At 43.8% G+C, this 144179-nt stretch overlaps 5 protein-coding genes, 1 long non-coding RNA gene and 1 pseudogene across 12 annotated transcripts; 4 read left to right on the plus strand and 3 right to left on the minus strand.

Annotated features, from left to right (window-relative positions):
• The first annotated feature begins 34772 nt into the window (after window positions 1-34772).
• LOC115524642 (olfactory receptor 52W1) lies at window positions 34773-35750 on the plus strand. The gene has a single exon (XM_030331098.1). It carries the CDS (start codon window positions 34788-34790, stop codon window positions 35748-35750), a length of 963 nt encoding a protein of 320 aa, XP_030186958.1. The 5' UTR covers window positions 34773-34787.
• Window positions 35751-39407: 3657 nt separating this feature from the next.
• Window positions 39408-70091, minus strand: FAM160A2 (family with sequence similarity 160 member A2). 7 transcript variants are annotated; one of them, XM_030331077.1, is made up of 13 exons: window positions 69987-70070; window positions 59493-59821; window positions 58727-59365; window positions 57937-58095; window positions 57661-57747; window positions 57303-57470; window positions 53689-53768; window positions 53219-53424; window positions 52057-52836; window positions 49414-49592; window positions 49094-49256; window positions 46541-46663; window positions 39408-40084 (listed from the first exon to the last, which is right to left on the minus strand). In XM_030331077.1, the coding sequence occupies exons 2-13, from the start codon at window positions 59628-59630 to the stop codon at window positions 40008-40010; spliced, it is 2799 nt and encodes a 932-aa protein (XP_030186937.1). In that variant the 5' UTR covers window positions 59631-59821; window positions 69987-70070; the 3' UTR covers window positions 39408-40007. The 7 variants fall into 7 exon arrangements, with proteins under 7 accessions (XP_030186937.1, XP_030186935.1, XP_030186934.1 ...); XM_030331075.1 differs by having other exon boundaries at window positions 46475-46663; XM_030331074.2 differs by lacking the exon at window positions 39408-40084 and having other exon boundaries at window positions 45582-46663; window positions 53261-53424; window positions 69987-70091.
• CD1H11orf42 (chromosome D1 C11orf42 homolog) lies at window positions 40981-45820 on the plus strand. Its single transcript, XM_030331100.1, has 3 exons — window positions 40981-41079; window positions 44621-45419; window positions 45690-45820. The coding sequence occupies exons 1-3, from the start codon at window positions 41008-41010 to the stop codon at window positions 45818-45820; spliced, it is 1002 nt and encodes a 333-aa protein (XP_030186960.1). The 5' UTR covers window positions 40981-41007.
• Window positions 70092-74672: 4581 nt separating the features above from the next.
• Window positions 74673-79644, plus strand: CNGA4 (cyclic nucleotide gated channel subunit alpha 4). The gene is made up of 6 exons (XM_030331080.1): window positions 74673-74734; window positions 74869-74970; window positions 75173-75279; window positions 75601-76246; window positions 77022-77371; window positions 79082-79644. The coding sequence occupies exons 1-6, from the start codon at window positions 74673-74675 to the stop codon at window positions 79540-79542; spliced, it is 1728 nt and encodes a 575-aa protein (XP_030186940.1). The 3' UTR covers window positions 79543-79644.
• Window positions 79645-93929: 14285 nt separating this feature from the next.
• On the plus strand, window positions 93930-104246 carry CCKBR (cholecystokinin B receptor). Its single transcript, XM_030333367.2, has 5 exons — window positions 93930-94080; window positions 101794-102045; window positions 102189-102438; window positions 102732-102904; window positions 103095-104246. The coding sequence occupies exons 1-5, from the start codon at window positions 93930-93932 to the stop codon at window positions 103631-103633; spliced, it is 1365 nt and encodes a 454-aa protein (XP_030189227.1). The 3' UTR covers window positions 103634-104246.
• LOC115525940 lies at window positions 95012-106455 on the minus strand. The gene is made up of 3 exons (XR_003972496.1): window positions 106313-106455; window positions 105575-105794; window positions 95012-98131 (listed from the first exon to the last, which is right to left on the minus strand). It is a non-coding gene; the product is annotated as an uncharacterized LOC115525940 (long non-coding RNA).
• Window positions 106456-133980: 27525 nt separating this feature from the next.
• LOC115526313 lies at window positions 133981-135534 on the minus strand (annotated as a pseudogene).
• Between the last annotated feature and the right edge of the window lie 8645 nt (window positions 135535-144179).

Here is a 144179-nt window from a genome sequence, read left to right on the forward strand (position 1 = left end):
TCATCCAAATATGACCAAAGGAAATTCCTTTCCCAAGATAAAGAAGAGTACAAAGGGATGAGAAAAGTGCCCAAAGAGAGAAAAACAGCCTGAGAATAGATCTCTCAGATGGACCTGGTGTCTCAGAACCAAGACCAGGCTGGGTGATGCACCAGGCAGGTCCACCACTGATGAACTTAGCTTGGGTCACAACTAACTACCTGGCAGGCTTCTCTGGCAAGCTTTGAAAAACACCCATCTGTCAGCAGAAACAGAGACTGTCTCCATCATTTATAGAATCCCAGGATGGAATGATGGGCATCAGAGCTTCAGCTCTAGAATCAAGGAGAGCCAGAAGAAAGCATCAGGGGAAAGACTTAGTCCAGACTAAGGAGAAATGGAGCCACTTCTTTCCACAGCCCCCTGAGCAGACTTTACTGTCTCTTTTTCCTCCTAGTGTCTTCTTTTCTTCCTGCAAGTACGAACCAACTTTATTTTTTGGTTATTCCCATTTTCTCTTTAGGGAGTTATGTAAAAGCTTTTTATGTCTTCATGCAGTTTTAACATTGGAAGACTCTCCTAACATCAGAACAACATATTAAAATGCACTCACAAACCACATCCAGTATAACTGTTAGATAACCATATAGGAGTGAGTCAGTTACTTTTTGGCCTAGTTGTATTATGTAGATATTTATTTAATGAGTAGTAATTTTATTTTGCCATTTTCTTTGTGCTTCAGATCTCAAGTGGTTTTCACCACTCTTGGGTTATTTTCTTATTCTTTTTAAGTTTATTTATTTTGGGAGGTGGGGCGGAGAGAGAGAGAGAACAAGCGGGAGAGGAGCAGAGAGGGGGGGGAGAGAGAGAGAATCCCAACAGGCTCAACACTATCAAAGCAGAGTCCAATGCAGGGCTCCAACTCACAAACCGTGAGGTCGTGACCTGAGCCAAAATCAAGAGTCAGATGCTTAACCGACTGAGCCACCCAGGCACCCCATACCACTCTTAGGTTCTTCAAAAAGTACAGGCTCTACACCCTGAAGCATGTCCCAAACGGATAAAACAGCCTGCCCCTAAACCCAGGTTAAAAGGGTGGCCTCTGCAGCAAAATGTATAGGAAAGATTAGTTATAAGATGTGTCACAAGAGATTCCTTTTGTACATAAGGTACAAAAATTTGTGAATGGTTTATTCTTTTAATAAATTGGAGAAAATGCAGATTTGTCTCTAATAACTTCACTCTTACATGCACTTAAAGCCAGCATGTAAAATGTTTTCATAATCTTAAGTCATTGTTATCTATACTGTAGAGGTGCTGATATACCCTTAATTCACTGACATAGTGACTCATATTTTTTAATAAATAAATATCTCAAGAAAAATTTCCACCTACCCGTTTGTTTCACTCCCTGTATTTTGAAGATTTTGTAAAAATCTGAGTAAGCATATGGTGGTGTATCATGTGTAAATATCATCCACCATATTTTTATGTTGTCATGGCAAAAACATGGAGAACCCAGCTCCAAGGCACACTCTCTTGTCCCAGTCTCTATACTTGTTCTGCAAAGTACAGGATGGAAGACAGAAAGGGAAGAACTTTTCTGGCTTAGACACACCTGCTAACCAGATTACCAAGAAAAGTTTCCTCAAGAGTCCTCCTCACTCTGGAACCGGGAGTTCACAGCATTAAGCACAGAGTGTGGCATATCATAGGTACTTAGGAAATAATTTGAACAAATGACCATGGAAGTAGTAAGTTAATCTTTCACCAGTAGTTTTACCTGTTTCACCAAGGTGGTGATCAAAATCTGAGCCATTTTCATGAATAGCCCCCACTGATAAACCCTGCCTTGGTACAGCCTGATTCTGACTATTCTATAAATTGCCCTCAAACATTTATCAGGCGTGCCTGACTGGCTCTGTCAGTAGAGCATGTGACTCTTGATCTCAAGCGTCACAATGGGTACGAAGGCTACTTAAAAAAATTTTTTTTAAATCAAGAAGAGTCTTTTCCCCCACATTCTCCTGGCATTCTTCCCCATTCTGCATTCTCATGCCACCTCCTAGTCCCAATGACATTTCCCCCAGTGTCCATCCTTCCCACCCTGTGCTCTGCCATACTGCAATCTGTCATCCTTTGTCTCATTCTCACACCTCTACTTCCTCTCTCCCAGTTCTAGTCTCTGTTCTTCACAGATACTCCTAAACACACACACTCACACTCCTGCCAATCCCTCCTCCTGCCACCCTCGATGCTCTTAAACTCACCTACTATATCATAGTATCAGTTGAAGCACTGACAAAGTGATAGAACAGAGCTCAAAACGTTGCTTGTTCTGAGAGAAGAGGAATGAGAAGGAAAGGGAAAGCTGGAGCTTGATCATCTTGACATGAGGGGGTATCACTATTCCTGCTTGGTTCAGGGTGCTTATATTTAGACTGAGACACATGCTTCCTTCTTCTGGAGGCAGGTGTCAAGAGTCACCCCTGGGATTATTAAGCATGGGGTCAATGAACCAAAGGAGAAAAGAAAACTCTTCCCCTAATGCCAACAGGGAACACTAACTCTAGGGATAATTAGTAACTCCAGAAGAAAAAGTGCACAGAAAGTACTTGAAGACAGCATAAGAACAGACAGAAATACCAGCAATAAAATAGTAACACAATTAACAGCTAACATTTGATGTGCCCTCATTACATCCCTGTCACTGTGTTAGGGTTTGACATAAAGTATCTCATTTAATTCTTAGACCAACCCAATGAGATAAGGGCTATTATTATAACCATTTGGCAGATAAAAGGATAGAGGTTTACAGACACCAAGCAGCTGATAAGAAGAGAAGACAAAGTCCCCAAGTGAACTTGTCAAAGTGTTCAGATTCAGTCCAGAAACACTGATTAAGGGAGCTAAGAGGACTAATTCTGAAGAAACCAGCCCTACAGGATCAATCACTCAAGAAAAAAGAACAGAATAAATTAAATATTGATTAAAATGTTTACATCATTGGGGCACCTGGGTGTCTCAGTCAGTTAAGCCTCTGACTCTTGATATAAGGTCAGGTTGTGATTTCCAGGTCATGAGATCGAGCCTCACATTGGGTTACATGCTGAGCATGGAGCCTGCTTGGGATTCTCCCTCTCCCTCCCTCTCTCTCTGCCCCTCCCCCACTCATTCTCTTTCTCTCTCTCTCTCTCCCAATAAGTAAAAAAAACTTTAAAACAATGTTTGCTCCATTAAAACCAAAATTTACTTTGGTCACTTGATTAGAGTATTAAAGTACTCTAATATTACTGAGAGGAAAGTAATTCTTCCCAACTTATCTTGCAACTTTCAGGGCAAAAAGTTGCTAGGAGCCCCATAAGGAAAAAAGGAAATAACAACCCAATCAACAACCCAACTTTGAGGGATTTACCTAGGAGAAATAAATCTTAAATCCACAAAATCCTTGTACAGAAATGTTCATAGCAGTTTTAATCATAGTAGCCAAAAACTAGGAACAACCCAAATGCCCATCAATAGAAGAATGGAATAAACAAATTGTGATATATTTATACAATGGAATCCTATTCAGCAATTAAAATGAACTACTAAAACATGCATTAATACGAATCAAACTCAAGATCATTATGTTGAGTGAGAGAAGCCAGATACAAAGGCTACACACTATATGCTTCCATTTATAAGAGGTTCTACAGCAGACAACAACTAGTCTGTGGTAATATAAATCAGAAAGATTGCCTCTGGAGTGGGATGAAGAAGAGGGAGTTTCTTTGATGAAAATATTCTACATATGGAGAAGTGTGAGTTTCATGTGTATCTGTATTTGTCAAAAGAAGGATTTGGGGGGGGGGGAGCATCAGGAACAAAGAGCAATGATAGGAGCAGAAATATGCATAAATTCTTCTTTTCATAGTTTTTTATTTCACATTCAATGGTTAAAATAAAAATTATAATATTATCTGATACTTAAGATAATGATATTTAAAAGTAGAAAGAGCAAAGAGACATCTAAGTGGAACTGTGGTTTTCAAACTTTACTAAAAGTGGTAAAAAGTTGATACCAGTGGACTATGAGTCACATGTATACATGTGAATGGAACAACCGCAAAGAAAACCAGGCAAAACCATACAATCAAAAACCCACAAATATATCAAGAAGGAATCCTAAAAATGTTCAAATAACCCACAGAAAGGAAAGAAAACAGAAATAGAGAAATGAGACACAGAAGAAACAAAGAGAAAACAAATAATAAGATGGTAGGCTTAAGCTCTAACAAATGAACAATTACCTTAACTGTAAATGGTCTAAATATATCAATTAAAATACAGAGACTAGATTTAAAAAAAAAAAAAAAGAACTCAACTACATGCTGTTTACAAAAATTTCACTTCAAATTCAATGACGTAGGTAGGTTGAAAATAAAAGGATGGATAAATATATATCATGCAAGCATTCATCAGAAAAAAAAAATCAGGAGTGGCTATATTAACATCAGATAAAGTAGACTTCAAAGCAAAGAAAATTACTGGTAACAAAGAGATACATTACATAATGATAAAAGGATCAATTTACCAGGAAGATACAATGATCCTAAGTATATACGCACCAAACAACAGAGCCTCAAAAGACATGAAGCAAAAACAGAAAGAACTGAAAGGAGAAACAGAAAACACTCAATTACAATTTGCAACTTCAATAGCCTCCCCAGTGTTGAAGTTCTATCTGGGCAACTATTAGAACTACTAGGCAGAATGTCAACAAGGATATAGGAAACTGACCAACACAATCAGTCAACATGATCTGGTCGAAGTATATAGAACATCCACCCAACAACAATAGAACACATTTTTTTTTTCAAGTACCCTTCGACATTTACCAAGATAGACCTTATCCTCAGCCATAAAACAAACCTCAGGAAAATTTTTCATGTCAGATGTCTAATATATATCATTTCCAATATGTACATAATTGTACATATAGAGTTAGGACAAATGCTTGAAAAAAAACAAAATGTATAGTTCAGTCTTTTTTTAATATAGCTGGCATATATTAGAAACATGGGAACATGTACACGAAAATATTAACAATGAGTAAGTTCCTTAAAAGGTGATATTAGGAGTGTTGTTTATTTATTTTTTGCTTATTCCTACATTCTAATTTTTCTATAAGAGTACAAGAGTTGTATTATAAAAATTTTGAAGTTTATGTTTTGGAAACATATGTATATTCAACTGAACTTTATTGTTAATCCACGCTATTCTTCTTAAAGTTCTCTTTAATGTGTGTGGTGAGGCATTTAAGTCAAGGGATGTGTGATATCATAGTAATATTGACTACTGACTTGTTCTCATTATTTGAGTTGCTTCCATTTATAAAACAATGCTATTGAAATGGGTGATTTTCCTACTTAATATTGTTATTTATTGTAAAAACTAGAAAATGTTCCCTGGGTCGCAAACATGAAAAATATTAAGGATAATAGTTTAAAAATATACTAAATTTTGGAGGACTTGATTTTATTTTTTAAGGAAAATGGAATTTGCAGGGCCATTAATATTTTCTTTTAATTAAACACCACATAACAGCAACATTATCATTTATTTAAATGCCAAAAGGAAGCATTCTTACATCATTGGAATTTATTGGTTTACATAAGAAAATTGGTGGAGATAAAACACTATAAATTAGTAATGATGGTGTTTTCTTTTGTTACAATTAGAGTGGCTCTATTTTCACCTTATTAAATTTTTCTATATTTCTAAGCATTCCCTGAAAACTTAAAATACACAGCTCTAAAATAATGTGTAAAAATTATTTTAAAAGTGTGCTATTAAATTTTATATGTCAATGTGACTTGCCTAAGGGATACCCAGATAGCTGGTAAAACATTACTTCTGGTATGTCTGTGAGGGCAAACCTGGAAGACATTAAAATTTAAATTAATAGGCCAAATAAAAGAGCCTGCCCCCAGCAATGCATGTGGGTATTATCCAATCCAGATAAAGGCTCGAGTAGAACAAAAAGGCACAGGAAGGGTGAATTCACTCTCCCCACTTGAGCTGAGACATCAATCTTCTCCTGCCCTCAGACATCAGTGCTCTAGGTTCATAGGCTTCTGGGCTCAGATCAGGACTTACACCATCAGCCACCCAATTCTCAAGCTTTTGGACTCAGACTAAATTATACCACTGGCTTTCCTGATTCTTCAGCTTGAAGATGGCAGATCATAGAACTTCTCAGCATCTATTGCCATGTGAGTCTATTCCAATAATAAATCTTCTCTTATAGACAGATGATGATGATGATAGATGATGAAAGAAAGAAAGAAAGAAAGAAAGAAAGAAAGAAAGAAAGAAAGAAAAAAAGAAAAAAAGAAACAAAGAAAAATAGGTGATGGATGGATGGATGGATAGATAGGTAGGTATATAACAGATAGGAAGAGAGACAGAGAAAGAGATATATCCTATTGTTTCCTTTTCTCTGGAGAACCCTGATTAATATATGATTCATTTTTTTCACTCGTTCAATCAAATAATTAAAACACACACATACACACTTGAACTGCTAGCATGGATTGAGTATGGGTGTTGGTTACAGAATTTAGATAATATGTAGTCCTTGCTCTGGAATATCTTACAATATTGGAAGACTATAATTTACAAGCAAAAATTATAACAATCTGGTAAATCTTTAATGAAGATGTACACAAAACTCTGTGGTAAAACAGGGCAGGAAACACCCACTACTTCCCATGGAGTTAGAGAACAACATATCACAAGAAGAGATATTTGAACTGAGTAGCCAAGTGTTTGAAAGGAAAATAGGAGTTCAAGATAAATGTAAGACAAAGGAAGAAAAATATGTAAAAGAGTCATTAAAGAATATGACATACTCCCTGAATAAGTAGTTATTCTTCGTGACCAGGGAATATTGTAAGCTTGAGTAGAGGTAGAAAAAACAAAGCCAAATTAAATTGGACAAATTGGGGCTAAATATCAGTCAAATTAAAAGAACTGAAATCACATATATTATGTTCTCTGACCATAATGGGATCAAACTGAAAGGCAGTAACAGAACAGAAACATCTCTAATTACCTGAAATTAAACAACGCACTTCTAAGTAAACTATGGGTCGAACAGGAAGTCATCAAAGTAATTCTTTAAAAACACAGAACTGAATGGAAATGAAAATATAAAATATCAAAATGTGTGGGATATTACTAAATCAGTGCTGAGAGGGATTTTTTTTGCATTTTTATTTGGATACAATTGACATATGTCCAATCTCTTAGCAATGCTCAAATGTATAATACAGTAGTGTAAACTATAATCACTATACTGTACATTATACCCCCAAGACATTTATTTTAGAACTGGAAGTTTGTACATTTTAACCACCTTCACCCATTTCACCCTGCCTCTATTCTCCACCTCTGGCAACTACCAATCTGTTCTCTGTATCTATGAGCTCAGTTTTGTTGTTTTGTTTTGTTTTTTTAGATTCCACATACCAGTGAGATCATAAGGTATTTGTCTTTCTCTGACTTATTTCACTTAGTATAATGCGCTCAAGGTCCATCCATGTTGTCACAAATGGCAAGATTTCCTTCTTTCTTACACTGAATATTATTCCATTGTATGTATTTATATCACATTTTTAATCCATGCATCCATCAATGGATGAGAGGGACTTCTATAGCATCAAATGCCTACATTAAAAAAAAAAAAAAAAAGGAAGGATCTCAAATCAAGAATCTAGTTTCTATCTCAAGAAACTAGAAGAAGAAAAGGAAAATAAACCCAAAGCAAACAGAATGAAGTAAATAACAAAGTTTAGAGCATAAATTAATTAATTGGAAAATGAGAAAAATAATTGAAATAAAAAGCTGGTTCCTTAAAAACAACAGAATTAATGAACCTCTAGCAAAACTGGCAAAGATAAAAACTGAAGATAAAATCACCAGTATCAGGAATGAAATGAATATATCACTATAAATTCTGTTATTACTTACAAATAATAAGGAAATATTCTGAACAAATGTACACAAATTTGACTATTTAGGAGAAACTAACCAATGCCTCTCTCTTTTCAATATTGAATTTTTAATTAAAAATCTTCTGAAAAAATTTCCAGGCCCAGATGGTTGCACTGCAAAATTCTACCAACTTTAAAGAAGAATTAACACCAAACTTAACACAATCTTTTCCAGAAAATAAAGGAGAAGATACTTCCCAACTCATTTCATAAAGCAAGCTTTACCCTGAATCAAAAACAAATGAAGACAGTAGAAAAAAAAAAAACTACAGATCAGTATCTCTTAAAATTCCCCAACAAAATATTAGCAAATCAAATCCAGCAATATATTTTAAAAATTACATATACCACAATCAAGTGATGTTTTTTCCCCCCAGGATACAAGGCTGGTTCAACATTCAACAATTATGCAGTGTAATTCAGCAAGTTAACAGACTAAAGAAGAAAAATCAAATAATCATATCAAGTGAAATAGGAAAAAGCATTTTATAAAACTCAATACTTATTCATAATAAAAGCTCTTAGCAACTCAGGAATAGAGGAGAACATCCTCAACATGATGAAGAATATGTACAAAAAATTGACAACTAACATCTTATCAATGGTAAAAGACTGAATATTTTCCCTGTAGGTCAGGAATGTGGCAAAGATATCCACTCTCACCAATTTTATTCACGTGATACTCGAAATAAGACCAAAATAATAATAACAACAACAACAACAACAACAACAACAGCAACAACACAACTGTCCCTGTTTGCAGATAGCATTATTATATACATATAAAATACTAAAGAATCTACAAAAAAATATATATTCCTAGAATGAGTAAGTGAATTCAACAAATTTTTAAAACACAAAATCAACACACAAAAATCAATCACATTTCTACATGCTAACAAAAAAACATGTGAAAACCAAAAAGCAAAGATACAATACCATTATTGGGACCTATTCAAGATAAAAAACTTCTGCACAACTAAGGAAACAATCAGCAAAACTAAAAGGCAACCAACAGAATGGGAGAAGATATATGCAAATGACATGTCAGATAAAGGGTTGGTATCCAAAATCTATAAAGAACTTATCAAACCAGCACCCAAAAAACAATCCGGTGAAGAAACGGGCAAAAGACATGAATGGACACTTTTCCAAAGAAGACATCCAGATGGCTAATAGATACATGAAAAAATGCTCAACATCACTCATCATCAAGGAAATACAAATCAAAACCACAATGAGATACCACCTCACATCTGTCAGAATGGCTAATATTAACAACTCAGGGAATGACAGATGTTGGCGAGGATGCAGAGAAAGAGGAACCCTTTTGCACTGCTGGGAATGCTAGCTGGTGCAGCCACTCTGGAAAACAGTATGGAGGTTCCTCAAAAAATTAAAAATAGAACTACCCTACGACCCACAAATGCACTAGTAGGTATTTATCCAAAGGATACAAGTGTGCTGCCTTGAAGGGGCACATGCACCCCAATGTTTATAGCAGTGCTATCAACAACAACCAAAGTATGGAAAGAGCCCAAATGTCCATCGATGGATGAATGGATAAAGAAGATGTGCCATACATATATATATATATATATATATATATATATATACACATATATATGTATATATGTGTATATATATGTATGTATATATATATATACATATACACACACAAACACACACAAACATTGGAGTATTACTCAGCAATCAAAAAGAATAGAATCTTGCCATTTGCAACTATGTAGATGGAACTAGAGAATATTATGCTAAGCAAAATTAAAGAAAGACAAATATCATATGACTTCACTCAAATGAGGACTTTACAATACAAAACAGATTAACATAAGGGAAGGGAAGCAAAAATAATATAAACACAGGGAGGGGGACAAAACATAAGACACTGTTAAATATAGAGAACAAACTGAGGGTCGCTGGAGGGAGTGTGGGTGGGGGGATGGGCTAAATGGGTGAGTGACATTAAGGAGGACACTTGTTGGGATGAGCACTGGGTGTTATATGTAGGGGATAAATCACTGGATTCTACTCCTGAAATCATTATTGCACTATATGCTAACTAACTTGGATGTAAATTTTAAAAAATAATAATTTTTTTAAAAAGATACAATACCATTTAGTGATGACAGCAAGATGGTGGAATAATAGATTTAAACCCTCAAACCCCCACAGAAACACCAATTTTAACAGTCACCCATAGACAAAAATACCTTTGTGGAAGCCCAGGAATCCAACCGAAAGTTTCCAGCACTCTGTTTGAGGGGAAAAAAGAAAAAGAAAAGAATTAGAATAAAGACATTATATAGGATAAGAAGAATGGTTTCACTTTGATTACATCACTCCTTCCCCAAAACAGTACAACTCAGTGCCAAGAGAGACCCCCCTCAGTTCGCAATCTCTCCCACAAAAACAGAAAAGAGTGAAGTCAGCACACAGTTTCCCCAGCCTTGTAGGACACTACGCAAGAGGAACACTTCTGTCTTACCCCCCTTCCAGAACACTAAGGGGACCAGCCTGGATGAATAGTCTGGAGATAGGTACAAGCAGGGAAAAGGGAGAAGGGCTCTTGACCACCAACACAAGGATCTCAACCAAAATTCCTCCTAACTGGCTTGCAGTCTCCACCAAGAGCCCATCCACAAACCCTGAAGGACACTTCACCTATGGACACCCCCAAGTAGCCAGTGTGTGCCCCAGCATTTCATGAGTCCTCCCCATAGCCAGCACACTGCACTCTTCTGCAGATGGTGTGTGTGTGTCCACACACAGCACACAGATATCAGCAGTCAACTAGACTCTCCCGGTATGGAGAAGGTGCACAAACACTTCAGGGTACCACCCTGATGAAAATAGTGCAAGGCTCTCAGCACCTGCCTGGCTTGGTGGGATCAAGAGAAGACACACAATCCTAAGAATTTCTCCTCAAGAGGGAACAAGAAAAATGGAGCAGCCTTATTAGAAAAGGTGTTAGAGACCTTTAGAATCTCTGCACCAGGATGACTGGTGAAGATCTTTCTCTCCTGAAGCCAGTCAGCAAAGACTGGAGGAGATGATTCCTTCAAATGTTAACATAGCAACTCAAGGCTTAGGACAAATTGAATGAAAACACAACGTAGCAAAACTTATAGGATGCAGCAAAAAAAAAAAAAAAAAAATCTCAACCTGAATTTATACCTCAAAGAACTAGAAAAACAACTAAGGCCAAAGTTACCAGAAATAATAAAGACTAGAGCAAAAATTATGAAATAAAGACCAGAAAAACTACAGAAAAGATCAACAAAACTAAGAGTTTATTTTGTGTAAAGATAAACAAAACTGACAAACCCTTAGGTACATTCAGAAAAAAAGAGAAGAGACTCAACAATAAAATCAGAAATGAAAGAGGAGCCTACAAAATAAGAAAGAAAAAAAACCCCACAGAATCTATTACCACTGATACCACAGAAATACAAAGGATGATTAATAATTACATGCCAACAAGTTGGATAACCTACAAAAAATGGATAGATTCCTAGAAACATGCAACCTACCAAGACTGAATCATGAAGAAATAGAAAATTTGAACAGACCAATAATGAGTAAGGAGGTTGAATCAGTAACCAAAACTCCCAACAAAGAAAAGACCAGGATCAGATAACTTCACTGGTGAATTCTACCAAACATTTATAGAAGAATTAATTCCAATCCTTCTAAAACTCTTCCAAAAAAACTGAAGAGAAGGGAACACTTCCAAACTCATTTACAAGCTCAACATTACCCTGATAGCAAAATCACACAAGGACATTACAAGAAAAAAAGAAGTATAGGCCAATATCCCTGATATAGATACCAAAACTGCTCAACAAAATACTAGCAAACCAAATACAACAGCACATTAAAAAATCATACAACATGATGAAGTGGCATCAATCCCTAGGATGCAAGGATGCTTCAACATATCAAGTCAATAAATATGAGACACCACATGAACAGAATGAAAGATAAAAATCATGATCATCTCAATAGATGTGGAAAAGCGTTTGACAAAACTCAACATCCATTTATGGTTAAAAAAAACCTCTCAATAAACTATACGCAGAAGGAATGTATCTCAGGGCACCTAGGTGACTCAGTTGGTTAAACATCCAACTTCAGCTCAGGTCATGATCTCATGGTTCATGAGTTCGAGCCCCATGTCAGGCTCTGTGATGATAGCTCAGAGCCTGGAGCCTGCTTCAGATTCTGTGTCTTCCTTTCTCTCTCTACCACTTGCTGCTCACACTCTGTCTCTCTCTCTCAAAAACAAATAAACATTAAAAAAATTTTTAAAGAAGGAATGTATCTCAACATAATAAAGGCCATATATGTTAGGCACAGCTAACATCATACTCAGGAGTGAAAAGCTGAAAGCTTTTCCTTTAAGATCAGAAGAAAGACAAGGTGCCTCCTCTGACCACTTCTGATCAACATAGTACTGGAAATCCTTGCTAGAACAATCAGGCAAGAAAAAGAAATAAACATCATCTGAATCTGAATCAGAAAGGAAGAAGTAAAATGGTCTCTGTTGGCAGATAGCATGATATTATAGATAGAAAATTCTAAAAACTCCACCAAAAAAAACAATAAAAATAATAGATGGATTCAGTAAAGTTTCATGATACAGAATCAACTCACAAAACTCAGTTGCATTTCTATATGCTAACAGTGAACTATCCAGAAAAGAAATCAAGAATAAAATCCCATTTGCAGTTACATCAAAAAGAATTAACTACTTAGTAATAAATTTAAATAAGGAGGTAAAAAATCTATACACTAAATACCATTAAACCTTGGTAAAAAATTGAAGAGAACACAAAGAAATGGAAAGATATCCCATTCATTGATTGGAAGAATTAATATTTTAAAATATCCATACTGCCCAAAGCAATCTACAGAGTCAATTCCATCCCAATCAAAATTCCTATGGCATTTTTTCACAGAAATAGAAAAAACAATTCTAAGTTCATATGAAACCATACACAACTATAAATAGCCAAAGCAATCTTGAAAAAGAACAATGCTACAGCTATAGTAATCAAACAGTAGGGTACTGACATAAAAACAGATACACATACCAATGGGACAGAATAGAGACCCTAGAAAAAAACCCATACATATCAGTCAACTAATCTTCAAGATGCCAAGAAGCCAAACTGAGAAAAGAACTTCAATAATTGGTATTGAGAAAACTGGATATCCAGATGCAAAAGAATAAACTTGGACTCTTATCTTAAATAATACACAAAATCAACTCAGTGTGGATTAAAGATTTAAATGTAAGACTTAAAACCACAGGCTGGGAGCCAAGATGGTGGAATAGCATGGAAGTTTTTTGTGTGTCTTGCGTCCATGAAACACAGCCAGACCGACACTAAACCATCCTACACACCTAGAAAACTGACTGGAGGATTCACACAACAATCTGCACAACCTGAACCACAGAATTCAGCAGGTATGCGGTGCAGAGAGGTGACTTTGGGAGCAAGAAGCCGTGGAGAGTAGGGAGCTGCTTTTGCGGGCAGAGAGAGGATGGAGACAGGGGAGGGGAGGAGAATATGGGAAAGGAACCCCCACCCCAAAAGCAGCTGGAGAGAAAGTGGAACATTGGAAACAGCTACAGGGACTAAACTAAAAAGGGAAAAAGGAGAAAGGAGAGGGTTTAAATTCCATTAAGACTGTAAACAAGGGGAGAGCAAAGGCTGCAACTCCACAGCTTGATACCTGGTGGTGCTCTGGTGGGAAGGGCAAATCCCCAGGAACAGAGTGGGGGCTGGGAGGTTCTCAGACCACACAGGGAAAAGTGGTTCCACTGCTGGAAGGACTTTGGTGGACACTGTTGAAACCACCTGGTCCCAGCAGACCTCAGAAAATGGCCACATTCGCTGGTGCTGGCACAAGGTCGTTAAGGGTGAATCCTAGTGCCAGATATGTGTTCTGATTATCCATAATCCCTGAAACACTGCTGCTACACTATCTCACGAACTTTTTCTGGGGCAGGCTGGCACCTGGTCACAGCCTTGGGGCACCTGCAGCAGCAGGGTCCAGCAAGCATTCCTGGGTGCTGCCGACATTCGGCCATTGCTCAGTGAGACCCTCCTGCAGAGGGGCAGAGCGGGTCAAATCTGCAGTCCTTCAGAAGTAACGGGCCAAGGAAAACAGCTGCATCTGAGACAAAACTTGGGAGAGAGGTACTGCCTAGGACCTGGTCACAGAGAGTGAAAAAGCAGGGAGTGGATGAAAGCTGAAGACAGAGGACAGGTGCACAATAGCTGATCCGGGAAAACAGACTGGGTAGCTGGGTGGTGCCATTTTCACCTCTCCCCGGCATGCACATACGCACCTACCAGCACTGCAAAAATCCACCCGACTAGACTAGCAGCGCCATCTAGTGGAGAGCAAAGCTGTTATACTGAGCCCTGCCCAACTGGGCCAACTTCAGTCTTCAAGAAACAAGTTTCGTAGCCGGCTTAGTTTATGGACTACAAAGCACTACACAGACTGACTTCTACGGGAAAACGAAGTAATTACAGTCCTACTTCAATATGTTAGCACGTTCATCTATTCAATTTCTTTCTATCCTTTTTTGTTTTTTCTCTTTTACACTTCTTTTTCTTGAATACAGAAAGAGGAAAAAATTCATTTTTACTTTCAATTTTTATTAAAAATATTTTTCTTTAATTTTTATTACTTATTTTTTACCTTTATGTACATTTTTTCAAATTCTATTTTACTTCCATAATTTTATTTTAGTCTACTTCAGTGTATTCACCTTTTCAATTTCCTTTTTTTCTTTTCTTTCTTTTTCTTTTTTTTCTCTTTCTCATTTTTCTTTATCTTGAATGCAGAAACAGAAAAACTTCATTTTTATTCTCAATTTCTATTAAAAATAATTTTATTTAATTTTCATTAGTATATTTTTTGCTTTTATGTAAATTTTTCAAATACTATTTTATTTCCATAATTTTATTTTAGTCTACTACAGTGTACTTATTTGTTCAAATTCTCAAACGATTTCTTTTTTTTCTCCCCCCCCCTTTTTTTTCTCTAATCTGTCAAACCACTTTCAACACCCAGACCAAAACACACCTAGGAACTAGCATAATTTATTCAATTTGTGTGTGTGTGTGTTTAATTTTAATTTTAATATTTTTTTAATTTTAATTTTTTTTCAGTTTTTCTACCTTATTAATCCTCTCCTCCCTTCAAAATGACAAAATGAAGGAATTCACCCCAAAAGAAAGAGCACGAAGAAACGACAGCCAGGGATTTAACCAACACAGACACAAGCAAGATGTCTGAACCAGAATTTAGAATCACGATAATAAGAATACTAGCTGGAGTCGAAAACAGGTTAGACTCCCTTTCTGCAGAGATAAAAGACGTAAAAAATAGCCAGAAAAATGCTATAACTGAGCTGCAATCACGGATGGATACAGATGAGGCAGAACAGAGAATCAGCGATATAGAGGACAAACTTTAGAGAATAATGAAGCAGAAAAAAAGAGGGAGATTAAGGCAAAAGAGCAAAATTTAAAAATTAGAGAAATAAGTGACACATTAAAAAGGAACAACATCAGAATCATAGGGGTCCCAGAAGAGGAAGAGAGAGAAATAGGGGTAGAAGGGTTATGTGAGCAAGTTATAGCAGAAAACTTTCTTAACCTGGGGAAAGACACAAAATATGTGTCAGAAAAATATGCAGCCAAGAATTCTTTATCCAGCAAGGCTGTCATTCAAAATAGAAGGAGAGATAAAAAGTTTCCCAGACAAACAAAAAGTAAGTGAGTTTGTGACCAGTAAACCAGCCCTACAAGAAATTTTAAGAGGGACTCTCCGAGGGGACAAAAGATGAATATATATATATATATATATATATATATATATATATATATACCAAAAGCAACAAATATTAGAAAGGACCAGAAACACCACCAGAAATTCCAATTCTACAAGCATCATAATGGCAATAAATTCATATCTTACAGTACTCACTCTAAATGTCAATGGACTCAATGCTCCAATCAAAAGACATAGGGTAACAGAATGGATAAGAAAACAAGATCCATCTATATGCTGTTTACAAGAGACCCACTTTAGACCTAAAGACACCTTCAGATTTAAAATAAGGGGATGGAGAACCATCTATCATGCTAATGGTGAACAAAAGAAAGCCAGAGTGGCCATACTTATATCAGACGATCTAGGCTTTAAAATAAAGACTGTATCAAGAGATGCAGAAGGGCATTATATCATAATCAAGGGGTCTATCCACCAAGAAGACCTAACACTTGTAAACATTTATGCACCAAAGGTGGCAGCACCCAAATATATTAATCAATTAATCACAAACATAAAGAAACTAATTGATAGTAATACCATAAAAGTAGGAGACTTCAACACCCCACTCACAGCAATGGACACATCATCTAATCAATAAATCAACAAAGAAACAATGGCTTTGAATGACACGCTGGACCAGATGGACTTAACAGATATATTCAGAACATTTCATCCTAAAGCACCAGAATACGCATTCTTCTCCAGTGCACCTGTAACGTTCTCCAGAATAGACCATACAATGGGACACAAATCATCCCTAAGTAAGTACAAAAAGATTGAGATCATAGTGTGCATATTTTCAGAACACAGCGCTATGAAACTCAAAATCAACCACAAGAAAAAATTTGGAAAGGTAACAAATACTTAGGAGACTGAAGAACATCCTACTAAAGAACAAATGGGCTTACCAAGAAGTTAAAGAGGAAATTAAAAAGTATATGGTAGCCAATGAAAATGATGACACCACAACCCAAAACCTCTGGGACACAGCAAAGGCGGTCATAAGAGGAAAGTATATAGCAATCCAGGCCTTCCTAAAGAAGGAAGAAAGATCTCAGATACACAACCTAACTTTACACCTTAAGGAGCTGGAAAAAGAACAGCAAATAAAACCCAAAACCAGCAGAAGACAGGAAATAATATAGATTAGAGCAGAAATTAATGCTATCAAAACCAAAAAAAAAAAAAAAACAGTAGAACACATCAATGAAACCATTGATGAATGCTGGTTCTTTAAAAGAATTAACAAAATTGATAAAACCACTAGCTGCTTTGATCAAAAAGAAAAAAGGAAAGGACCCAAATGAATAAAATCAAGAATGAAAGAGGAGAGATCACAACCTACACAACAGAAATAAAAACAATAATAAGAGAATATTATGACAACTATATGCCAACAAAATGGGCAATCTGGAAGAAATGGACAAATTCCTAGAAACATATACACTACGAAAACTGAAACAGGAAGAAATAGAAATTTTGAACAGACCCATAATCAGTAAGGAAATAAAAAATAGGTCAAAACACAGGAGTCCAGGGCTAGATGGCTTTCCAGGGGAATTCTACCAAACATTTAAGGAAGAGTTAACACCTATTCTCTTGACACTGTTCCAAAAAATAGAAATGGAAGGAAAACTTCCAAACTCTTTCTAGGAAGCCAGCATTACCTTGATTCCAAAACCAGAGACCCCACTAAAAAGAACTATAGACCAATTTCCCCGATGACCAGGGATGCAAAAATCCTCAACAAGATATTAGCCAACCAGATCCAATAATACATAAAAAAAATTATTCACTACGACCAAGTGGGATTTATACCTGGGATGCAGGGCTGGTTCAATATCCACAAAACAATTAACATGACTCATCATATCAATAAAAGAAAGGACAAGAACCATATGATCCTCTCAATAGATGCAGAGAAAGCATTTGACAAAATACAGCATCCTTTCTTGATAAAACCCTCAAGAAAGTTGGGATAGAAGCAGCATACCTCGAGATCATAAAAGCCATATATGAACGACCCAACGCTAATATCATCCTCAATGGGGAAAAACTGACAGCTTTACCCCTAAGGTCAGGAACAACACAGGGATGTCCACTCTCGCCACTGTTATTCAACATAGCATTGGAAGTCTTAGCCTCTGCAATCAGACAACACAAAGAAATAAAAGGCATCCAAATTGGCCACAAGGAGGTCAAACTTTCACTCTTCACAGATGACATGGTACTCTGTATGGAAAACCCAAAAGATTCCACCAAAAAACTGCTAGAATTGATTCATGAATTCAGCAAAGTTGCAGGATATAAAATCAATGCACAGAAATTGGTTGTGTTCCTATACACCAACAATGAAGTGACAGAAAGAGAAATCAAGGAATCGATCCCATTTACAGTTGCACCAAAAACCATAAAATACCTAGGAATAAATCTAACCAAAGAGGTGAAAAATCTATACACGGAAAACTATAGAAAGCTTATAACAGACACTGAAGAAGACACAAAGAAATGGAAAAAGATTCCATGCTCCTGGATAGGAAGAACAAATACTGTGAAAATGTCAATACTACCCAAAGCAATCTACATATTCAATGCAATCCCTATCAAAATAACACCAGCGTTCCTCACAAAGCTAGAACAAATAATCCTAAAATTTGTATGGAACCAGAAAAGACCCTGAATAGCCCAAGCAATCTTGAAAAAGAAAACCAAAGCAGGAGGCATCACAATCCCAGACTTCAAGCTATACTACCAAGCTGTAATCATCAAGACGGTATGGTACTGGCACAAGAACAGACTCTCAGATCAATGGAACAGAATAGAGAACCCAGAAATGGACCCACAAACGTATGGCCAACTAATCTTTGACAAAGCAGGAAAGAATATCCAATGGAATAAAGACAGTGTCTTCAGCAAGTGGTGCTGGGAAAACTGGACAGCAACATGCAGAATGAACCTGGACCACTTTCTTACATCATACACAAAAATGAACTCAAAATGGATGAAAGACCTCAATGTAAGACAGGAAGCCATCAAAATCCTTGAGGAGAAAGCAGGCAAAAACCTCTTTGACCTTGGCCACAGCAACTTCTTACTCAATACGTCTCTGGAGGCAAGGGAAACAAAAGAAAAATGAACTATTGGGACCTCATCAAAATAAAAAGCTTCTGCACAGCGAAGGAAACAATCTGCAAAACTAAAAGGCAACCGACAGAATAGGAGAAGATATTTGCAAATGACATATCAGATAAAGGGTTAGTATCCAAAATCTATAAAGAACTTATCAAACTCAACACCCAAAAAACAAATCATCCAGTGAAGTAATGGGTAAAAGACATGAATAGACACTTCTCCAAGGAAGACATCCAGATGGCCAATCGACACATGAAAAAATGCTCCACCTCATTCATCATCAGGGAAATACAAATCAAAACCACAATGAGATACCACCTTACACCTGTCAGAATGGCTAACACTAACAACTCAGGCAACAGATGTTGGCGAGGATGCAGAGAAAGAGGATCCCTTTTGCACTGTTGGTGGGAATGCAAGCTGGTGCGACCACTCTGGAAAACAGTATGGAGGTTCCTCAAAAACTAAAAATAGAACTACCCTATCACCCAGAAATTGCACTACTAGGCATTTTTCCATGGGGTACAGGTGTTCTGTTTTGAAGGGACACATGCACCCCCATGTTTATAGCAGCACTATCAACAATAGCCAAAGTATGGAAAGGGCCCAAATGTCCATCGATGGATGAATTGATAAAGAAGATGTGGTATATATATATACAATGGAGTATTACTTGGCAATAAAAAAGAATGAAATCTTGCCTTTGGCAACTACATGGATGGAACTGGAGGGTATTATGCTTAGTGAAATTAATCAGAGAAAGACGAAAATCATGACTTCTCTCATATGAGGACTTTAAGAGACAAAACAGATGAACATAAGGGAATGGAAACAAAAATAATATAAAAACAGGGAGGGGGACAAAACAGGAGAGACTCATAAATATGGAGAACAAACTGAGGGTTACTGGAGGGGTTGTGGTAGGGGGATGGGTAAATGGGTAAGGGGCACTAAGGAAGCTACTCCTGAAAATCATTGTTGCACTATATACTAACTAATTTGGATGCAAATTTTAAAAATTAAAAAATTAAAAAAAAAAGACTTGAAACCACAAACTCCTAGAAGAAAACATAGGGACAAATCTCCTTTTTATTGGTCCTAGCAATGATTCTTTGGATGACACCAAAAACACAGTGAACATATGCAAAAATTAGCAAAGTGGATTACATCAAACTAAACAGCTTCTGTACAGCAAAGGAAACAACATCGTGAAAAAACAACCTATGGAATGGGAGAAAATGTTTGCAAACAATACATCTGATGAAAGCTCAGTATTCAAAATATATAAAGAACTTGTTCTGTTTACTAGCAAGAAAAGAATCAATTTAAGTAAAAAATGGCAAAGGACTTGAATAGGCATGTGTCTAAAGAAGACACATACACACAAAATAAGACACATAAATAGCCAACAGGTATGTGAAAAGGTGTTCAACATCACTAGTCATGAGAGAAATGTAAATAAATGAATGGTGCCTGTGTGGTTCAGCCGGTTAAGCATCCAATTCTTGATTTCGGCTTAGGTCATGATCTCATGAGATTGAGCTCCACATGGGGCTCTACACTGTTAGCTGTTAGCTGTTAGTGCAGAGCCTGCTTGGGATTCTCTCTCTCCTCTCTCTCTGCCCTTTCCCTGCTCGCTCGCTCTCTCTCCCTCTCTCAAAATAAATAAACTTAAAAAAAAAAAAGACAAAACCACAATGAGATATCACTTTACACCTGTTAAGATGGATAGTATTTTAAAAACTATAACAAGTGTTGGCAATGAGTGAAGAGAACCATGGTACACTGTTGGTAAGAAAATAAATTGGTATAGCCATTATGAAAACTGTATAGAGGGTCCTCATAAAGTAAAAAATAGAACTACCATTTGATCCAGCAATCCCGCCTCTGGATACTTATCCAAAGAAATTAAAACCAGGATCTTGATGCGGTCCCAATAGTTCACTTTTGCTTTTAATTCCCTTAAAAGACAGATACATATGTTTTCACTCATATGTGGATCTTGAGAAGCTTAACAGAAGACCGAGGGGAAGGGGAAAAAAAAGTTACAGAGAGGGAGGGGGACAAACCATAAGAAACTCTTGGATACTGAGAACAAACTGAAGGTTGATGCGGGGCGGGGGAGAGGAGAAAGTGGGTGATGGACACTGAGGAGGGCGCTTGTTGGGATGAGCACTGTGTGATGTATGGAAACCAATTTGACAATAAATTATATTTAAAAATAAAATAAAATAAAACCAGGATCCTGAAGACAGCTATACTCCCATACTTGTTGCAACATTATTCACAATAGCCAAGAGTGGAAATAACCTAAATGTTCATCAATGGAGATATAGACAAAGAAAATATGGTATAACCTACAATGGAATATTATTGAACCTTAAGAAAGGAAGCCTTGCCATTTGCAACAACATAACATGAATAAACATTATGCTATGTTTAATAAGACAGATACTGAAAGACACACAAGATATGATCTCACTTATATGTAGAATCTAAAAGAGTGAAACGCATAGATTTTTTTAAATCATTTTAATGTTTGTTTATTTTTGAGAGAGACATAGAGCGTGATTGAGGGAGGGGCAGAGAGAGTGAAGGAGACACAGAATCTGAAACAGGCTCCAGGCTCTGAGCTGTCAGCATAGCCAAAGATGCTTAACTGACAAGCCATCCAGGTGCCCAAAACTCATAGAATCAGGGTATGGAATGGTGGTTGCCAATGGCTGAGGTAAGGGGAAACGAGGAGGTGATAGTCAAAGGATGAAAACTTTCAGTCATGCAGATAAATAATTTCTATATATTTATCATTCAGCATAGTGCCTAGAGCTAACAATCCTGTCTTACGTACTTAAAATTTGCTAAAAGTGTAGATCTCATGTTAAGTGTTCTTACTATACACACACACACACACACACACACACACAAATAATAATAATAATAATAATAATAATAATAATAAAGGGTACAAGAGAAAACTACGGGAGGAGATTGATATGTCTATGGCCTTGATCGTGGTGATGGTTTCATGGGTGTGTATTTATACCTAAAATCATCAAATTGCATACATTAAATATGTACCACTTTTTATATGTCCACAATACCTAAAAAAAAAAAAAACTGGTTTAAAAAACTACAATAAAATTTACAATCACTCCACACTCTGGGAAACAGTATGGATGTTCCACAAAAAACTAAAAATAGAACTACCCTACGACCCAGCAATTGCACTGCTAGCTTTTATCCAAGGGTTATAGGTGTGCTGTTTCGAAGGGGCACATGCACCCCAATGTTTATAGCAGCACTATCAACAATAGCCAAAGTGTGGAAAGAGCCCAAATGTCCATCAATCGATGAATGAAGAAGATGTATACACAAACACACACACACACACACACACACACACACACACACAATGGAGTATTACTCAGCAATCAAAAAAATGAAATCTTGCCACTTGCAACTACGTAGATGGAACTAGAGGGTATTAGGCTAAGCGAAATCAGTCAGTCAAAGAAAGACAAATATATGACTTCACTCATATGAGGACTTTAAGACACAGAACATATGAACATAAGGGAAGGGAAGCAAAAATAATATAAAAACAGGGAGGGGGACAAAACATAAGAGACTCTTAAATATGGAGAACAAACAAAGGGTTATGGGAGAGGTTGCGGGAGGGGGATGGGCTAAATGGGTAAGGGGCATTAAGGAATCTACTCCTGAAATCATTGTTGCACTATATGCTAACTAATTTGGATGTAAATTAAAATAATAAAATTTAAATTTAAAAAAGAATATCTGATGGGAATGACAATAAAAAGATAAACTAATAAATTTGATATTGACAAAAAAAATTTTACAATCACCCCAAAGAAAATGAAATACTTACGTAAATTTATATCATGAATAAGATCGTTATGCAGAATATTACAAATGCTTGTTAAAAGAAAGAAGATCTAAATAAATGGAGAGACATGCCATGTTCCTGGATTGGAAGACAGGACACACTAAAAATAGCAATTCTCCCCAAATTGGTCTATAAATTTAATGACATTCCTATCAAAATCTCATCCAGGATTTCTTTGTAGACATAGACAAATTATTCTAAAATTTACATGGAAAGATATAGAATCTAGAATAGCTAAAACAGTCTCGACAAAAAGGAGAAATAAAATAGGAAGAATTACTCTAGCTGTTATTAAGACTTACTGTACAGCTACAGTAATCAAACAGGGTGATATTGACAGAGGACAAGATCAAAAGACCAGAATAGTGAATCCAGAAACAGGCCCGCACAAATATGCTCAACTGAGTTTTCACAAAGGTGTAAAAGCAATTCAGTGGAACTGCCATTTCAACAAATGATGCTGGAGCAACTGGACATCCATACACACACACACACACACACACACACACACACACACACACAGTGTAACTCGACCTAAATTTCACCCCATACAAAATTTAACTCGTAATGGATCACAGGCCAGTAAAAAACATTAAAACTATAAGAACTGTAAGGAAAAAACATGGGAGAAAGTATTAGGGATCTAGGTCTAGGCAAAGAGTTTTTAGAGTTGAGATAAAGTTCTTAGAGTTCTTAGAGTTGAGTTCAGTCCATAAAAGGGGAAAAGTAAGTTAGACTAAGTCAAGAGTTTAAAATTTGCTCTGCAAAAGACCCTGAGAAAAAAGGTGAAAAGAGAAGCTACAGACTGAGCGAAAAATATTTGCAACCACATGTTTAACAAAAGACTGCTATCTAGAATATATGAAGAATTCTCAAAACTCAACAGCAAAAATAACAACCCAATTCAAAATTATCAAAAGACAGGAAGAGATATTTCAATGAAAAGGATATACAGATGGCACATAAGCACAAAAAAGATGTGTAACATCAGTAGCCATGAAGGAAATACAAATTAAGATCATGATAAGATATTCAATACCCACCTCTTACAACAGCTAAAAATACAAAATAGTGACAACACCAAATGCTGACAAAAATGAGAGAAACTGAATCACTTATATACTGTTGGTAGGAATACAAATGGCACATTCTCTCTGTAAAACAGTTTGGCAGTTTCTTATAGAACTAGACACGCAACTACCATATGATCCAGCAATTGAACACTTGGGCATTTATCCCAGAGAAATGAAAACTTATGCTCCTACAAAAACTCATACATGATTGTTTGTAGAAATTTATCAGGAACAGCCAAACACTGGAAACATCCCAGATGTCCTTCAACAATGAATGGTTCAACAAACTGTGGTATATCCATACCATAAAATATCGCTCAGCAATAAACAGGAATGAACTACCTGATTCATACAACAATCTCAAGTGAATTATGCTGTCAAAAAAACAATCCCAAATATAATTCTATTTATATAACATTGTACAGATGACAAAGCATAAAAATGGAGAAGAGGTAATCAGTTGCTAGAAGTTATGGAAAGGGGTGTAGAAGGGAGGCAAGGAAGTGGTGTGCCCATAAAAGGGCAAGAAAAGGGATCTTAGTGGTAATGAAATTGTTATGTATCTTGACAGTATTAATGTCAACTTCCTTTTTGTGGTATTGCACTATAGTTTTGCAATTTGTTACTACCAAGAGAAACTGAATAAATATTACACAGAATTTCTCAGCATTGTTTCTTATACCTGCATATGAACCCATAACTACCTCAAAATCAAAAATGTGTGTTGTGTGTGTTTCTGTATGTGCATATACAACTATTTAAAAAGAACACACTGACCTGAAAAATATACAATATATTACTGTTAAGCACCTAAGTGTAGTACTTGATAAAAGTAAATGCTGCAATAAATATTTGTCAAATGAACAAAAGAAAATTATGTAAAATATACTATTTGCTCCCAAAATTATAAAAATTAAAAACTAAACTCTAAGTGTTTATATAACTACATATGAGCATGGATAAAAGTGTAAAACAATGCAGGATGTTAAGAAAAATTACTTCATAGTAGAGCAAGGGTTGGAAAGAGGACAAGATGAAGAGAGATTATTAAATTTTTTCTTGGTAATCTTTAGAATTCTGCTTACAGTAAACACCCATGAAATTTGAGGATTTAGGGAAGAGACAATTAAGAAAAGATGTTTTTTTTAAATATTTTCAGATTTTTTGGAAAAAGGCAAACAATCCAAAACAATGAAAGCCAAAGAATATGAATGTATGAATATGACTGTTGGATGCTATTAGCACACTGATATTCAAATAATACAAAGTTTGCAAAATGAGGGAAATGCAGCTCTTACCTTCAGGGAAGTGGTGGTGAGACCCCAAAGTGAGAAGAAAGCTGAGACTAAGTGATTACAGACTAAGCAGAAGAAGCAATCAGAACAAGGAAGATGACTGTGTGACAATAAATTCACCAGACTCAAGAGATAGTACATACTCAGTCTCCCTAGACTATCAGACAACTCTATGGTATTGCTCCCTCCACACAAAAAGGGAGAAAGATGGATTGGGAACACATACACAAAAGTGACTATCAAAATACAGAAAGTGGCACAGGCACTGTTCACGTTGCTGAGAAGACAGATTTGAGTGACATGAAAACTGAGACAAAACTGACATTTGCAATGAATCCTCAGCCCAGGTCAGTGACACACTTACAGTGTAGCAACTTCTACAGGGTGTTTTACATTGCTTTCAGTGCACAAGGGAAGGAAGAGAAGAAGGGATGCTGGCCAGGGAATTATGAAACATTGAGCGTGTCTTTAGAGAAGCTAAAGGGCACAGCTGCAGGCTTTTGGAGAAGGAGTTGTGTGACATAAAATTCACAATGCAACCACAGAGGAGGGGCAGATAAGTCCTAAATGTATTATGTACAGAAGCTATAATGAAGAGAAAGAAGGCATTGGTTTGAGTGGATGCAAGAATATTCAAGAAAATTTAGAGGTTAGGAGAAAAGCTATCTTATTCACCTACAGATTTTAGACAAAGCAAGTTTGGTGGTCCTTCATCCTGAATTGGTACATTGGTCTAGGGAAGGAAGGCGAAAGGCAGGCTAAGCATAAATTAAATTACCCATGATAAAAAGATGGAAGCCAACCTGATTTAGTTTTATGAAGCCAATGTAACTCTGATACTATATAGTCATGAAAAGGATCCATTTGGGACTCACACTGACCTGGATTCAAATCCAGATTCATTCAAAGTTTTTTTTTTTATTTTTTTTTCAACTTTTTATTTATTTTTGGGACAGAGAGAGACAGAGCATGAACGGGGGAGGGGCAGAGAGAGAGGGAGACACAGAATCGGAAACAAGCTCCAGGCTCCGAGCCATCAGCCCAGAGCCCGACGCGGGGCTCGAACTCGCGGACCGCGAGATCGTGACCTGGCTGAAGTCGGACGCTTAACCGACTGCGCCACCCAGGCGCCCCTCATTCAAAGTTTTGTGATCAGAAGTCAGCTATCCACATGTCAGTTATTTTATTTGTAAAATGGAAATAATGGTTGCACTTACCTCACAGGGACATTATATTGAATGAGGTGATACATGTAAGCACTTAGTCCAGTGCCTGATCACAGTAAGTGCCGGCAAGGCTGTAAAATAACTCTAAATGTCATACAGTATTGTTGGGAATGAAAAATGGTATGACTACTTTGGAAAAGCATTTCTTAGCTTCTTATAAAGTTAAATATACACTTACCACATGATACACTGATACGATTCCTAGGTATTTACCCAAGAGAAACAAAAATATTTCTACACAAATATTTGTATGCCACTACTCACTATAGCTTTATTAATAATAGTTAAAAAATGAAGACAACCCAAATGTCAATCAAAAGAATAATGGATAAATAATTGTGGAATACTTGTGCAATGGAATTCTATTCACCTATAAAAAGGAATGAACTAATGATACCTTCAAGAAAATGGATGACTCTCAAAAACATGTTGAGTGAAAGAAGTCATATACAAAATAGTACATGATCTCATTTATATAAAATTCTAGAAAAAGTAAAAGTAAATTTAAAAAACAGAAAGTATACTATTAGCTGCCTGAGGCTGGGGCTGGGGCCAGGGTTACAGGGAATTAACCGCAAAGAATAACAAGGGAACATTTGGGGATGATAAAAATGTTTTATTTCTTGTTTGGGATGGTGCTTATATGAGTATATACATTTGTGTCTAAAATCAAATTATATACTTAATATGGGCGCATTTACCCCAATAAATTTATTTTTAAAACTGTTAGCGACCTAGAATAAGTTTTCCAAAGAAGTACATTGTCATCACGGAGAAATCATTAAATTTTATTGAATAAAATAAAAGGGGACTTGAATAAACAGTAAGATATAACAGGTTATGAATGGAAAGATTCCATATTCAGGCGATAGCAATGCTCCTCAATTAATCTATAAGCTAGATTTACTCCCAACTAAGATCCCACAAGGTTTTTCATGGAAGTTAACAAAGTGATTCTAATAATCATGTAAGAGAATAAAGGCACAAATAAAGCCAAGATGTTTCTGGATACACACACACACAGAGAAGAATAAGAAAGTGATTTGCCTGACATATATAAAGATAATTACAGTAATATTGGTGAGGAATTAGCATATAACATTAATGTAATAGAGAACACAGCCTAGATCAAATCTATTATATATAAGAACTTAGTGTGTAATAATTGTATATTATTGTAGAAAAATACTAGAACAACCAAGTTTCCTTTTAAGAAAAATAAAGAAATAAAACTAGACCCTGGTCTCATATCATACACACAAAAATAAATTTCAGATGGATTAAAAGAATTAAATGTAAAAAAAATGTCTAAACACACCATAAAATGTATAACCTTTACAATCTCAGGGTAGGAAAGGAACTATTCAATAATACACAAAAGTACATGGCCTAGAGGTGCTTTTTATTAAAATTCAAATTTTCTGTAAGGCAAGTGACACCATAAACAAAATTAAAAGATCATTAACAGACTGGAAGATTGTATTTCCAACATAAACAAAGGATTAGTATCTAGAATATACAAAAAAGGTGTACAAAAAATATAGAGGGAAGGGTAAGGCAACTGAACAGAAAAATGGGCAAAAGAAATGATCATACAATTAACAGAAGAGGAAATATAAATGACCAATAAATATATTTAAAATATAAACTAAAATAATGAGCTCATGTTTCTACTTAATCAGATTGACGAAAACGTAAGAGTCTGATAATATAAAGTGCTGTCAAGGATGCTGAAACACAGGATCTCTCATAAACTGCTACTGGGAATACAAATTGGAACAACTATTTTGAAGAACAATTTAACAATATCTGCTAAAAATATAAATGTGCATATCTGATAACCCAGAAATTCCACTTCTAGATGTTTGTTTAAGAGAAACTATTATCCATGTGGAAAAAAAGGCATGTACAAAAATATTAAACAGCAGTATACACAGCAAAATCTCCAGAAACAGTAAGTCTACCAGTAAAGAAATAAATAAATTTTAGCATAATCATATGCTATAAAACCATGTAGACATGTAAAGGGATGATAAAGCTCTGTAAACCTGCATAAACAGAACTCAAAACATAATTTCCTGTATACAGTAGGAAATAATTTATGTAAATATCTAAAAGCACCAACTAGCAAAAGCATTATAAAAACTGAATTCGAAAGATACACAAAATTCATGATAATTGTCTCTAAGGTGAGAATGAAACACTATAGGAGATAAAAGAGGCTTTATATGTAAATTTTATTACCTTTATTAAAAAGGAACTGAAAACAGGGGGGACAAAATGGTAGTCAATTATCAATTTTGAACGTCTTGATAATGTGTGCATTGGTTATTCTTTGTACTTTTATATATATTAGCCACTTCTCAAGTAAAAGCATGACAAAAAAAACAATGAAGAATATTAAAAACAAGTTATGAGGCTGCTGCAATATTCTAAGGTTGTGGGGTGTACAATGGGACATACTCCAGTGGGGATGAAAGGAGGCAGATACACAAGCTCTTTAAGGAAGCGGGCCTCAGTGGCTGTGTGAATGTTATGATAAGAGAGGCTGTTTCCCCATTCATAATACTACGTTTGACACGTAATGAGTTCGTAAAATGTTTGCTGGATTCTGTGAATGACATTAGTACTTTCCTGGTTGTAAGAGTTTCAGCCATGCAATGTGAGCTTACAGGAAGGGAGGTAATGGTGGAAAAGATGAAGGTGCTATCTATTACCTCAGAAAAGAACTTCAGGGAATTAATTTCTCAAAAGGTGGGCCCGGTAAACATAGTTCAGAAATCCCCTTCTAAATGCTAGAGAGCCTTTAGAGAGAACTACTCGTCTTCTGTAAGAAAAGTCTTTGGAAGACCAACACAGCACTGGTCTCCTTAGCCAATTATTGATCAGAGAGACTTAGAAAATGCCTCTTCCATGCCTCACATTGAAGGGAAAGAATGATTGGACAAGTTAAGAGGGAGGTTTCAACACCACAACCCAATTTTTCTGTCTTACAGTGTTGTCTGGGAGACAAAGACAGGAACTGTGACCTCAGTATGCAAGAGAATACTAGAGTCAGTACTATCTATAGTCAAAGACAGAGTCAATCCAAAGGACTGACCCCACTGCAGAGGAAGGGAAAATGGATAAGGACAGCAGACAATACTATAGGAGAATTGATAAAAATTAGATCTGACCTATTCCATACCCCTACCAGAAACTGACTTCTACTAGATCCTATTATGATAGGGAGAATAATTCCTCTCACAAATTTGTAACATTGGCACCAGAATATCCACTGTCCTTGGTATTGGGGACTCCCAGTACCCCCAGAGCTTTATGGAATACTAAAGATGTTCTCATGGAAGGACTGGGGAGCCTCAGATGGGGGAGGGAAGTGAAGCTAGAAGACCCAGAAAACTGAGTGGTATGGTGATTCCATGTCATCCACATCTCCATAGGATATGGAGTGCCACCTGATCTTACCTGGGGCTTATAGAGTCTCTCTACCCCAACAGAAACTGAGGGGAAGTGAAACGCCTGGGCTATTGGGGGCGCTACTGGTCACAGAAGGCTCTCACTCGCCTGGGAATTGAGACTTGACCAATTAAGAGTTTGTCTTAATAGGTTTCTAGAAGAGGATTCAGTGTTGAGTGGCACCACTAGGACCCAAGATTTTCTGATCTGTAATCTACGTACAAATGGATAATCTACTGTTATATGTTGTTGTTCACTGGTCACTGTAAGCAGAAAATTGGAGCAGACTCATACGACACAAGCTGATCTCTGGAAACACTATTCTACAGCAGATGGTGGTAGTAGCTGCATTTGTCAAAGAAGTGAGAAATTCAGGGTCAATTCCCAGAGCCCTCTGATTCCTAGCCAATGAGCCCTCCTCCTCCTCCTCTCTACCTTCACCCCCTCTACAGGGCTGGCATCCACCCCTGGGGAGCAGGCTCTGACATATAGCCCCACAAGGTCACAGGTGTACTGTCAGATACCCTCCTCCAATGGCCAATGTCAGAGGGAAAGACCAGCTAGGTGATCCCCCAATCTGTTCAGAGAGCTTCTGTAATGTTGGACTGGGGCCTGGGAAACCAAAAAAGGAACTTTTCCACAGATAAAGTCAATGATATCCCCCAATACAGCCTGGATTAATAGACAGTGGGCAACACAGAATATAGCAGATTTGCAGGAACTTAATGATTTCAATTTTGTTGGGTTTAAAGAATCTGTGATTTATCTTATGAACAATCTTTCGTACAGTTATGTCCAGGACAAGAATATGTCAGCCAAAAGTCCCATTAGTCTCTTGAGGCCATTGGATATAATGGCATTCAAGGGCTTTTTTTCTCCCAGTTGTCTCCTTCTCGGCTCTCCACCCACTGTCCCTACCTTCCAAGTGCTCCTCTCCTCCCTCAGAAATCCTAGGACAACCTGAACTTCCCCTCCCAGGAACAGATCTTTTTGCCCCAAATATCCTAGAAAATTCTTATTCATGTGCTAAATCTCAGCAGAAATGTTTAAAGCAGTGGCTAAGAGCAAGAATGCTAGGGTCAGACCCAGTTGGTATCTAACTGCTATTTACTAACTGTGCGCCCTTGGGTAAGTTACTTATCTTTGTGCCTTAGTTCTTTGTCGGTAAAATGGAGGAATCTTTGTACCCCATTGCAAATACATGTTGTAGGAATAGGACTTAGAGCAGTGCCTGCACATAGGAAACTGCAGCCATTACTATAATTCAGAGAAGAGGGAAAGGCTCCTTTCCCTGTGCTCCCACCATATCTGATACTAACCTCAATGAATGCAATTACTAAAGTAGCCCTCCAACAACAGTTTGCGTCACTGAGTCCACTAGACAGTGAGCTCCTTGAGGGCAGCAGTGCCTTGTTATTGCCATCGTAGCCTCACCATATGGTACAGGGCCAGGCACAAAAGAGATTCAATCAGATCTGCTATGAAGCTGGTTTTGAAGAGCAAATTTGTTCCAACCAATTGCTACATTAGGCAACTAAGTTGGAACTGAGTGAATTTCATATTTGTTTACTGTATGATTCCCTCTGCCAGGAACTAGGTGAATGCACAAAACTGCATTCAAAACTGCTGAACATAGCAGCAAAGGAAAATCCAACATCCACACACCTAAAACACCTATCACGGCTCAGGTTATGAACCACACTCATCCACATCTGGTGTTAGAACATTCCACCCAATTTCGGATTCAGTAGTCCCCTGCTATGTGCAAGTTATACGTTCCAACATCCCCAGTGGATGTCTGAAAATATGGATAGTACCAAACTATATACACAGGCATACCTCAGAGATACTGCCGATTCAGTTCCAGACCACCACAGTTAATGCAAATATAGCAATAGAGTCAAACGAATTTTTGTTTCCCAGTGCATATAAAAGTTATGTTTACACAGTATTGTAGCCTAGTAAGTGTACAATAGCATTAGGTCTAAAAAAAAAAAAAATGCAGAGTACGTTAATTTAAAAACTTTATTGCTAAAAAGTGCTAACCATTATCCGAGCTTTCAGTGAGTTGTAATCACTGACCACAGATCAACATAACAAATATAATAATAATGAAAAGGTTTGCAGGGTGCCCGGGGTGGCTCAGTCAGTTAAGTGTCTGACTTCAGTTCAGGTCATGATCTTGCAGTTCATGGGCTCGAGCCCCGCCTTGGGCTCTGTGCTAACAGCGAAGGAGCCTGGAGCCTGCTTTGGATTCTCTCTCTCTCTCTCTCTCTCTCTCTCTCTCTCTCTCTGCCCCTCCCCCCCTTTCAAAAATAAAAAATAAACATTAAAAAAAATTTTTTTAAATAATGAAAAAGTTTGAAATGCTGCAAAATTTACCAAAACGTGACAAGGACACAAAGTGAACAAGTGCTGTTGGAAAAATGGCGATAGACTTCCTAGAAGCAGGGTTGCCACAGACCTTCAATTTGTAAAAACCATGCTCTGTGAAGCGCAATCAAGCGGAGGACAATAAAACAAGGTATGCCTTGTACCGTGTTTTCCTATACATGCATTACCTATGCCAAAGTGTAATTTATAAATTAGGCATAGCAAGAGACTAGCCAAAATAACTAATAGTTATAACAATATACTGTAATAAAAGTTATGTGAATGTGGTCTCTCTCAAAATATCTTACTGTGTTGTACTCACCCTTCTTCCTGTGATGATGCGTGAGAGGATAAAATGCGTGAGGACAAAGTGAGGGGAATGACGCAGCATTGTGACGTGGCGTTAGGTTACAGATGACCTTCTGACGATTCGTCAGAAAGAGAATCATCTGCTTCCAGACCGCAGTTGATGGCAGCGGGCAATCAATTGAAACTGCAGCAGCGAAACCACAGATAAGGGGGACTCCCGTAGTCTCCCCTTCTACCGTTTCTCAGTTATTCGCAAGCTGCTTCTAATGTTTCCACAAGGAAAACTCCTTGTCTTTTTCAAGGTAATGTGTCATAGTTACTGGTGTGTTTATGTGCTTTCTAACCAGCTAACATATGTAGAACGGTGCCACCATTTTGATTAGGGTCCTATCCTTTTTTTAAATATGTCACTGGCGATGTTTTGGAATGTTGTGCCCTACTGCCACCTTTCCCGCAAGTCCTGTTTTTTCCTGCATTATTTTGTATAGCGTGGTGATTTTTAGGCTCTGCCTCGTTAGAGCAGAATCATACCCAGTGGACTCGGGGTTGATGGTATGTCTTTCTTTCTCATCTCCATAGATACCTAAGGCTCCTGAAACTGTAGGAGTCCATGTTGGTCAGCAAACAAATGCTGTTTGGGCCAGCAGTACTGTCACACAAATAAAAGCAATAAATATATATACATGGACAACGACATGCCAGGTACTGTGATGAGCAGTGGAGATACTGGCTAATAAGAAGCATTGCCTGTAACTCAGCCTAGTGGGAGAGAGAGAGAAGTAATTACAACAGAGGGGGACGCATGCTATTCAAGAATATAGCAAGGTCTTCTCTCCAGACTTCAGGGAGTCTGTTTCTTTCCTTACTGCCCCCATCTCTGCCTCCTTGCTCTACTTCCTGAAGTTACCTGTCAGCACAGAGCAAGGAGGCAGCACAGGGAAGAGTTAATGTGGCACAGGTGGGAGGGGTAAGGGCCCTGAGGGAAGCCAGTGGAACAGCTTCATAAAGGGCCCCAAAGGCACTGGTCAAGGTGAAGAGAAGCTGCCAACACCCAGTGCACAGGATCTTTCTCCAGTCAAGTCTTCTGCTGGTGTTTTCCTCTTCATTCATTTATCCATTCCATGTTTATTAATCTTCAGTAAGCTAGAGTCTGCGTGGAATCAGTTCTACTCACCCTGCCTCCTCCAACGTCAGAGATGCTTCTTCCACGTATGGCTGCTACTCTGGGTTGAGTGCCATTTCCTCCCCTTCTGTCACCTCCACTCCCTCTGGCACCCCAGAAATAAGACTTTAGCGGGACCCCCTTCTGGATCATGAGAAAGGTAGGGAGTCAGAGAAGTTCCTTTTTTTTTGCTGCCATTTCTCTCTCTGTTCCTTCCTAGGCCCAACTTCAAACCTCCAGCTGGTGTTCAAGTTTACTACTTAAGTATCAAGTTAAAAATAATGTAAGCACCCCCAAAACCCACCAGATTTTCTCTGGTCACATCAGGCTTCCATTTCCACTCAGTCCCATCTTCCTCACCCTCCTATTTCTCCTTTTCTCTTTACTTTATTCTCCAGGGCTGATGCCCAGAATGTTAAAGATGGAAAACACTGCAACTACTGTGCCCACCCCCTTGTAGAGCTGAGGAAACTGAGGCCCAGAAACTCTGCCTAAGCATATACAGTCAAGGACAGTGCAGCCTGGGGCCTGATACCCAACCAGCTCTGGCTTTCTCCCCATCATACAGAGACTGAGATGGACTCTACTTTGGATCCTAAGGAAGAAAATATTTCATGTCAGCCACAGCTCTCAGCTGACCTCCAACTGTACCAGCCACTGCAGCAGTGAGGCCCTCCTTCCTCATGACCAGTGTCTCCCCTGGTCTCCCCCTATGACACTCATGGGCTTTCAGGCACAAAGGATTCTCCCATCCAAGCTAGTGTAGTGACCTTGATTATCTGTCAAAACCCCCAACCAAAGGTATAACCCTGTGGTCCCCCAACCCTGCACTACCCCTACACATACTCCATGGATGGGTCTCTGCCACTGTGATACCCCCCCCAAAATCTCTCCCTTTATCCTTCCCCTTTCAGGAGTCATGCCCCCATGAACCCTAAAGCTTTGCCCCCTCCACAGGATGGCAGAAGGTCCACATTCCAACTCCACCTTCCCACGCCCAACCTTCTTCATACTGACTGGCATTCCAGGGCTAGGGCCTGCCCAGGCTTGGCTGACACTGGTCTTCGGGCCCATGTATCTGTTGGCCCTGCTGGGCAATGGAGCACTGCTGACATTGGTGCAGATAGATTCCACACTGCAACAGCCCGTGTTTCTACTCCTGGCCGCACTGGCAGCCACAGACCTGGGCTTAGCTACATCTATAGCCCCAGGGTTGCTTGCTGTGCTGTGGCTTGGGCCCCGGCCTGTGCCATACAGTGCCTGCCTGGTCCAGATGTTCTTTGTTCATGCACTGACTGCTGTAGAATCTGGTGTACTGCTGGCCATGGCCTGTGATCGTGCCGTGGCAGTAGGGCGTCCACTGCACTACCCTCTCCTAGTCACCAAAGCCCGTGTAGGCTATGCAGTCCTGGCACTGGCACTGAAAGCTGTGGCTATTGTTGTGCCTTTCCCTCTGCTGGTGGCGCGATTTGAGCACTTCCAAGCCAAGACCATAGACCATGCCTACTGTGCACACATGGCGGTGGTAGAACTGGTGGTGGGCAACACACAGGCCAACAATTTGTATGGGCTGGCGCTTTCACTGGCTGTGTCTGGTATAGATATCCTGGGCATCACTGGCTCTTATGGGCTCATTGCTCATGCTGTGCTGCGGCTGCCTACCCAGGAGGCCCGTGCTAAGGCCTTTGGCACATGTAGTTCCCACATATGTGTCATTCTGGCCTTCTATGTACCTGGTCTCTTCTCCTACCTCACACATCGCTTTGGTCGTCACACTGTCCCAAAGCCCGTACACATCCTTCTCTCTAATATCTATTTGCTGCTGCCACCTGCCCTCAACCCACTCATCTATGGGGTCCGCACCAAGCAAATCAGGGACCGACTCCTGGAAATCTTCACATTCAGAAAAAGCCAGTTCTAATGGGCAAAAAAAAAAAAAAAAACAATGGAGCCTGGTGGTGGAGGTGAAGGAATATTCAGAAGAGTCCAGGGCCTGGAGGTGTGGATTATGTCTTCTTTGTCCCACTGTCTACATATGACTGTGATAATCACTCAATAAATTATTTGCTGTGAAGCCTCTACAACACATATCACTAGCATCTGCAGACTTTGGTCTATCCACATATCCTGCTTGGGAGGCAGGAGGCAGGGGGCTACATGTTACCATGCAGGAAAATAAAATCAGGAATTACCATGGCTTATAGTACACAAGATTTAACTTAAAGAAAACTTCCTTTCCCACCCCTTCCATTATTTTAACCTAAGTCTGCCCATGTCTCCACATAAAAGCTCCTCTATTGATTCTAGACCTGGGGACCTGGGAAGAGTGAAGCTGCCTCTGGAGGAAAGTGCTTGGGTAGTTTTCTGGGTTCAAAGCCCTCTTCATTCCTGGAACCAGATTCTGTCCTTAGGGAAGAAGTTACAGGCTTATTCCCCACATTCTGAGAATCTGGATAATGTGTCCAGATAGGGGTCCCAAAATTGGCCATTCCTAGTTCAGAGAATCCCCTTGGTTTCATGGGTTAGGGTCTATTTCCCCTACCTCCACTCTCCTGTCAATATCTCAAGAATTAATGGCTAGAACTCTCCCTTAGGAGTCAGAGGTCTAACTTAAAGATTTTGAGGGGCACCTGGGTAGCTCAGTTGGTTAAGCATCAGACTTCAGCTCAGGTCTTGATCCTACAGTTTGTGGGTTTGAGGCCCACATCAGGTTCTGTGCCTCCGTCTCTCTCTCTGTACCCCACCCCCCACTCATGCTCTCTCAAAAATAAACACTTAAAAAAATTTTTTTTAAAGAAATTCTGATATCCCAGGAAATCATTGTAGCCACTTTACCTGCTTGCCTGAGGTCTAGTCACTATGGTCTCTTACCAATTTGCTCTTCTCTGCATCCTCAGCCAAGAATGTTGAATTCCCAAATAAAATCTACATCAGCACCCCCATTTGGACTGGCCAACATCACTAGAAGCACAGGATGTTGGTATAGGAATATTTCACACTGCTGTGGCTACCAGAGAATAGAGATATTACACATGGTGTAACAGGGGATTGACCTTCAGCTAAGATTACAATGGAAGGGACATTGTGCAAAAGATCTTTCACACCAGCATGGAGCCCAGAATGAATATAATTTCAGACAAAAAGCAGGAATTCACTTTTAGAAGGTCATGGAAAGCTGCAGGCTGCACAGGCAGACCCAAGCTCTTTGGGAAAACTATCATAACTGCAGGTATTGGAGTCAGCCATGAGGACCTGAAGCCAAGTGCAATGCTAACCACTCAGCACAAACAGCTGGACCAAGTACCACGGGAAAGCACACAGAACAGGCGGCTGCAAATCTGAAAAGGCAGGTGACATCTTCTCAGGGCCACATGGGGTCTCACCAGGTCCTCACTAACAAGGAGCTAAAGAGAAAGCCCAGAAGCTCTGCGTGATTTTCAGAGGTGTTGTCACATTGAGAAGATTGACAGTTTTCCTTTGTGGCCTCAGTCATTCCCAAGACTAATCTTTTTCATGAAGTTCTGAGTTAAAAAAATTCCTCAGGCAGATTTTGTGGATAATTATGACAAAATTCTAATCCTAATTGGAACTGAGTCATTAAGATGTCCATATCCTTCTCTTAGGGATTCCTCTTTGATAAATCTATCCTGACAAAATAATTAGAGATGTGAACAAAGATGTATGCAGTAAGATATTTATTACAACATTATTATAAAGAAATGTACGTGTGACAGTCTTGTGTCACACATACACACGCACACATTTTTTGCCTCTCCCCTCTGGTACACGAAAAAGGGAAATCCTATGCAGCCAATGTTCACAAGCAATGAATTCTGTCACCTTCCCACCACAGGAAACCTCTTGTCTAAGGCACCTTCATTCCCTGGTTGTGCACAGCTTCCCAGCGCAGCTGAGTCCAAGGTTGTGCATTGTTCATTGCAAGAACTTTCTTCAAGCCAAAAATCCACACCCTTGGACATTAGTATTTTGTCTGGATGGAGAGCACACACATACCTACCATGTGATGTGTTCAGAAGACTACCAGCAATCCCCTACTCCTCACAAAACCTGAGAGTAATTCTAAACGCATAATCCCTTATCCACAATTCCAAAATAAAAAAATCTTTGAAGAAACAATGTTTTTTTCATAACTTTGGCCAAAAACCTGACCTGAAACATCACGATGGTATTTATAGTATTTATGTATTTCACTTGGTGTGAATATTCATACATTTAGCTGCAGAAATATTGATGTGTTTGATTATAGGGCACTGTCCTAAACCTCAGTGGAGTACTCCTTTATATACAATAAAGGCACTATATCCCTTTCTAAAATCTCAAAAATTCTGAAGTCCAAAACACATCTGTCCCTGGAGGTTTCAAATAAGGGATTTGGGACTTGTACACTTATCCCTATAGCCTGAAGAAGTTAGGGCTCTTTATCCCTTGGAAGTCTTCGCTATCAACACGATTCTATACTGCCCTGAAGCCTCTTGCAGAGAACCTCATGTTCCCTAAATAACCAGCTCCTCTCTTCTCATGCTGTCCGGTCCAGTCGCCGCTCAGATACGTTGCAGATGATCTGTGTCCAGGGAAACCCCCGAATGTGCCACACTGGAGGCAACCCCATGAGCAGGCTATGGCCCGAACAGCCCAGTCCTGAGGCTCATCAACTCCATCCAGCACTCAGTTGTCATCTATTTTCCTTCAGTAACTTTCAGTCTCAGACTCTGAGCCAAAGGGAAATACAGTCTCACTTAATGTCAGGGTAGGAAAGTGTGGAATGCAGGGAGCCTAAAGAATCATGATCATCAGCAAAACAGAAGATATGGGCTTCTGGCTGAGAGTTCATCTGTACCCAATTTCCCCTCTGAGCCCCCCTGATGAGAATCTGAGATTCTCATCACATTTCACCAACAGCCCATCATCCCTATCCCTACCCTCCACCCCCTTCTCATTCTGGAACCCCATCAGGATCTGGATACCCGTGTTTATCAGTAACTCCTGTCTCTGGACCTCTGCATCTCTGCCTCCCTGCACTGTCTGTATTGCCCCACATCTGTGTGCCTTGTCCTAGTGTATGTCTCTCTCCCCACTGCTGTCTACCTCACTCAGGATTCCCTTCTGGAGGGAACAGAGGTGCCAACTATGCTATACCAGATAATCCCTCCTGGCATAGGGCTAAGAGGGCACTAGAGGAAGAGATCTGGTTGTGCTTGTCCTGACAAGGAGCCTGGGGTTTCTGGTTTGGTCTCTGAAGCATTTCTCTCACCTTGCCCACTTCCTTTTCACTACACCACTTTGAACATCCACTGAGCAGGCGCCCTCCCACCACACACTCGAGAGCAGAAGGAACACAGCAGTTTCTCCCTTCACCAAAAAGGGACTACCATTTAAATTTTAACTTAAAAGCTGGAATCAGGGGCGCCTGGGTGGCTCTGTCGGTTGAGTGTCCGACTTCAGCTCAGGTCATGATCTCACGGTCCGTGAGTTCGAGCCCCGCGTCAGGCTCTGTGCTGATGGCTCAGAGCCTGGAGCCTGTTTCAGATTCTGTGTCTCCCTCTCTCTGACCCTCCCCCGTTCATGCTCTGTCTCTCTCTGTCTCAAAAATAAATAAACATAAAAAAAAAAATTTAAAAAAAAAAAAAAAAAAGCTGGAATCAGGCTGACTTAGGCTTGAATCCCAGATCCTCCATTAACTCAGTGTATCCCTTGCGCTAATTTACTTAACCTCTCTGAGCCTTTTAATTCACTTGTAAAATGAGGAAATAATAGTACCTACTTCAAGACGTTACTAAAAGGATTAAGCAACATAACAGATTCAGAGTGTTTGGCATAGCTTCTAACATGGGATATTTGATATTAATTCCTCTCCTGGAGCGCAGTCCCATGCCCAGAGCCAAACCTTTGTTTAAAGACCGAGCACCCATATATACCCTTAGCTCTAACCTACCCTGAGGCCAGTAACATCATGTAGGACCATTCCCTGTGCCTCATATTCATACCTCAGCCAGCTCAGACGATGACCGACTTTATGGGACAGCTCTACATGCTGGGCAGGCATAGGAAAGGATGCTCCCCATACAGAAGTGGTCTTCCTAGGCATGCAGGAGACTCTCAAAAGGGACTCAAGAGAAGACTCTTTAGACAGATAAGAGGCAGAGTCAGAGAGTAGCTACTAGAAAGGCTCTCCAGAGTGGTTCTTCTCTGAGGAAAAAACACTCTTCTTCTCCAGCAAACACCAGGTTGAGATCTCTGGACAGAGACACAAGGGGAAATCACACATAGATTAGGGCTGCAGTAGGTAAGTGCCAAACAGACACAGATCTCCCTAGGACATGGAGTGGTGCATGAAGAAAAATTTCCTCAAATTTACCTGGGTAATTCTGGCTTCCTGAAAGTCCTCTCCAGTTACTAAGGCAACATTGTCCCAATTAGATTCTTATCCTCCACATTGTCACCACTCAGCATGACACCCTCCTACACATACACCTGGTATTCATTGCAATTGTAACCCACTCATTAATAATGGGTTTCAACCTAGGCTGTACATCAGAATTGCCTGAGGAGCTTTTAGAAATCCTGATGCCCAGGCACACTCCAGACCAATTAAATTAGAATCTCAGGGGGTAGGATCCAGGCATCTATAGTTTTTAAAGCTCCTAGGTAATTCCAAAGTATGACCAAGGTTAAGAACTACTGCTTGGTTCTCAGTCTAAGTCCTGATCTATACTTCCAGTGTGTCCTTCAGGACCCCTATCCAACCTCATGAAGAAGTCACCTGCAGCTAATAAGGCAGCACAGCAAATTGATTCAATAAGGCTGCTGAAGGGGGAAGCCTGATTCTGCTTCCTTTAAGAACTCAGACCAAGAACTACACACACACACACACACACACACACACACACACACACACAAATGCACTCAAGCACCCCTGCATTTTCCTCCCCTAAGGAGGAGAATGGCTAAGTGACTCAAGGGTATGGACTCATGCTGTGCATATAGTGAGGCTAGGAAAGTGATTGCCCTCCCCTCACCCAAAGCCCCATTATCTAGTAGGACCTCTATGACCTCATGCTATAGTAGGTCAAAGCCTAAGGCCTGGGGCCTCACCTCTCTGGGCAGCTTGGGGTTCCTGCAGCAGCCACTGCCCTGCCTAACCTCTCCCATACCCCACCATGTTGGTTGGTACCCCCCACCTGCTGACACTGGATGAAGCTGATGCCACCTGGACCCTCATCAAGGATAAAGTAAGAGAGCTAAAGAGAAAGGAACAAAGTGTGACCTAGATGGGTCTGAGCAACTTATGAGTAGGAAGTGGTGGGTAGCTTGAAGATAATAATATTTACTTAGTGCTTACTTACACGCTGGACACTGTACTAAGTGCTTTGTACACACTGTCCAATTTAATCACAATTGCAAAAAACAGCAAGAAGTTCCTTCAAAGGCACTAAGAATTTCTGAGAACAGAGACAAGTGCTAAGTCAGGGTAGGACTTATGAGGTCAGGAAGGCTTCCTGGAGAGAGTGACGTTCTAGCTAGGCAAGTGGGAATTATTCTCACATAGAGGAAAGAGGAATGTTTAATAAACACCTAAATGAGTTAGTGAGCAGGTGGGTGGGTGGGTGAGCGAGTGAACAGTGTATAATTAAAAGTACAGCATATGCAAAAGCCAGGAGAGGATTTAAAAAAATTGCATATTTGTGAACTCAAATAGTCTGTAGAGCAGAGTTCACATGAGTAGTGGTGAAAATGAGGTCAAAGAGGTACAGAGGCTGATCATGAAGGGCCTTGTAAGCTTTCTAAAAAAGCTTGGACTTCTTCACAGATACCCCCTCCACCTTAACATCCACAAAATGAGAAATTTGGGTTTTGAGCCAAATATGGAGATTTTCAGGAGCAGGCAGATGTCAGCTCTGAGTTGCAAGTACCCCTGCCAAATCTAGATGGCCACAATTTCTGAATTTGGAGAATTTAGGGATCAGGTTCTGGTTACATAATCTGAAGGACAGTGAATTTAAAGCACTCATAGAAGGCAGCCCTTCTATCAAGTTTAAAACAACCATCTTAAAGTAGTGCCTACTAGACTCAAACAGCCTTAATAGATATAGCTCCCATTAGAAATGGAGCCCACCACAAAGGTCAGCTTCCCAGGGAAGCAGAAACAGGAGAGCCAAGGCCCTCACAAATATCAGAGTACCTAGCTTCAGCAGGTTGGTCCTGGACAAGATCAAGCATTTCATTACGATGAAAGTAAATGCGGTCATCAACCAGCAGACAGCTACATCTCTGAGCATCAGAAAAATTCCCTATTTAAATGGAAAATTGTCAGGAAAGGCAAAGTAGATACACAATAAATCACTGGTGGTATGTGGCAAATTCAAGGAGCAGGACACCTCTAAGTAACCTGGTTTCCTCTCTCCAGAACTGATAGTTTATTGGGCACTTTGTAGAACATACAGTTAACCAAAATATGGCTTGAAGTCTCCTCATTCAGAATTCATACCAGCCGAGGTATATCCAGGAAGAAAGTTTTCCAACCTCACTTTCCCAGGCTGCCCCTGGGAAATCTAAATTTGCAGGCTTCTATGTTCCACAGAACTTTTACCCAGAAGTAAAGGTGCAGTAGGAACAGGTAGTGGTCTCACATGGTGACTCTACAAAGAACAGTCCCCCTGGCATAGAACTGAGTGCCCTATTTTCCCTATTTTAGGATAACCACTGGGGGCCTCAAGGGTAAGAAAAAGAGCCTATAAACCTCCCCACCATGGCAAATTCATGTCTATTCTGGGAAAAACCCTCCAGCTAAATCAGGGATTCACCTGATCAGAAACTTGGACCATAAGAACAGGTATTTTAAATGTCAAAATCCCACTAAAGAGGTACCTCCTGGAGACACTCCTATTTGTCTTATTTGTATAGGATCCTAGGGACCAAAGGAGCAGCTAGGGTAGGATTCTGAAGTTATATTTGGTCACTATGCTTTCTTTGTCATGGGGAAGAATATTCTAAACAAAAATGCCAACCCACCAATGCTCTGCTCTCACCCCTGGTAACCCAACTGGCCCTTCTCAGAGCTTCTCAGAGAACTGTTCTTCAGCCTGATGCCCCCACCAAAAATAAAGTATTTCATGTCCCAATGAAGCAAAGAAGAGGAATTATGGGAAATTCTTCCATGCAGATTAAGAAAAAGCACCATGATAAACACTAGTATTTCAAATGGAAAAAAAAGAAAAAAAAGAAAAAGCACCATGTATTTCCCTGGCCAGGCGACAAAAGACAGTACTCTTCAAGCTACTTCAGCTTGTCCATACTGCAGACACAACTTGATCAGTTAGCGACCCTCCCTCCTCTTATGCTATGGGGCAGCACTTCCAAAAACAGTTCTATGTAGCAAAAAGCAGATTGACCATAAGGGATCATTGATGAACTCTACCAGAAGGCTGGCAAACTGGGCAAGGCCAGGGGACAGGCATGTAGGAATTGGGAGCTGAGGAAGGGCAGTAAAACATAGCAAAAATGCTATTCTGAAAACAGAACGGGTCTCAAACAGGAAAGGAATCCAAACAAGGAATTTTATGTACTGGCTAGCAGACCACAGAGCCAGAAGTCTGAGCTAGCAGTATCTTTGATGAGTTGAGATCATATCTAAGTACAAATACTAGAAAGGATCGTACAAGATTTCCCAGTCGGTCATGAAGTTAAACTTTCCAGAACTGGGTTAACCAAACCAAAAAAGGCCAAGACAAGAAGGACAAAACCTAGAGGAACTAGAATCCCTGAAAGCGTACTAGAAGAACCAGCATTTCAAAGATGAGGCCTCAAATCCCTAAAGGAACTCTCTCCTGCAGTTAGGACAGAAAATGTTTAAGAACGGTCATTCCAACCTATTTCTGTGTACCCATTTGTGGTGAATGACATCACCCACCCAATCAATCATCTAATACTTATCCTTCAGGATTCCTTTCTCACATTCCTTAAAGTGATCAAGTTCTACTAATTCCATAACCTAAATATCTTCCCCCATTATTTTAGTTGAGGCCTCACCATGTTTTGCTTGCAGTATTACAATACTCTTAACTGATCTTTCTCTCCCCTTATTTTGTCTTCCTACTCAAAATTAACTTTCTAAAGAGCCTTTCTGATCTTGCCCCTCTTGCCCAGAGCCCTTCAAGTGGTTTTCCATTGCCCTCAGGACCAAATTCCTGTCACATTGCATACAAACAAGATCTTTCAGTCTAGTTGCTGTGTGCTTGTCCCTCTTCATACCCTATGTTTAAGTGCAAGGAAATTACGTGTTCCTGAATGTGCCCCACCTAGTTTATAAATTCTGGTTTTTAAACTGGTTGTATCCTCTCCCTGGATTGACCATCCTCCTACCTAGCTGATTCCTTCAAAGCTCATGTATTACCACCTAGAAACTTTCTCTGATCCTCTTCTATCAAAGAAAAAAGCTGTTAAATCACTACCCGTCTCCTCCACACCCGTGTTCTCTATTATCTTACTTAGCTGACTACTGTGTACATATTTGTCTCCTCCATCAGACCGGGCTATAATAGGATAAGGTCAAAATCTCATGCTTTTATGTATTCCCAATATCCAGCAGGGTCTGGCACATAGTATATTCAAGGTTTTGCTACAGGAGAGAACTAGGAAATAAGCAGGAAGCCGTCTGAGCACATTGCAGAGATGTAATTGCACAGGGAACAGCAGGAGGGTCAATCTAGAGTAGGCTACCAGGTAACTCCTGACCCTAACTCAGTCCCTGACCTATAAACTGGCCATCTGCAGGTTATCGAGGAGCGCTTTGGGCCCAATGTAGTGGCAGTACCTTTCCTGTCGGATGCAGCCTGCTATGACCTACTGGGTGTGCTAGTGAAGCAGTCCCGACCAGCCCACACACGCCTGGCTTTACCAAGTCGGCAGGGTCGGCGGGCACTACAACCAGTAGGGCCACTACCAAATCTCCTGGAGCAGGTAGGATCTAAGGGTGCCTTTGCCCACTGCACTCGGGAATACTCACCAAACGGCCGGGAAGAGATAGCCTATGAAGAAATGCGACTATTGGATGGGCAGCCCTGCAGGATCCGCCTGCACATGGGTGGTCTGCGCAAGAAGGTGGCCTTCCTGCTGCTGCCACCAGCTCAGGTGAGCCTACAGCAAAATCTTCCCTGGCTCCGAAGCACCCACAGCATCTATGTCATCTACCAGGTCTTCTCCTGTTCCTGGCTGCAGCTGGGGCTGTTGCCTACAGCCCAAGAGCCCCAGCTGCTCCGGTTACAACGGTCCCTGCCTGTTGCCTTCTCCTGCCTCAAGTTTTCACTGCAGCCCAAAGGAGTGCTGGGACCACAGAAGCCTCTGACCAAAGATCCACTGCCCCATGGGGCCAACTGGGTCAGACCCAACCTTGGGATCATGCCACCTCTGGCCCCCATGTCAACCCCTACCGACACCCCTGAAGCTACTGATGTGCCCCCACCTGCCCCAGCCCCACCTACACCACCTCCTCAGGAAAGGCCAGAAGGCAGACCCACCAGATTCTCCTACAAGGGCCGAAACCCCTTCCGCAGGGGGCCCCAGATGCTGTCAGGTACTGCTAGGGGATATGAAGTTGAGACGGATGGGATCTGGTGGAGGGAGAGGGCATGGGGAATATAGGAATGTGTGCCCCAGGAATGTGTGGGGCACCCCTAACACCACACCAGATCCTGGTGAAGGGGATGGAGGGAGCCAGGGGTGGTGAGATGGAAGCATGGTCCTGGTGAGGGGGTGGGCACAGCACAGAGGGCAAGAGGGAGGGACCAGGAAGGCAGAAAGACCAGGGCATGAGTCAAGCTGTGACTATCCCCAACCCTGGCAGAGAACTGGCTCTTCAGCCCCCGCAGCCCCGCACCAGGAGTCCAGGGTGGGGGCCCCGGGGACCCCGACCGGCACTCCATGTCCCTGCCCCTGCTGCAGGGTCTGTCCTCAGAGTTCGACAGCGACGAATGAAGCTGAGGCGAGAGATTCAGGGGGCAAGGCCCCCAAGATCTGGCATAGGGATACTGGTCCCCAATAAACATCAGCTGCTGCTCCCCCAAACCATCCTGGGCCCATGATGCTTCTTCCGTCTTGGGGCTGGAGAAGAGTCCCTACTTTTTTCCCCTAGGCTCCATGACCCCCTCACCCTTTAACGGTGTAAGAAGCACCTTAAAACCTTAAAACCAATGTCCTCATGAGAGAGAAAATACCCCTGACCTCCTATTTATGTACAACCTTCCTGGGGCCCCAGCCCCAGAGAAAAAGGGTAGGAAAGAAGAATGAGCAGAGAATAGAGATTTCCCTTTTATACATATTGCAACAAGTTCTCCATAAAACATTCATCAGAAATAAATTAAAAAGTCCTCTTACCACTGCCTCCAAACATAAAAAGGAGCCTATACCCCGGCCCCGGCCCAGGCCACTGGAGGCCCTGATTGTCCATGGAAGAAAGTTAAGGATTGAGGGGCCCGAAGCCTGAGACAGGAGGACCAGATCCCTCCTCTGAAGTATCCAACAAGAAAGGCGAGGTGACAGCATGGGCCTGGGAAATGGCAGCCAACTCCTTGAGAAATTCAGGGAAAATGACTGCACAGTAGACAGCATTCTTGACTCGCAGAGCCTCACCTTGGCGCTCAGGGGCCCCACCCCGAGGGGGTAGAACCGGAGTTGAAGCCCCAGGGGAGCCCCCACCTAGGCCAAGTCCTGCGCCGTCTCTCCCAGGCTGAAGAACCAACTGTGCCGCCTGCCGGGCCCTGGTTGGACTGTGTGCATGCCGCAGGAGCAACTCCCCCAAGGATGGCCTCCGGCTCTTCACTGGGAATAAATGGGTATCAGGGATCGTGAAGGTGCTGGGGTAAGGCATGCTCTCTCGGTCTGAGAGATGCCCCCCTCCCTGGGTTCACAGTAATCTGGACTAGGACTCTAAAACCAAAATGCTGCCTGCCCAGCATTTTTCCCTCCATCCAGCCTCCCCACCAAGCCAACCATCACCCTTAGTCTTCTCGGTCAGTCAACAACAACTGCTTCATTCCCAACCAAGACCCCTTCTCCATGCCCTCTCACCCTGAAGGACTCTCTAACTGCTCCTCCCTTTCCAATCGCTATTCTACCATCACTAAGCTATTTCTCCTCAGTCCATAACACAGGCTTACCTTATGCTCCCGAACTATCTATAACACAGGACCCACAGCCTCTACTCCTTCAACACCTACAGAGCGTATATCCAATCACAGTCCAGGGGCTTTACTACTTCCATCATACTCCACTATCCCTCCAGAATCTGATCTCCTGTGCCATCACTTCGCCAACCACCAGTCTCTCTCCTAGATCCACCAAAGCCTACTCCCACCTCATGTCAATTTAGGCAACTTCACATGGCCAGACAAACTTCACCTCACTTTAGACTCAAAGGAACCATTTAAAACACTGCTGTCTCTCCTAATTTTCTTCCTAGATTCCTGTCTCTGGATCTTTGTCCCATCTCTAGGGCCTAGACTCTAGGGATCTAGTCTCTAGATCATGTTACAGTTCCCACTCTCTATCTCTAATACTGGCTACAGAGGTACGCTGTACAGGCCAACTAAATACGGCATTCAGAACCCTTCACAACCAGGCTCACATGCCCCCTCTAACCCCTTCTCCAAACTCTTTACACCCACTCCTGCTTTTGTGCCCACACAGATCTGCTCTTCCTGGAACCCTCCAGGCTTCTTTCTTGCTTTTGTAGCCTTCTAGGTCTTAATTTTGCTCTCCCCACTGTTTTCATCATCCTTGGCCTAATCTTATTATCCCCACCCCTCTGAAAAACCTCTGATTTGCCCTCCACTGACTTCCCATTTCACTGCCTTTATCATACTGTACTGTAATAACTTGTTTCTAGTTTATATATAGGTCTTCTATCTCATACAGTAATCTGTGAGCTCAAAGGCTTAGACTCTTATTTATTCTACAGTGAACACAATACTAGCACTATGGAAATAAGACATCTTCACATGAGGAAATCATGCTAAGGAACTATAATAACCGTTCTGGTACTGTCTTCCCAACCCACATCTCTCATACCTCCATCTCACCCCTGCTCTCTTGCTCTTAGCATATTATTTTCCTTCCTACTTTGATTAGCAAATAAAGGACTTCAATTTCCTGACTTTTCCCTCCACACCTCACAACTCCATGGGTACATATCACTTCCTCCTTTGATCTATCCTCATTTGCCTCAAAAGGAGGAAAAAAAATCTTTTCCTGCCCAAAGTTAATCCTTTCCTGGTGCAATGGATCCCACTATTCCACCACCTTTGGGACCTTGCTTTCCCAGTTATGACATTTCTCTAGTCACTCTCCAGACTGACTGTCAGCTCTTTAAAAGCAGAGGTCTCATCTTATACCTCCCTGAGTAGCCTGTACCAAAGACAATGGCTAGTACATACAGCAAATGCTCAGACACTTGCAGATGGAAGATCTAGATTTAAAACTGCATGGTCACATTTAACTCTTCCTTCCTCCTTGTGCCTCACAACCATTCACCAAACTCTGCCAAGACTTCCTTTTCATTTCCACATTATCAAATTCTTCCTTCCTGTTCCCACTATTCTAATTCAAGCCTTGCAGGTCACAGATGCATTTCAGCAGAAGCCTCCTGACTCTATTTTCTCCTGGCTCCAATTCACTTAGCACATGAACTAATAAGCTTATCTCTCCACTCTCATATCTAAGAACCTCCAGTGGGTTCTCACTGCCCAAAAGACCACAACTTCTACCCAGTCCAACTCCTAATCTGAGAACCTAATCTGAACTCTGGCCACATCTTTCCAGCCTTATTGCCAACTGTTTCACCACCTTCCAAATCCCCTGTTCCAACAAAATAGTTCGTGCTGTTGCCTGGACAAAAGAAAAAAGCCATCCCACTCCTTTGGCTACCCAAGTCTTATCTATCTCAAGAACCATGTCAAATGCCATTCCTGTTCCCAAGCTGTAACAATACCTCAACCTAGAGACTACTCTGAACCCTTGCCTGTCTTACTACTTCAGCAGTTTTTGCTAGTGCTGCTGATTTGGCTCTTAGAGGACACAACTGTATTTTATCCTGTGACCAGAAGCCACAGGACAAACATCAAGACTCAATTTTCTACAACTCCTCAGTTCATGGCACAAGGTTTCACCCTTAATAAGAGTTCAATTAACCTTGGGCTAATTAGCTATCTAGGGAAGGTAGGAAGAGGACTGGAGTGGTGGGGTAGGCCTCACCTAGGGGATCGGAGCGGCGGGGGGTAGGTCCTGCTGCAGGGCCCTCGGCCCAGTCCAACTTGCCACGGGCAATGAGGTACTTCTTGGCTTTGGATAGCAGTGCTGGGAAGTCCTCCTGGGAGGCCGCAAAGCTCTCAATTTTATTCTTCACAGAACCCAGCACCTATGAAGCACAACTTCATGACATTTCTGTGTGGCTCTACACTGACGGTCCTTTCTAATCCCACTGGGCCTGTTCCCAGCCCCCCCAGGGTCACTCCAGCTGCGGGCCTGGCCCACCATGGAGCCTGGACGCACCCATGCATGCATGCATCGCACACCTGCAGCAGGGACTTGACACTGGGCTGGAAGACCATGTTGGTGTTGAGCAGGAAAGAGCGGAGCAGGGGCTGGGGGTGACAGGCCAGCTGGGCCACCAGCCCCGTCAGCAGGAAGTTGACATAGACGGAGTTCTGCAGCATGTTCTCGAGTTTGGCAAAGAGCACAGCCATGAAGGGGCCTGGGGAGGTTGGGCACAAGGATACAAGGCCTGAACACAATGCACATCACACGCATTCCTCCCAAAACCGAGAGACCCCCCGCCACTAGATGAAAATCATTTGTATGTCAGTGTCTGGGTTATATTTAAGTATCCTGTGATCACCTACTCTGGAAGAGATGAAATGGTAGATACCATGTGGACCCAAAAGTCCACATGCCAGCTTTACACTCAGGATGAAGAGCCAGATCATAGGCTCTGGAGTCAGACAGACCTGGTTTCAAATTCCAGCTTTATCCTCTACTAGTTAAGCTGCTGGATGAATCAAAATTCTCTAAGCATAGTGTCCTACTTAACAAAATAAAATATACCCACCTCACAGGGTTATTAAAAAGATCAAAGAAATATTCCTATAAAGCAGTTAGCCCAAGATGTAGCAAATTATAAGTTTTCAGTAATAACTATACACTACATAATGTCTCTCAGTATTTCAAAAAGTTTCACCCAAGAGACATAACAGAAGAAAGAACAAGCAAGAAAGTGATTAGGACCAAAAGAAGAATCAGGTTACACATAAGACAGAGGATAACACTACACCTGGATCAGAAAGAAAGCAAGAATGAACTGTAACAAAGACAAAGGTAACTACGAAGGCCAACTTAAAAGATAGGGGAGAAATCTCTGGGAGCCCCAAAGAAGAAATCAGCTCTGTTCAGGAACTGGGAACCAAGAAGGTAGAAGAGAATTTATAGAAAAAAGTTTAGTTCAGAGCCAGAGAAAACTGACTCAGAACAGACTCTTTGCTGGGTGAGAGGATAACAGAAGGGATTAGAATGATCTACGGGGAGAAGTGGCCTCAACTGAGCCAGATCACCAGCAGGAGGACTCTAGAGCCATCAGTCTGTCTGACCAGTGATCTGTAAGGGAAAGGGATTAAACCTAAGAACTGCACCATGAACTGAGACAGGAGAGCAACAAAGGGAAAGAGGCAATGAATTCCAAAAAAGATCCTAGAACATTCTCCACTCCAAATGCACGTGACTGGCCTTAGCTCCATACAACTCTAGCTTAACAGGGTCCTAAGACACCCCATAACTCTGTCCTTCTGTTTCTCTCATTTCCTGGGACTTTCTTACATGAGAAAATTCAAAAAGCTCAGAAGAGTTTACAAAGAAGAAAAGGGACACAGCTTCAATTAATGTTTCAAGAATGTGGTAAAACCTGCATACCACCTTCTAATGGTACTGAGCAGGAAGAAGCAAAGCTTAAATAAATGGAAACACATTTTCTGTAGTCTGCAAGACGGAGTTGTCGTGACTCTAGAGCAGAAGCCTTGATGCTATGCAAGCAGGATGGCAGCATATCCCAGGCCCAGTTAGGACATGTACTGCTCAAGGCACAATAACTTGACTACAAACAACCAGAAGATGGGCGTATACCTTGGTCAACTTATATCTGCCTTGCAGCCAAAAGATGACAATCCTAGTAAAAAGCTACCACGTGCTGAGTTCTCCCAAGGTACCAGCATCACAGTAAGTAGTTTACACGCGTCAATGATATGAAGGGACACTAACTCAAGGTGTGTCTAGACACTGCTTCTCAGAGGTGGTGTATTTTGTTTGTTTGTTTTCCCCCTAGAGTGAGGTGGGGAGTAAGGATAAGAACCAGATAAGAGCTGGGATGGTAAAGCTGGATCTCAAATAAAAACAAAGAGGAGTTAGCCCAGTCACTCAGGTCAGGTCTAACTCCAGGGTCTTTAGAAAGACCAAAAGAGCTCAGTTGGGGAGATCAGAGCTACACTTTTCTCATTTGCCCTCAAAGAGGCATTTCACTCTATCTGCTTCAGTCCTTACTACTAATGATGAGTCTGTAAGAAAGTCTTACTGGGTAATTATAGCAACCAACAAGGTACAAGGACAGAAAACAGCAAAAACCTGAAATTGAGTCCTTCTCTAAAGAGACTAGGAGAAGAAAGGAGGCCAGGGCAGAGTAGGGGGAAGAACGCCAGAAGAGATGATCCTAGGTCACAGAAAAGTTGATAGGAGACCCAACACCCAGACAAATATACGGGTGGGAACAGCATGGAACAGCATGGCTTACAGATAGATGCCTCACATACAGAACACCACATATGTCCTCCATATGTATTGTTCAGATATATTGCTGTGATTTACCAGGAAACACCAAACACATCCTGATCACAATCTCAGGAAATGGCCAGACTAGGGAAGAGGAGGAACATGCACATAGAACATACAAGGCTCAGACATAAATTAATACTCAAACCAGCACAAGCATGGAAGACATATAGACAGACACAGAGACCCAAGTATGACATGTATCTGGAAGGGATCCAAGCAAAATGGATGAGGAGCTAGGCAAGTACATGGAAACGACATGGAAAAGAAGTCTCAGAAATCAGCACAAACATGTTGAATACATGCAAAGAGTACGCAAAGGGGAAGGCCTAGGCTAAGTAGCTTACCAGTGAAGGGCTGGCTTGGCAGCTGGTTGAGCGTCCGCAATGGGCTGCTGAGGAAGGGGCCGGGGGGCTCAGGGGGACAGGTGAAGCTCTCATAGGCCTCCTCCTCCTCAAGAGGTAGTGGAGGCTCTAGCGGGGGTTCTGAGCCAGCCCCCCCATTGCTTAATGCCACCTCCAGTTCCCGGAGCTCCTGCCCAAAGCCCTCTAGTCCTGCCATGCCCTCGGAGGTGCTCTCTGGCAGTTCCCCAGCCCCCTCCTGAGGCACCCGACGAACCTTCTTGGCCCCCTCAGGCCATGGTCCTGGCACCCCATTGAGCTGGGGAGGGGGCAGGTGGCCAGGGCCCTCCCCTGTACCCCCAGAAAGCCCTCCACTCCCCAGCTCTTCCTCCTCCCCTTCCCCTACATTGTCCCTGTCCTCCTCGGGCAGTAGGCTGCGTTTCTTAGTCCGGGAGCCAACAGGACTAGGCTCAGGAGGGGGCCGCTCGCCATCATAGGGGGCAGACCAGGTACGGCAGGCTCGGACACACCGGTCCACACCACGGCGCGCCTCACGCAGATACTCCAGGTAATTGTCTTCCAGCTCACCAGGCTCCTCCACAGGGCTGGGCCGTCGGCCAGGGCTGGAGGCTGGGGATGCAGCAAGCCCTGGTGAGCGAGGGGCTGGAGCTGGGGATTCCGAGCCACCCAGACTCTGCTGTCGCAGGAAGAGGGCCAGACGAGACGGTGTGGAGGGCCGGGGCACTGTCACCACAGAAGAGGAGTCAACACTTGGGCTTCCAGGGCCTACAGAGGGAAAAAAAAACATAAGAGGAATCAAAGAGACAGAGGGCCAGGAGGAGGAATAAGGCACCTAGGGAGACTAAGAGAAGGCAGTGAAGCAGCAAAGAAATGTGACCTATTTAGGCAGCTGATTCTCCACCCTCCAAATTAAGCTTTTCTGCATCCACCACCCCCTCTCACCACCCCCAATACCAAAGAAACAATGGAAAACAGAAACAATACATGACTGGAATGAAGAAGAGGAACAGCTTTGCTCAGAAGCTAAATTTCTTTGGTGGATTTAAGGCATCAACCTCCCCAAAGATGAAAATGCCACTCATGGCCATCTCCCTCCCCGCACCCAAACCCCACCTTCTTGCTAGGCTCCCCAGAACCCAGGCCATACCCGTTGTGTCCTCCCTTCTCCCTGCCTCTCTGCTAGGCCCACCTCGTGCCCATGAGGCATGCTCTGGACGGGGTGGGCTAGGGGCACGATGCCGACAACAGCGTGGGATAAGGGAGAGAAACTTGTCTGCAGCTCGTCCATATAGGTCCACATCACGTACAGCTGGCTTCTGGCTCAGCATCACATGGTTACACGGGACAAGATACCTGGGAAAGCAGAAAAAGGAGCACAGGATAGATCAGAAAGGAAGGACAGGGCTTGGGAGAACATCAGGCCAATGGAACTACATGGCCAAGACAGGCTCCAAGAACATCAGGCCAATAGAAACACATGGCTAAGCCAGGCCAATGGAACTACATGGCTAAGCCATGCTCCACATGAGCAACCCCAATACAACCCATCGCCCCAGCAATGCACAAGGCCTTGAGAGTTCAGGATCAGCCATCCCTCAGCCCTGCCCCCACAGGTACCTGAGAACCAGCTGCAGCAGGACATCCTCACAGCTGAGGTTCAGTAGGGTCCTGAAGAGACTCAGAGAGACCATGCAGAGCTGGGGGGGTGGGGGAGGAGGGAGGGAGTCACCATAAGAGCTCTCTACCCACCAAGATGTTTACCAAATGGGAACCCCCCCAGCCCCAGGCCCAACCAACCACTCCTAGAGTAGCATGTGCATAGGGCCTGGCACATAATGATCATTTGCATATTAAATAAATGATCACATGATCTTTGTAGGCAAGACCTCACTATTCACAGATAGGAATGAACCATGTGTCACGTTCTATATTTCTACAGACCATACACATGTCAGCAGACTCTCTGGTTACATACCCCTGTCAGCAGAGATTCCAGTAGTACTTAATGGAATGAATACCCATGAAGAAAGACCCTAGGAAATACTGGGACTGAGTGAATGACTAACAGGAGACAACAACAATATGATAACTAAGTGAATGCCTGTCAGCAGAGACTGCGGCTGCACAGTAACTAAATGCCTACCAAAAAGAAACCAGAGGGAACCTGGAAGAATCCCAGCTGGGAAGTGGGCGGGGCTGTGAACATGGAGTCTGAGTCACCTCTCCAACACTGATGTATCTCTAAGAAGGTAGAAGAAAGAAAAGCTCAAGCACAGCTGACAGGAAAAGGAAAAAATAGGTGGGTCCAGAATAGAGGAAACCATTTGTTTTAGAAAATAAGGGTGGTTCTTCTCTGGCTAGGCGAAGAGAGTGGAAGACAACAGACACAAGTAAGCACTCCCTCACTCCTTTGAATCCCCACAGCACTTTCTCTTATGGCAAGTATACCTAGAGCTCCCTGAAGATGACTATTGGGTCTTAGGCCAGGGCACACTGCACAGTCTAGATGCTCATCATTTACTAAATAAATGTGGGAAGATTAAAAGCCAACTGCAGTGGGAAAGAGATGAGCTATCAGTTCACATATTTGGATATTTGCAAGGATGTTCAGATTTACCCTAAATAACCATTTTAACTAGCAATGAAAACATTCACACTCACTGAAAGGTTGTGAGGTAGGTAGAAAAATGGTCCCCCAAAGATGTCCAGGTCCTAATCCCCATAACCTGTAAGTATTTTACCCTACATGACAAAAGGTACTTTGCAGATATGATTATGGTTATGAAATTTGAGGTGGGGAAAGTAGTATGGATTATCCAGGAAGGCACAATCAAATCACTTGAGTCCTTAAAAGCACAGGACCTTCACCAGCTGGGTCAAAAAGATATCTGAAGCTTGAGAGGGACTTGATCCACCATTGATGGCTCTGAGGATGAAAGAAGGGGGCTACAAACCAAGGAATTTGGTTGGCCTCTAGAATCTGGGAATGGTCCTCAGCTGACAGCCAGCAAGAAAATGGGAATCTCAGTCCTGGAACTGCAATGAAATAAATTCTACCAGCAACCCTACTGAGCAAGGAAACAGATCCACTCCTAGAGACTCCAGAAAGGAACACAGCCCTGAAAACATTTTGATTTTAGCCTAGTGAGATCTGTGTCAGACGTATGACCTACAGAACTGTAAGATAATAAATTTGTGTGTTTTAAGCCACTATGTTTGTGGTGATTTGTTATGACAGCAATGGGAAACTAAAACAGGCACAGAGACTGACTAGCCAGCATGATTCACTTGAAGCCACAAAAGAAAAGCTTAAAGAAGTTCAAAGTCAGGGCAGCAGAATCAAGACTAAAAAAGGCCAAACAGTAGAAAGGAAAGCCCCAGCATCCTGAAATCAGAAACAATCTTGTCCTCCAAGAAGCAGGAAACAAGAAGAAATACCCCAAAAACATGAAGGCTCCTGAGACGAGAGGACCAAATGCAAGACTAATAAAATTAAATGCTGAAGACTAAAGACAATGAGAGAGAGTCAAAGAAGTGAGGATAAGATTAAGACAAAAGGAACATGGAGATAGCCCAACATAGGAAAAAAAAAAAAAAAATCAACCTCAAGAAGGAAATTAACTGTCTCAAAACACGAAGAGGACATTCCATCAGGCTGAATAGATAAAAGACCATGGTCTAACTTTAGCATAATGCGAAATTGGTATCTTTGTAAAATTAAAGCTTTGACATCTATTTCCTATTGATTTTAGACAATAATTCCTAATTAACCCAGGCATGTATCATAAGTACTTTTTGGAATATTGTAAAAATACACATGCCCTGTATATTATAATCCAAGAAATCTAAGGCAGGGAGCCTAGAAACTGTTGTAGCTGTTGCCATTTTCAAATTCTGAAGTGTGCACCTGGTTCAGAAACACTGGTCTAATCAAAGTCAGTGTAGAATACTTCATCCATACCCTTAGTATTCAAAAACCTCACCTACACAAAACAGCTATCCCAAAACCTCACCTACCAAGAGGCCTACTACCAGGTATCTCAATGTATCTGAATGATTTTCAACAGTTTTCCAGAACCTTTAGTAATCTGAGAACTTCTATTTTAAATACAAGGACCTAGGGAACTTCAATTTGTTATAAGAAGGAAACAAAAAAATGGTTCCAGAGCTAAATAAGTGGCATAAAGTTCATGACTAAATGAATGCTTTATTCCCCTAGAAAGACTCTGGGTCTTTATTATTGGAAACTACTTACTCCTCTTTCATACATATTTCTACTGATTAAAATCCAAACTGCTTACCATGGTCTACAAGGTCATGCATGACTGAATCTTACCTACCTCTCTACTTTCATCTCATTCCCTTCTCCCCCTTGCTCACTACACCTCCAGTCTTACTGGTCTTTTATTTCCTCAAATACACTCACTCATCCCCATCTCATGTACTGTGCATGCTGCACCCTCTGCTCAGACTCTTCTTCCACTTGTTCTTCAATAGGTGAACTCCCTCATGACCTTTAGGTCTTAGCTCAATGTCACCTCCTCAGAAAGGTTTCTGACCACCTTATTATCTTCTAAACAGCTGTTTGGTTTTTTCATAACAGTGACCACAACTTTCAATTATTTTATTAATGGGTTTGTATAAAGTAAGGAAGCTCCATGACACCAGCAACTATGCCTACCTTGTTTACCACTTATCCTTAGTAGGAGAAAACAGTAAGTAAAACATTCAGTAAAAATGTTCAGGAGGAAGGAATGTTTAAGTAGGTAGGTGGGGAGATGGGTGCCCCAAGTTACAGCACTTCAAATGTGGCAAATCCAAAGGGGAAAAAAGCTAAGCATACCAGTAGCAGCTGGATCACCTATCAAAGCAAACACAAAACCTGGGGAAGTGATCTCAGTCACCCACAGCAGGCCACAGTACAATACACAGCTGAAGAGAACCCCAGGCCAATGCTACATCGCAAGTACAGCACAATGGCAAAACCCCTAGTCATGATGAGGAGCCAGTTATCCAGAAAAAGTAATGTGTTCTAGATTCAAATATTACATAAGCAAGGGAGCTACTCCCAAAGTGGTCAAAAGTTTAATACTGGAAAGTAAATGCCACCTAACTTTGAAGTGACTGCTGGAGACAAAGGCCAAAGAAGGGCAGGCACACCCTCCCAGAACAAAGTTCAGAGAGAGAAGATGGCTCACCCAGGTAAGCCAGGACAGAGGTAGGGGCCATACCCGGGAGTTGCTGCCAATACGGGCAACGAGGGTGTCAAGGATGGTGTGGGTGTCATGCCGGTGTAACAGCAGGAATCGCAGGAAGGTACGGAGCAAAGCAGGCTCTGAGATACTCCGTAGGAAAAGCTCCAGATAGGCGGTACTGGCGATCATCTCCTCCACAGAGGTCTGGACGAAGGGGAGGGAAAGTTTAGAAATTTAGGGCTTCCCTGCACATGTACTAAGTTATTTTCCCCGAGCTCTAAGGAGGAACCAGGAGAAGATAGGGAAAAGGGGAAGAGTACCCAGCCCACTACTTCCCACATTGGTCCTGGCACTGGGGTCACCACCCCTCAGCCTTGCCACCCATAACTCTCACCTTATGCAGGGCAGGGCCCATGACAGGCACCAAGAACCCATTATGGATATAATCAACTAGCTGCTTCTGCACCAAAGGGTGAGCCACCTGTAGGGGTACAACAGAGAAGGAGGAAGAATGTGAGGTGACCACTGTCTGGAAGGGAATAGAATGGTACAAGCAGGCACCCCACCCCCAAGATGGCAGAACAGCAGAACTCCAGGGAATGTGCCCCCTTCCCACCCCATTTGCCCAGAATGACCAAGAACCAGTCCTCCTGGGAAGGTGCAATCCCACCTGAATGACTGCATTGCAGAATTCTAGGGAACTCATGAAGAGCGCAAGGGCTGGCACTCCCAGCCAATCCTCCCGTCGCAGGCAGTGCCAATCATCCCCTGGAACCTCAATCTTGCGGGGCAGTGAGGAGTACAGGGCACTCAGCCCTGTGGCCAGCACCTGGGGGCCATCCCCAAGGACAGGTTACCAAAAGCTCAGACAATACATAAAAGGGAACCAGGGGAGCTATTAACCCAGAGTTTTTTTTTTTATTTTTTTTTTTTTTTTTAAAAATTTTTTTTTTTTTTTTCAACATTTATTTATTTTTGGGACAGAGAGAGACAGAGCATGAATGGGGGAGGGGCAGAGAGAGAGGGAGACACAGAATCGGAAACAGGCTCCAGGCTCTGAGCCGTCAGCCCAGAGCCTGACGCGGGGCTTGAACTCACGGACCGCGAGATCGTGACCTGGCTGAAGTCGGACGCTTAACCGACTGCGCCACCCAGGCGCCCCTAACCCAGAGTTTTGATGGGACTAGGGGAAAGAACTATTCCTCAAGCAGATATTTAGTTATCCAATGTGCCAGGACATCACCTGGGAACACTGGTCCATGAAGAGTCTTAGTATCTATGCTGTCCACCTAAGCCCATGTTTCATCCCCACCCCAACTCCAGGCACTGTTTTCAAACCCAGGGGGCTACCACCTAAAGGAAAAGTACCCAGTACATAGCCCCTCCACATCTTCTGGATAGCAAGGTGCTGTCTAGTGTCTATACACCATACCCTACCCCCCATCCCAGGAGGTGCTGACCGGGCAGAAGTAAGAGTGATCTGCAATGTAGCGGCCCACAGTGGGACTCCCGGCCGACAGAGCCATGAGCAGGAGTAGGGCATCACGGGCCTGCTGGCCCAGCGTGCCCTCCCGATGGACGAAGGGAACAAGGCGAGAAAAGAGGAGAAGGCGGGGGGCAGCTCCAGGCTCAGGAGGTGGCTGCAGGAAGAACTCGAGCAATGAAGGTTCCCGGGCCAGACACACACACAGCTGGCTGAGAAGTAGCACCAGGCCTTCATCCAGTGCTGGGCTACTGGGCACAGGACGGCCACAGGCATCCAGCAAGGTCAGCAGAGCCTCACGAACTGGACCATGTCGCAACAGTGGCTGGCGAGCTTCACTCACTAGCATCTCAAACAGCTTCAGTTGCTCAGCCCGCCGTTCCTCAACCCCATCCCCAAGCTCATCCCATTGAAGCTGCCAAACCAACACACGGGTTAGCAGGTCCTCACGCAAAGCGAACTCCAGCAAGGGCCCAGGGGTCGTGGGGGCTGAGGGGACCACACGATCTTCTACCAGCAGTGTCAACATCTGGTAAGTGTGGTTGCGTACAGCACTGAGATCATCTGCACCCCCAGAAGCTGCCCGAGGGCCTTGCCGCTCCAGGATTCGCACTACCTGGAGAAACAGAAGATAGAAGGAATCTAAGATGATATGATGACTAAATGGGATGGTGAGAGTGAACAGAAGGTTAGGAGAATTCAGGGAGCCAGTGGATTAGGCCATTTGGTATAGAATCTCCTACCTGGGACCAGTGATTCTTGAAGACCATGAGGCAGGTCTCAGGGTCAGCCATGACAGGGGCCTGCAGACTGGACCCCTGAGGTACACGGTGCCCAGGGCCCCGGGAGGCCAATCTGCTCAACCAGTTCATCCTCTCCATGAGGCAGGCTGGGCAGGGCCAGTAGCCAGAGGGCCACACTCTGAGAATTTGCCAGCTGGCAGCTTTCTCCACTTGTGTCTCTAGTCTGCTTCATCCGGTCTGCAGGAGCCAGTAGCTGGCCATGGATCCAGAAGATACACCAGGCTGGAATAGCGAGCCCAGAGGTCACGGCCCAGTCCAGACCTGCAAATCTAATTCAAAGACAGAGAGAAAGGAAGAAATCAACAGAGGAGTTTGCCTCTCTCCACTCCCCAACAGGAAGAACTCAGAGCCACCAATCAAACACATATGCAAACACACAGTACCTTAAATATAACGTGTTTAAAACAGAACTCATTCCTACCACCAAACCTATCACTCCTCCAGCTTTCTCCATCCCAAGTACTGATACCAATATTCACCTACATGCTCAGGCCAAAAACTTGAACATCATCCTTACTTCTCCTTTTCCTTAATTCCAATGTCCAGTTTATCAGCAAACCCTATCACCTATACCCTCAAAGCATGTCTTACTATTGCAATAGCTTCCAATCTGGTGTCCATGCTTCCAGTCTTGTTTCCCCCTCCCCTGACAGTCTATTCTACACAAAGTAACCAGAGTGATATTTTTAAAACCTAACTTATGTTACATCTCTCCTCTCTTGAATACCCTCCAATGACTTCCCATCACACTAGTAACAATCCAAATCCCTTACCGTGGCCTCTGGGTACTCTATGATCTAATCTGTATTAACTTCCTACCATCCTCCTCCTCACTCATACTTTACTCACGCAGGCCTTCTAGAATACTCTCTATTCTCTGGGCTTGGAGTGCTCTTCCCTGATCTTCACATTGTTCACATCACTCCATTTTTTTCGAATGCTGTCTCCTCAGAGAGGCCTTACTTAATTCTATTTAAGTAGTACATCTTCCCACCTTCACTCTCTAGCTTCCTAATCTTCCTTCTTAGCAGTTTTCACTATCAAAAAATATTTACTCGCTTATTTATTTGTCTAGCTTCTCCACCAGAATGTAAGCTCACTGAAGGCAAGGTTGGTCTGTTTTGTTTACTATTGTATCCCCAGTACCTAGAGCAATACCTAGGGACTCAGTAAATATTTGCTCAATGTGTGGATGCTTAAGTGAATGAATGAATAAACAAACGAATGAATGAAGGAACAAGAAACCCAGTCTTGGGGTGCCTGGCTGGCTCAGTTGGTAGAGTATGCAACTCTTGGTCTCAGGATTATGAGTTCAAGCCCCACATTGGGTATAGAGATTACTTAAAAATAAAATCAGGAAGGAAAGAAGGAAGGAAGGAAGGAAGGAAGGAAGGAAGGAAGGAAGGAAAGAAGGAACCCAATCTTGATCTGACTCCAGCCCTCCGAGACTACTGAGGAAGAAATATTTTTCTACCTATCACAGTCCCTCCCTAGAATCCCACCCAGTAGGAAATAACCCAAGAGACCCTTAACTAGCTGAACACTCTTAAGGGGGAGAAATCCAGAGCCAACCGAAAGAGTGGAACAATTTTCATTCCAGCGAAGAGCACAGGGACACATTCCCATATACACACAGATACCCCACTCCTGCCAGATATAGCCAACACTCACTCCTGGGGCCATGACATGACACCCTCACTAGGGAAAGGGAAAAAGTACCAAAATAGCTGTTGGCCTAGACCATGGCTCACAGTTCCTTCTCCATCACACCCCTCACCGCCTCAGCAGTATTATCTCTCACAAGTACAAAAACTTCAGAGGAAAGGCGTGGTTCAGTTGTCCTTCCTCTTTAAGCTCAACAAGGGCTGAAGGAACCCAGAGACCTGGCAATAGCCCCACACTCAGCCCTCGGGTTATGTTACCACCATCCCCTTCCACCCAGATACTCTCTCTTACAGTTACCACCAACTCACAACCAAAGGAAGGTAGCAACTATACTTAAGGAAGCCTTCTGTAAAATAGGAGACAGTTTTATAAAGGGCAGGGCCAGCCCTAAACAGCAGGCAGGGTTCACTCACTGTACATCCGTACTGATAATGTACTGAGCACTCTGCTAAATAATCAATGCAAATACAAAGACAGATAAAAACAGTTGGAGGGGAGCATAAACAATACCTCTAATGAATATTATAAACAGAGGTATTTACAAAAGTATCACAGGGATATGAAAGCAAGTAATTCTGCATGAAAGACTATAATGGGGATTCCAGAAAAGAGATGACTTCTGACTTAAATCTTTAACAACTGAAATACTGGCAACAAAGAGAGCAGAGGAAAAGACCTTCATACTAAAAACAGTATGTAGAGAGGTGCCTGGGTGGCTCAGTCAGTTAAGGGTCTGACTTCAGTTCAGGTCATGATCTCACAGTTCGTGGATTCAAGCCCCAGTCGGGCTCTGTGCTGACAGCTCAGAGCCTAGAGTCTGCTTCTGTATCTCCCTCTCTCTCTGCTCCTCTGCTGCTCTCACTCAGTCTCTCTCAAAAATAAGTAAGCAGTAATAAAATTTTTTTTAATTAAAAAAAAACCAGTATGTACAAAAATATGGCACTATGAAAGAACATGACAAATCTGAAAAACAGTTCCAACTTGGGGATGGCATAATCACAGACTACTTAGAGAAGAGAGAAACAATATGGAATTGAAGGGTAAATAAGGGTGAAGCTTATAATTAGCAGTGAATAGCAGGCTAACGAGTTTAGGTTTTATCTATTGACACCCCGGAAACAAAAAAGATTTTTTAGACAAGGAAATGACAAGATCAAATTTGCCTTTAAAAATATGTCAAATAGAAGTATAATAAGGTGAATGAGACAGGCAGAAGGCAGATGAAGTAAGAGCAGGATTAGAAAAGATAAATCTGATATTCACCTTTATCTTTGCATGTGCCATGTGATAATGAAATTATTTACACCTGTAATATCTCTGCCAATAATACCAAGCTCCTTCAAAAGGGACCATTATCATTCATTCTTTGCAATCACAGTGCCAACACAGTGCCTGGCATTCAAAAATACTTGTGGAACTGAACACTGAATTAAAACCAATTATAGCTAACATATATTGAGCACTTACTATGTGCCAGGCTTTTTTCTAAGTACTATATATAGTAGCTCATTTAAATCCCATAAAAACTCTAGATGTACTGGTATCTCCATTTTACACATAAGAAAATCAAAGCCTAGAAAGATTAGATTTACTGTAAAGTTAGCCAGCTAGTAAGCAAGACTAGAATGCAAATGCAGATAATCTGCCTCCACATTTAACCTAGCCATGAAGTAGAAGCAACAAGACCTGACAAATGAATGGAGGAGAAGAGAAGACTCAGATATGAAGTCTAAGAGATTCAGTAAAAGATAATGCTTAACAGGCAAGGAACACATAACAAAGGGAGGAGTGTTTTAGAAAAAAAGGATGAATACAGTTTTGGATATGTTAAGCTTTGAGACACCTATAGGATATCCACGATGTCCAGAAAGCAAACAGAAATATTATACGTGAGCTCGAGTGAAATCAAGAATAAGGATATACATCCAGAAGTCAACAACTAATTGGTGATAGATGAAGCTACAGAGAGGGATGGAATCATCCAAAGACATCAGCAGATCCTGAAAGGAGCCAAGGGTAACATTCTGTGGAAAACCAGGAATTAGGAAAACAAAAGAAGAGGTGTTTTTGAAGACTGTGAAGGTAGCCAGAAATGGAAGGAAAAATCCAAGAAATAATGATAATCTAAAAATCAAGGAAAGGAAGTTTCAAGAAACTAGAGATTGCCATAACATATAGTCTACAGACAAAGTAGAATGAAGATTGAAAACAGTCAGTTTTAGCAATCTAGTTTTAGATAAACTTAGGAAAGTAACTAGTTAAAGAATGACCAAGAGCCAAAGAAATGTAAAATGCAATTATCTGGAAAGTCAGTGACATAGAAGGATGCAAACAGAGCAACAGCTTAAAAAAACTAGGAGGGGTTGGAGGTGGGAAGCCAAGAAAAAGAGTTTTTATTGTTTGGTTTGGTTTGGTTTTATGGAGAGCCTCAAGGTTGTTTGTCAAGTGAGGAAAAGAAGTATGAAGAAAGTAACAGGTTATGGATAAATACAATGGGGATAATAGAAAAATCAGGTATAGCACTAGTCTGAGAAAAAGAAGTATGTATACCATTTTCTCTGAGGAGGAAAATAGTAATAAAGGATGGGTGCCAGTTCAGGTAAATCTGAAATCTGAAAAAGGGAAGCTAATATCTACTACCACCCCACCACTCACCTAATCTTCTCTCACTCACTCACTCACCCAGGAGAGCCGGGGTGGGGAAGAAGAAAAAGGGGTGAGAAGGTGGTAGAGCCACAGAACAGATGCTCAGTCTTTCATACGTGGTTTCCTATAAACCATCAAACAGTCATACAGACTGGTAACTACCAGCAGCAGGGATGCACTGAAAAGGTACTTATCTGTCTGCCCAAGTACTGAAGATACCAAGTAAGCATGGGCTGGGGAGGGCAAAGCCAACAGTTGAGAATACTAATAAGAAATGTCCCCTTCTACTAGCTCTCTCACTATTATTAGCATTATGTCTTATTGGTTTCCTTAAACTCTGCCTATGCCCTCGTAAATATAATCCCTTTATCAAATTCTTCCCAAACCAAATGCGTTCAATCTGCCCCCCTGAAGACCTTGAATAACAGAAGAATATCTATTACTGCTTACAGAATGCTTTCTCAATCATAATCTCATCTGAGGACTGAAAACAAATAGAGGCCCTAACATCAAGTAAGAATAACACAAAGTAGTAGGTAAAGCAGGAGCTCTGGTGTTCCTCAAATAAAGGTTTGAATCCCAGTCCACCATTTTCCAGTTGTGTGACCTTAAAAAAAATCACCTCCCACATCAAAGCCTCAGTTTACATAAACTCCTGATGAAATAAGTGTTGTTACTGTTTTAAAAATTAAATAAGAGGAGCGCCTGGGTGGCTCAGTCGGTTGGGTGTCCGACTTCGGCTCAGGTCATGATCTCGCAGTCCGTGAGTTCGAGCCCCGCATCGGGCTCTGTGCTGACAACTCAGAGCCTGGAGCCTGTTTCAGATTCTGTGTCTCCCTCTCTCTGACCCTCCCCTGTTCATGCTCTGTCTCTCTCTGTCTCAAAAATAAATAAACATTAAAAAAATTTTTTTTTTTAAATTAAATAAGATAACCTACGTAGCACACCAGGCATATAAAGCAGGTGCTCTGTAAATGGCATTTTCCTTTCCCCATTCCCTCTCCCGATCCTATCTGACCAAGATAACCTCACCTCTAAGAGGAGAGATCTAACCTGCTCTGACCTGTGCATCCCACCACCTCACACTCATACCCTGGTAAGCAAAAGATGAGCCAAGCATCCAGTGTCAGCAAAGTAAAGCTTGATCATGTCCAAAACTAAATTGTCTTTAGCTGCTAGGACTCATTTCCAAAGATTAACAACTAATTCCTACCTTGCAATATAACTGGGGTGCCCACTTCTGCTTTATTACTTGACCAACAAAGGGCACTGCTCACAAACTCAAGAGGGACTAGCCTCCAGGACCTTTCTTCATCCCTCCCGATCCCCAACTCTTCTCAAAGACCTCAAAAAGAAAAGCCATACTGAAATCAGTGTCTCAGAACCCAAAAGCTAACACTTAACCCGGGCCCCCTTCACAAACTGTAAAAATACAAAAGGAGACCATAGCTTGGTGTTCCTATCACCTACTTAAGACTCTCTCATTCCCAGCTAACTGTGCAAAGTTCAAAAGCGAGACAAAGAAAATGGAATCACCACTCTATTACTGTGCCGTTTCCTGCCACAGCAAAGTCTATAAAAAAGTATACCCCTCTTCCCAGATTTACCATCAGGCTCAGTCACAGGGGAAAAAGGGGAAGAAAGAGCTGATCTTTTAGACCCACAAATAGCCAAGTTCAGTCACTCATCTTAGGGCACAAAATAAAGCCTTAAAGGTACATTCAGCAAGGGTGTCTACCAACCTCAGAATAGCAGGCACAGGTAGGAAGGAGGTGGCTCAGTTTTACTGAGGAACCTTTGCCCTGGGAGAGGCAAGAGAGGGAGGGAGCTGGGGACAGGGATACACCTGCAATACCTACAGTAGACAGGGAGAAATCAAAATGACCTCTCGAGAACAGGTCAGTAAAGTCCTGAGCTTTCTCTCCCTACAGTGGCTCTTCCCAGGCAAGATGACTGACTACTGACATTAGAGGCACGAATGAGCTATTACTGTATATACTGAAAGTAGAAAGATCTGGTTAAAACCTCATAGGAATACAAAAGGAGGGGGTACCTCACAGGAGCCTAATCTAGAGCTCAGCTTACATATATCCTCCCTGCTTGTCCATCCTTCGGCCTCTATAAATAAGACAAATGGGCTATCAATGTGTGGTGCCAACTCACTCCCTCCCCTCTCCCCAATACCACCTCTGCTTCTTACAGGGAATCTCACCTGACTTACACAACAATGTGAACCTCAGTTATGGTGACTCTCCTTTATAACAGTAAATTCCTATGTCACACATGGTTCTCTCTCCACCCCTCTTAGGTGATGATGACAAAGAAGATGTCAAAAAGAGAAGAGACTCAACTAGATCCTAAGGAAAAAGGAAAGTTCACTGGGCAGAGAAGAAAAAGTGTCCCTAGTTAGAGAAAAAGCTATTACAAAGATCTCAGGGCTTAAAAAAAGTAACATGTTAGGGAACTATGAAGACTTTATTCAAGCTAGAACACAAAGTAGAGAGTGGCAGGAGATGAGGCTGGAGAGGTGAGTTGAGGCCAAATGATGCCATATTAAGCAATTTGGATGTTGTCCTACAGAACACAAAGAGCCAAAAGTTTTTAAGCGAGGAGTTCTATGATTACATTTGTATTTTTAGAAAGATCATTCTAGGGAAAGACTAGAAAAGAGCAAGACTGAAGGCAGGAGACTGTTGGGGGGAGGGAGTGAGAATCCAGATCAGAGATGAGGAGGAAGTAAACTAAAGCTTTAACAGTGAAGATGTAGCCACAGAGATGAAGAGGAGATAATTTAAAGGGAAACATTAAGATTTTAGTGACTGACTAAATACAGGGCATAAAGGAGCAGAAAGAATGAAGATGACACTGAAGTCCTTGCCTAGACTGAGATACAGAATATGCTACAACAGCATGCTCTCAGAGCAAAGATAGTGAGTTCTGTTTTAGACATGTTAATTTTATGATACCTGTGGAGATATCTGGTAGATCACTGAATATATATGACTGGAATACAGGGAGAGACACACTAGATAAAGAAGTAACCACCCCATCATGATATACTTTTGTATTTAACACTCTCTCTCTAAACTGAAATTGTCTTTTCACGTATCTACCTCTCTCAACCTGACTTAGAATTCCTTGAGACCACAGAGGACCATGTCTTCTCTATCTTGTTATCTCATAAATGTGAGCATCACAAGGACAGACTACATACTGAAAAAGTATTTTCTGAATGAATAAAGGAATTAATACATGAATGAATGAATTTGTTCTTCCAGTATTTACTAGAGGGCCTGGCGAATAGCCGATGTGCAATAAATGATTACATAAAGCACTCCAAACATGTTTCTATCTAGGTATCATCACCCTCATTTATGTTACATCTTCTCAGATTTACCACCTAGCTGTATATGTAAGTCAAAATCCATTATACTTACTACACTACTATTTCAACAGAGTTCAGTACAGCTTACCAAACTCAGTACTTTCTCTGAAACACCCAAGAATTTGTACAGTCCCCTAAGAACCTTCTGATGACATGACTTGTCCTGTCACCATCACAATGTGAACCAGGTATTATGTATACCTGTTCCCATGTCATTGCCACAATATTAAACAGAAGCCCCATCTCTCTGTCACCCTCAAAGTGTCTTTAATCTCTTTTGGAACCACATTAATTACAAATGATAAAAAATGGTTTTGCCAATATAATGCCCTCATGTCATCACAACTTTTCCCATACTTAACGTGCCTTTTAGTCCACATCACCTTCACTCTGTTACAAACCTTCTTTCCCCAAGTCACTCTCAGGAGACCAGATTTTGGGTTCAGCCTTGCCACTGTATACTATGTGACCTCTGGTTTATGAATATGATTCCTCATCTGTAACATAAGAATTCCAGCCCTTGCCTACTTCACAAAGTATGTAAACCCAGTGAAATGTGAAACTGAATGTATGTTGTTCAAATGTCAGAAGTTATATAGAATTACTGTATAAGCACATGTTCCTCAACATGATACAACAGCCACACCATCATCACTCTAAATTTCTGGATTTCAGGAACTAATAAAAATAATTTCTAAAAAATTTTACAAATAGGGTTGTTACTTTTTATTTTGGTAAATAAGACCATTTCTTGAAAACCCACCATCTACCATCACCATTATTTCATCAGTCAGAAAGCACTTTCACTAAAAGAATAGAATAATCTCAGAATAAACTTATCTTTATGAAAAACTCATGTTTCATATGTTATCTTTCTCTCCTTCCACCTTGGATGGATGAAAACTTTATCATGGACTGGCACTGTCCTTGGCCCAGAGTTTAGGAATCACTGCTCTAAACCCTGTTGTGATACATATAAGTTCTACAGTGTTCTTCCCACCAGGGTAGGTGGTCAAGGGTTACACTAGCATAAAAATGTTTGGCCTCTGGAGAGAAGCAATGAAAACATACCATGGGTCAGAACAGTTGGTTCTGAGGCTGAGACTCTGGAACGGACTGGCCACTTGGGTTTGGGTTGCCCTTAATTCTCAAGAGAATTGTCCAGACAGGAAAGGCCTAAATCTCCCTGAGGTTGAGGATGGTATCTAGGCTCTGTGGCCAACTGTGACTACAGAGGAAAATGTAGTGGTAGGAAAGCAAACTGTCCATTAAAACTGAGTGCCAACTCAGTTTTCTAGAACTTTTAATGTTTGTTTGTTTTGTTTGTATGTATGTATTTATTTGAGAGAGAGAGAGAGAGAGAGAAAGACTCCCAAGCAGGCTCCATGCTGTCAGCACAGAGCTCCACACAGGGCTCAATTTCACAAACCATGAGACATGTGACTGAGTCGAAATCAAAGAGTTGGGCACTTAACCAACTAAGCCACCCAGGCACCCCTAGAACTTTAAAAATGTTCATGTACATGTGGTTGGCAGGGAGAAAGGGACCTGCAAGATACTAATAAAATGAACCCTAAAATGTGTCATGCACGGAGAGTTGCATGGGAGTTGCAAAGGGATAGGAGAAAACTTCTGAGTGTAGTAGAAATGTTCTGTATCTTGAAAGTGGTAATGGTTTCACAGATGTAAACATATGGTAAAACCCATGTACATTTTAAACATGAGCAGTTTACTGTATATCAATTTACCTCAATAAAGTAGGGTTTTTTTTTTAACTCAACTGTAAGAAAGTGACTTAGAGCAAAGCCATTCTGCTTGAGAACCTAAACATAGTGTTGTATGTAACAAACCATGTGACTTTCATAAAAGTAGAATTAGCAACTCAAAGTGGTTAGTGCAATTTAGATGACAACCGTCAGAGCACAGCTAAGCATAGGTGAGGAGCAGCAGTGGAGTAAGACCGCCCAGAGCAGGTGGAGAGAAAACAAACATGGGCGGTCATAGCCAAAAAACCTCCATGCGAGGAACCATCTTCAAGTTTGCAGTCCCAAAGAGGAACTTGAGAAACCGGCAGTTTCAGTGATTACTCTGGTTGAAAACTAAGCCTCAAAAATTATTTTCATTATCCTAGTTATTACTGCCCATGATGCCTTCAATTTTCTGTCCTCAAAAAGCCAAGTGCACAACACTTCCACCCAGGCTGTCCTACTCGGTCTGAAACTACTGCTCTCACTAGGCAGGACAGTCCATCGAAGAAGGACTTACTTACCTCACCCTTATCCAAGCCTCACAATCCTCATTCCTTCCCCCCATGCCCTACCCTCAACTCCCTCACCCATTCCCCAGCAGCCCGCATGCTCCGGCCTTTGCCCTTTACTCTCCCCTTCCCGCACAGGCCGTACCCTCTTACTCTGGTCCCAGCGTTGCCCTCACCTCTGCCCACAGGTGCCTCAGCCCCTCAGTAAACTGTGTTCACAAGTCCCTTTCCCTTCGTCTCTTGAAAAGCATCCCCAGCCCCTCTTACAACCCAGCTCCTCACTTGCCCACTCACCCTCAGGCTCTTCGTACCCTGCTCCCCTACCTTAGACACTCACACCCGGCCCCTCACCACATGCCAGCCCCTCACCCAGTGCCCTCACAACCGGTACAGTCACCAAATGCGGTGCCGTCATTCCACAGTCCCTTAGCCCCTCATGCGAATCTCCGGGCCCTGCGGCCCATACTTGCTGTTCACTCACAGAATCCCGACCCTGACCAGGCCCGAACGCCGCAGCCGTGCTAGGTGAGTTCAGGCCGCCGCCATCGCTCCTGAGGCGCACCAGCCGCGCCCCGCCCCGCGCCACACGCAACCCGCGCCCCCGCGCACCACACGTAACCGCCCAGCGACGCACCGCTGGGCAGTGGCGTGCCAGCTCATTGGCTGGACCCGGCCAGAGCCGGAGCGTCGAGGCTTGTTTCCTGGCAACGGCCGAGCGCAGGGGCGGGGTCGCCGACGGCGTTCCGAGAGAGGAGTACCACCTCTTCTCCAGGTCCCGCCCCTTGTGCTGTAAACCCCGCCCCTCTGAAGGACTCCAGCGTGTCATAGGAGAAGACTCCTGGGAAGGCGGAGGCCCACAGGGCGGGGGGCGGAGCCTGAGAAGGAAAGGTCGAACCAGAAGGGCAGAAGGCGGGACCTAAGGAGGGACGCAACTTTAAGAGGCAGGGAAAGGCCAAGGGGCAGGGTTTGGGAGAGAGCTGAGGCTGAGGGACTAACGTGAAGGAGCGGGGCCAATGGTCCAGGGTGGTGCTTAGGATGGAAGAGTGGGCTGGAGTGGGCGGGGCTAGCACGAAGGTGTAGGCCTGAGGGGAGGAGTCAGTAGGTGGGCAGGGCCTGTGGAAAAGCTGAGCCCAAAAGACAGCTGACTGCAGTAAGACTATTACATTTTTTTAATGTTTATTTATTTTGAAAGAGGTAGAGAGCGCGTGAGAGGGAGGGGCAGAGAGAGAGAAAGAGAGAGAGAGAGAGAGAGAGAGAGAGAGAGAGAGAGAGAGAGAGAATCCCAAGAAGGCTCCGCGCCATCAGCGCAAAGCCCTGGGCTCCATCTCACCAACTGTGACATCATGACTTGAGCGGAAATCCAGCGGCGCTTAACTGACTGAGCCACCCAGGCGCCCTTGGCCTACTTCATTTTTGTTCCATCTGCACACATGGCTTGGACGACAGTACCGGGCTGGTGACCGCCCCCTCCCTAGCTTCCCCAGCACCTGATGCCCCGTGATCCCTTGGATACTGTCTTGTTCAGTTACTCAAGGAACACGGAATAAGCACCTCCATGCCAGATAGGATTCCAGATCAATTAGAATCCGTCTCTGCCCTGCAAGACTTCAGCCCTTTAGCCAGATAATTGCAATGTAGTGTAATAGTTGCCATCAAGGAGCAGCACTTAACATGATTTTATGTACAGAGGATGAAGGCAAAGAAGGGTGAAGGGGCTTAGGGGAGCCTTTGAGGAGTAAATGACGTCTGAGCAAAGAAACAAGCAAGAGCATGAGAAACTAAGAGAAATGAAAGCTTCAGATCAGGGCTATGGCTTAGATCAAAGTATTGCACCAATGTTAATTCCCTGGTTATATAATATGATAACAGGGGAACATGGGTGAGGAGTTTAGGGGAACTTTATTTTTTTTTTACCTTTTTTGCAACTTTCTGTAAGCCTGAAATTAGTTTAAAATATAAAGTAGTTAAAAAGAAAAAGAAATGGGGCACCTGGGTAGCTCAATCAGTTAAGCGTCTGACTTCGGCTCAGATCATGATCTCCCGGTTTGTGGGTTCCAGCCGCGCAACAGGCTCTGTGCTGACAGCTTGCTCAGAGCCTGAAGCCTGCTTGGGATTCTGTGTCTCCCCCTCTCTCTGCCCCTCCCATGCTCATGCTCTGTCTCTCTCTGTCGCTCAATAATAAATAAGGGTTAAAATTTTTTTAAAAAAGAAAAAGAAATGGCAGTTTCAGCCCAAAAGATCAGCCCATACCAATGCAGGAGGTGCTCTGGAAACTATAATGAGTACAGCATGTCTGGAGCCTAGGGAACATGCAGAGGAAACATTGTGAGATGAGGCTGAAGACATGGATAGACGTCAGTTATTAGATTTTGAGGCCATGTTAAGGAGTTTAGATTTTATTGAATAATAGAGAACTATAAAAATTTTATACATGGTTAAACTGATAAGGATCAAACTGAAGTTGTAAAGTTACAGAGAAATGGACATGTGGACATTAGAAGGTAGGGCACCAGGGCTTGAGGACTGGATGAATATAAAGGAAAACAGAAGGAATAAAAACTGATGCTTAGTTTATATAAGTTCATTCACGGGCAAAACTCAACTATGGTATTAGAAGTCAGGATAGTGATTACCCTTGGAAAAGCATTGCCTGAAAGGGGGAAGAGTAGGGTTCTTGTAGTGCTGGTTACATGGGTGTGTTCACTTTGTGAAATTCATCAAGCTGTATACTTAGGAAATGTGCACTTTTATATATATGTTTGTTCTTGTTGCTATGCTGTATAACAAATCATCCCAAATGTAGTAGTATAAAAAAACCATTTTATTATGCTCACAGATTCTGGGAATTCAACCAAAACACAGCAAGAATGGTGTATCTTTATTCAACAATTCCTGGGGCCTCATATAGGACACTTGAATGCCTGCGGGTGACTTGAAGTTGGTGGGTAGAATCATCTGAGGCTTCTTCACTCACATATCTGATGCCTGGGCTAGGACAACTCAAAGGCTGAACTCAGCTGGGACTGTCAAACACAGTACAGAGATATGACCGTTCCTTATGGCTTGGGCTTCTCACAATGTGGCAACTAGGTTCCAAGAAGGAATATCCTGACAGGAGGCTTCCAGATAAGGAGCATGCCCAACAGAATTAAGAAAAGGAAGCTGTATGGCCTTTTATGATCCAGTTATATTCTGTTATATTCTTGTTATATTCTATTGGTTGAAACAGTCACAAGGGAAGAATCAAAGAATTTGTGAACATTTTTTAAAACTGCCACAAAATCATATAATAATCATAATGATAGCAATAAAAATAAATACTAGTTTTAGATGTTTGAGCTGAAAGGCCAGAGAGAAGGATTATAAGAGAAAAAACATAAGCTCAGTTATAGTCCCAATGGGCTAAAGGTGACTATGGGATATCCAAGTGGAGACATCCAGTGAGCAGTTAGTGGTATAGATAAGCCTGCAGCTCAGAGTTTCTGGGAGTCAGTAGATGGGAAGGGAGATCCTGTGCATAACCAAGATTGGCCAGAGAGAGCTGGGAGCACAGAAAGAGAGTAAGACACCTAGGTCAGAGTTCTAAAAAACACCAACACAGAAAGGATAGGCAGATGGGCTTATGAAAAGACTAAGAAAAAAATAGACAGAAAAGCAAGGGGGCACTTAGGTGGCTCAGTTGGTTAAGTGTCCAACTTCGGCTCAGGTCATGATCTCACAGTTCATGGGTTCGAGCCCCACGTCAAGCTCTGCACTAACAGCTCAGAGCCTGGAGCCTCGTTCAGATTCTGTGTCTCCCTCTCTTTCTGCCTCTCCCCCACTTCTTTCTCTCTCTCTCTCTCAAAAATAAATAAATAAACATTAAAAAAAAAACAAGAAATTGCCTTAAGATAAAACCCTGGCTTTATAAAATGGCTGACAAAGCTCTTCCCTAGCTATTCCCTGTCCACCATTCAGCCTTCTCTTTCACCACTAGCCACTCAGGTTCTCTACAGAAACCAATGGATGTCCCCCAATCATCCATGCTTTTTAAAGTCTCTGTGCCTTTGCCCACTCTATGCACTTTGCCTCTAGTGCTGTTCACTCTCTCTTCACTATAGACCTAACTTCTATTCATCCTACAGAACCCAGGCTCAGTTGGGACCCTTCTTACAGTGTAATAGCCATCTGTATATCCACCTAATAGAGCAACCATCAAGCGAATATGTAATTGCCTATCTACCCAACTATTTCCCCTACCAAACTCCGAGTTTCTGGAGAGCAGAGAATGTGTTTCATTCGTCTTATCTCCCCAATATTGAGCACGATATTGGCCTGGCACAAAGCAGGTATTCTGATTATGACTTGTTGACTGAGATGATAGAAGTCAAAGGGAAATTAAGTTAAGGGAGAATTTTTAGGATTTTTTTGTTTGTTTTGGTGTAGGAGAGATTTAAGCATGTTCATAGAAAGGATAAATTGAAGGAGGTTGAGGATCTAGAAGACACATGGAATAGCTGATAGGATCAGGTACTAGAGATAACAGGAAAGGAATGGGGGCAAAACCCCACAGGATGGCCCCCCATCACACTCATCCAGTAGGAAATGAGGTAAGGTGGGTGTGGATGTAGATAAGGGTGCAGATAATGAAAACAGAGCTCACATTTGATGTGACAAGCATTCTTTGTCCCTAGAGACTAGTTCAGCACCTGACACAAATGAGCCATTCAGTAAATAGCTGTTAAATGAATAAATAATGAGGCCTAAGCAGGGAACTTGCACAAGGTAAAACAGAATGACTGAGCCTACACTGGCACCCGTGTCTCCTGACTTAGAGGACCCCTATGTAGTTCAGTTTGGTGGGGTGGGGGAGCAACAAGGCCCAGCCTTACCTCTGAAGTATGCACCCCCACCTTCTCCTGGGACCTCATTAGAGATGTTTAGTTGGGCAGGTGTAAGCCCAGGCCCTGGGAGACAGGGCGGGGTGATGGAGCCACACTGCCTCCACCCCTTCTATAGTGGCTGGCCCTGGTTGTGTTGCTAAGAGCTTCAGAAGCCAAAGACAGAGGAGTCACAGTGGAGACCAAGGGCAGCCTCTTCCAGGCAGGGAGGCACTAGCCCCCACCTCCTGAAGCTACCCACAGGTAGAAGCCCTGGATATCACATCCAGGCAACAGACCACGGAAGCATGAGCCAGGACAGCAAAGTGAAGACGACAGAGTCCAGCCCCCCTGCCCCATCCAAGGCCAGGTGAGACATCCTGCTTCCCTGTATCATCTCTGTCCGCCTAACTCGATGGAGCCTGATTCTTCTTGGTGCCCCCAGTGACAACGTCCACATTAATGGTGAAAAAAATGAAACACTGCTTCTCTTCTTGCCCACAGGAAGTTGTTGCCTGTCCTAGACCCATCTGGGGATTACTACTACTGGTGGCTGAATACAATGGTCTTCCCAGTGATGTATAACCTCATCATCATCGTGTGCAGGTTTGGCATGGGGCTAAAGGAAGGGCCTTAAACAGAGATAAGGGCTCAAGTGTCCAGCCAAGGAAAGGGGCGGGCTCTTGGCCAGGGCCTGAAGGAGGGGCAGCACCCAAGAGAGGGCCCAAGGCAGAGTGCTGAGTGCCTTGGGGAGATTGCCTTACACAGAGGATGCCCTGAGCCAATCTCTTCTGTCCCTGCCACACAGAGCCTGCTTTCCTGACTTGCAACACAGTTATCTGGTGGCCTGGTTAGTACTGGACTACACAAGTGACCTTCTATACCTACTGGACATCGTGGTGCGCTTTCACACAGGTCAGTGAGCCCAAGACTGACCATTTGTTCCATGTTACCTTCCAAAAGAGGGCCTCTTAGTCACAAGGTGACTAGTCATAAGTGACCCCTTTATAGCACTTTCGCATGCCTCCATACTTCACAACACCCCCATGCTCATCCCAGTAACCCTGGGGCAGGGTTATGCCCTCCCTCACCCTGTCCCCATGTCTGTCTCCCTGTCCCACCCTGGCCTGCCCACCCTCACCCTTATTACTAGAGCAGGTAGGTGTCCTGACTCAGCCTCATAACTGACCCCATCTTATGACTGACCCCAGCCTGTCTCCCCCTCCCCCTCCCCAGGATTCTTAGACCAGGGCATCCTGGTGGTGGACAAGGGTAGGATTTCAAGTCGCTATGTTCGCACCTGGAGCTTCCTGTTGGACCTGGCATCCCTGATGCCCACAGATGCGGCCTACGTGCAGCTGGGCTTGCACACCCCTATGCTGAGGCTGAACCGATTTCTGCGTGTGCCCCGCCTCTTTGAGGCCTTTGACCGCACAGAGACCCGCACGGCTTACCCAAATGCATTTCGCATCACCAAACTGATGCTTTACATTTTTGTTGTTATCCATTGGAATAGCTGCCTATACTTTGCCCTATCCCGGTACCTGGGCTTTGGGCGTGATGCCTGGGTGTACCCTGATCCCGCACAGCCTGGCTTTGAGCATCTGCGGCGCCAGTACCTCTATAGCTTTTACTTCTCCACCCTGATCCTGACCACTGTGGGCGATACACCACTGCCAGCACGGGAGGAGGAGTATCTCTTCATGGTGGGTGACTTCCTGTTGGCCGTCATGGGTTTTGCCACCATCATGGGTAGCATGAGCTCTGTCATCTACAATATGAACACTGCAGATGCGGCTTTCTACCCAGACCATGCACTGGTGAAGAAGTACATGAAGCAGCAGCACGTCAACCGCCGGCTGGAGCGGCGAGTTATTGACTGGTGAGGATGCTGGGCTTCCAGACCAGGACAGGGACAGGTGTTCTGGATAGAGCCTGAGGAAAATGGCTGGGTCCTTACTGCCTAGAAGTCCAGGCAGGGCAAGTAGGGCATGGCATGCATTGGGGGATTCACTGAGTGGGGCTTAGTAAAGCATGTCTTCCATTAGTTGTATCTGCACTTGGGGGGCTGGGTTGGATAAGAGATTGATAGGGAGAGGAACTTATACACAAGGAAGGATAACCTGGAGACCATGGAGTAAAAACTGCCATTGCCTGGTAGGGCTCAGATGGCTCTGGAAGAGGTAAAGGGAGAAGAGTGATACCTCCCAGGGAATGGCCAACAAGATGGTTGATTATGTCATAGGTATCCATGCTATACTATGAACAAAAGGAAATGTCAGCAAGTCGGGGAGCTAAATCAGAGGGCCTCTAGATACAGGGCCTGGTGACTGAAGTGGCTATCAGTGGGATATACAAGGTGTCACTGAATGGTGGTAGGTGGGATAAAGCCTGACAGGAGGTAAAGGGTGTCTTATTCACTGTCAACTGGTGGAGGCTTCCAGGCCTTGGTTGAGGGAGAAAAGGTCAAAACATATCAGTGACCAGCAGACCTTGGAGTGAAGATATTCATCAGCCAACTGTCAAGTATTCCCATGACCCCTGTAAGATCTCAGTGTGATTGAACGCTTGGCTGAAGCTGAGCTGAACCCTGATGGAAGGAATAGGGGCAGGCATGTTGGGGGCTGGGGAGGAACCACTGCTGCTCTTGTCCCTAGGTACCAGCACCTGCAGATCAACAAGAAGATGACCAATGAAGTAGCCATCTTACAGCATTTGCCTGAGCGGTTGCGGGCCGAAGTGGCTGTGTCTGTACACCTGTCTACTCTGAGCCGGGTGCAGATCTTCCAGAACTGTGAGGCCAGCCTGCTGGAGGAGCTGGTGCTGAAGCTGCAGCCCCAGACCTATTCACCAGGCGAATATGTCTGCCGCAAGGGGGACATTGGCCGGGAGATGTATATCATCCGTGAGGGTCAGTTGGCCGTGGTGGCAGATGATGGTGTCACCCAGTATGCTGTGCTTGGTGCAGGGCTCTACTTTGGGGAGATCAGCATCATCAACATCAAAGGTGGGTACCTCAGTGTTTGTTCTGGGACAGGGCTGAGGGAGGGGGCGGGGATAGCAGAACCCCATACTGAGACCAAATGGTACATCAGGGCCTGCAGATTTAGGAAACCTGGTCCTTGCCTGAGTCACTAGAGGGCTCACGGGAGAAGCAGGACATGGAGAGTCTGTTCCCTGAGAAGAAGCCAAGCCAAGGTTAGTGCACACTGTGGGTCCTTGGGAAGAGGAAGTAGATCTCTTTAGTGTGTGTCAACCCAAGGCACCAACACACCAGTGGCAAGTGACAGAGATGATAATAATAATAGCCAATATTAATTGCACACTTACTGCATGCCATGTTCAAAGTGCTTCACATGTACCAACTCATTATATTCTCACAGTAACTCAGGTAGTTACCATTATCTGTATTTTAAAGGCAAGGAAATTGGAGTACAGAGAGGTTTGGGAAACTGTCCAAAACCATTGAGGTAATAAGTACACACACTTGGGAGTCAGTAGAAGGAACTTTCTCACAGCCAAATGGAAAGGAGGGTAGTAAGAAGGCATTGCCATTCACTCCACCAACACCAGGCCAGGCCAGGCACAGTACACGGGCTCACTGATTCCTTCCACCCACCTGCACAGTAGGCATTGATATGCCTAATCACAGGTAGGGACACTGAGGCCCAGGAGATGGGAGAACACAGCAAGGGGTGACCGCACTGTCAACTGACTGAAGCCAGATGAGCTCTCAGCCTGGGGATCCCACTCTAGTTATTCCAAAGGCCTCACATCTGTCCTCCAAGGATCTTTCAAGCTCTACAACCTGGATGCAGTCAGCTGCTGTCTACATGATTTTGGACAAGTTATTTCACTTTTTCCAGGCCTCAGTTTTCTCATCTATCCAATAGGGATGATATTAAAAACCCAAAGAGTTATTTGTGAGGATTAAATGAGTTCCACGGGTAAGTCATCAGCATCAGTGTAGTGCCTGGTGCCTGGCAAGTACCCTTCTGAGTCCTTCTAGCTCTGAGACTTTGCAGCTTTCAGCCTACTCTGTTTTCCCCCCAACCCCTCAGCAATATCGTTCTAAAATGTGAATGATATCATACAGCTCCCCTGCTTAAAATATTTCAGTACCTTGCCACTGTCCTCAGCATAAGGTCTGAACTCCCTGCGGTGGCTTACCACATGCGGCATCACCTGCTCTCCCCTCCTGTTTCCACTCTGCTTGCACCCGCACTTCACCCACTCTGGACTGCTTACTGTTTGCTGTGGCCGCCTAACTGGCTCCGACCTCCATCCCTCTGCTCATAATCCTTCCTCTGCTGGGATGCCTCCCCACGCCCCCGCCCTTCCCCTCTTACCTCCTTCTCAGTCAGGCATCACTTCCTCCAGGTTTCCCCAACATGTCTGCCAGCTTGTTAGGGGCTCTTTGCCTGTCTTCTCACAGCACTGGATGCATACGTCCACACTGCACCAGCTATACTATTTTGTAACTATCTGGCTCAATGTCTATCGCCTCCAGACTGAATTCTTGCAGGCAGTTCTTTGTTACCCACCTAGTACAGGGCCTGGTCCCCAGTATATTACTGAATGATGACAGAATTAATGAGACGGAAAAAGAGGCTCAAAATTACAAGCAGGGAGATGGGGGGTCCTGATTCATGAGTAAAAGCCCCCCTCACACCCACCCGACTAACTGTCCTCCTATGTGTCTGCCCACGGGCCACAGGAAACATGTCTGGGAACCGCCGCACAGCCAACATCAAGAGTCTAGGTTATTCAGACCTGTTTTGCCTGAGCAAGGAGGACCTGAGGGAAGTCCTGAGCGAGTATCCACAGGCCCAGGTCGTCATGGAGGAAAAGGGCCGTGAGATCCTGCTCAAAATGAACAAGTTGGATGTAAATGCCGAGGCAGCCGAGATTGCCCTACAGGAAGCCACAGAGTCCCGGCTGCGAGGCCTTGACCAGCAACTCGATGATCTACAGACCAAGTTTGCTCGCCTCCTGGCTGAGCTGGAGTCCAGCGCACTCAAGATTGCTTATCGCATCGAACGGCTAGAGTGGCAGACTCGAGAGTGGCCAATGCCTGAGGAACTGGCTGAGGCTGATGATGAGGGCGAGCCTGGGGAGGGAACCTCTCAGGATGGAGAGGGCAGGAGTGCCCAGGAGGGACCTCCAGACCCAGAGTGACCCCATTCTTATCTCTAGGACCCCAATCTCCAAGGGAATCCAGAGTTGTAGGAAAATCTGCCTGCAGAAACTCTGCCATCCTGTCTGCTAGGTACAGAGATAGGAATGAGTTGGGGGTATAGATGCTCACTTAGAAGTAAAAGAGTATAGCATCCATTCATCCCCCACTCACCAGCACACACACACACACACACACACACACACACAGTTGAATGTACACATACCGCCCCCCAAGACTGCATTCCATATAAAATTCTCTGGAGTTTCCATTTTCAGAACACATATCCTTTCTCACAAACATAGATATGTCTAATACCCACATAACATACATACATCCATTCATGCACCTCATAAAGACACATATAGTGAGACACACACCAGCAGACACACAGATGCCTTCCATAGGTGTGCATACCCTTGTGAACACATAAACACACCCAGAGCCCTCTTCTTCCAAGATATCCTTTAAATGCCTCCCAATGGGAAGTTCACAAATGTAGCCTGCAGGTTTTACTTCAATAAAGTATTTTCCTCCTCCCTAAGCATTATGGGGGTGACAGGAAAAGGCAAAGCCAATGGTGGGCCAGGATGAATTCTGTCTGAATTCTGAGTCATGGGGGTGAAGGGCATGGGCTGTGTAGTAGCTGGTAGGTTTGATTCAAAGATGCTGGGGTACATGATGAATTGAGAATCAGTGCTGAGCCAAGGCAAAGCAGGGTTATGCATCACACTGTTGTAAGTGTGCACATGCTTTCATAGACACATTCACATATATACACTGACCATTTGTATTTCATTCCAGAGTATGTATCCTTAACTTTGTGAGCTCTGAGTGATTTGACTTAGCTTAGTAAACCAGAGCAGACACCCCTGTTCCTTCTTCCTTCCTCTGGCCCAGCCCTGGAGCCTGGGGCTAGGGCTACCCCATGTTCAGGACTGATTTCAAAGGGAGAATAGTTCACAGGGCCACTCACCTGGCCCTGCTGTACCCTGTCAGTTGTTGGAGCTGGCCTTGGTACTGCCAGAAATCCAGCCCTCCCTCTCTAGATGGTATTCAAAACACAGGGTGGTGAACAGAGACTAAGCATAGTGGACCATCATGGTTGGCGACAACCGGAGATTGGTGTTTGGGCAGTTTTTAAGTAACTTTGGCATACTTGGAGGGAGACCTGTAGGTTTGGGGCAGAGAAAGTGTTGTGGGGTCTCTGAGTAGGAATCTTATATCATGTCTGAATCATATTCACCTGGCCACAAATTTAGCTCCTCCAAGGCCTGGCAAGTCTTTGGTCTAAGCTGTGCTAGATGGCATTTTATAATGTACCTTGGATTTAATTTATCAATACGATGTGAGTGGTGACACATAGAGGTCATTGCCATGGAAAGAAGAGTTTATTACTTATAGTTCCCAAGAGGAGGGGGCACGCTGCACCATGCCAGGCCACTCAGGGAAGCACCAGGGTAGTGAGAAAGCAGAAGGAGCAAGGGGAAAACATGGGCAAAAAGCTCCTACTTTGCTAGCAGTGGCAAGTTTTTAGGTGAGGACATCCCTTCTTGGGCATGAAGCAAAACAGATTTGGGGGCTTGTGGTTGGAGGACTTATAATATGATTTTCAAAAACCCATGAAAGGGAGACCACAGAGGAGATGTAAACAACTCTGGTCATCAGGTTGGCCCATGATTTCAGGATGCCAAATCATCAATTACAGGATATCAAGAACAATCATTACAGGTACTATAAGAGAATGAAGGGTAGGGCCCTCAGTGCTGTCAGGGAAGGATGTGTGGGAGCATCTGCTGATGTGTAGTTATGGAGATATTTCTCAGAACTGTTGCTGTCCTCAAAACCAAACAACCTTTTGTATATGGTGGATGCAAGTGACATAGGTGCACTCAGACATGAAAGATTGGAACAAAACTTTCTCAGATAGCCATAGGAACTGAGTCTGTGGCTGGAGTCAAGGTTGTCAGGAGGGACTACGAGGGCAATTGCACATTAATCCATTTAGAAATCTGTAGTTAGGGGCGCCTGGGTGGCGCAGTCGGTTAAGCGTCCGACTTCAGCCAGGTCACGATCTCGCGGTCCGGGAGTTCGAGCCCCGCGTCGGGCTCTGGGCTGATGGCTCAGAGCCTGGAGCCTGTTTCCGATTCTGTGTCTCCCTCTCTCTCTGCCCCTCCCCCGTTCATGCTCTGTCTCTCTCTGTCCCCCAAAAAATAAATAAAACGTTGAAAAAAAAATTTAAAAAAAAAAAAGAAATCTGTAGTTATTTGTGATCCCTTCCTCACAAAATTTGAGATCCACAGGGCTGTCACTCAGTCTTTCTTATTCATCTCTATATCCTCAAGGCCAAAACTGTGCCTGGCATGTAGTATGTACTCAAATATATATTCAGTAACCAATGTTGGAAGAAGATGTGTGTCAATTTCTTAAGAGCTTTTTCCTACCATCTCTGCCAGAATGGGTGGGTATGTTATAGGGGCCATTTTTGTGGTACCTGATGGGTTTTTTAGGGAGCTGAGAATAAGCTTTCCACTCGCACACCACAATGTTCACCCCTGTCCGAGAGAAGGCTCTATTAGAACAGGTTGCTCTTGTTATCCCCATAGAATCCTGGTCTATAGCATAAGGAAGGTGATTATGGGCTATCTTCTCTGTTCTAGATACAAAAACAAAACACTTCTGGGGCCAGATGTGCATCTAGCTCTGCCTTAGCAGTTCCAGGATAAGGAGGATTCCTTATGGTAGAGCCCCCAGGCCAGAAGACATCTTGAATATGTCTTATACCAGCAATAAGCTGGGGCCCTCTAGTAGTGGAGTGACTTCCATCACTGGATGACAGACACTGTTTTGACAATTTGGTATCAAACTGAATAGAGTTAGGTCAGGATGGGCAGAACAGAACACAATTTTAAGGTCCTGGAATTACCAAAATGAAAACAAAAAACAAGAATCTTTTGGTCCAAAAAAATACTAATTACTGTGTATTATTACTGTGTATTAATACTGTGTATTAAGTACCTATATAGGTCACAGAAAACTTAATTGAGATACTCATTTGGGTTTTGTCATTTCATCCCTTGTCCCATCATAAGAACCTAAGTCTCTGTATCCCCTAGACCTAAAACTTTTTGAATGACAGAGTCAAAAATAGAAATTTTTAGAAACTCTCCGCTTTAACTTTAGTTTGTGATGACCAGGGTCCTAGGTGAACCGTGTCCAACTGTCTGTGAGGGGTTAGAGTCGAAGAAGCAGGAGTTTCTGAGCCTGAGGAAAGGAGATTCCCCAAGACTGAAAAGGAATGGGATTCTTGAATATTAGGTTTCTTTTACTGCAACAATGTTACCACAAATTTAAGAGCTTTTAAGCTGTCTTAACAGCATGGATTTAGGGGTACCTGGGTGGCTCAGTCAGTTGAGAATCTGACTTTGGCTCAGGTCATGATCTCACAGTTTGTGAGTTCAAGTCCCACATCAGTCTCACTGCTGAGAGAGCTGTCAGCGCAGAGCTTGCTTCAGATCCTCTGTCCTCCTCTCTCTGCCCCTCCTCCACTTTTATTTTCTCAAAAATAAATAAAACATTTAAAATAAGTTAATTAAGTCAAATTCTTAAAAAAAAAATAGCACCCATTTATAATATCACAATTCTGTGAGTCAGAAATCCTGGCACATTGTGGCTCAACTGGGCCCTCTATTCAGGGCTTCCAAGGCCAAAATCAAGGTGTTGTGCAAGTTGGCCTCTTTTCTGGGGAAGAACCTGCTTCCAGGATCATTGAGGTGGATTGAAGAATTCAATTCCGTTTGGTTGTAAAACTGATGTCCTTGTTTCCTTGACACATGGCCCCTTCATCTTCAAGCCAACAAAGTTGTTGTGAAATCTTTCTCATTCTTCAAATCTCTTACTTCCCACTTATTTCAAGGCTGAGAAAGATCTCTGCTTTTTAGAGCTCATGTAGTTAGACTAGGCCCACCTAGATAATCCAGGATAATGGCTCTACTTTAAGGTCAGCTGATTATTAATCTTAATTACATCCACAAAGTTCTTTTTTTCCATAATCACAGGAGTAACACCAGAGGGCAAGGTAATGGGAGCCAAAATTCTACCTATCACAGGGTTTCTGGGGAGGAAAACAGCCTGGACCCCACTTTCACAGGGGGCCCAGAATAGGGAACACTATGAATTGGGTCTTTGGAAACAGGAGAAAGATGATCCTGGCCCAAAACAGCACGGGAGCCTCAGAGCAGCGCCACCTAGTGGGAGCACAGGCTTGAACAAGGTGCGTACCCATGTAACCAGCATGACCTCTAAACCCAGGCCTTCTTCCTCTTACCCACATATTCTATCCAACATAAATCCCCCAGAAACTTTTTGCAAGGTGCTAAATTGTGGGAAAAGAGAGTGGAAAGAAATCCAGCAAACATAAAGGGAAATTAAGTCTTCCATAAGGTAAGTGGCTAAAAGCTTACATGAGACTTGTCTGATTTAGAGAATCAAGGAAAGTTCCAATTTTTAAAAATACTGTTATGTAACACACACACACACACACACACACACACACACACAACTACTATCTCATAAATTACCTCATTATCTCTTATAATAACATTAGGAAGCTTAAATTATTATTGTGCTTATTTTTCCAGATCAGGAAACTGAAATGCATAGAGCAATTAAAAATATATTAGATGTGATTTATTGAGAAGCTATTTTATGCCAGGTCCTGAGTTAAGTGCATTATCTCAATTAATACTCACAACTACATGAGAAAGAGGTCATTATTACCCCCATTTTAAAATAAGGAATACAAAGTGTGCCTGGGTGGCTCAGTTGGTTAAGTGTCCAACTCTTCATCTTGGCTCAGGCCATGATCTCATGATTCATGAGATCAATCCCCATGTTGGGCTCTGCTCTAACAGCTTGGAGCCTGCTTGGGATTCTCTCTCTCTCCCTCTTTTTCTGCCCCTCCCTACCTCAAAATAAATAAATAAATGTTAAAAATAAATAAACAAAATGAGGAATCCAAGGCTCTGGGAGACTAGATAATTTGCCCAATATCACAGGGCTCCTAAGTCACATGGAATAAAACCTAGGTCTGCCTTACTGTTTCTTTTAGGGAGATAAGTAAGGGACTGCCTCCTCTGAGGCTGAGGCCAGACACGCTCCTTCCTTTCTTAAGAATGACTGTTGCCAGCAGTAAGGAGGTTGGGGGCAGGGGGGCTAACCAGGGGAGAAGAAGCCAGTAGTGCAAAGTTTGTGAATCACCAGCAAGCCTGCCCAATGTGTTGAAGCATTGATCTCAGGGCTGCAGCCAAAGACAAAGGACCACCCAGTGCTCTGGAGAAGAGCTGCAAATTCCAGCTCTCCCATCCACACACATACAGCTTGAGAGGGAGACAGGAGTTTTGGAGTTGCTGCGAGATTGCTACAGGGGTGAGCTGTAGTTCTCCTACAAGAACTGTCCAAGGGCCCTGCTGCTGAGAGCCCAGCTGCTTCCAGCTTAGCTCTTCTCCCTCCCACAGGACCTAGGGCCTCACTCATTGTCCTGGGATCACTAACCTCAGGACACCTTGGCCTGGCTAAGGTTTGAGATGTACCCTCCTCCTCAATGTTCCTTTGGCCTCCCCACTTCATCTTTTTCTTTCTGAGAGTTTGGCTGCTCGCCCAAGAGGCAGATGGAAATAAAGTATCAAGCTCAGGAGGAAATCAGATTCATAGGGAGAAGGGCCATCCAACCCAAGGAAAGATGCCGTGCAAATGCTAGATGCCAGGAGCAGGAGACAAGGTGGGTGGATTCTAGATTGAAGCTGAAGCTAGGGTTTGGCTTGAGGCTCAGATCAGGGGAGGATGGTTAAGCCACGTTACAGCTGGGGTCAGAGTCAAGGCCCAAGTCAGGGCAAGTATTAGGTTGGCCTAAAAGCACAACAGATAGGAAAGAGCTTGGAGCCAATCTGAGTCCGATTTTAGTTCTGAACTATCACTTGCTAGCTGAGGGACTCTCAGCCTCCTACACAAACTTTCAGCGTTGTTGAAAGAAATGCTTGGAGAATTAAAATGTAAATGAGATAATGATTGTAAACTGGCTGCTGGTGCCTGACAAGCAGCAACTGCTTAATAATGAATGGTAGCTATGACGGTTATCCCTGTCCCTGTAGCCGAGATTGCGCCTTTGAGGCAGTGGGGCACACGTTGTCCCGCCCTACTCAGCCCTGGGCCTCTGGACTGGGCTGTCGATGCCAGGTCTGGCCAGCAGAGGGCGCAGGGTTCCCCTTTCCTCCCCTCTTTCTACCTCCTGCCCTGGCCTCAGAATTGCATTGTCTTGTAAAGCTGGAAGAGCTAGAATCTTAGGGACAGGGAGAAATGGAATCTTACAGACAGAATAGTGGTCTCAACTGGTTTGTAAAAACACTTGATTTTTTAGCAAAGACTAAAACGCAGCAGTGATGATGCTGAAAGCCATTACAGAGGAAGTTGTGCCAAGTCAGAGCCGGAGGCAGCCCTGTTGGGGTCGCCCTACTGATTGGCTGGGAGGATTCAGGACTGCCCTCCCTACAGGAAAAATCCTTGTGCTTTTCATCGAACACGCGTGGGCTTTCTCTGTGTCTGGCAGTGCCCTTCCAGTTTCAGTATCTTGGCTTGTCCTCAGCCTTGCTGTTCACCAACAGGTGCCATAGGGCACCACAGGCTAATAAGTCGGGTGTGTTCATGTAAGCCCTCTCCCTGGTGATTCCCTGAGTGAGCCTTCCTGTGGCTTTTTTAACTTTCAAATGAGTCCCTGACATGGGAGATCCAGGCCCCTCTTGACCTACCTGCGAAAGCCCATGTCTGAAGCCAAGTGTAACCATGAGTGAGAGCAAGCCCCTGTGTGTGTGTGTGTGTGTGTGTGTGTGCGCGCGCGCGCGCGCGCGCGCGCGCGCGCTCTGTTCTCCCTAGCACAAGCCCCAGACTCCGGAAGGTAGTCCTTTCCCTGGTTTCTTTCCTCTGACCAACATCCCTGCCTGCTCTGGCTCCAGCCGGTCTGTCTTTTCAGCCTGCTCCCTCTTTGTTTAATTATCCCAAGAGAAGGGCCTCCTACGTGGGCAGGGAGTGTGGGCAGGAGCTCAGCACAGAAGCATATCTGCACATCACAGAAATGCAGACAAGAGAAGGCCTTGAAAGATGTGGAGAGAAGGCAGCCTAATGAGCCACAGAGGGAAGGGCTGAGCCAGTGGGTGAGCGGGCACCTCAAGGATTAAACTGTGACTGGTTCCTCTCCTAGCACTGGATCCCAGCTGTGTGTGTGTGTGTGTGTGTGTGTGTGTGTGAGAGAGAGAGAGAGAGAGCGCGCCAGGGGTGCAGGAGCCAGAACCTATTCCACCACCCTGACACCGCTGTGTGTGAATACTAGGTTTCCTGGGTAAAGCGCTGATATTTTGTGGACCTGAAAGATTCCTAGAATAAGCAGTAACTTATAAGGTAGGCTATCTGACTGTACATTACACGCTATATTCTCCTCTCTTTAGTTGTTTCCCCAGAACATTTACTGAAGTGTTGTTTAAACGTTCTCCTCTTATCTCAATTGTGATATAGAATATTGAAAGAAGGATCATGTGCCCACACTTGAGCCAGTGTGGCAGTAGCTAGGTGATTGAGACTTCCCCAAGGGAAAAGCAAATTATTCTAGCTATAGGTGTCAAGCTGGGTGGGCCAGCACTCCCCTTCACAACACACACACACGCACACACACACACACATGTGCGCGCGCACACACCCACACACAGAGGGGAAGCAAAAGCATGACAACCTTGGCAGGTCAAGGCTTGAATCAAAAAAGTAGCTTCCCTCAGAACTGAGGCTGGCCCTATATCAGGACATCTTGCACTTGTTTCCTTGACCTCTTTGGTCTCTGACTTGTTCTGGGACAAGGGTCAACATCTTTTTCCTCTGGTTACCCATACTGACTTTGCAGTTCCCTCCTTGCTCTGGTCTAAAGTCCCCTGTTTCCTGGTCCTGAGCAATCCCATTCTCCCTGAATGCTGGTTCAATACCTGGCATTGATGGAATTTCCTGATTTGAGAAACGAACTTCCACCCTCTTAGCATTGCATTTTCATCCCCTCCTATGCTCATAGTATTCCCCCTTCTCCATTCCAACTATTATTTGGAGTTGTTTTCCTCTTATAAACCATCTTCTTGAAACAATCTCTAGCCACCATCTCCTGGCCCTCACCTCCCCATCGCCCAACTGCATTTAGTTCGGACAGTATGAGCAAGCGTGATGAACAGCATGGACTGCACCATGAAACTCTGAACAACTCAAGGTTCCTTGAGCACAAAGACTGCAAATAAGTAATGAGAGTAGTGTGGAGAGTGCTTTGAGAACTTGTTGGAGAAAATGACAGGAGCCAGACCTTTGGAATATACGTAAGCAAGAGGACAACTATTAACATGTAATTGTAAACATTACCATAATGAGAGGTACAAGGTGTTACAGAAGTACATAGGAGAGGCACCTAACTCAGGAAAGCTTCTCAGAGGAGTTTCATCTTCCGTAACCCCTTTTCCAACATCAGCTTCTTTGAACACTCCTCCAACTCCAGTGTTGACTAAAACCAGCAGTCCTGTGAGGATGGTACACCCTCTGCAAAAAGGGGTAACAACTCTTGGTTTCACAACTCAGTACACAGATTTGGGGTCCTCTGCACTCACCAATGCTGCTTCTTCACTCTCAATACCCCTTTGCTCCTTGACACTCCTTGATATATTCTTTGCACTACTCTCTTCCCTTTCTCATTTCTGACCGCTGCAACCTTTTGAAGCCTACTTATTACTCACTTTAGACCGTGTTACCTACTTCATTGTCCTGCCCATTATTGTGCCCTTGTCCCTTTGTTTTTCCGTCCCACCCAACTGGCAAAATCTCAACTTTGGGCGAATTGAACAATCAGTATTCTCCATGCTTACATCTGACTATCTGAGCGCTGCTGGAGAAACTGATACCACTGGGAATTCATGGTCACCAACTCCTAAGTGGGTCCCAGTTATCTTACTACATGCCTCTAGTGCCCCCTCCCTCTTTCCCATTTTATACAGTTTTCTTAAGCCATCCTGACTTCTAAAATTTCAATCCTATCTACTCATACACACACACACACACACACACACACACACACACACCCCACTCACTGATAACCAGATCTCCAACTTCACAGAGAAAATAGAAAATACAAGATAGCAGCTGCCATTAAATCTATGCACCTACTGTGTTAATTAAGATACAGAAAAAGTTGCTATAACAAGAAGAGAAAAAAATGTAGGGCCTTAAGAGTGTAGTTTCTTTGTCATATGAAAGAACTTGGGGTAGTAAAACAGCTGGAGTATGAAATATCCAGGCTCCTACCATCTTATCACTCCACCATCCCTGGTGTGTTACCTTCATGACATGACTGGAGATGGCTTACCCTCACATTCACATTCAACTTGCAGGAAAGGACAATGAGGAAGAAACAGTCCACTCCTCTCCTATAAGAGCTTGATCTGGAAGCTGCACTTATCACTGCTACCCACAACCCTGTCCAGAATATGGTCATAAAGCCATGCTTAGCTGCCAAGGCATCTAGAAAATAATAGTTGTTAGCTGGTTGGCCATGACTTATTTTAATCTATAACTATTTCCTTCTATCTTCCTCTTACAATTGAGGCTCTACTTTTATCAAAACCTAGAACCTTCCACATGGGCTCTGGATTACACACTTTCCTGCCTTCTCAGGAATCTTGCATTCAAAATTAATTATTTTCTCTCCTTCTTCCTCCCCCTCTCATTTCTCTTTTATTTGTTTTCCCTTTCTCGATCATGATGCTTGCTCCCCTTGTTTTCCTCCCACCTGTCTTTTGTAGGCTGGCCTTTCCCTATCCAGACTTTAAATATGGTCTTTTTCAGATTTCTGATCTGGTTCCTCATTTATTCTTATTTAACACACTCTCATTAATTCTATGGTTTGCATTACTTCTTATGCAAACTGTGCATTCAACTTCCTACTGGAATTCCTACTTAGATGTCTAATAAAGCATCTGAAACTTACCATGTCCAAAAGGGAACAGATTCACTGGTGGGAGTTGCTATCTGATGGTTACTATTTTCTCTATGAAGTGGGAGGGCGGGTTATTTATTGTGAGTGAATGATGGTGTATGTGCATGTGTGCATGTGGGGTGTGTGTGTGTGTGTGTGTGTGTGACATGAAATGAGAGATTTTACAAGTCCAAAGAAAATTTGAAAAAAATATTATGTAAAATGAGAGAAAGAAGGTGATCAGAGAAACTTAGTAAAACTTCTGATCATTCTGGAAAGCATCATAGTATGAGCACCTGAATTCTGATGTCCAAAATCCCTGGCTTTGAATTGTAGCTTTTTCACCTAGTAGTTTTGTGGCTTTGGGCAAGTTACTTAAATTCTGTCTGAGTCACAGTTTTTTTTTAATCTAAAATAGTAATCAATCGTATCGGACTTAAATGCAGAGTTCTTTGTGAGGATTAAAAGTAATGAATGTGCTTTGAACAGAGTAGGTAATCACCAAACAGTCCCTATCCAGTTACCAGAAACCTTATTCATTTTAATCTCATCCTTCTCCCTCACCCTCAACATGGAAGCATCCTCTAGATTCTGTTTGCCTCCTAAATATCTCTTGGATCCATCTTCTCCACTGCCTCTATGACTTAGGTCAAGGCGCTATGCTATCATCTGTCATCTGAGTTACTGTCATAGACTCCCAATGGGTCCTACCCCTTAAGTTGCTGTCCACACCAGCTGCCATAACAATTATCCCAAATCTTTCTAAAGGTTAACAAATTTCCAGTGCTTCCAATTCGTCCTTTCATCCTTGGGTGGCTTGCAAGGTCTGTATTTGCTACTTTCTTCCTGAGAGGTGTGTTAGTTTTCTGTTGCTACTATAACAAATTACCATGAATTTGGAAGCTTAAAACAACATCTTTTTATCAGGTCGCAAGCGTGTGGGCCAGAAGTCTGGTACAGTATGGCTCGGTCCTCTGCTTAGGGTGTCACCAGGCTGAGGTCAAGATGTCAAGCAAGTGAAATTCTTTTCTGGAGGCTCTGGGGTGAACATCCATTTCCAAGCTCATTCTTGTCATTAACAGAATCTAGTTCCTTGTGGTTGTAGGACTATAGTCCCTATTTTCTGGCTGGCTCTCAGCCAGAGACTGCTCTCAGCTAGAGGCCAATCTAAGGCACCTGCTCCTGAGGAGCAATCCCAGCTCCTTCCTCAAGCCAGCCACAGCCCCTTGCATTCCTTGCCATGTGACCCCCTCCATCTTCAAGCCAGCAATAGTGTGTCAAGTCCTTCTCTTTTTTCAAATCTCTCTGACTTCCTCTTCTGCTGCCAACCAGAGTAAATTCTTGTGATTTGGCTAGGACCAGTTGGATAATCTCTTTATCTTGAGGTCAACTGATTAGTAACATTAACTACATCTGCAAAATCTCTTTTGTCATATAGCATAATCATGGAAGTAGCATCTTATCATATTTATAGGTTCTACCCACAAGTGAGAATCCTGAGTGCCATTTTGTAATTCCGCCTACCACAGGAGGAGAAACCAGAAAAACATCCCTGAGAAATGCCAATGCCTTGAGCTGAGATGAGAAGGATGATCAGGAGTTAATTAGATAAGGAAGGAAAAGTTTCCAGAGAGCATGTGCAAAAGTCATGTAACCGGAGGACACAGATCCCCCAAAAATATGAACTAAAGAAAGGCCAGTGTGTCTACAGGGGAGAGAACAAGGAGGACAGTGACTTAAAATGAGGTAGTTACAGACGCCACTAGGAGCCAGACCATGCAGGTTTCAGAGACTCTGTGAAAAGGCTTTCTCCATCCCCAGAGCAGAGGTCATTAGAGTGGCACAATCAGATTTGTGTTCCGCACATATCACTCTGACTCTAAGGTGGAGGATGGAGGTAAGGGGGCATCTGTAAAATGTGGCGGACCACTGAAGAAGCCAGAAAAGCAGTGCAGAAACAGTGCCATAATGTTCATGCGGATAGAAGCAGACCGAGTCAAGGAACGCTCAGTGGCTAAAATCAACAGGACTTCATGATTGATTGACTATGGGAGGGAGGCAGTTATGTTCCCCAGGAAGCAGAGACTAAGACAGAGATTACTGTGGAGGATGTTTACTAAGGAGTGCTCTTGGAGTCTACACGTATGCAAGAGCAAGGAAAGAAGGACTGGGTGAAGGGAGAAGCTGAGCAGCAATTCAGTCCCCACAAAGGCTTTGGTCAATCCTACGAGGAGCTGTGCATGTCTCTCAGAGTTGTCCTCTGTTGGGATGAGGAGGCTGAACCTTTGTACCTCTGTGCTGAGCAGTCACTGGATGTAGGATGCCTCAGGAAGGGAACATGACCTTGCCTGAGCAGGCTTTCCTGAGCTCAGCCAACTCCCAAAGCAGCTGGCAGTGCAGTGCAGAATAAATCCCTCATTTTTGGAGAGGGGTTTGGACTTTTTGTCACAGCCTCTACTACAGGTAAAAGAGCATAAGGGAGTAAGGCAGCCAGGCTGATTCCTAAATTTCTGATTTCTGCATCTTAGCAGATATACAACCATATATTGTAATCGTTGGCTTACCTGTCATTTTCCCCCAGGAGGGTGGGAGCTACTCGGGCACAGACCGTATCAAACAGCAAGTACACAGCCCTATGGCTGGCACATACTTTGCTGAATAAGTGAATGTCCGTCTACTCCTATTTCCACTCCTCTCTCTCCTACATTTCCTTTGCTCCCCACCCCCACACCCTACCGCCATCCAATGTGGGAAAAGTCCAGCAGGTTATCTGAGGTGCCACCTGTGCTGGAGCTGAACAAACAGCAAATCAGGCTCTTCTGGTCCAGGGCACTCTGATGGGGAAGGCAGGCAGTGCCAGGAGGAGGGGAGTTAGGGGAGACAGGTGACGACATCCCCACCCACCTCAAGACTAAATCCTCCTTCAATGTCCCAGCCCCTGTAAACTCAGTGCTAGCTGGAACAGGTCCTCTCCGAAAGACAGCTTGCATAGGGCTCTCTGAATTCCCCGTAAACTCAGACCTCATCCACAGTCTAATCTGGTCTTTGACTGATGCTCCCACCTCCAACAGCTACTGCTGGGGGCCGCAGAGTGGAATTTCAGGGTCATATTGGAGTTTCCTTGGAATGGAGGAGAATGGATAGCCAGCAGGGCAGAAATCTTAGTGGAGGCAAGTCCTGCCCAAGGAACCGAACACACCTCAGTTCTGTGCATGTCCCCTTAAGCTTTGCACCGGCTGCACCCCAGTGATCTGCTCCCCTTCTGGTCCCCTCCCATGGGAACCTGACGCCCCACACAGGCTGCTCCACCTGCACTAAGAGCAAACAGGGAGCGTCATTGTGTCGGTGAGGGTGGGCGCTGCCTGGAGACCACGAAAGCCAGGGCCTCCTCCCCTCTTGTGCCAGTGCTGGGCCAGAATTAGAACCAAACCCCACCATCACCCCACCCCTCACTGGTTTATTCTAAGCAGTTCTCACTGCTACCCAGGCTGCCCTCACACCAAAGTCAGACTCTTCCTCTGGGCAGCCCTTTTGCCTGTCAAGGTTCCCCCGAGAACAAATGCTGCCCCCACATCCTTGCCCGCTGAGGACGGTTCTTTGGAAGCTTTGGGTAGAAACCTGGGTGTTGGGCCCTGAGGTAGGAGGTGAAGGGTGCGCGGGCAGATGCAGGGGCGACCCCAGCCCTTTGGAGAGGAGATGCAAGAACTACGGTAGCGATGGTGTCCAGGTCACTGGGGCCACTGAGGCATAGTATAGTAACCGTGGGTGATGCCACCGTGTTAGATGCCACCCCCACATCCCCTGACCCACCAGGGAAAGATGCTAGATCCCACGGCGGCCGCTCCCTCTGACCCTCCTTCCCCCACCCAGCATCTCCCTCTCCGCCACCCCTCCATCCACCCGTACTGCTACCCTCACCAGCACACACACACACACACACACACACACACACACACACACACGGACGCACACGCTCACACTCCCAAGAATTCTGCCGAACCAGGACGGTGGTGAAGGGGAGTGGGTGGGAAGGAAATCTCTAAGAGAAGACCGGAGAGGCTAGGGAGGGGGCGAGCCTGGAGGACTGTCCCTGTGGGTGAGGGGAGAGCAGAAGTCCTGAGCGTGGGAGGGGGGCGGAGAGTCACCTGGCGGGACCGAGGCGGACGAGCCTGGAGGGAGGCGAGCCTAGGCGGGGCGAGCAGAGGAGGAGCGGCGGGGCAGGGGCCAAGGTTGGGGGCGGGGACCAGGCGGGGCGGGAGCCTCCGCCCGAACCGCGGCGCGAGCAGGTGGAGCCGCAGCGGGAGCCCGCCGGGCCGAGCTCGGGGAGGCAGCGGCTGGGCCGGGGCCATGGAGCTGCTAAAGCTGAACCGGAGCGCGCAGGGGTCCGGACCCGGGCCGGGGGCTTCCCTTTGCCGCCCCGGGGGGGCCCTCCTCAACAGCAGCGGTGCGGGCAACCTCAGCTGCGAGCCCCCTCGCATCCGCGGAGCCGGGACACGAGGTGGGTGCCTCCCTAAGCCCCCTCCACCAGCTCCTTCTCGCTGCACCCCACACTGATAGAGATAAAAGGCCCCCACTGCCTCCTCAAACGCCTACACCATCCCCTCATAGTACTCCCTCAGTCCCTAAACAGCTCCCCTGACACTTCTGCCCCCCCCCACCCCCTCCACGGCTCATAAAAACTCCATCACAGCTTCACACCACCTGATCAGAGCCCCTTCACACCCTGGTCTCCTGGTCGTACCCAGAGCCACTGGTCATCCTCAAACACAGCCTCCTGCCCAACACAGAGCCCCCTCCTAGACACAGACGGCCAGGAAGCGAGGACCTCCTCTTGCCTATCCTTCCAGGTCTCTTCCTTTTAAATCCAGTTCACAGAGCCACAGCGGGGAAGGAAAGGAAGAAAAGAAGGCAAGACTGGGAAAAAGAAGAGGGCTGGTTGAGGGAGGGAGCACTATGGAAGGCTTGAATGGGAAGTTAGAGCTATATAATCTCCTGTGTCCTCTGCCCCACCCCTAGCCTTCCCAAAAGAGATCCTCAAACCGGAATTAGGCTGGACATTGGGGGCTGCACCCTAGAGATGCCAGTCTCCATTTCACTCCTCCTCAAATCCTCCTGCCTCCCAAAGGGGAACTCTAATCAAAGCTCTGTCCCCTCTCTTTTTCTGTCTCCAAGTCCCCTCCAAGCACCCTCTCCAACCTGCCTTTCCTTAGGTTTCCTCCTCCTAGAGCCTGGCTGCCCCCTTCATCTCCTATCTCTTGTGCCACCATCTCCCCCACCCCCACTGCTTCCACTCACTCAGTCCCCAAAATGACTTTCACTCCTCCCACGGGCCAAGAGCCGCATTTTCTCCACAACCCAGCTCATGATATATGTTTTCCCTTCCTGCACCTTTTCTTTCCTTAAATGTGGTCTGGACACCTGCTGTTGTCGCTGAGCTAGGTGCTGGGGACACAGGGATGAAACAGACCCGGTCTGGACCCTCATCGGTCCATAGTCAAGTGCAGAAGGGAGACAAACCAGTTGGAAAATCACAGTCCCTCTGAGAAGTCCCAGGAGAGGGTCTGAATTGTGGGCATCCAAAGGAGATGGGATCCAAGAACTTCATAGACAAGGGAACCCAGGAGCTGGGTCTTGAAGTTGGAGTTCAGTAGGCAGAAAAAGGAAGCAGGGGGATTCTAAGAGAGGGAGCACTGCTGAGCAGAAGGAAATTATTCCACGTTCAAGAAGGGAAAATGGCAATAAATTTTAATTTGAGTATTTATCCCACAAAATAATGTATATGCTTTCTCAGACCAGTTTTTACACACTCTCAGATTGCTTTATTCTACAAATATTTATTGAACCAGAGAAAAAATGAACACAGTTCCTATTTCATGGAGTTCACAGTTTAGTGGGAGAGCCAGACAAGTAAGCAGGGAATTGCAGCACAAAGTGGGATGTGCCTTAGATTAAGGCTGTGGGAACACAGAAGAGGAGCTTTAGTCTAGCTTAGCCTTGGGGGTCAAAGTGGGCCTCCTGAGAAGGTAATTGAAGAAAAATTTAAAAAGACAAGGGAAAGCCAGACAAGCGAAGGGGCAGGAAAGGCAAGAAGCATTCTAAGCAGAGGAACAATATGTGTAAACGCCCAAAGTTAAAATCCATGGTACTTTCGTTCAGTGTGTCAGTTTCTGAGTGCCTGAAACATACATCAAAAGAGAGGAAAAATGAACACTCAGGATGAGCACCAACCTAGAGGGTTTACAAAGAGCCTCACAGACCTGGCTAAGGAGTGTAGATTTTTATCCTGAGGATGATGGGAACTACTGAAAGACTCTGTAGTACAGCCAGGATTAGTTCTATAGTGTAGAAGATGGATTGGAGGACAAGACATGAAAGGGTGGGGGATGGGGTGGACACTTTAGAAGGCTATTCTGTTTCTCTGATAAAAGATGATATGGGCTTGGACTAAGGTTTTGGCAGTGGGTATGGAGAGAAGTGGATGGATTCGAGAGGCACTTCTGGAAGTGGAGTCAACAGAACTTGGTAGGGATTCATTAGAAATGGAGAGGGAGGAAGAGGTCAAAGGATGACATCCAGGTGTCTAGCTTGGACAATTAGATGGATGTTGGTGCTATATCATGAGAAAGATAACAAAGGAACAGAAACAAATTTGAAAGAGAAGAACTATAAATTCACTTTGGAACCCACTGAGTTTAAGTGCTGTTGAGATACCCAGGTGGGGTAGCCAGTAAGCTGTTGAATCTGGTGGTCAGGAACTTAGGGGAGGGGTGCAAGCTGGGAATACAGACTTAAAAGGTCTTTGCCTACAGAAGGTAATGGAAGCCACAGGAATAGCTAAAATCATACAAAGATGACAAGATGAAAAGAAAACAGGTCCCAGGGCAGGACCCTGAAAAAGACTGAGATTTAAAAGCCAGGCAAAAAGATGGAGAGCCCATGATGAAACCATCAGAGGGAAGGGAAAGATTTCAAGCAGGGTGGGATAAGTGATGTCATATGGTGCTGATATAAGTCGAATAAGGACAAAACAGCATCCTTCAGATCCAGTAACAAAGAAGTCCTTAAGAGGAGTTGTGGGTATTAAGGCCTGACTACAGTTGGTTGAGGTTTGGGAGGGTGCATGAGGAGGTTATGAGAAGTGAACCAGGGTGTGTAGATGAAACTTTCCAGAAATTTGGGAGGGAGAGAGAAGCAAAGAAAAAATAGGATAGTGCCAGAAAGAGCATGGGATTGAGGAATGGTATGTGGTGGGGGTTGTCTTTGGGTATATGTGTGTGCAGTAGAGGCAAGAGTCTTTTGAAAATGTTGATGCAGCATGGGCCAAGACAGAGGAAAGGAAGGTCAAAGGCTCAGCAGAGAGCAGGGACAGTCCACAGAGCAGGGGACCCTGAGAAAGCAGAACATGAAGTGATTCAGAGCACAGGTGCAAGAATTGGCCTTGCTTATCTGGATGTTGTTACCTACACAGAGTGGATGTTACCCAGGCAGTCAGAAGTTACCCACAAAGACTGTTTGCCACTCACTCAGATACTACATGTTAGCCAGGCTCACTCCAGTGTTACCAGTAGAAATGTGGATGTTACCCACATTATTCTTATATGTTACCCACATAGACCAGAGTGCTAATGTTCACTCAGATGCCACCACTGAAAACCAGGTATCACCCACAGTTACTTTAACAATGCCCATAGTCATTTAGATGTCACTCACCCATCAGACACACTTGCTTTCATTTTATCATCCACACATAGATATCACCCATGCTCACTTAACTAACCTTTTCCAGATATCACCCATAAAATCATGGTTATTAGTCTCACACATTCAGATATTAACCACAAAGACTCAGATATCACGTGTGTTCACTCAGGCACTGAGTTATTTTACTCAGATTGATCTCTCACTTCACATCTTAACATGTTAACATCTCACATCCATGCTCACCTAAATATTGCCTACACATACTTGAATATTACTTTCTGCTTACTCAGCTACTACCATCATCATTTGGATATTCCCCCATTCAGTTCAGACCTCTGAATATAATCCACGTTTTCTGAAGATGTTATCTACCAAACGAGATGTTATCCGCAGACATATTACCTCTGCACAGTCTAAATTTGCCCACTCTCAGTCAGGCATTATCTACAGACACGTAGTTAAACCCTTCTCAGACCTTGTCCACAAAAATATGTATTACTCTCACCCACCTAGATATTATCTCAAAAACTAAATTATTATCCAATGTTCACTCTGATATTACCTGTACATCCTTCCATATTATTTCTGCTCCTTCAGTGAGTACCCATTGACATTTGGATATCCCCATTTGCCCAGCTATCATCCACAATCAGTTGCATGCTGTCCATGATCACCACAGACACATGGGTATTGCTTTGATGTCTGTGTTCATGGGTGACCAGATCCAACATGCCAGTGGAAGGCAGGATTTGAGGCATCAGCAGCTTCGGTGTTGTTTCTTATAAAGTCCTGGTTTTTGTGTTTGGCACATTATCTGGATTTTTGTGCTCATACTTCTCTGCCACCATCTGGAAAGAACAAATGCAGATCTTTTAGACCCCAGAAACAGAAATGAACTGTCACAGTCTTCTGAGTTCTCTGGCCCGGCAGAATGATGCCCAGAGGTAGTCAAGGCACTAGAATCTATAAGGTGCCACTCCCATTCTTCCACCCCTACCTTAACTTCTTAGTTGCCGAAGCCACCGTGATCACTCCTATTCCACCACACAAACACACATGGATGCATACACATAGGCAAAAACACACACACAAGTCTTCATTCTAATTGCTTTTTAGTGACTTTTGAAAAAACTAATAGGCTATTTTTACAGTAGTTTCAGGTTTACAGAAAAACTGAATGGAAAGCACAGGGAGATTCCCACCCCCCCCCCATATACACACAGAGAGACACACACAGTTTCCCCTACTATTAATACCTTGCATTAATGCAACACATTTGTTACAATTGATAGGCCAATATTGATACATTATTAACTAAATTCCATAGTTGACATCAGGGTTCACTTCTTGGGTTGTATATTCTATGGGTTTTAAAAGATTTTTTTTAATGTTTGTTTATTTTTGAGAGAGAGAGAGAGAGAGAGAGAGAGAGAGAGAATGTGCAGGCATGCACAAGCAGGAAAGGGGCAGAGAGAGATGGAGACAGAATCCCAAGCAGGCTCTGCGCTATCAGTACAAAGTCCCATGCAGGGCTAAAACCCATGAACCATGAGAGAATGACATGGGCTGAAGCTGGACACTCAACTGACTGAGCTTCCCAGGCTCTCCTCTATTCTATGGGTTTTAACAAATGTATAGTAACATCTATCCACCATTAGAGTACTGTACAGAATAGTTTCACTGCCCTAAAAGCCCTGTGCTCTACCTTTTCATCCCTCCTACCCTCTCCCTGGGCCACTGGCTCTAAGAGTGCTTTTAATTAATCTTTTTCACATCTCCTAACTGTTCAACAGCAAAGACTTGGAGAGATAGTAGTGGCTGGAAATAAGCTAATTGCTGGGAATGCGCAGAAAAATAGCAAAGTGTTGTACGATCGCTGGGCAATTTTACTGGAACTTTGTCCCTCTAGTTTTCAGGAGTCCCCATGCAGATTGGGAACTTGATAAGAGTGGGCATCATCTCATCTTTCTGCTCCACCAAGTTCAAAGACACACATGGGATACATCAGCTGGGTGAATGAATGAGAAATGTGCTTTTCATACTTCAGGGTGTGTACCGACTTGAGGTGTGGTTATTGATTCAAGAACTAGTTGAAGAGAGACATCCAGAGGAGGATCTGAAAAAGATGATAGATGGAGAGATTAAGGAAAGTGGAGGGGTGGGGGCGGTAGACTGGAAGGAGACAAAAAGTACAGGATAGAATACTAGCTCACACACACCTCAAATTTGCTACACATAAGCCTTCCTTGCAGAAAGGGAGACATGTCTCCAAAGAGACAGAGGCAGAGAGGAGGGCATGCTGGAGCTTTAGAGGCACAGAGGTGAAGCATGGATGGGGCAGGACAAAGCAGGTGCATTTGTGTGGAGAGTGAAAGAGATTCGTTCAAGATTCATTAGCCAGCATGTGTGAACACCTCCTATTTGCAGGACATTATGCTAAGTGCCAGGGATATGCAGAAGAATGACCTGGGCATTGCCCCTGTCCTCAAGAAGCTCATAGTCCAGTGGAGGAGATAGAGAATTAAACATAATAATACAGTGAGCAATGCCACACTGGAGTACAGAGAGGCAGAAAGAGGCACTGAGATTGAGATTTGATTGGGGAAGGAGGCAGCATGATGAATGACAGAGGGGTGAGGGAGCAGCAGGAGGCAAAGCATTTTAGAGATCTGGAGACTCAGCTGCTATTCTGATTCAACACCTGACTTGACTGTGTGATCTGAGAACTAATGTCACTGCTGGGTTCTGTTCAGGAATCTCTTGTAGATAGCATGCACTTGATGCCTACAGCTGTTTCTGAATAAGCTGGTTATCATTATAAGAACAGTTTAATTCAGACCTAAAACAAGAGTCAATGTATGGGGCTGCAGAAGGGGGAGCTGCAGCTCTGAGCCCTTCCCTCCCCACAACCTGGAAGGCTCTGGCCCTGCCTTCTCTCCCTTCAAGCTCTCATGTCTCTCACGCTGAGGCCATGGGCTTGGGTGACTGAGTCCAGCTTAATTCAATTCACTTTTGTTTGGGTCTGCTCGGTTGTGATATAGAGGCCCAAAGATGGATCCATCCCCTAACAGACAATGACACAAATGAATGGGGTCAGCCCTCTGTCTAGCCCAGCAACACTAGTGTCCTTCCTGTGAGCTCCCACAACACTTTGTATATCCCCCAGCTTTACTCCTTATCCCACTGTGTGGCAATTATCTATTTATGTACCCAAATTTCCCTCTGGACTGTGAGCTCTCAGATGGCAGGGAATTTGTCATGTCCATCTCTTTGTCTTCAATGCCTAACACAGAGGGAGTCCTCTGTAAATGTTTGTTGAGTGAAAATGAATGTTAGGAGATAATTAAAATACAAGGTAGAAAATAAAAAGCATTCTGATAGATGTGTAAGGAACATTCATGGGTCAGAGGAAGGGGAGATTAACTCCAAATGAGGCATCCAGAAAGGCCTTACAGAAGAGGGGGCAGTTAATCTGAGTCTTGATGGGCAGTGGTGTATAGGAATTTACCAGATACAGAAAACCAATTTGTGATGGGGGGAGGGTATTAGTGGCAGTTGGTGAAAGAACATTCCAGGCTGAGAAATCAATGTTAGCAATGGAGGAAGTCATGAGGGTGCATGATGCCTTCAAGAAAGTGAGTCATCCAGGGGCGCCTGGGTGGCTCAGTCGGTTAAGCAGCCGACTTCGGGTCAGGTCATGATCTCCCAGTCCGTGAGTTCGAGCCCCGCGTCGGGCTCTGTGCTGACAGCTCAGAGCCTGGAGCCTGTTTCAATTCTGTGTCTCCCTCTCTCTGACCCTCCCCCATTCATGCTCTGTCTCTCTCTGTCTCAAAAATAAATAAACGTTAAAAATTTTTTTTTTTTTTAAAAAGAAAGTGAGTCATCCAGTGGCTTCAGTGGGTGCATTGCAAGAGGAGGTGAGACAGGACAGTTCTCAGAGGATCTGGAAGACACGCTAAAGGGTTGCAGACAGTACAGGGAAGGTGAAGAGGGATTTTTTAGACAATAAGGACCTGACCTGACCTATGTTTCAAAAGGTAGTGGGTGATCAATAGTGTCAAATGCTACAGGGAGATCAAGTAGAATAGGCTGAGAAGAGACCTTTGGACTTGGCAGTTAAAGCTTAGTGATCTTGAGAAGTGTCCAAACAGTGATGGGGGGCGGAGGGGAGATGGATCAGGCACTGGACTGTAATCGACTGAGGAGTGAATGAGAAAATGCAAATAATCCTTTCAAGAAGCTTGGCTGTAAAGAGAAGGGAGAATTTGAAGCAAAGCTTGAGAAGAGACAGACCTTCTCAAGGAGAGGAGGAGTTAAGCCAATTTCCCTAAGCCTCATGGGGTTAGAAACCTAAAGGATTCAAGTGAACCCATCCGCTGAGTGGGAGGAGGTATTCCTGGGATGCAGAGGGATCTAGCTGGGTAGGAGATGTGGGGAATAAGTGGGCTTGGAGGGTCTGGCTGAGTGGGAGCCAGACTCCTTGCTGCCACCCCTCTGTTTTCCCACCCAGAACTGGAGCTGGCCATCAGGATCACCCTTTATGCAGTGATCTTTCTGATGAGTGTTGGAGGAAATGTGCTCATCATCGTGGTCCTGGGACTGAGCCGCCGCCTGAGGACTGTCACCAACGCCTTCCTGCTCTCACTGGCAGTCAGCGACCTCCTGCTGGCTGTGGCTTGCATGCCCTTCACCCTCCTGCCCAATCTCATGGGCACATTCATCTTTGGCACAGTCGTCTGTAAGGCGGTTTCCTACCTCATGGGTAGGTGAGACAACCCCCTGCTCCCCTCCTTACCTAAAGTTCTTGCTGCACATAGGGGTCTTTCTCAGTAGGGCCTGAGCAAATCACTGGTTGAATATGTAGTACAAGTTTCCTGAATGACCCCTTCCTCTTCCCTTGTTTAGGGGTGTCTGTAAGCGTGTCCACACTAAGCCTTGTGGCCATCGCCCTGGAGCGATACAGTGCCATCTGCCGACCACTGCAGGCACGAGTGTGGCAGACACGGTCCCACGCAGCTCGTGTGATCATAGCCACGTGGATGCTCTCTGGACTGCTCATGGTGCCCTATCCCGTGTACACCGCCGTACAGCCAGTAGGGTCCCGTGTGCTGCAGTGCGTGCATCGCTGGCCCAGTGCACATGTTCGCCAAACCTGGTGAGGGCGCCCATTCCTAGAATTCCTCTCTCCATCTCCATCAGCTGCTTACTACCATTCCCCAGAATCTTCCTCCAGCTGCTCCAATACTCTGATTCCCTCTCCTTACCCACCACCCTGGGATTCCCATTTGGGGTCCCTCCCCAGTTCTCTAGCCCTTCCCAGCAGGACCCCCAAATCCTACTTCTACCTTAGGGGCCTGGTCACCAGCCCTAGAAAGGATCCCTTGCTCTTCTTCCACCTGTGATTACAGGTGGACAGATACCCGCGTGATTGATCTGCTCTGTCTCCAGGTCCGTACTGCTGCTCCTGCTCTTGTTCTTCGTCCCGGGTGTGGTTATGGCTGTGGCCTACGGGCTCATCTCCCGCGAGCTCTACTTAGGACTTCGCTTTGACGAAGACAGTGACAATGAGAACCAGAGCCGAGTCAGAAGCCAAAGAGGGCTGCGGAGCGGGGCAGGACCAGGTGGGTGATATCCAGCTTCCCCTCCCGGCCCCCACCCCTACCACCGGCCTTGGGAAGGGGCGGAGCCTAGAGTGGGTGGGGCAGAAAGGAGCCTGACACGCAGATGCGGGAAATCGGGGTCTGGTGGTTCTTGGGCTGGAGGTTGAGAGGACTCAGCCTGCTGCTCTGACCGCCTACCCTCTGTATTCAGGTTCTGCCCAACCCAATGGGCGTTGCCGGCCGGAGACCGGGCTGGCTGGAGAGGATGGTGATGGCTGTTACGTGCAGCTTCCGCGCTCTCGTCAGACCCTGGAGCTGTCCGCGCTGACGGCGCCCACACCTGGGCCAGGATGTGGCCCCCGGCCCTACCAGGCCAAGCTGTTGGCTAAGAAGCGCGTGGTGCGGATGCTACTGGTGATCGTTGTGCTTTTTTTCCTGTGTTGGTTGCCATTGTACAGTGCCAACACGTGGCGCGCCTTCGACAGCTCTGGTGCGCACCGCGCGCTTTCGGGAGCGCCCATCTCTTTCATCCACTTGCTGAGCTACGCCTCAGCCTGTGTCAACCCCCTGGTCTACTGCTTCATGCACCGTCGCTTTCGCCAGGCCTGCCTTGAGACATGTGCCCGCTGCTGCCCCAGGCCTCCACGAGCTCGCCCCAGGCCTCTTCCAGATGAGGACCCGCCCACCCCCTCCATCGCTTCACTGTCCAGGCTGAGCTACACCACCATCAGCACGCTGGGGCCTGGCTGAGGGGTAGAGAGGGAGTGGGGGCTGAGGCGGAACATACCAATTCCTACAAGTAGGGACCCATCCAGACACACGAGAGACACAGACCCACTGACACAGGAGACTGACACCCAAAAAGCATGGACTAATCCCAACACACACACAAAAGTGGCTTACCTGACACAAAAGAAACAAACCAGATCCCCACACAGGAAATAAGGCACACTCTTGATATGGGACCAAGCCTGGCACATAGAAACAGGGCACTGACTTTAGACGCACACAGACACAGCATCCCTAGCAATGGACTATCCATACATAGTGGAAATTCTGAGAGAGGCTGGCCTGCCTCTCATATACACATAGTAATGGCACTGATTCTTTAGGGCTCTGGAGCCTGGCACGGTACTGACTCCTGAGATGCTCCAAGCTGCCCGCCCACCCCCCCCCCCAGTTTGACCTCACAGTGCCCTTCCCCATTTCAGCACTGAAAAATACCAACCAACCTAATCTCACATCTCCCTGACCAACAGGCTGTTTTGCACTGAAAAGTCCCTTCATTCCTTTCCAGTTAAATTCTATGGCCCTGACCCTCCTCCATCACCCAAACTCTTCAAGAAATAATAAATGACTTGGCTTCCTCCTGAACTTCCTTTCTGGACTTTTTTTTGGGGGGGGGGGCAGGTGAGGAGGCATGGGATTTTGTAGAATTCTCCCTCTTGGGTCCTTCTTCCATGGTCTCTCCTGTGCATGACCCCCTGCCAAAATGCCCATGGTCTGAGGCTAAATGGGGATGTGGGTATTCTGTCTGGGTTGTCATCCTGGACCCACCTACACACTAGTGTCATACATAGTAGCTGGGGATGGGGGTGGCAGGCGGAATATCCATGACACATCATGATTCCTAAGCATTCTCCTAAAGTGGTGCCATTGCTAAGGTACTATATTAATAGGTAATTACTAAAATGTTATTGAAATGTAAGTGGAAGCACTATAAAATAAGACTCAGTTTATTCAATGTGTGTTTCAAATACCAGGACTCAGATCATAAGTGTACAAGTTAAAGAGTAGGAACTTTTTTAATGCACTCTTCTCTGGTGTCAGAATCTGGCCAAGCTTCTGGCCCGTGGAAGCACCTTTACTGGCCAGCAACAAAGGTGGGGAGAATGCTGGATCTGAATAAGAGGAATCCCAGAGCCCAGGCTTCCTTTTGACTATGAGACTGATCCAGCCCCAGAGAGAGGCAGAGACAGCAACATCATCCCTTCGCACACACAATGACAGGTAGGGAAGAACAGATGACCTCACCAGGGATATACATGGATATTCAGAAGTATGATAGAGTGAGAGGGTTTCTTGACACTTTGTCTTGTAACAGATGGGAAAATAGAGACCCAGAGCAGGAAAGAAAGCTGTTCAAGGTCATACAATAAATTAGAACAAGACAGAAATAATCCTATTGAAGTAGACACTAAGCTCAGATGGGAAACAAGCCATACCCATCATGAGGCAGACCCAAGTTTTGTGGGGCCTGGAGCTTATAAAACCGGGTGCCCTTTTTAAGAAAAAGAATACAAAATGACAGATACAAAATTGCCAGGACACTGACCAGGGCCACGGAAGGCGCCTATGCAGTGAGGAGCCCAGAGATTTAAGCCTCGTTAACCTCACAGCCAGTAACACCTCTAACTCCACCCACTAACTAGGCTGGACAAAGGCCAGGTGAAGGACAATGAGAAAGGAGAGTGGTCTTTTGTTTACCAGTGCTGAAGCTGCCAAAATGCCCATGGTCTGAGGCTAAATGGGGATGTGGGTATTCTGTCTGGGTTGTCAGACATCCATCCTTTCTACAGGGCCCTGGGCTGCAAGAGGCAGGATGCAGGAAGAAAAGGAGGGAGAAGGCGTTCCAAGCTGTCAACTACAACAGTGCAGGTTAAAAATAGAATCCCAGCTGGTCTGACTTACTGGAGGCAAGATATCGGGCCTTTCTTTCTCATGCCAACTTTTTCAGGGGCGGAAGTAGGGTTGCCCACAGGCTTTGCAGCACTCTGAAGGAGATTGCTGATGAAGGCCCATCAGGAGCTGGGCCCTGGGCTCCAGATGACCACCAGATGGCAGTGGGAAGCTGGGTGGGGTCGGGCTCCAAGTCCAGTGTGAGCTGAAGTACCTGTGGCCCAGGGATAGCCTAGAAGGTAGCACAAAAGCATGGCCTGAATAACACCATTTCGCACACAGTGCTGCCCTTTGGTCTACCAGATACTTACACATCCATCACCTTACCCCCTCCCCCAAGCCCTGTCTAGTTACCAGATATGGAATCTCAGGGACCTCCCATCCATTTTCTGTCTCTTAAAATCTGTCAAACATTTCAGGTCCAAATTTAATATCGCTGCCTCCCAGAAGTCCTTCTTGGTCATCCTCACAAAGCTTGTCTGCTCCTGTAGTACTTACTGCTTTCTCTCTTCTATCATATTGACTTGTGTTCCTGCCTGATTTCCCATACTGGGCTGGGAACAGCATAATGTGGTGAGAAAATGACAGCCTGGGCTAGAAGGCGGGGTGACAGAGGGGGTGGGAAATGTGGAGCTTCTCAGTGCAGCGTGACAGTCATCTTACATATACCAATTCACTTCATTCTCTCCTACACAACATTTCTCTTTGACAGAAAAGGAAGGTGAAGCTGAGAAAGCTTAGTGGACTTACATGAAGTCCTGCGGCAACACTGAGCTCAGGTGTCTGCTCCCAAAACCTTTTCTTTTTCCAGGCATGCTGCATTGTCTTTCAAGGCTTAAAGACCTGGGTTCCAGTAGACCTGGCCTGCCTTTTAAAAGTTGATTTTGTGCAAGTTCTTTCAGTGAGTCTCAGTCTCAGCTATAAAACAAAAATAATTACATTAACTTCTGTGAAATGTGATTTATAATAAGAAATATACGTTGGGTCTTTACCCCCTCTCCAGGCACAGAGTTCCTAAAACCCTTGGAATTTCCTAAGTGATGAGAGCCCAAAAGGTGCTTTTTGACTTGTTGATGAACTGACTTTCCTAAAGCCTCTAGCTCACTTTAAGAACAGAGAGGGAGGCAAACCTTAAGAGACTTAACTACAGAGAACAAACTAAGAGTTGCTGGAGGAGGGGGATGGGTTAAATGGGTGATGGGCACTAAGGAGGGCACTTTTCAGGATGAGCCCTGGGCGTCATATGTAAGAGATGAATCACTGGGCTCTACTCCTGAAGCCAAGACTACACTGTATGTTAACTAATTTGAATAAAAATAAAAATAAAGAAAGAACACATTAAGAAATCTGCTGGCTCAAAAGAAGGAAGTGTTATCCTACAGGAACATTCCATCTGTTACTGGAAATATCTAATCTCCTTTGCTAACTGGTTTTATATATCAGTTGTATGGGTTTATACAGCTATTTATTTAGTTTTTAGGTTTATTTATTTTGAGAAAGACAGAGAGAGTGAGCGGGGGGAGGGGCAGAGAGAGAAGGAGACAGAGAATCCGTGCTGTCAGCACAGAGCCTGATGCTGGGCTGGTACTCACGAACCGTGAATCATGACCTGGGCCGAAACCAAGAGTTGGATGCTTAATGGACTGAGCCACCCAGGTGCCCCCAGTTGTATGGGTTTAGTTTAATGTCCACCTTCTATGAATAAATAGACTCATTTCTGTGGGCTGTCAAAAAAAAAAAAAAAAAAAGGTATGGTTGCCAGAAGAACCAATCACATGATTAGGGTTAGACCTTTCAGCCCTGCCCCTGACCTCCAAGGAGGAGAGGAGGGCTGGAAATTCAGTTCAAGCACCAATGGTCTGAGATTTAATCACAATTGCCTACCCAATGAGGCCTCCACAAAACCCAAAAGGACGGGGCTCAGAGAGCTTCTATGTTGGTGAACATGTGGAGACTGGGGAGAAGTCCCACTTGGAGAAGGCATGGAGGCTCCGTGTCCTTTGCCCACAACTTGCCCTGTGCATCTCTTCCATCTGGCTGTTTCTGAGTTACATTTTTTAATAATAAACTGGTGATTTAGTAAGTAAAATGTCTCTCTTGAGTTCTGTGAATGCTCTAGCAAATTAATCAAATCAAGGAAGGGGTTTTGGAACCTCCAATCTATAGCCAGTTAGTGAGAAGCACAGGTAACTACGAGGACTTCCAACTGGCATCTAAAGTCAGGGGCAGTCTTGTATGACTTAGCCCTTAATCTGTGGGATCTGATGCTATCTCTAGGTACATAATGTCAGGATTGAGTTAAATTGTAGGTCATCCAGCTGGTGTCAGAACATTGCTTGGTGGTGTGGGGGGAAAAAAACACATTGTAATCGGTGTCCGAATCGTAATTCACACTGCCATTTTGAGAATTACATAAAGCAATGCTCAAAAGTTCTTATCATTGTATCAGGCACATAGCATAACAAGGGTTAGACTCAAGATTGCTTTAAGACCAGCATGTAGGAATAACAGTAGGAAACAAGGTCCTCTGCAGACAGAGACCACCCCTAACTGAAGGGAGCAGAACTCTGGGTCCAATAGGAAGCTTGGGGCCTGCTAAGAGATGGTATTAGAATGTAATGAAGTCAGAATTTGAATCCATATGTGCCTGACCCCAAAGCCCATGCTCTTTTCACTATGCATCCTGATTCTGATCTCAGTCATTCAGGGCTGGAAAGTTGGGAGTGATTTGGAACCACTCAGGCAGGATTCTTCTCAGGGCTCAAAGTAGAAAAACAGGTAAGTCTATTATTCTGCAGACCTGCATCCCTTGGTGAGCCCCACTTCTAGCATCACCATCCCCGGAGGAAAGCCCCTGAAGATTCACTTCCCCAAACAAGATGGGGACAACTGTCCTGAAAATCTCACCCCCTCAAACCTTCTAAGAAGGAAGGTTTCCTAGCTAAGTCTCAGATATGAGGTCAAATCAGAGAAGGGGAAGCATCAAAGTGAACATGCACAAGAAGGAGCCTAGGCCAAAAGCTGGCCCCTCCTATAGACAACTCAAGCCAGGGTCTTGGATGACCGTACACTCTGGTTAGTCAGGTCTCACTAGTGAGAAGCAAGGATGTTTTGTGGACAGACTTCATTCCTTGGAGTTATTTCTGGCAGAGGACAAGTGAGAGGAGAGGAAAGCAAGCATAAAGGTTGGGGAAGCAAGCAGGAGCCAGCTGGGATCAAATCTTTGTTGCTGGGATATAATGCCTAGAGGGGGGACCTCCTGGAAATGGTGGCCTTCATTGCAGATTCTAGCAATGTTCCTTTAGCTGTTTCTTATTCTCTGAGCCTTATTCAGTATCCCCAAACCTAAGGAGACACTCGGTCAGCAGATTCTTCTTCATCATGCACAAAGATCAGCACCTCCCCCTTGGTAGGGTGAGTCTTCTGGAAACAGAATCTAACCCAGCCATGTAGCCACATTTTGAGGGAAGAAAATAGCTTACTGATTAGGCCCAGTGAAGTACTACTTTGTCTTAATCAAACACTTTTGAGTCCCAGAACCCACCTAGGCATATAAGTAATAAGAGATAAGACATGGAAGGGATCTTGAGAAGTATACATTTGAACAATGAGGCTGGTTTGAGTGATAAGGCTGTCCAATTTCCCAGGGTGAAACACATAAGTTGTAAGCAACATGAGAAAGCCAGAAACATAAGACATTCCCAATCAGATACATGATCCTGTGGGCAGGGAGAGGCAGATGCAAAGCCCTCACCTGGAGATGGGCAGGGCCTTCCAGGTGGAACTCAGTTTGGGGGCGGGGGAATCCCTTTCCTCAAACCAGAAATAACTCCCCAATGCTTCCAAATGCAGCAGTATTAGTCAGCCCTGAAGTAATGAACAGCTCTTCAGGCCATTTGAAGCAGCCCCCAGGCCACCTACATGTGTGGCTCTGTAGTTCAGCCCCGAAAAGGCAAGAGCAAAAGCGATGGGGTCGTTGAAGCAGAGAAGTCTGGCTTTAAGCCTGGAATGTTTAGTTCCTGCAGTCAGAGAGGTGGAGGACCCTGCACACATGTCAGGGACATGCCACACACACAAACTTGGAATGCTGGTACAGGTCAAACCAGAACTAGACAGCAATAGTGGGGATCTGGCCAGAGGATACCAACAGGAAGCTACAGTATAGGGAGCTAATGGCAGTTTCCTGGTATGAAAACTGGTCTTACTGGAAGGATCTGGTACCCAGTCTACCTCAATGCCACTTACTATGTAACCATTAGTTCTGACTGGTTACTTTCCCTTTCTGAACCTCAGTTTCCCTCATCTGACAGTATCCCTCATCCGGGGATAGTTCATGCCTTGTTATGTAGTTGTGAGGGTCACAAGAGATGGAGAAGCTATCTCCCCTGGAAAACAAGCCCAGGAAGATTGTTGGAAGCCCCAATATTAAAACCATTCTAGCACCCACCTCCATATGTAACCCAAAGTAAAAATAATGCTTAGTCATAACATCATATAATAAAGTCCAACAAACTTCTGCCTTCCCCATGATGAGTACCTCAGAGACTTTCATTTGAAATGTCAAACATTTACTTATAATTGTTTAGTAGTCATGTGGGTACAAAACATAGAGAGTCAACTAGTTCTACAAAATTAAGGCAAATAGCAGTCCCCAGCCCCCTGTCTTGCTCCTCTCCCATATTCCTTCCCCAGAAGGAATCACTTTCAAATCTTTTATCATTTTTTTTTAGTATTTATCCCTGTATCTTTTTTTTTTTTTTTTTGAGAGAAAGAGAGCAGGAGTGTGAATAAGCATGCAAGCAGGGTAGGAGCAGAGAGAGAGAATCTTAAGCAGGCTCTAGGCCCAGCACGGAGCTCCATGCAGGGCTCGATCCCATGACCATGAGATCATGACCTGAACCAAAATCAAGAGTCGGACACTTAACCGACTGAGCCACCCAGGCGCCCCATCCCCATATCTTTTCATAACATGCTAACATTATTTCTCGGTTCTTCTGTTTGGTAGTATTATCTATTGACTATCCACCATGGAAGATGAGGGGTTAATTCTCATGTCTACCACCAGCCCACCAGAAACACATACTCCTATACTCCCCTTTCTACCCAATAAAATTGTCACATAACTTTTGTTATCTTGATGACTAGCCTCCAAAGTGATCTACAATGATGCTCACCTCCTTGTATTCATGTCCTTATGTACTCCTGTCCCACATAAAGTAGGGTTAACTTGTATAACCAACATAATATCAAAACGTTTAATAAAGGCAGGACCCACACCTGCACTTGCATTACTTAGCCCCACTCCCTGCACCATAATCCCAGCCCTGTTGGGTCCTATCTTTATTTCACCTTCTGATTTTTTTTTTCATCATGGATTTTTTTGCATTAATTTGTATTTTCCTCAATATGACATTTAAAAATTCCTTATCTTAATTGCTAAATTTTCTGGTACCTCTTTAAATTTTGCACCTAAGGCACCTCACTTACTTTACCTTAGTCCCAGCCATAACATAGTCTAATTGCTTCTTGAGAAAGGATGCATGGAAGGTAAATTTTTGAAAACTTGTCTATATATCCCTAATTCTAGCCTCACAGTGGTTTCATAATTTGACCAGGTATATAATTATAGGTTGGGATTTTTTTTTTAACCAATATTTTGAAGGTGGTGTTCTATGAAGTTCAAAGTTCAGCTTTGCACAGTGGCTGTCAATTTTGGAATTTTGTTGGCTATACATGTCAGTCCTATTCACAGTATGACAGGATTTAATTTAAAAGTGGAGGACTAACAGCTGATGGGCAGTTTTGAGCAGTGGATGGAGCTTGTCAACTTGGAGCTTTATTGTAGAATGACCTGGTTGGGCTGTTGGAGAACTCCAGATGCTGGGATCTTTAAGTCTTTCCTCTTAGGCTGGTCAGATCACCTAGAGAAAACTTTTCCTATTTTCTGAACAGAAAATAAAGTCCTGGGTCCCATCACCTGGGGAGCCAGTGGAGGAAGACTGCAGGGTGGAGTGGGGTGGCTACCAGGCCTTTAATGTGCTCATGTGTACTTAAGTGTCCAGTATTTGTGGTCTCCCTGGCTTCAACTATGCCTGAAAGACCTTCAGTTTTATCTTCTCCAGACAGATCTCCTGCTTCTGCCTAGTAAGAAGAGCAGTACCTTCTTCTCAACAGCTTTCAATCAATCTTCTTTTATTTTCCCTCTACCCCATTTCCAGAGATACCTTGAACATCAAATCCTAAGCCTTTTGAGGGATCTATCATTTAGTTGTGGAGTTCTTGGCTTACCCTGTACAGTTATAGGCTCTATTAAATCATTAGACACCTGCCCATCTATTTTTTAGTTCCCAAAATGTTGTCATCTCTCTTTTTCTCACCATCTCTGAGGATTTATGACTTTAAAAATCCCTTGAAAAAAAATAAATAACTAAAATAAAAATCCTTTTAAAGTCAGTTCGGGGATCAGGGCAATGCTCAGCATGGCACCAGAGGGTAACAGAGCATAGGATATGGGGATGCATTCTACATCTTGGCCTAGGAGGATGAGAAAATCCTATTTCCTAGCTTCCTCTCAGTTTCACTCATATTGCAAATAATGCATTAGTTGAAAAAATCCGTTTACTGTGGTTTTGGTGGGGTTTAAAAGGGGAGCAAAATTGTATGCCTATATTCAAAGTGTAATCTTTATTGGGAGGTACCCTAGGCCTCTTTTCTATGGAAGTGTCCAACTTGGATGGTCAGCTTCTGGAGGTAAATTTTGGTCTCCAAAGAAGCAAACACTGCTGGTGCTGGTACAATTTCATTATCAGCATAGTGTTTTCCTCAAATATTAACTTTAATTGTAACAGTTATAATTTACCAGTTAGTAAAGCAATTATAAAATAAGTTATTTCATCCAGACGTCTCGCATGGATGGGTACTGGGTCCCGCTGGCCTGGTCTCTGGTAAGTCCTCGCAAGGGCAAGGCCTGAAGGAGAGACCGCCCCAAGCCAGTTCAGGAGGAGCCGCAGAGTTACGAGGCGTCCTCAGGGGAGGTGGTTCGGTGCCAGGCTCTGCCATACATCTTCGGGTTCCCGCTGGTACGGTCACCTTTCCTAGGGCAGCCCCAGGGATAAAGCATCCGCGCCTTTTTCGGCTGCGGTCGCCCCGCCCTCACCTCGCCCCGCCCCCTGGGCTCGTGCCCACCGGCGCGCGAGAGCTTTCAACTTCCAACGCCCGGTGGGGAGAACCCGAACCGCGCGCGGGAAACGGCTGAAGCCGGGAACGGTTGAAATGAGAGGGAGAGAAGCTGAAGCACGGAGCGGTCGCTGGCTGAAATAGGCTTCCGGAGACAGGGAAGCGGCAGAGAGGGGAGGAGGGTGAGCGCAAGGGAGGCTCTGTAGGAACGGGAAGCCGAGGAGGGGAAACGGAGAGGAAGGAGGGGCGGTTTGATTGGGTGATCCATAGGAAAGGCGGATCGATGGGCCTGGAGCAGAGGAAAGCCAGAGAATGGGAAGTTCTCCTGAGGGGGTAAAAGAGGATTTTGGAGGAGAGCCTCTGTGCTCACTCCAGCAGGGAGGGTCGATCACCGGGGACAGGAAAACAAGTGTTCCTGTGGAGTCCAGAAGTAGATGCCTGGGTAAGCCTTAATTCTAATATGTTTTGATGACTGGCAGACCTCACTCAGCAGGACTTGGAAGACACTGCTGTAACTATTACAGGGTTAGGTTGTAATTGTTTTGAGCTGGCAAAGTGCAGATAACTGTAATAATCCTACCTCCCAATCACATAATGTGTAATTAACCCTTTCAAAGTGCTTTCCCATCTTCTAATCCAGTCCCTGCGACAGCCTTGGTAAGGTCATGAGATGGTTGCCTTGCCCTCTTTTTACAGGCAAACAAGTTAAACTCAGGTGAAATGATTTGCCCAGAGTCATAGATCAAGTAAATGACTGAGTAGAAACAATAGGTTGGTTGAGATTTTAGTGAAGCCGGTATCGGGCAGTCTGAAATAAAGATAATTATAGCAGGAGGCGACTCTGCGACAAAAGGTAACACAGAAGTGATGACTTGATGAGCCCACAAAATAAAGTCTCCAGACTCAAAAAAATCATTACCTTCTCATTGATAAAGCCCAGGAGGCAGATACCCCTACCCTGGGCCTGAGGTCTCCAGGTCCCTCTATAGCGTCTCTGAGACCCCTCTATCAGGCATCAATTTAGAAATTGGGAGGCTTACTCTGGGCTGCCATAATAGAATGCCATAGACTGGGTGGCTTATGAACAACAGAAATTTCTTACAGTTCTGGAGGCTGGGAAGTCCAAGACCAAGGTGCTAGCAGGTTCCATGTCTGGTGAGAGAGTGCTTCCTCGATGGCTATCTGTTTCTATAACACCACATGGTGGAAACGGCAAGGGAGCTTCCTTTTGGCTTCTGTTCTAAGGGTACTAATCCTATTCATGAGGGCTCTGCCCGAAGGACCTAATAACCCCCAAAGACCCCACTTCCTAATACCATCACTTTGGGGGGTTAATTTCAGCATATGAATTTTGGGTGGACACAAACATTCCGACCATAGCAGAACTATAAAGGACTCACTGGTTAGTGGTGTCAAATATGCACAAGCGAAACGGTCATTCCTTTGTCTTCAGGGGTGAGGCAGTGCTACAGCCTTCTATCTGTGTCTTAAACTGGCTTGCCTGCCCTCCCTATTGTTCTACAATGTGCTTGACCTTTCTTCTGATTGGTACGCAGGATCTGTATAACTTAGGTGTTCCTTTGATCTTTTGATGATGAACACTAGAGAGGATTCAAGGACTTTGGGATGGTGGGTAGGAGCCAGCTACAGGAAGGTCTAGAGAAAGCTTTCCAGGCGGATGGAATAGAGGATGGAGTCTATAGGGCAGGAATGACCTTGGTGAGTTGAGGAAACAGGGGCCCCAAAAGGCTGGAGCACAATAACTAGGGCAGAAAGTGGCATAAAATGAAGTCAGGGAATACAGCTGGGATCAAACTACAGTTGGGGGGAAGACAGCTTGGAGTCTAGAGTATTAAATCTGAGCTAGGGTGGGCTCCTGGAAGAGATAGGAATGTCCCTGTCAAAGCCCCAGCTGAATACTGCAGAACAGCAGAGGTGGTGAAACAAGAAAACCCAGGCCAACCTGGCTGAAACCATCTAAATGAAGATGATGTCGGGTGAACAGAAGGAAACATAAAGACCACTAGAGTGCAACACAAGAGTGTCAGTGATCTAAAGAACCTTATTAAGAACACACCAACCTCTCAAACCTAGACAAAGAAGGGTGTCTGAGAGGATATTTAAACCACAAACCCAATTCAAAGCTGCAGACTGTTTTAAGAGACTTATCTCAGGAGGACTCTGGGGGGCATCCACCTCTGAGGCTGGAGATGCACTTCCCCACTGTTATCTATAGAAAAATGGAAAATCTTTTACATTGTCAATGGAGTACATGGAAGTTTTCTATTCACTAGCTCAGGGATTGTCCTCTAAAAATTTATAGCTTGACTACATAGAGTTTTAACTGATTGTCTGATGGTAGGTAGGGTTGCAATGGAGCATAATGAACTGAAGGGTAAAAAAAAAAATGCTGGAATATACCATCACCTGGTAGAATCCAGAGTCCTAATGAGCTTCTATATAATTCTAGTCTTAACTGTTACACTTGAGAGAAAATGACATAAACCCCATACATGTTTTTAAATGTTTGTTACCCCTTCTGTCCAAGGTTTCTGTACTGTTGCTACCTTATACCAAGTCACTATCATTTCTCACCTGGATTATTAAAGTAACTAACTACTTAATCTTTCTGCTTCCATGCTTGCATCCTTACAGGCCTTCCTCAAACAGGAGTCTGAGTGTGGATCTTGTAAACACTAAATCAGGACTTCTTTTTCCCAATAATGGTGGGCTACGTTATTTGGATCGACCCTATAGCTAAAAACAACCTGAAACAGGAAAACTGAACAAAATATAAGAAGTATTTTTTGAAGATCAATGAAGAGATGACAAAACAATAAGGAATTGTCATGCCAAAAAGTGAAGGGAAGACTTAAGAAATGGGTAAGAAGGCATGGGAGCCACTTTTGCCCTGAAGGCACTCTCATATTCCCCAAATTAGACCACTTTGACATCGTCATGAGTCCCAGGGTACGAAAATCAGAGGCACAGACTGGCCAAGTAGGGAGTCTAATAATAGACTGTGGTGAGCAAGCTCTAAGGTATCTCCTACCCCACTCCCAAGTGTAAGGGAAGGGACTTCCGACTTTAATCTTACCAAGAGAGTATGGCAAAGTGATAGAATGTCATTCCCATGACTGTTATGTTATAGAAGTGTCAGTCTTGTTAGTTACTTGGTCTTGTTAGTAGACACATGGCAGAGAACTTAGGGCAGCCTCTAGCAACAATGCCACAGATTAAAAAAAACCCACTGAATCCCAACAAATACAAAGGGAATCAACACCTAGAGTCATCATAATCAAACTAGAATACCAAAGAAAAAAAGAAAAGCTTAAAAGCTGCTAGAGAAAAGGATAAATTATGTTTAAGAAACATGCTTAGTACATGGGAGACACCTATTATATATTTGTTAAATGAATAAACAATCACACATTACTTGGGAGCTCTTATGCTTTACTAGCTCTGTGACTTATGTCACTTGACTGCTTTGAAACTCAGTCTCCTGATCTTCAAAATGTAGATAATAAAACCTACTTTATAAGGATGATTATGAGAATTATATTCCTGGTGTAATTAGGTGCTTCAGTTCTGCACAGGCTCTCTCCCAAATTTGTGTTTCTGGTCTATTCTATGCAAATTTATTCTCTAGGTCTCCAGTTCCAAACATCTATCTTGAAATACTTCTATATCTAAAACATATTTCCTTCCTTCCCTTTTGAAGGGCTGGAGGCTTCAGAAAAACAACTCTTATTGCAATAACATCTGTTCAGCTATGGGCGGGGGGGGGGGGGAAGGTGAGTGAACAAACATTTACCTTAGGATGTGCCTGATAATTCCCCTACCTAAATAATACTCAGTAGAATTTTCCCAAACTCTGTCATGATAAGCGTTCCCTGAGGCAGTTGTTAGTAATACAGTTTTGGGGTCTGTTCCTCTGAACAGCAGGACTCCTTAGGTTTAGGGTAGAACCGGGAATCTGACTTTTTAACAAGCACCCGGGTGATTCTCACCTTCATAGAATAGTAGGACTATAGCTAGGAGGTGAGGATTAAATAACTGGCCAAGCTACTGATTAATCTGAGTGAACAAATATTTCCTGCTGTAGGAAAGGGGAGAATAAAGTACAAATAAGAGGCTGGACCTGTGAAGGTATGGATGTAACATGGCTCATGTCTGGACAGGCTCACTAACTTAGAGACATAGATGTGCATAAAATATTTTAAGGCAAGAGGCTAGGCTACCATTGGATGGCCGACAGCAAACAAAATAGGAGTTCTGATGGTAGGGGACCTGGGAAAGCTTTGTAAAGGAAGTACACTCTAAACTAGACTACTGTCTAGACTTCCAGAATTTTTTCAGGTGAATTATAAATAGGAAATGGAATTCTAGGAAAGAAAAATAGTTTTAAGCAAAGGAATAAAGGTATAAAATGCCCAAGTTGGTTCTAGTGAAAGCAAGAAAACTGAGCTGTTCCTTTCCTAAGTACAGGGGAAATGCCTGGACAGGAAGGTGAAAAAGGGCCAGGTGGAAATGAACGAACAATTTGAAAACATAGTGCAGAAGATCTTACAAGGTTAGGGTTGAGAGGATGGGTGGGCAGAGGGAGCAGAAACCTGAAAACCCTACCATGAGACTAGGAGCCTCTGAGTCAGAGAAAACCCAAGATGAGGACCTCTGCCTCAGGACCCTGATCCTCACACCTTGAGAGAGGGCTTTCTGACCCCATAACTGACTGGCAAATCCCGAAACTTAAGCCCCCAAATGCCGAAACTCACTAATCTACTCCAGTAGTGAGTAGAGACCCTGTGATCCCCTCCTGGGATTTTAAATACGTCCCTGCCTACTCCAGTCCCTCCCCACCTACCCTGCACCTTTCATGTGTTCAAAAGTCCTGGAATACTTTTTGTCAACAGCAATTTCCTCTGCCCAGAATGTTTTTCCCTACTTTATTTGACTAACTTATTCATTTGTCAGGTCTCTGTTTATATACTTCTCACTCAGAGAAGCCTTTCCTACTTACTTGGTCTAAATGTCCTCCACTCCTCTGTAGATGCCCTTTGAATTTTTCTTCATAGCTCACACAAATACTTAAGATGACATTCTTATTTGTGTTTGTGGCTCTCTTTGGTCACACAGTAAGCTCTGTGGCTGTGTCTGCTTCCCTCCCCATTCTCTGCTCAGTACCTAGCCCAGGGCAATCTCTCACCATATTTATTTTAAAGAGACAGGGAAAGGGACTCTAAGCTTCTCCAAGATCCTCTGAATTCTCAAGACCCTAATGCCTTTCCTGCCTCCTTTTCCAGAGCTTGTGCCTGGGTTCGAATCCTGATGTCAGTATTTACCAACTAGGACACACTGGACAAGTGGTCTACACTGCTTAAATCTCAGTTTCCTTTTCCTGTCAAATTGAGAGGACAGTTCCTACCTCACAGGGTTGTGAGGAGGATTTATAAGAGCATCTAACAGTAAAACATCTAACAGAATCTAGAAAATAGTGGTTGATAAAAGTTAGCTGCCATTATTACTGTTGCTAATAACGAATCACCTCTAAGATTCAAGCCATCGGGCTTTTTTCCACAAGAAAGTTCTCCTTTTATTAATATACCTAAAGAGGTCTTATAAATTGATAAGAAAATGCAAAAAAAAAGTGGATTCCAGAATTGTAAAATCACAGAAAAACATGTTGAACATTTTAAATATATATATTATCAGAGTAGAGAGGAGGAGAGAAAGGGGCACAGTCTGAGTCTCAGGTACTCCCACATCTTAAAGTGCTTCCCTCTAGTGTTGGGGAAGAAGGAAAAGCAAACAGGCAAGTGCCTTCTTCCTTGATGGGGTGATGCTTTTGTGTTCCCTTCTCTGCAGGAGGTTTCTGCTTCCCTGGCTGAAGCAGCTTGCCACGATGCCCTCTGAGTGCTGGCTCTTACAGAGCACACGTGTGGTTCTTGAGAGGTCACATATTTCTCTACCTCTTATGCCCATTAAACCACTCCCCCTTTCCCCCGCCATAAGAAATTCATGTCTGGGACTCACCAGTGATGTCTCATGCATGCAATCCACGAATTCCTGTGTGGCGTTTGCCATTCATCCATTGCACGCCTTGGAGTACTCCACTCTCCTAGAACACTGCTGTCACTGCTGCTAGGGTTTCACTAGCCAGGAGCCATGACATTTTCCTCCAAATGTAGGGGACACCCTACTCCTGACTCCACGCCACACAGATCCAAGATAAATGGGGTGGTACTGTTCTGCGGGGATTCTGCAACAGCCTCCTCCAAGAAGATTTAGCTGCTAAAGAATCTAAAAGTACTCCCCCGGAAGTGGCCTTCAAGCATGACCAGGGGTGAGTATTGGCCTTCCGATCCTCTATGTCATTCCATTTTTCCCTCTTGTCTGTCTTCAACTTATTCCCTTCAGTAAGAGTCAGCATCCCCTGGAAAGTTGTTAGAAATGAAGACTCTCAGGCCCATCCCCAGACCTTCTAAATCAGAACCTGCATGTTAACAAAACCCCCAGGTAATTACTCTACACACTCAAGTTTGAGAAATACTGAAACACAGGATTCAATTTTTGAATTCTTCCTCTCTAGTTATTCAGATCCAAGTTCATTTTTAGCCCAAGGAGCTGAATTTCCCCCTTTTTTGCATATGCTGGTTATTGTACAGGAATTCCTTGGCTGCTTGAGCCCATGCAGTCTCTGCTATGGTAGTCCTGCAGGGATTCCATGTAAACAGCCTCACATCTGCTCTTTACAGGTACCCTAGTGATTTAAAAAATCACCCATCCCAGTATGATAGGTTATCATATACAGGTAAACGGTAGATTTTGAAGGAATGTTGAAATCATCGGCACCTGTAACTCCGTAAGCCCCTCTTCATCACATATGTTTTAAGATACTTGGAGATATTATGGAGGGAAAAATGATGGTAATGCGCCTATTGCATTAGTAAATTCACCCATTCACTGTGGTTAGAAATAAATAGCATAGCTTACACTGAAATTGTGTACGCACATGGTCCTTGAAGCTAATTTTTTCCTCAACCTATAACTTGTATCAGAGATTGGTTTGAGGACATTACTGCTCTCAGCAGAGAGACTGACAGGGGCTCTAGCTGTAGCTGGTGTCTGCCTGCCACTCCCAAGGTGCAGTGTTTCTGGAATTCACCCAAAGGTTCCTTGGCATGCCTCCTAGGATATAAGTCTCAGAAAATACAAGGAACTGCCTTGTGAGTGACTTTTTAGAATTTGTTGCATCTTCGGTATGGTTTGATTTCTCCATGGTTTTGACCAGTTGGATGAGCCAGCATTGTTGTTGGGTTTTTTCCTCCTCTGGTAAAGCTAGCTCTAGAACTTCCTGTCTGAGGAATCTCATGGAATATTCAAAATAAGAAGACCCCCAAAGAGATGTGAAACCATGCTATTCTTTTCCTGCTTGGCTCCTGTGTCCTTTGTGGTTGACAAGTTTCTTAAAGCCTGCAGGGTGTTTTTCCAGCTTGGATATGCTTGGATGGAAATTTCTGAAGTCCTACAGAACCTTTTTAGGGCAATAGTGGTTGGCTTATTAGAGGTTGGGAAAGAGGCTGTCTGTCCTCTTTGGAGCAAACTTGTATAGCCATTATGTTAAAAAGAAGAAGAAGAAGAAGAAGAAGAAGAAGAAGAAGAAGAAGAAGAAGAGGAGGAGGGGAGGAGGAGGAGGAGGAGGAGGAGGAGGAGGAGGAGGAGGAGGAGGAGGAGGAGGAGGAGGAAGGAGAAGGAGAAGGAGAAGGAGAAGGAGAAGGAGAGAGGAGGAGGAGGAGGAGGAGGAGGAGGAGGAGGAGGAGGAGGTAGCCTTGATAGGGCGTGATCATAAAACAGCTTCACTTTCATTTCTGCTCTCTCTGCTCAGAAGCTGGTTTCTCAGGTAGGTCCCTGTAGTTTTTCCAGACACCCTTAGAAAAAAAAGTCACTTTTAGTCATAAAATAGTCTCATTTCAGTCACTGAAATGTCCAGTCCCATGTAATAGTTAAAACTCTGAACTTCATTTGAGGCAAATATTTCCCCTTCCTCTACTTCCCCAGCCAGGCTGATTCAGGCTGGAAACCTGGCATGAGGGAGAGGGAAGTAGGGGCCAGAGGAGCAGAGTGGTACAGCTGGCTTGTTTGCTTTCCCACCTCATGCTTCTACTGCTGCTCCTCTATTCCCTCTAGGGTGTGGGTCCTACAGGACTTGGGGTGGAGGTAAAAGGAGGAAAGAATAAGAGGAAGAAGGGCCTTTAGGGGAACTGAAGCGCTTGGTGGTGGTGTTCCAGGACCTCGGTGGGTGTTCAATACAGACTCCTCTTACTCAGAACTTAAGTTCCAGGGACAACACTGGATGACAACACCGCCTTCTGCTCGCCACTTGCTCTGCTGGCTTCTGCATTTGATTCCAGCCCCTGTTGCATAGCAGCCTCTGGTGGGAAGCCCACCTGGGCAGGGGCTCCTTGAAAAAACCCTCATGCTTATATTCTCCCTTCCCCCAGGCGACCCACGGGGTGCAAGCTCTTTTCTGTTCTGCGTTTAGTGGTGTACACACTCCTCATCATGGACTCTAGCCACGGCCTTTTGCTTTTAATTTTCTCTGGCATGGGTCACATACCAGTCGCTTTGGCCCTCTCAATTTTTTTTTTTTTTTTTTTTTTTTTTTTTAAATTTTTTTTTTTTTTTCAACGTTTATTTATTTTTGGGACAGAGAGAGACAGAGCATGAACGGGGGAGGGGCAGAGAGAGAGGGAGACACAGAATCGGAAACAGGCTCCAGGCTCCGAGCCGTCAGCCCAGAGCCTGACGCGGGGCTCGAACTCCCGGACCGCGAGATCGTGACCTGGCTGAAGTCGGACGCCTAACCGACTGCGCCACCCAGGCGCCCCGGCCCTCTCAATTCTAAGGAACACTGTTTTCCAACTAATCTTTGAAAGCCCTTTCTCCGGAGACTTGAGATGAGGAAAGGCTCAGCCTCCCAGGGAGGCAGTGGGGAGGGAAGGCCACAGTGGTTCAACTTTTTCCCAAAGTCTCTTTTCAAATTCCTCAAACCTCAGACCTTGAGGGGTTGAGGAGTCGGTGTTAATCTCAGGGTCACAAGACTGTCACCAACTAGCTGCTTTGCTGGTCTTGTAGGTGGTCTTACAAACTGCCTTGAACTAAGGGGAACTGTCACTATTTTCACCTTTTCCCTGGGCCTCGGCTGCACCCGGCTGCATCCAAGACATCTCTCATTTTAACATGTGCTTTCTAGCTCTAGCTATGCACCCTCAGGATTTCATTTTAAAGCCCCCGGAGGAGAAGGAAGCATCTCTACCTTTTTCGAGCATTATTTTAAACATATGAGTGACAAGTTGCCTTCCTTTTTGTCTTTCTGTCCTTATTAACAGTTTATTACAGTATTTTGGAGGAGGATTCCGTTTTTCTTGTTTTTAACCACTTAGGAATGAGATTGGACAATTTACCATGACTCTGATTGGGCTTCAGAGAAATAAGAGAATCCTTCTATTTTTCTTGTTGAAAGCCGTTTAAGGCAAATACTTTTAGATTTATGGGTATTTTCGTTTTACGCTGGAGCTGAAGTTGGGATTTTTAAACAAATTCAAGTTTAAAAATACATATTTTAATTTTCAGCTATTCGCATCAGGATTCAGAAGTATGGGAGAAAGGTGAAACATGGGAGAAAGGTTGTTGTTGTTGTTTTCCCATGTGAGTGTCCAGGCTGGTGAAAATGTGCGTGCGAGGTAGGAGTGCCTGCCTGGTTAGATGAAAGCCATGGGGCTAGCTGGGCTTGGAGGAGGGAGGTAAACATAATTCTGGAGTAATGAGGTGGTGCCTGGGAGTGGCTGAAGTATAGGCCGGTCCAGTAGGACCATATCTTTCCTAGCATATGGAGTGGCATCAGCATCTCAATCTTAATGATAACCGTATACAGGAAAAACTTGGAGCTTCAATAATACTATCCTTCCCACTACCTGATTCTAATTCTATTGGAGCTATTTACAGTTCAGAGCTGTAGGTAATAGCAAGGCAAAACACCTGACACTGACACCACTCCCCACCCCCTCTACACACACAAGGGATTTAAAGGGATTCCCCTTTAAACTGGTTATAACGTCTCATCTGCTTCCTCATTAATGAGTTAAAGAAAACCATTAAGGGGCACCTGGGTGGCTCAATCAGTTAGGCATCCGACTTCAGCTCAGGTCATGATTGGTTCCTGAGTTCAAGCCTGCATCAGGCTCTGTGCTGACAGCTCAGAGCCTGGAGCCTGCCTCAGACTCTGTGTCTCCCTCTCTCTCCGCCCCTCCCTAGCTTGCACTCTGTCTGTCTCTCTCTCTCTCAAAAATAAAACATTAAAACAAAAGAATCTTTAATATGCATATGTGCAGGAGAGTCATACTTTTATTTTGAAAATGACCTTTTTACAGTTTTGGAGGTCTTTGCCCAAAAGGCCCAATGGATTCATCTGACAGAGAGCCAGGTAAACCAGAGAAGTGCACTTCCTATGGGCTGCTTAAGCCTGGGCATATCTCTTCTTGGCTCTTGGAGGTGTATCCAAAGTGACAGGGCATCTTTGCTATTTTTCTAATTTAAATTTTCCTCTTTATTAATTTATATTTTGGTTTTGGTTCATTTATAGCCAGTACTCATTAGTAGCAGCAGTGATGGGAGAATCTGCTCTTATAGTCTAACCATTGGTGATCTTGAAAGGGCGGGCCTACGCCAGCCGACTCCATCTTGGTCTGTGTTCTCCACCTTGAGTAACCTCCCGCTCACCTGTTCAAACTTCCTGATCAAAACACACCCAGCGACCTGCGTAACAGGACTCTGACCCTTCCTCAGCCAATCGGCCAAGGCCACGACCCTTCCCCAGCCAATCGGCTGAGGCCACAGCCATTACCTCACCAACTGCCCCTAGACCCCTATAAAACCTTTGTGCTTTTGAAACTCGCTCTCTCTCCCTGGTATCTCACCGCTGCGTCAGTGCAGGTAGGGGATTGAGCTCGAGCTAGCTCGAATAAAGGCTCTTTTGCTTTTGCATCGGACTCGGCTCCCTGGGGTGGTCTTTGGGGATCATGAATTCTGGGCATAACATTTGGGGGCTCGTTCGGGATCCCCAAGACCCCTGAGGGACCCCCGACCCGGAAAGCCTGACTGGCCACGGTTAGTGTCTGTCTGTTTGTTCTGTCTTTTCTGTGTGAGCGCATTTCTGGAATTCTGGTAGTGCCCGATGCAGTCTAAGTGGACGCATTGGAGGACCACGGGCCGGGAGTTTTGGAAGACGTTCCGATTCTCCCTTCTGGAGGGATGTGGAATCCCCTCAAAGGTCTGAGAGGAGGGGGGTTGCTCCCACTGGTCGGCGTGAGGCCGTCGTCTTTGGAGGGACGTGGAATCCCCTCAAATGTCTAAGCTAGCTTTCAGTTTTGCTTCCATGGAGTTGGAAGACTTTCTAGGGGCCCTCTGTTTGTCTGTTTTTGTGTTTCTCTGTTTTGTTCTGTGGACTTACTGGACAGATGTTATGGGACAGACTCAGACTACTCCTCTAAGTATTATGATTGATCACTTTAAGGATGTGAGGGGAAGAGCTAACAACCTCAGTGTAGAAGTCTGAAAGGGTTGGTGGCAGTTTTTTTGTTCTAGCAAGTGGCCAACTTTCAATGTCGGATGGCCACCAGAGGGGACCTTCGACCTCCCTACCATCCACCGAGTCAGGAGTATCATCTCTCGGCCTAAGACGGGCCATCTTGATCAGCTCCCTTACATTATCACTTGGCAGGACCTTGTAGAAGACCCACCCTCTTGGCTTAAGCCCTTCCTAGCCCCGCTCCCTCTGGAGCCAAAACCCATTCTTGCTTTGCAGGGGACAAAGAAGAAGAAAAGTCTTATCCAGCCTTCAGCACCCCTCTACCCTGTCTTACAGGGGGGTACTGAAGAAGAATTAATTTTTCCTCCCCCGTATAACCCCTCTAGGATGCCCAAAGAACACCATCCTCCCCCTCCGGGGAGGCAGACACTGTTCCGAGAGCGGGAGGTGGAAACACTCCAGTGGGAAGCCCACCCTTTACCAGACAAAGGGCTCAGAGGGAGTAATCCGCCTCCACCACCGCCGCCGACTCCACTATTCCGCTCCTGCGAGCCACCGGACCCCCAGACGTGGAGGGGAATCAGCCCCATCACTATTGGCCTTTCTCCACTAGTGACCTCTACAATTGGCAAGCTCAGAATCCTAAGTTTTCTGAGAAACCGGCAGGGCTTATTGATTTATTAGACTCTGTTCTTTTTACCCATCAGCCCACGTGGGACGATTGCCAGCACCTTTTGCAGGTCCTGTTCACGACTGAAGAAAGAGAAAGAATCCTCAATGGGGCCCAGAAACTAGTTCCGGGTGCAGACGGGAATCCCACCACCCACCAGGCTCAGATAGATGCCTCCTTCCCCTTAACTCGGCCCCAGTGGGATTTCAACACCCCAGAAGGTAAGGAGAGGCTCTGGGTCTACCGCCAGACTCTAATGGGGGTTCTCCGAATGGCTGCTAGAAAGCCAACCAATTTGGCCAAGGTAGGAAATGTACAACAGGGAAGAGATGAATCTCCGGCTGCCTTTTTAGAACGGATCATGGAGGCATTCCGTACCTATACCCCCATGGATCCAGAGGCTCCGGAAAGCAAGGCAGCTGTTATCATGGCCTTTGTAAACCAATCGGCCATAGACATTAGGACAAAATTACAGAAAATAGACTAGGAGAAAAAAGTCTGCAGGACTTACTGGTGGTAGCCAAAAAGGTATATAATAACCGGGAGCCTCCTGAGGACAAGCAGGCTCACGCCATGGCGGCTGCCAACAGTAAGCAGACTCGAGACCTGGCCAGAATACTACTAGCTACCACTGCTGACTCCCCTGAGGAACGAGACCCCCGTCTCCGGCAGCTGGCAGATGACGCAAGAAAAGGTAAAGGAACCACCAAGGGGGGGGAAGCAGAGGCTGCAGAAGGATCAGTGTGCATACTGCAAGGAGATAGGGCATTGGGCCCGAGATTGTCCAAAAAGGGCCGGCGGGAAGGGAAGCAAGACTGATCAGTAAAAGTCCTAGAGCTGGATGAACTAAGTGATTAGGGGAGTCAGGGTTCGGACCCTCTCCCCGAACCCAGGGTAACTCTTAAAGTGGAGGGGACCCCTGTTGACTTCCTTGTCGACACCGGAGCACAACATTCGGTCCTCCGCACCCCACAAGGAAAACTAGCCAGCAAGAAGTCCTGGGTACAAGGGGCAAGTGGTATGAGCCAGTATTCATGGACTACCCGAAGAACAGTAGATTTGGGAACGGGCCGGGTATCCCACTCCTTTATGGTAATACCAGAATGCCCCTACCCGCTGTTAGGACGGGACTTACTGACCAAGATTGAAGCTCAGATAACTTTCAGACAAGGGGGGCCTCAGGTCACCGATGGCAAGGGCCACCCCATCCAGGTCCTGACCATGAAACTGGAGGATGAATACCGCCTCCACCAGGAGGCGCTCCTGAGAGAGGATAATATAGACAGATGGCTACAAGAATTCCCCTCGGTTTGGGCAGAGACGGGGGGAATGGGACTAGCTGCTCACAGGACCCCAGTCCTGGTTAGAGCTCAAGCCAGGAGAGAGTCCGGTAAGGATCAAACAATACCCCATGTCTCAGGAGGCCCAGAAGGGGATCCAGCCACACATCTGGAGACTACGAAGCCTAGGGGTACTAGTTCCTTGCCAGTCTGCCTGGAACACCCCCCTACTGCCGGTCAAAAAGCCTCACACAAATGACTACCGACCAGTACAAGACCTCCGGGAAGTAAATAAGAGGGTTGCGGACATACATCCAATTGTTCCCAACCCATATACTTTCTTGGCGCCCTCCAGAGTCTGGTATACTGTACTAGATTTAAAGGACGCCTTCTTCAGTCTGCCGCTGGCACCCCAGAGCCAACCCTTGTTCGCCTTCGAGTGGCATGATCCAGAGGAGGGCTACAGTGGGCAACTCACCTGGACACGGCTACCTCAGGGACTCAAAAATTCACCCACCATCTTCGACGAGGCACTACACAAGGACCTGGGTGAGTACAGAAGGGAGCACCCTGGCCTCACCCTTCTACAGTATGTAGATGACATCCCGATTGCTGCCGACAGGGCCAAAGACTGTGAGGGAGGGACCCAGGACCTGCTGGCTACCCTGGGGGCCTTAGGGTACCAGGCATCCCTGAAGAAGGCTCAGATATGCAAGGAGAGGGTAAGTTACCTGGGATATATCCTGGAGAGCGGACAATGGCGGTGATCAGATGCCAGAAAAGAAAATGTCCTAAAGATCCCTACTCCCACCTCCCTAAGAGAAGTGAGGGAATTCCTAGGATCAGCCGGCTACTGCCGCCTCTGGGTTCCAGGTTTAGCTGAGATTGCCAGGCCCCTATATGAAGCTACCAAAGAGGGGAAAACATTTAAATGGACTGAAAAAGAAGAAATTGCCTTTAATCAGTTAAGAAAGGCCCTCCTAAGTGCCCCAGCCCTGGGCCTACCAGACATTACGAAACCCTTCCACCTCTTTGTAGACAAACATAAGGGAATAGCAAAAGGGGTTCTAACTCAAGCCTTAGGCCCCTGGAACCGCCCAGTGGCTTACCTGTCTAAGAAACTAGACCCAGTGGCTGCCGGCTGGCCACCATGCCTAAGAATTATTGCGGCGACAGCACTCCTAGTCAAGGATGCAGACAAGCTGACCCTAGGACGAGATCTGGATCACGACCCCACACGCCATTGAAGGGGTCCTGAAACAGCCTCCTGACAGATGGATGAGCAACACATGTGTGACTCATTACCAGAGCCTCCTACTCAACCCTCCACGAGTGCGGTTCCACCCCAGTGCAGCCCTCAATCCTGCAACCCTGCTGCCCGACCCTGACCTAGGTGCTCCATTACATGACTGTGCGGCAATCCTGGAACAAGTACATGGATTCCGGACAGACCTGACCGACCGGCCCCTCCCCGATGCCGAGGCTACTTGGTTCACTGATGGCAGCAGCTTTGTGCGAGACGGACACAGGTATGCGGGTGCAGTGGTGGTCACCGAAACGGACATCGTATGGGCGGAGGCTCTACCCTCCGGAACGTCAGCCCAGCGAGCAGAGCTCATAGCCCTCACCAAGGCGCTGATGCTGGGAGCTGGAAAATGGCTTAACATCTACACAGACAGCAGTTATGCATTTGCCACACCTCATATTCATGGGGCAATTTATCAGGAGAGAGGGTTACTGACGGCAGAAGGACGGACTATAAAAAATAAGCAGGAGATACTTAACCTGCTTACGGCCTTATGGCTTCCTGCCAAGCTAGCCGTTATCCACTGCCAAGGGCACCAAAAAGCTGATAACCCAGTAGCTAGAGGTAATTGAAAGGCTGACCAGGCAGCCAAGGCAGTAGCCCTTACTCCAGTCCCCACCATGACCATACAACTACTGGACCCAGGAGACCCAGTTTTACCAGACCAGCCCAAATACTCCCAGGAGGCATTACAGCGGATCAAGAAACTCCCCATTGCCCAGGAGATAAAGGGATGGTGGTATACACCTAACAAGGAGCTCGTGCTGCCAGACCAGCTCGGAGTCTCAATATTAGAGCACATGCATCGGTCTACTCACATGGGGGCCCAAAAATTAAAAGACTTAATCTGACATGCCGGAATCAAGATTCACCAACAGGACACCAAAATAGAGCAAGTTGTATCTGCCTGCAAGACCTGCCAACTCACCAACGCGAGAGCCACATCAAATAAAAAAAAGGAACCAGGCTCAGAGGCACCAGACCGGGAGCCCAATGGGAAGTTGACTTCACTGAAGTCAAACCAGGAAAGTATGGTTATAAATATCTTTTAGTATTTACAAACACCTTCTCTGGCTGGGTGGAGGCATACCCAACCAAGCATGAAACGGCTCAGACGGTGGCTAAGAAGCTACTAGTAGACATCTTACCCAGGTATGGTTTTCCTGCCATGGTAGGATCAGACAATGGACCAGCTTTTATCTCGCAGGTAACACAGGCAGTAGCCAAGGCGGTGGGGGCAAACTGGAAATTACATTGTGCTTATAGGCCCCAGAGCTCAGGACAGGTAGAAAGAATGAATAGAACCCTAAAAGAGACCCTTACCAAATTAACCATGGAGACTGGCGGGGACTGGGTGACTCTCCTACTGTACACCCTTTACCGGGTTAGAAACACTCCTTACACTCTGGGTTTTACTCCCTACGAGATCATGTTTGGCAGGCCACCCCCTGTTATTCCCAGCCTTCGAGCTGAACTTATTGCTGAGTTTAAAGATCAAGAACTTTTTCTTTCCTTGAGAGGGCTCCAGAGGGTGCACGAGGACATTTGGCCACGCCTCCGTGCCATCTATGAGGCTGGCCCGACCCCGACACCTCATCAGTACAGGCCGGGAGACTGGGTCTATGTCAAGAGGCACCACCCTCGAGCCTCGCTGGAAGGGACCCTACATCATGGTGTTGACAACCCCCACCACTCTCAAAGTAGACGGCATCGTGACCTGGGTCCATCACACCCACGTTCAGCCAGCGGACCCCTCCTCGATCCGGAAGGGCTTCGTCACACGATGGGCCATCAGTCGGGACCAACACAACCCACTCAAGCTCAAGCTACAGCGCATTCGACCCACCTAATATTGGTAACTCTGTTAACTCTGCTTGTCATTGCTCATGCTGACGGGAGTCCCCACGACCCCCAAAACATCACCTGGCAGATCATAGACACCAGCTCGGGGACAATACTTAATCAGACCTCCCAGAGCCACCCCAGGGACACTTGCTTCCCAGAACTTTGCGTAAACCTCCAAACTCTGTTCCCCTTGTCACCATAAATGCAGCCGGTCCCATGATTGGGTCCGTAAGCTACATGACAAGGGGGGAATGAAAGGGCGGGCCTACGCCAGCCGACTCCATCTTGTTCTGTGTTCTCCACCTTGAGTAACCTCCCGCTCACCCGTTCAAACTTCCCGATCAAAACACACCCAGCGACCTGCGTAACAGGACTCTGACCCTTCCTCAGCCAATCGGCCGAGGCCACGACCCTTCCCCAGCCAATTGGCTGAGGCCACAGCCATTACCTCACCAACTGCTCCTAGACCCCTATAAAACCTTTGTGCTTTTGAAACTCGCTCTCCCTAGTATCTCACCGCTGTGTTGGTGCAGGTAGGGGACTGAGCTCAAGCTAGCTCGAATAAAGGCTCTTTTGCTTTTGCATCAGACTCGGCTCCCTGGTGGTCTTTGGGGATCACGAATTCTGGGCATAACAATCTTTATAACTGGGTTAATGGATTATAGAAATCTATTCTCTGTTGGGTGAGAGACAATGGAGAATCTGGATTGTTAGTCCTTTTCATTTGTTTGTCAGTTTTGAGCCCCAATCAAGAGTCACACTGAGAAGGCAATTTTCATACCAGGCCTGGTAGAATTTGGGATTTCTGCATTTACTTTTTTTTCTTCAGACAGAGAGAGAGAAAACGCAGGTAGGAGACAGGAGCAGAGGCAGTGACAGAGAGAATCTTAAGCATGGAGCTTGACATGGGGCTCAATCCCACAACCCTGGGATCATGACCTGAGCCAAAATCAAGAATTGGACGCTCAACCACGGAGCCACCCAGGTGCTCCTATATTTATTATTTTTGACTGAAATTTATCTCTTTATCTGTCTCTGTATGTGTATGTGTCTGTAGTTTAGAAAGGTTTTCATCTCTCATTGTATGACTGTATAATATTTTTCACCACTAGAGGTATTAATATATTTGATTACAAAGAGTTCTTTTCTGATTGGCTAATAGGGATAAATATGTGCATAAAGCAAATATTCCTAAAATTCTTAGAAAGCAGTGAAACTAAACTTCTAATACTTTAAAAGTGCTACATTAAAATATATACTTACACCAACTCAATAACATTTTTAAAATTCAAGTACACAAATTTAAATACATCTTCACAAAATGAAATTAGTTTAATATTTGGGGTTTATTTTTTTTTTTTTTTTTTTTTTTATTTTTTTATTTTTTTATTTTTTTTTTTATTTTTTTAATTTTTTTTTTTTTAATTATTTGGGGTTTAATAATAGCTATGTTTTCTCTGATTTATTAGTGTTAAGTATAATTCCTAACAGTATTCTACTTGGATACTTTTTTTCTAAGCTTATACAGATTTCACTCATCATCAAATAAGTTAACATTACTCATAATCCTTAAGATTATGAAAAAAATGGAAATTTGTGCATAGCTATATTGAATCATTATTCTTAAAAACGTTTTATTTCAGTGGTAATTTTGTTTTGTACTGTGTCAGGTTAAAGATAATTTCCAAGAGCTTTAGGTAACTTAAAACTTAAGCTTTGTGTGTATATGTTGGAAACTGTGGGGCGGGGATAGGGGGGTCTTAACTATCAACACTTACATATTAGAAATTGAAATTGAGAAATAGTTATTTATTGAATCACTTGAAGATAGCAAAAATGAATGCACTGCATATTAATAACATCTTAAGAATATTATACAACTAGTTCTGACATTGCAGATGCCCTGAGATGGATCTTATAATAACGTATAAGTTTGTTCCAGAATATAAAATGAAGACCATAACTTGGAAATTTACCACTTTAAAATATACAGTTCAATAGCATTAAGTATACTCATGATGCTAAGTAACCGTCACTACCATCCGTCCCCAGAAATTTTTTATCTTCCCAAGCTGAAACCCTGTACCCATTAAACAAAACTCCCCAGTTATTTTCATTTGTTTGTCTGTTTTGAGCCCCACTCAAGAGTCTTATGCCCACTGAGAAGGCAATTTTCATACCAGGCCTGGTAGAATTTGGGATTTCTGCATTTACTTTTTTTTTTTTTAAGACCCTAGCAACCACTATTCTTTCTGTCCAGAAATACATTTTATTTGCTTTGGTTTATAAAACCTGAGTCTGAAAAGCTGTGAAGTGTGTTAAAGTCTTTGCAAAGTTTGCCCAGTTTTGATGGTCTCGTTTCCTTGGTTTACTGTTTATTGCCTTCTCCTCTAACATGAAACGTTTTCTTCTGTGTAAACTGTCTAGATTGCATAAGGTTGTCTTAACTGAATAATTTTCTGTGCTTTATGTTAACTTTATTATGTTCTTGATTATTTTTAAAAAGCAAACAATCTCCTTACTTAGGAAAGAATTAAGGTTCTTTACGCTTAAAATAAGGTTCTTTACGCTTAAAATAAGGTTCTTTACGCTTAAAAATAAGTCACGCTTATTTTTAGATGTTTTGTTGTCACTTTGAAATGAAGCCAAGCATTGTTTCTTAGGTACCCATGATCCTATCTTAACTGTTGAAATCTCCTGACAACTTAATGGAGTTTGCCTCCCTAAAATCCAAAGATTTGTTCTTTTAACCCATAAAAGAGAGGTGTTAAAGATAATTAGGTTTTATTTGTTATGTTATTCTTTGAGTTTCATGGAAAGAGTCATTCAAATCAGAAAAGATGCTCTGTCTTCCCTAGGTTAGATTTATATAGGTAAAATAGTATTACTATAAATATTTTACTATAAATATATTACTATAAATATTATGGGAAGTCCCTGAAGATTTGTCAGTGTTTCTATTTATCAGCATCCTGATGGTGCATTGTCTCATGTTAGCAATAGGAATGTGGTGTGACCAGTCATAATTTCAGTTATTTTAAATGGTTACTTACTTGGAACCTCACTTCTTTCATTTGGACCTCACATAGAGACCACTGGTTTTCATTTAGGGATAAACATCAGACTTATCTATAGGGTTTTTATTAAAATACTGATGTTTAAGACCTACTCTGGATCTCTCAATATTGTTGATACATTTTGTGTATGTTCTTAGTATACTGCATATATATATTATGACTCAGGAATTTTGCATATTTCAAGAATATTTCCTCTGTAAAAAAAAAAAAGCGTGCTCATCTGTTATAAATCAAATGTCATATTCACTATTATCTTTGAAAATGGCCTTAATCATTATATGTATAGACATGTTGACTAAAGCTTTATTTATTTTCTTGGATACCCCTTTGTTTTGCATGACATTGAAATAACCAAAATTCTTTGTCAGTTGCATCAGTCTGGTTATGAACGCTCTTCTGTAATTGACATGGTCATTTTAAGTCTCTGGCATCTACAGATAGTTTTATTACTCAGATACTTCCCCAAAGGCTCTGCAGTGAGCTGCAGGCCGGACAAGAGTTACATCTTCAACAAAGAAGCATGATCTCAGAGCCCATGGAAAAGGACTGTACTAGATACTTTAAACTGTTGACACTCTGAAGAATAGATCTTGGGTACAGGCTTCTGACGTCATTGCCTAAACAATTTTAAGACTGTACAGTGGATTGAGTCAAGATTTCCAGAATTCTTTGTAGTCAAGAAGCTGATAGGTTCATGATACTGCTAACCTAAGATCCAGAAGAACAAGACTTAATTACACAGGACTGAATGAACTGATAAAAGATGATTGTAGGTATTTGTTTGGAATGTTGTTGATGTTGTTTTAATGTTGTATTTTCTGGATATAAAAGGAAGCCCTTTCTCTTATGTAAGGTATCCAATAACCAATAACAATTTAGTAGATTCTGATTTTGTGAACTAAAATGGAATGTTCTTAAGTGATATTCTCCCTGCCTGACACCCCCTCCCAAATCCAGAAACGTTTATTATACGTACTTACTTTTAGATGGTAATAGAGTTATTTGCATAGGTTCAGTAAGAATCTAACCACCTTTTTACTGGCTCTAATAGGAAAATTTGGTATGCAACCAAGGCCTTGTCTGGAATGTCATATTTAAGAATGACCCTTATTTAATGGGGTACTACCAGCCACTACTTTTTCCCCAAAAACTATTTTAAAATATTGCTTTCAACTGTCCACCCCAAATTATGAAGTATGAACTAGGAATTTACATTTTCTCCTTTGTAAAATGGCTCTGCTTACAAAATATTTTCTTAATATTGTTAACAGGTTACTCATTTCCTTTACTTTGGACACAACATTCAACATCAGCTGTTTTCCATCTCTTGATTCTTTTGGATTTCTCCAACTTTCCTCCATGCTTTTTACATAGGAAACAAAAACTGTTACCAAAAATACTTGTTTTACATTTCGGTCAGTCTGTGATTTATGAAGATTAGCTGTTCAAAGCAGTGCTGTTATTCCTGTCTCCTTCCTTAACATCCTTCATTATGGACACAAAGCCCAGTTCTAAACAAAAATTCTTCCCCATCTCTGTGAAATACTCTCAAAATGGACAAGCTGGACCAAGTAGAGTAGTGGTTTGTGATACAGTGTGAAGATGCAGTCCTTTATCATGTATATGTCTGGTGATATATATATTAAGACCATAACACTTGATATGAAAAAGCACTTTGAAGAGATTTTCCCCAAAGAAGACTTCAAATGTTCAACACCTTATTGCAGTCCACAGAGAAAAAGGCCAGCTGGCATGGCTTATTCACGAAACTTCCAAATATAATGAAGGCAACTGTCTCTTCCAAATTGAGAATGAGCACCGCCTCGATGAAGGACATCCCTTGGACACAACCAACATCAGGTGTGTAACATGCATTTACTCCTTAGATATTACAGAAAAATACTCTGGTTCAGACCATCTTTCTGAAAGATGTCGAGATGGAAATGCATAGGATATGTCCAGCTTAATTGTGGTGGGCATTTGGATCATCAACAGATACACCTTCTGTATCATGTTTAGAAAGAATGTGTTTCACCAAAGCTTTTCCACTGTTCCTTTCCTCTTGAGAGAAACATTTCACAAAGTTCAGGGGTGATACAGCTAGACTCTGAACTTTTACCATGAACAGTAGGGAGCAATCCCTGCACCCCAATTCTCAAACTTTTTTCTTACTATGCATTACTTCCCAATTGGGTGATATTTCACGGGTCCAATTTACCATTGCATTTGTAAGATTTTCTTTATGCTTAAATCTTTTTTTTTAATGTACTGCTTTAAATTACTCAATTTTGAGACTCAGCTCAATGGTCTAATGTTCCTGTCATTGAGGTAAATCTTCCTCCACAGATTTGACAGGAATATTTCCCTGGAGTAGGCAAAGATTTCCTAAACAGGACACAAAAGCAATCATCAATCACAGGATGGTCCATACTCAAGAATCAGAACAGTGCTAGAAAGTGGCTCAAATTCAAAATTCTCATGTCCTGAAGACCAAAGTGGTGGTTTACAGGTCCTCCCTGTTTGTGTTTCATATTCCTGCTGAATGATTTTTGGAAGTTTTCTGAAGATTCTCTGTGGGAGGGAGTTTACCATTTTTCACCAGGAGCACCATGGACAATTGGTCGGCACTCATTTTGCCATTTTTGTTAAAGGTTTCAGACAACCAAGGGCAGGTTGAGGGTCTCAATCTATCTCTGTCTCAGGGGAGGATTGCACCCTCCTCAGACCCCTGAGGCTGACTTCTGGATGCTCCAAGTCTGTTTTTGGTGTCCCCAGCCACCAAGCAGCAGCTCTGTGGAGGACAGGATGCCTACACCATCAGTCACCGCATTGCCAGGCCCCCTAGGTGGGCATGGCCACTGGGACGAGAGATGAGAGGCTCCTTGTTGACCTGGGGAAGTTGTTGTTGCCAGCTGTTGACCAGTCACTTTTATAGAAGGTTGACTTTATGGAGACAGTGCTGACAAAACCCTCCCAGATAAACTGGTTTACAAGTTCCAACCTTAGAGCTGGTAAGGGAGTTTATGTTCATGGTAGGCCAGGAGCCTGCAGATTCTTTGAGGACTTTGAGAAGAGAGGAAGTCACCCAAAATGGATGGGTACTGTAGAAGTAATCTGGTGGATAAAGTTTCTTGGACTTGGCCTCCTAGCCTCAGGACAGCAAGTAATAGAGACTTTTAGAAGTCCAACCTAAGATTCCTTATGGAAACAAGAGAGCAAAATGTAAAAAGGCCTTTTGGTAAATATTCTTACTGCACCTATGTAAATAATCAGGCCTAGTGTAATGAGGCCAGACTCATTTTATGATCAAGAATCTTGGGGCGCCTGGGTGGCGCAGTCAGTTAAGCGTCCGACTTCAGCCAGGTCACGATCTCGCGGTCCGTGAGTTCGAGCCCCGCGTCGGGCTCTGGGCTGATGGCTCAGAGCCTGGAGCATGTTTCCGATTCTGTGTCTCCCTCTCTCTCTGCCCCTCCCCCGTTCATGCTCTGTCTCTCTCTGTCCCAAAAAATAAATAAATGTTGAAAAAAAAATTAAAAAAAAAAAAGAATCTTTAAGATTCTTTTTAATCAAAAGTAGGGAAATTGTAGGGAAAAACTGTGCTCCAATGGAAAATTATGTGTGGTCATTCTAAAGCTGATTGTCTGATGCTGATTATGTAAATTATAGATAACACACAGAAATGCCAAAGAATTCTTATCCAAAGACATGCAAACAAATTCTGTCCAGGAAAGAAAGAACTGAAAAACCAATTTTGGCTCTATTTGCACATCTCTTACAATTTTCCAGACCTATGTCTGTTCTTGGGATTCTCCTTTGACCTGGTTGTAACACACCACTTAGTTTCCTCATGAATAAGCTAAATAAAATTTTCATCAATTGTTTTTTTAATACCTGCAAGAGAGTCATGATTTACCTGCTTAAAAAATTAACTTTTAATGCCTGCTTTTAAAAATTAACTTTTAATGATTTAAATCGCCATTTAATGGTTGGTCACATGTACCCTGTGTCTTTACGTCAGCCACAGAGGGCCTAGAGACTTTCAAACAAGTGTCAAGAGACTTTTGAGACAACCCGGTTTGGTGACCTTGTAGCAACCTAACACAGAAACTTTCTAGAAGCTTTATGGTGGCAGCCCTGTTCAGAAACTACTTAGTGTTTTTTCTGTTCTACTGATTGAGGTAGCCTGAGACTTCTTGGCAGTTATTGTCCTGGTCATTCAGCTTTCTTAAAAAGGGCTGCTTACACTCCAGAAGTATACTTCAGGGAGAAAATACAAATCAAAGATCCTCATATTCTAACTGTCACAGACAAAGCAAGGTAGTGCTGAAGCAACTGCCACATGGGAATTTATAAGTTTGTTTAAATCAAAGTCACAGAAAACTTCATTCTTGTGCCCAGATGGCAAGGTAGAAGTATGGTCAAAGAGGGTGGAACTATCCTTTACTACCTTTTGATGACAGAGTTCCTGGTACCACTTCCCTACTTCAACAGAGGCTAGCCAACAGTCTCCTGACTTAGGGTGCAGCTAAACTCAGCAGGGCCCTGGAAAACCCTCTCCCACTTAGTTATCCTTTGATCAGAAGGGCAACTGACTTATTTTCCTTTTTTTTTTTTTTTAAGTTTATTTTGGAGCGAGCACACAAGCAGGGAAGGGACAGAGAGAGAGGGAAAGAGAGAGGGAGTGAGAGAGAGAATCCCAAGCAGGATTGCCACTGTCAGTGTGGAGCACGATGCGGGGCTCAAACTCACAAACCATGAGATCATGACCTGAGCTAAAGTTGGATGCTTAACCAACTGAACCACCCAGATGCCCCTCCATTTATTGATTTTTTATTTTTTATATGAAATTTATTGTCCAATTGGTTTCCATACAACACTCAGTGCTCATCCCAACAGGTGCCCTCCTCAATGCCCATCACCCACTTTCCCCTCCCTCCTACCCCCCATCAACCCGCAGTTTATTCTCAGTTTTTAAGAGTCTCTTATCGCTTGGCTTCCTCCATCTCTAACTTTTTTTTTTCCCCTTCCTTTCCCCCATGGTCTTCTGTTAAGTTTCTCAGAATCCACATAAGAGTGAAAACATATGGTATCTGTCTTTCTCTGTATGACTAATTTCACTTAGCATAACACTCTCCAGTTCCATCCACATTGCTACAAAAGGCCACATTTCATTCTTTCTCATTGCCAAGTAGTATTCCATTGTGTATATAAACCACAATTTCTTTATTCATCAGTTGATGGACATTTAGGCTCTTTCCATAATTTGGCTATTGTTGAAAAATGCTGCTATAAACATTAGGGTACAAATGCCCCTATCCAGCAGCACTGCTGTATCCCTTGGGTAAATTCTTAGCAGTGCTAACCCTCCATTTATTTTTTAAATCAACTCTTGCTCTCTCTGTAATACTAGCCTGGTATATCAAAAGAGAAATATTTCCCTTCAAGTGAGGATTATCTTTAAGAATCACAGGTAACACATGGTAAGGATTTTCGTTGTTGCGGGGATGATTTTATAAGTAATTCTAGTATATCCAAGTTACTCTACTACAGTGCTTAGCACCTGTGTCCTGGAATATTATACCCCTTCCTTCAGTATATAAGATACCCCTTCCCTAAGTATGTAAGATGTGCATAGCCTGCAAAGCATTTGCATAAGGCTGATTCTCAGGCAGTACTTACCAGGGGAGGAACTTTTTAAGCCTACCAAGAGAATATTTTGTAGGGGTTCTTAGTGGTATTATGCTTCCGGAAAAAAAGATGACCTAATGGGGATATATTTCCTGAGCCAACATGGTTATAATTAGTTATGGTAGTTTTTTAAAAGAACTACGTATTTAGAATTCACATTTGTGATGTGGTTTCTCTTTCCCTGGCAGGGCACATTTTGAACAATGTTTACAGAATCCTTTATGATTCTGGAATTCTGGACATTCTGGACATGGAAAGCATTGTTGAATTATACTCTTGCCATAGGCTCTGTCCATTACACACCCACACTCACTATGTTCATAATTCACTGGAATTGGTTCTTCATATAATCTTCCATAGCTGTTTTCTAATTTGGACATTAGGTAAACTGCATTGTACTCCCTGTACAATGACTGCCAGAAGTGAACACTCACAGGTACAGTTTTATAAAGAAACTCTGATAATAAATTTTGGGATATTAGAAGGCCCTGACTAACTTTTGAAGGAGTAAAGCAGACGGAGGTGAAAAACCAATTTCACTAACAAAGCTTGGTTGGAAGTACATGGCTTAGATATGTGGCAAAAGTGGACTCCCCATTCCCAAACTCTAGAACTAGATTTACCTAGTTACAGTCCAGCCTGAAAACCCATGGAATCAAACACAACCAGCAAGGCTCCTACTCACCACCAACGGGCAGGACCGTAGAGCGAAACGGATGTCAGGGCCAGGCATACATGCCCAGTTCCCTCCCAAACTCAGTTAACTCACATAAGGAGGAATAAGGCCTAGAGCTGGAGGGTTTAGGGAAAAATTCCTTCTTCTGAAAACCAGAGGCATGGGAAAGAAACCTTCCCCCACTAACAATGTCTTTTCTCAATTTTCCGTAAGTTTATTTTCCCACCACAAAATAGCTTTGTCCCAAATTAGATGATCCAGAAACAAAGGACTCAGTCATGATAGGTTGTATAGCAAATTGTTAATAATGACATGCTCACAGTACAACTTCTCATTTTTCCCCCCACTTTTGACTCACCTGTTAGAAAAGCCTTGTGCTAAACAAAGATGCTTTGCGGGGGGTTTCTTCCCTGCACTATAATTAAAGTCTCCCAAATTGTCAAAATTGTGCTAGCATGCCCTTAGCCTTGACAGTAGACTTGCCAACTGCTGACTTGGGGCTTTTATAACTGTCAGCCTTGACTTGCTCCCAAGGTAGCACTCACTTCTGGGTTTGCTTGGTAATACTCTGATACTTAAGGACATGTTAGGAAGATCCAGCTCTCTACTGAGGGATGCATGTTTTGGTAATGACAATGATCGTGTACATAGTCAAGCAAATCCTGAAGCCCCAGGAGGGCACATATTATGGTGAAATATGTGTGAAGTGCAGGTATTCTGAGATGTACAGAATTCTTTGCATTCTTCCAGAAGCCATTATCACATCATCTATGAACTGACATAGAATATATTAGCCATCTCTGAAGTTGTATGCAGGGGAGCCTGGGTGGCTCAGTCAGTTGTGTCCAACTCTCGATTTCAGCTCAGATCATGATCTAACACTTCGTGGGTTTAAGCCCCTCATTGGGCTCTGCACTGACAGTGCAAAGCCTGCTTGGGATTCTCTCTCCCTATCTCTCTGCCCCTCCCCAACTCATGCTCGCTTGTGCACTCTCTCTCTCTCCCTCTCTCTCAAAATAAAAACTTTTTTAAAACTTAAAAAAAACAAAGTTGGATGCAATATCTCAGGGGTGACTCAGGACAGGCTTTATTTCTATTTTTGTGTATATGTTAGTATAGTAGAACATGTATACTATTTATAAATATTCAGATATTGAACATTCATGCCCAACATTTTTCTTCTAGGATGCACAATCAAGATTAGAAAACATATCTTCAAAACATGAAAACATCTTGCTAGTGGGTTTCCCAGTCTTCCTCACCAAATTTGTATCGGGAAGGTTTGACCATTATGCTCATTTAGCCCACAATTCATTCAGAGCATGCATGCCAACCTGCCTCTGATTGTATTCCTGAAAATTTGTTCTCTGAAAGGACTTTTTTTCTGATTATTTATCTATTTCTAATACTCAGAAAAATGCTTGGCACATACTAAGTACTCAATAGTTGTTGAATCAATCTCATAGTGGTTTAACTCAATATCCTCACAATATAGCCCTTCATGGTTTAGAAATGGAAGTTACAGCATGGATTGCCGATGAACATACTTACCTAGAGTTATATAAAGTTTCTTTAAAATGCTAGGCCTCAGAGGCAAACCATAAGAGACTCTTAAATATAGAGAAGAGACTGGAGGGTGCTGGGGGGGATGGGTTAAATGGGTGATAGGCATTGAGGAGGGTACTTTTGGGAATGAGCACTGGGTGTTATATGTGAATGATGAATCATTGGTTCTACTCCTGGAGCCAAGACTACACTGTATGTTAACTTGAATTAAAAAAAAAATGCTAGACCTCATAAATCTTGTTAGTTCCATACACTTTGACAAGAGCCATATTGAGTTCTATTTATTCAGGATGGGTAACCAGGTTGATTTGCCCGAGACTGAAGAATTTCCTGGATCCAGACTTTTGGTGGTAAAGTAGGGACACTCATGGGACGACCAGGATGAGTCAATCACTCTGGTTCCACTGGACACAAAGTCCCTATAAGGACTGTTAACTTTCCTCATACAATGGACAATACACAAGCAGGAGCATATGACAGTTTTCTAAGCATCCTAGAAATTAGGACAGTACAAAATAGCCCCAGGGTGGGGGTACACTTATGCTTTCCTCAGTCCAAAATACCATGGTTTAAAATCAACACTGTCAATCTTCACTACCCACCACAGCAGTGCTTGGTCTTGTTCACAAAAGGATAAGACTTGTGAATTCATGACTATAGTGTATCCTCTTCCCAGACTGTGAAACGAGGCATAGGTTAAGGACATGTTTATGACCACCCAACAAAAGAGCATCCCAAGGGTTCCAGAGGCGATAGGATAATGGCATACCCAAAAATGAACTGAAGCAGGAGATGCCCCCCTCTTTTTTTTTGTAATGGGTCATGCCCAAATGAGCAATACACTAGAAACCTGAGTCTGTCCACATTGTGAGAACTAACCAAAGGTCTGTTGTAATGATGCTCCAAGATGATTGTTTCACAGGGTTGTGGGTTCCTATAGCCATAAGAGGGTGGGGGAGAACAACCATTGACTCAAGCGCAACCTGGTTCCTCTGATCACAGCAAAGCCATCCAGGAAGTGGTACCTAACAAGATGCCTGGCAGGCATGGCATGTTAGATAACCCCTCAACTGTGGGCCAAGAAAGCATAATCTTTGATGGAAAAGAAGTGGCAATGAGAGGAATGATAGAAGAACTATGTTTCTGGTTTCCAAGTTTACATACAGCCATAAGGATGGTGCAGCATAACACAATAAAAGGGATCAGTATTCATTTGCTCAGGGCCATCTTGTTGAGACCTGACTCAGTATCCATGTAATATTGACTCAGAGCCGTGTAAAAGATGTGAGTGGTACCCCCTTATCAGAAAGGCCTTGGCTTCTGACACCTTCAGGGAAGATTAAAGGTTTATATGCCCAACAGCTTCTCACCCTAGATCACATGTTAGACACCCCAACCCCCTACTCTGGACACAGGAGGTGTTTGGTGCTCACTACCTGACCAGAAAAATGTTTTTATTTGTCCTCTGTTCACCCCCATTCTTCTTAACAGTACCTACTAAGTTTGAGAACACATCTGCAACAACAGTTGAGTTACTCTAACATTGAAATATGTACTAGATAAGTTCCTACATGTAGCTCAACTGCCATCCCCAACAGAAGAACAATGATTTGTTTGACTCTCTCCAATCCATTGCAGCTGAATGTAATATTCAGGACTTATTTACCTGTGGGTTTTATTTTATCTCTACCCCTCTTGGACATCTGGGAAGTTAAACAGAAATAAAACAGAAATATTCAGTAGCCCCAGTATGATCTATATAAGCCTTTTCCAGTGCTTAATGCTTTCCAGAAATACATCTCCCTCCAGATATCACTGAGTTTCCCCTAAGCATTTCAGTACTTTTCATCTCAGAAGCCCTCTGTTTCCTCCCCTGGGTTTTGGTTGAGCTGGACAATCCAGCAAACCAGGCACTATGATGGTGATGTGGCTGTTTTGACACAACAGCTACAGTTGTAAGAGGCACAACTCTCAAGTGGGCATGAGGCTCTGTCTTAAAATCTTCCTTGTTACATTCAGACAAACTGCTGACAAGTCTGGTCACATACACTGGCCTTAATGCTCTTTTCTACATCACTAAGCCCCCTTTAAATTCCCGCTGTGATGGTGACGTGTATCTACACTAGATCTACACCTTGTCTCTTTCTGCCTTCTGTGTAATCACGCCCAAATCACAATCATAAAGCATTTAAAAATTTTTAAATACCTCTGAAAAATGCATATATATATATATATATATATATATATATATATATATATATACATACTCTTGTCTTTTTGTTTCTTGCCCTGGAAAACACTTCTTGCAAATAATCTTACATACTTTTACTTACTTTTATTTCGTTTCACTGGTGGCTCTGATATTGTTTGTTCATCGGTGCCTTTTTGTTGGCACATCCCAGAACCCTGTAGCATCATAAAAAAGACTCAGGTAGGTATCCTAGTAATGGGTACCAGCACTTCTGAAAAGAAAAAGAATAAAATTTCCCCAATTCCTATGAGACTACTTCCATACACACCTGAGTTTTGTTGTTGTTGTTGTTAATGTAATATCATTGGTGGAGCAGAAGTTTACCCTAAATTAACTTTGCATCTTTTTCCATCATGCACCATAGGCAGAGGAATAGGCTATAGAGTCTTCACTGAAATAACTGGTCCCATATTACTGGATGCCAGATTGAGAAAGGGATTCATTAGAACTGACAGTAAAAACTGTTCAGTTAATTCTTCAACACAGTCTCTTATATTGAATGCTGTGGAGAAAGAGCCATAAGAAAAAATAAATAAACCAAACTCTCTACCAAACAATTTATCTGAATTACAACTTAGATCCTTATAATGTTTTTGTGAATCCTAGGCAATGTCTTCTTTGTGAGTCAAGAATAAGTAAAACTTAAAGCTCCCCCATCTCACCATCACATACCAGGGAAATATTTTTCACCCAATTTTTAAACTGTATGTATCCATGTGAGGAACAGTCTGGGTAAGGCTCAATCAACTGTGAAGTTTATCAGCCTCAGCACTATTTTTTTAATTTTTTTTAATGTTTATTTTTGAGAGAGAGAGAGAGAGAGAGAGAGAGAGAGAGAGAGAGAGTGTGTGTGTGTGTGAGCAGGGAGGGGCAGAGAGAGAGGGAGAGACACAGAACTCAAAGTGGGCTCCAGGCTCTGTGCTATCAGCACAGAGCCCAACGTGGGGCTTAAACTCACGAACCGTGACATCATGACCTGAGCTGAAGTCGGATGCTTAACTGACGGAGCCACCCAGGCACCCCTCAGTCTCAGCACTATTGACACTTTGGACAGGCTAATTCTTTGCTGTAGGGGGCTGTTCTGTGCATTTTAAAATGTTTAGCAGCATTCCTGACCTCTCTACCTACTAGATGCCACTCGTGACACTCAAAAGTGTCTCCAGACTTTGCCAACTGTCCCCTGGGGGCAAAATCATGTCTAGTTGAGAACCAAAGGTCTAGAGAAAGGACTGTGATTGACCTAGCTTGGATGTAATGCGTCGTCCTGGGCCAGTCAGTTGTAACCAGGGGAAATAGGGATCAGTAAATTAGAACATAACTCTAGCTGGATCTATGTGGCTGCCCCCTTAATGTCTCTATGTGGCTGGAAAATGCATCCACTCAACATCTACCACACTGCAGAGATTCCCTCTAGGGTTTGGCTTCTGTAGCTTTGTTCTTTGTAGATGGTGTTAAGCTCTTAAATTTTTATTATACTTATGTTTTACTTTTGTCA

Source organism: Lynx canadensis, chromosome D1 (assembly GCF_007474595.2).
Source record: "Lynx canadensis isolate LIC74 chromosome D1, mLynCan4.pri.v2, whole genome shotgun sequence".
NCBI classification, from domain to species: Eukaryota; Metazoa; Chordata; class Mammalia; order Carnivora; family Felidae; genus Lynx; species Lynx canadensis.

Coding starts and splice junctions, on each gene's coding strand:
- LOC115524642 (XM_030331098.1), top strand. CDS start 34,788: ATGGCAGAAGGTCCACATTCCAACTCCACCTTCCCACGCCCAACCTTC.
- CD1H11orf42 (XM_030331100.1), top strand. CDS start 41,008: ATGTTGGTTGGTACCCCCCACCTGCTGACACTGGATGAAGCTGATGCC. Junction 41,080..44,620: donor GGACCCTCATCAAGGATAAA/GTAAGAGAGCTA, acceptor GGCCATCTGCAG/GTTATCGAGGAGCGCTTTGG. Junction 45,420..45,689: donor GGGGCCCCAGATGCTGTCAG/GTACTGCTAGGG, acceptor CAACCCTGGCAG/AGAACTGGCTCTTCAGCCCC.
- FAM160A2 (XM_030331073.1), bottom strand. CDS start 59,630: ATGGAGAGGATGAACTGGTTGAGCAGATTGGCCTCCCGGGGCCCTGGG. Junction 58,096..58,726: donor ATCACTCTTACTTCTGCCCG/GTCAGCACCTCC, acceptor GATGGCCCCCAG/GTGCTGGCCACAGGGCTGAG. Junction 49,593..52,056: donor GCCAAGCCAGCCCTTCACTG/GTAAGCTACTTA, acceptor CAACCTCCCCAG/GCCCCTTCATGGCTGTGCTC.
- CNGA4 (XM_030331080.1), top strand. CDS start 74,673: ATGAGCCAGGACAGCAAAGTGAAGACGACAGAGTCCAGCCCCCCTGCC. Junction 75,280..75,600: donor CGTGGTGCGCTTTCACACAG/GTCAGTGAGCCC, acceptor CCCCCTCCCCAG/GATTCTTAGACCAGGGCATC. Junction 76,247..77,021: donor GAGCGGCGAGTTATTGACTG/GTGAGGATGCTG, acceptor TCTTGTCCCTAG/GTACCAGCACCTGCAGATCA.
- CCKBR (XM_030333367.2), top strand. CDS start 93,930: ATGGAGCTGCTAAAGCTGAACCGGAGCGCGCAGGGGTCCGGACCCGGG. Junction 102,439..102,731: donor GCACATGTTCGCCAAACCTG/GTGAGGGCGCCC, acceptor CTCTGTCTCCAG/GTCCGTACTGCTGCTCCTGC. Junction 102,905..103,094: donor GCGGAGCGGGGCAGGACCAG/GTGGGTGATATC, acceptor CTCTGTATTCAG/GTTCTGCCCAACCCAATGGG.